Genomic DNA, 103,314 nt, shown 5'->3' with positions numbered 1-103,314 from the left:
AGTCCTGTGCCATCCTCACAATCCCTGTTATGGTTGACCCCATTGTTGCAGCCACTGTGTCAATCCATCTCATTGAGAAAACTGAACCAAACCAAACCCACTGCCGTTGAGTCAATTCCGACTCATAGTTTTTATCTCATTGAGGGTCTTCCTCTTTTCTGCTGACCCTGTACTTTACCAAGCATGATTTCTCTTGTTTATCCATTTGTCTGCTGATGGACACTTGTGTTGCTCCTACTTTTTGGCTATTGTGAATAGTGCTGCTGTGGACATTCACGTATGACTTCTTCTGTGACGTACATTCTGATTTCTCTGGGGGCATGTATCTAGGAGTTGAATTGCTGGATTTCTTGGTAACTCTGTGTTTACCTCTATGTTAAAGAGGATTTTGGGGGCCCCTGCTGGGTGCTCTGGCATCCTTCCAGGATGATAGGGCATTTGGCCACCCCAGAGGAGGCTTGGGACTGTGGCTGGTGGGGTGGAGGCAGTGGGGCATCCTTGGTGGAGGGGGCAGCGTCCCACGGGGCTGGCAGGTGCTGTGTGGCTTCGAGGTGGGCAAGGTGAGATGCCAGGTGGCTGGGCTAGGAGCTGCGGAAGGATGGGGAGAGACAGGTGGGTCTGGTGCTGCAGGATCCCTCTGCTTAGAGAGAGGGACTGTGGGGCAAGGGGGCAGCCAGGTGTCCAGGCAGGAGCGTGAGGCTGAGCCGGGAGGGGGTGGGGCGGCATGGGTAGACACTGGGGAGCAGGGGAGGACTCAGGGATGCAGGAGGCCAGGAGCTGGGTGAGGGGGCCATGGAATTTCCCTGAAGGTCTGAGCAGGAGAGGAGCTTCTGGGCCAGGTCGAGCTGCTCTCCAGTCTCCATGACAACGGTCGCCTTCTACCTCCTCCTCCCTGGGCATCACTCTCCCCTCTGCCGCAGCCTCCTCCCTCCCCCATCCAGGCTTTGGGCTGCCAGCAGAGGGGGATTATGGGCTGGGGGGGTCTGCTTCAGGTTGGAGAGTTCTATGAAATCCTGAAAACCATCTGCGTCACTGTGGGCCTGTAGGTTCCTCACCTGCCAAAGGTTCCTGATTCCTTCCATTTCCAAAGGGGTTAGTGGCCCAAACAGTAATGCCGATGGCAGTAATAGTAGCTGCAAAAGGCCCTTCTGGGCCCCAGGCCCTGCAAAGGTGTTGTTGTCAGGATTCCCGCTTTGCACCTGGGAGATGGCCCAGAGAGGCTGAGGCGCTGTCCTGGGTCACAAAGTAGGGTCCTGGGGGCTGTGCTGTATAACCAAGTCTGGAGCTCACCAGGAGTGAAGCCCTTTTGTTCCACTGAGGCAGAAGCTTGTCAGGAATCTGGACCTTGAACTCAGGCTGTTCTGGGATTGTGGTAACTGTCTCAGTTGACCCCTGACATCTGCTTCCTTTTCTCCCCCAGGTGGTGGGTCTCGTGGGTCCTGCCCTGTTCCCAGAGCCCCTGGTGGCCTTACGAGCTCTCAGCCTGTTGGACACGGTCAGGCCAGAACTGCCGCCATCTCTCCTTCCTTCCGCATGAGCATCCGGAGTCACCCTCCTCTGCCAGCCCTGGGGGCCAGGGTCAGCCGGCCTCTACCCTTCACCTGGAGTGAGGCTGTATATACCAAAGACGGAGCCTCTTCTCGCCTTTAAGAATATATTGAAAGCAGTCCTCTGTGTTGGGACCTGGCCTTGGGTGCCAGACATGTCTGGGGCTGGGAGGCACATTTCTTCTCCTCCAGGGCTGGACTCTGTTTCTCTCCTGAGAAAGTGAGGGGCCCCATGGCTTCCTCCCTTGGCTGGCTCAGTTTCTCCTCTTGAAAACTGGGTACACAGTTGCTTTCTTGGGGGAGAATTAAGGTGCTTTGGGGTTCTTAGGCTGGGCACATGTTGGCATTACAGTGGGGGCAGCCTTGAGGTTCCCCTGGGATGATGGGGGACTCCAGGACAGTTGGTGGGGGGCAATGTTGTGCCCCTGCCCACATGGACGAGGAAGAAGAGGATGTGGCTGCCTGGCCCGGCGTGCCCACTAGCTTTCCCGTCCTCCCAGCTACTGCCCTGGACTGGACATTTGGAATATGTTTGTAATTAAACCTGAGAATAACCATGAACTACAGCCCGCCTGCACATAAGGGGCCTCACAAGTTTATCGGGATGAGCCCCCCAGGTTGAAGCTAAGGAGGAGGCTTGGGGGTGAAGCTGGGCCCCCATATTTGGCCTCCCAGGTGCTGGAGAAGGTAGACGAAGGGCTGAGGGCCCGGAGTCAGAGAAGAGGGAGCCGGACCTGGGGGTGTGCCCATGTTGTGGGGTGTGTGTGGGATGATCCCAATCTCCCCAGAGTCCCCCAACATCTCTCTCAGCCACCCATACTTTTTATCCCAAAATAAGTCACACTCCAACTTCTCTACCAAATATATCCCCAACTTCTCTTTGGAAACACCCTGGTTTATCTCCCAATGCTACAAACCTTTCTTTCACAGATACCCTAAATATATATGGCAAAGACGCTCCTCACTTCTCCCTTAAATACGACCTGACTTCCCAGCCGTCTGTTTTCTTGAGACATTGCCAGTCCTCTCAGACTCCCCGTCTCCCTCCCTGCTCCCTCCCCATTCTGATCCCTCAGCTTCGGCCTCAAGCACCCCAACTTCTATTCTTTAGACCTTCTCCCACATTATTTCTGGATTCCCCCCCCCCAAGAGACCTTGTTTTCCCCCAGGGCCCTCCTCTGAATCCTCCCACAAACATGGCGCATCTCCCCAGGAGGTCACCCACCCTCACCACGTCACTGCCTGGGTCACACAGCCTCTAGGTTGAGGGCAGAGGCTGCCTGGGGTCTGGATTTCTGGGCAGATGCTATGCCCTCTCTGCAGTCAGCAGGCCCCATCCCGTGCCCTGGGGCACCTGTCATAAGGGTGTGGGGAATAAAAGCCACTCTGGTCTGTTCTTGACTAGGGGTGAAGTCTCAAAAAGCAGGGCCAGAAGGGACTTGGGTGCATCAGTTTCAGAGACCTGGAGGCTGAGAGCCATCCACCCACCCGTCCATCTAACACCTACCCATCCATCCATTCATCCATTCACCTACCCACCCATTCACTTATCATTCCACCTACCAACCCATCGATCACTCTAACAATCATCCATCCATCAATCAAACAGCTATACATCCATCCATCTAGCCATCATTCATGTCATTTATCCACCCACACACCCACCCAACTATTCATCCATCATTCCATCTAGCAATCTAATAACCATCTATCCCTCCATCGTTCATTCCATTTATTTATTCAACCATCCATCCTCCCATCCATCCATCCATCCCTCCATCCCTCCCTCCCTCCCTCCCCCTCCCCCCTTCCTCCCTCCCCCTCCCTCCCTTCCTCCCTCCCTCCATGCATCTTTCTGTTCAGTCATCCTTCCATCCACCCATACATCGTTACATCCATCTACTCACTCCCTCACCCATCCTCCATCCATCCATCCATCCACCCATCTGTCCATCCACCCACCCACCCATCTTAACATTTTTTAACAAGCCTGCATCAGCCCTCTTATCTGCTGTGACCAAGGCCAGCCTGGCCACATGGAGCTCACAGTCATGTGAAATTAACCAGTGAATCACATCACCAAGTGTATAATGACAACTGAGAAAAGGAGAGTCCTGATTCTTAGCGGTCCCAGGAGGTCCGAGAGTGTTTCCCTGCAGGAATGACACAGAGGCAGTGTTTTGGATGGCAGGAATGTCAGGTGCAAAGGCCCTGTGGCTTGTGGAGCATAGGCTATTCAGGGGACAGAAGGGTGGCGAGTGTGGCTGGATGTGAGATCAGAGGACATGGAGGGGGCAGAGGACACAGCCGAGCAAGACTTGGTGCCAGAGAGAGCTGCTGAGGGTATGCTGCAGGGGAATGTTGAGAAGCACCAGATTTAAGAAATTTTATGCGAGAGAGGGGTCTAAACGCCTTCATGTATTCATCCATCCATTCCTTCACAGCCCTCTGTCCTCCAGGCCCTGCCACCCCCTTGTCCTCCTCATAGTCCCTGTTTTCAGGCACCCCCACTGTGGCAGGGCTGAGAACCGCAGGGACTTGGGGTCCTAACATTCTCCCCACTTTGCAGGCAAGGAAAGGAAGGCTCAATGAGGCAGGTGACTTGTCCCAGGCCACGGGCCACACCGCCTAGAGCTGGGATTCAAACCCCCAACTGGCCCCCCGACTCCCTGAGTCAGGAAAGCCTCCGGGGCACCCTGGCAGGATGGGGACTGGGATCTGGAGCTCAGATGCCTGGCTGCAGTCCCATTCCACCTTCCAGTATTCACTCAGCAAACCCTCCTGGGCCCAGCCTCACCTTCAGGGAGCCTAGGGGAGGGGCCAGGAGAGACCGGGCTCTAACCCAGCTGTTACCTCAGACAAGCCACTCCTTTCCCTGAGCTGCTCTTGAAAGCTGTCTCGGGTAGGACAGACACAGATGGCATTAATGTCTGTTACCCCATAAGTCAGTGACATGGCTGCCCCGAGGAATCAAGCCACGCCCTCATGCCTCAGTTTCCCTGTCTGGAGATAAGTGTGATGGACCCTCCCCTTTCCGTGAGGGCACCCTGGTGATGCAGTGGGCCTGGGTCTCTCCTTTCTCCGGGAGAAGATGGGTCGGAACTGGAGCTGATGGCAGCCTTTTTGACATAAGACCCCTCCTCACACTTCCTTGGGCAGTCCGCCTGCTGGAGGCAGAAGAAGGCAGCCTTTTAGCATCAGTTTCCCCTTTCTGCCCCCCACATGTGGCTGTTGCTGACCCTCCCATGCTTGTCCTGTGTAGGTGGGGCGGGGGGGGGGCGATTGAGGACCACGCCCACCAGGTGGATGGGGCTGCCAAGCTCTGGGCTGGGAGGAGCCAGGCTCTGTCCTCACCTTGGGCCTGCTGCAGCCTGGGAAGGGAGAGGGCGGCAGGAAGCTTGTGGAGGACGTGGGTTGCTGGCGTCTACCAATGCAGGGCACACAGCTAACCAGCTGGAAGGGGGGCTTGGGGCCACCCTGCCCGACCCCTCTGAGGTTGGGGCAGCCCTGGGGTGTGCTTTTCCCTCTGAGCCTCAGTTTTGCCAGTCCCCAAATGCAATGGGGTGAGGGGCAGGCTCCAGGGTGCTCTGCGAGACTTGAGCAAAGGTCTCCGGACTCTGAGCCCCTTCTGTCATCTGTGCGCAGAGGCCACGAAACAGTGAAACCTGACACCACTCCCACTCTGGGACCCATCCCAGGCGTTTTGCAGATATTGACCTTCACTAGGGCCGTGTGATGCAGGGGATGGAGGCCCAGAGAGGTTCAGGTACTGGCCTGAAGCCACGCAGCCAGGAAGTGGTGGCGCTGGATCCGAACCTGACTGGCTGGGTCCAGAATTGCTTGGCATAGAATAAACTGACTACCTCCTCCCAACACACCTGGGGAGGGATCGTTGGGGAGCAACCCTCAATATCCAGGCCCAGGGCCAGCCCCTCATCAGGAGGCCTGGCACTGCCCTCCTCCCCCAGATCTGAGCCTGGCCCATAGGCACAAAGGAAGGAGACAGCCCCTGGGCCCTCCTCACTCTACACCTGCTGCAGGAGGGAGCACCGTTCTCAGTGTCACCGCTCCTACCATGGTGCTGATTCATCCATTTGTCCAATAGATATTTATAGAAGTCCCCATCGTGCCAGGCCTCGGGGACATGCAGAGACAAGATGGCAGTGGCCCTCTCTCTGCAGTGCCGGGCCCAGTTGGCACAAAGGATGTCAACCAAGGAATTGTGCTAGGACATTTTTTAAAAAATAATACTTTATCGTGTTTTTGGTAAAAGTTTACACAGCAAGTTAGGTTCCTCTTTGACAGTTTCCACACAAATTGATTAATAACATTGTTACGTTTTTCACATTGGTGTCAACATTCTCTAGTTTCCCTGTCCCCTTATCGCCTCATCTTTGCTTTGGAATAAATGTTGACCTTTTGGACTCATACAGGTGTTTTTTTTAGTAGAGCACTGATCTGATGGGTGATATCCTTTATTCTGTGTGCCACTCTGCTTTTCTTTAGAAGGTGATCTCAAGGGGTAGTTTTAGTTCAAGGTTTGAAGAGTGTCTCAGGGTGATAGTCTCAGGAAATCTTCTGGTCTCAGTTGTCCTCTTAGTCTGGCCATTTTCATGAATTTGAGTTTTGTTCTGCATTTTTCTCCCATTCTAACTGGGATCATCTATTGTGTGTCTGGTCAGATCCATCAGTGGTGGCAGCTGGGCACCATCTAGTTCTTCTGGTCTCAGGAAAGTTGAGGTCGTGGTTTGTGTAGGCTATCAGCCCTGTAGACTTGTTTCTTCTCTGAGAGTTTGGTTACCTTCTTACTCTTTTGCTCCTAACAAATAGAGACCAATAGTTGTATCTTAGATGGCTGCTTGCGAGCTTTTAAGACCCCAGACGCTACTCACCTCAGTAGGATGCAGACATGGACTTTGTGAGCTATATTACACCAGTTGACTGAGTTGTCCCATTAAGACTACGGTTCTGAGTCTTCATACCCAGAAAATTAATTTTGGAAGGTGTTTGGTTAAGTCTGAGAAGTGTCTGTAATTGTGTCTTCTTTATGGATATATGTGGCTGCACACACATGTGCGTACTTATACATAGATACAGATATTTCTGTGCTCACCTATGTATACACCTGTAACTGCCTGTATATCTATATGCCTATACACATATGTATGTGGCCATACAATCGTTTTTGGGTCATTTTTGGTATTGTTGCCAAATTATATATGTCAATTTCTTTAACACAAGCATCTTTTTCTCTTGAGCGCTTCTCAGGGACATCATTTACTTTGGTCAAGGTGTGCTCACTACACCCACGTTTGTTACCGCTTTTGCCATCACCAAAAACAAGTTTCTACCATCTAGAGTGCTTCCTCTTCCCTCCCCTTCTCTCCCTGGTAACTACCATTGAACATTGGTCTCCTTATATATGTCTAGGCTTGTCTTCTTGTAAAAGAGAGCTCATACAGTGTTTGTCCCTATGTGCTTGACTTACCTCACTCAACGTTATCCTTTCTAGGTCCACCCATGTCATACTGTGTTTTGCAGGCTCTATTGATCTTATGGTTGCATGAATGTACCGCATTTTCCTTATCCATTCATCTGCTGATGGGCACTTTAGTTGTTTCCATTTGTTAGCTCTTGTGAGTAAAGGAGCTAGGAACATAGGAGTGCATATGTCTATGGTGTCATTATTTTTAGGTGTTTGGGGAAACCTTGGTGGTGTAGTGAGTGGTTAAGAGCTATAGCTGCTAACCAAAAGATCAGCAGCTCAAATCCACCAGGTGCTCCTTGGAAACTCTATGGGGCAGTTCTGCTCTGTCCTATAGGGTCACTATGAATTGGAATCGACTCACGGCAACAGGTTTTTTTTTTTGTTTTTGGGATATATGCCTAGGCGTGGGATTGCTGGATCATAGGGTAGTTCTATTTCTGTTTTTTTTAGGAAGCGTTATATTGTTTTCCACATTGGTTGTACCACTTTACACTCCCACCAGCAATGGCAGGAGTTCCAGTCTTTCCACATCCTTGCCAACATTTGTCATTATCTGCTTTTTTTAAATCGCTGCTATTTTAGCTGGGGCGAGATAGTGTCTCGTCGTAGTTTTGATTTGCGTCTCTCTAATGGCTGATGATTTTAACGGCTTATGGTTGTGATCATCTTTTGCTGGCTGCTTGGATGTCTTTTCTGGTGAAGGTTCTGTTCGTGTCCTCTGCTCACTTTATAACTGGGTTGTCTTTTTGTTGAAGTTTTCTATAAATTCTGGAGATTGGACACTTACCTGATATGTCATTTCTGGAGATTTTTCCCTGTCTGTAGGTTCTCTCTCCACTGTTTGGATAATGTCTTTTGATGGGCTTAAGTTTTATGTTTTATGAGGTCCCATTTATCTATTTTGTATTCTTCTCCTCGTGCATTTGCTATAATGTTTGTTACTCTATTTTTACAAAAGATCAGGTCTCGTAATTTTCTCCCAGGAATTTTGTAGTTTTAGTTTTAACATTTAGGTTTTTGATTCATTTTGAGTTAATTTTTGTGTATGGTGTGAGGCATAGTTCCTGTTACATTTTTCTGCAGGTGGATATCCAGTTTTGCCAGCACCATTTATTAAAGAGACTGTAACCCTGGTAGCACAGTGGTTAAGAGCTGCGGTTGCTAACCAAAAGGTCGGCAGTTCGAATCCACCAGGCGCTCCTTGGAAACCATATGGGACAGCTCTACTCTGTCCTATAGGGTTGCTATGAGTTGAAATTGACTCGATGGCAATGGGTTTGGTTTGGTTTGGTATTTCTCCCCATTGAATTGACTTTGATGCTTTGTCAAAAATCAATTGTCTGTAGATGGCTTAATCCTGAGTTCTCAGTTCTGATCCACTGGTCTAAATGTCTGTCGTTGAACCAATCCCAGGCTGTTGGATCACTGCGGCTGGATAGTAGGATTTGATTTTGGGGAGTTGCACTAGGATATTTTCACAAAAGCTCATCAGATGATGACGCATGGTTGACCCAGGGTGGCAATCAGAGTGCACTTCCTGGAGGTGGTGGTGGCAAAACGACACGACACATTCATTGGTGCCTGCCTCCCTCATTAGACTGTGGGGCTACATCAGTTTGCATCTAGACAAAGTGGGGCTCCTCAATATTGGGTTGAAAAGCTGAGACAGGCCTCTCAGAGGAGTCATGGCCCCCCTAAGCCTCATTTTCCCCATCGGGACATTAGGACTCTAAATCCCACCTCACTTCAAGGTGGACTGGAAGCATTGCAGGGTTGGGGCCTCTGGCAGTCCCCACCTGCCTCCCTCTGCCCCCTCCTCTGCGGTTGACCCTGTGGCCACTCCAGACTAACTCAGCAAGACGCAGAACGGGGACATTCCCGGAATGAGGGAGGCTTCCAGACAATCCTAAGTGCCAGGCTTCAGCTGGCCCTGGTGATATATTACCCTGCTGGCTCCTCGCAGACTGCACACAGAGACCTGATGTGGGAACGGATAGCCTTGGGTTCCAGAAGGGGAAACTGAGGCTGGGAAGAACGAGATAAACAAGGATCTGAGACAAGGGCTGGCAGAAGGGGCCTCAGGTCAAGGTAACCTGTGGCCCAGGAGCTGAAGAGAGGCTTGGTCTGGGCCTTCCCCTTGGTTCGCTCCTGTGAAAAGCAGGTGCTGTTTCCTCCCTTCTGGGAGCACAACCTGCCCTTCATCGCAGCTTCCTATTGCACTTGCCAGAGACCTCACCATACCTACAGTTGTATTGTTTACCTGTGTACTTGATCAGCGTTGGTCCCTCCCACCAAGACACAAGGGCTGGGAGCTGCATCCCTCACGGCCATGTCCCCGGTGCTTGATCACCGTTCTGGCCCTGAGGGCACTAGGTCCACATTTGCTCACAAAAGGAGGAGCAGAATTTGATCCGCAGCTGCTCACCCCTCAGCTCTAGAAAGAAACCCTCACCTTCCACATTTAGAAATCGGGCGAGCGGTAGCGCAGACCTATTGGGTGGTTGTGGGGACCAAAGGGGTGAGGGAAGGACGGCTGAGAGTTTGCGTCGAGAACTGCCCGATAAATTCAGCTGCGATGGGCGTTGTCGCTATTATTTCACTCATCGTCATTCCCCTGAGCAGAAGGGGCCACAGCAAGTGGGGTATGAACTAAGGCTCGGGGTTTCCGGTGGTGTCCCCAGCTCCTCACATCCGCCAGCAAGTGGCGGTCAGCGAATCGTGGCCACCTGCCCACGTTCCACTGTCCATCCGCAGCCAGGTCCTGGCAAGGCTCCTCCCCGCGACCCGCCGGCGGGCTGCTCCTTGGCTGGGGTGGCTGGGGGGGTGGGGGGTGGGGTGGGGTGGGGGGGCAGAAGGCGAGGGGAGGCGTGTGCAGAACGAGGGCGGCGGTACTAGGAGGAATACGGTGTCCGCGGCCGCCGGGCTGGGCGGTTTCCCGCCGCCGCTGGTGAATGAGTCCGACTGCGCTGCCGTCGCCGCCGGTATTAAAAGCTCTGGCCGCGTCCCCGCGCCAAGCCTTCGCACCAAGACCCCCGTGCGCCCGCGGAAGAGCCCTTAGTCCCGGTCCATCCCTAGGCAGGTAAGTACAGGGACCCCAGTAGCTACCGCGGAGGCTGCCCGGACACCACCCCCACCCCGACCTGAGCCCATGGGGGGCGGGGCGGGGGGGGTGTCAGCTTGCTGCGCTGTGAGTCCCCAGACTTAGTGGCCCCCTCCCCCCGCCCCGAATGCCTGGACCCCCGGCCCAACGAGCAGCCACAGGTGGGAGCTAGGGGGGCGGAGCTGGGACACCCCTGGGCCCACCCGCATCCTGGGTGTCCTCCCTCGAGACAGAGCGCGCTACCCTTTAGAAAGCGCTTTGAGAGCCTCAAAAAGGGGTTGGGGGCGGAGAGGGGCCACGCTCCCTCAGAAGCTTCCCCCAGAGCGGGAGCTCCACCCCCACCTCTCTGGGCTTTGGTGCTTAGAAGTTGAGAGCGATCGCGGTGGGAAGGGGAGGGGTGCACTTGGCCACCCTCGTCCTGGGTTCCCCCATTGACCCTCCATTTCCTCTGCTGGCCAGCGTGGCCCCGCAGGGGAGCTTCCTTCTGCCAAGGCCCTGTCCGGGTGGCCCAGCAGGGACAGGTATCCAGGTCCCCCTGCCTCCTTGACATCAGCCTCTCTCTCCAGACGCCGACACCCAGTCCTGGTCGTCCACCCGCCGCCCCCATGAGAAAAACCAACATGTGGCTCTTGGAGCGGCTTCGGGGCTCTGGCGAAAACGGAGCCTCCAGGGGCGAGGCGAGTGACAAGGCCTCCAAAGGGGCCCTGTACAGCAACGTGCTCACCCCTGACAAGATTCCCGACTTCTTTATCCCCCCGAAGCTGCCCGCGGGCCCCGCCGAGACCGAGGCCCCGGCGGAGCTGGGCGCGTCCGCGTCCGAGCAGAACCTGGCGGCAGCCGCGCCCCGCCGCACCCCCCGCAGCCCGCGGCTCCCGGCCAAGCTGGCGGCCGAGAGCAGGAGCCTCTTGAAGGCGGCCACGCGTCACGTCATCCAGATCGAGAGCGCCGACGACGCGCCAGTGGAGGAGGCAGCCGCGGGCACCGAACCCCTGGCCCAGGGTGCAATGTCCCTGCCCTCCGTGCCCAAGGCGCAGACGTCCTACGGCTTCGCTACGCTGGCCGAGAGTCCGCACACGCGTCGCAAGGAGTCCCTTTTCCACAGCGAGCACGGGGCACTGGCCCAGGTAACTTCGCCTGGTTCTGCGCGCCGCCGGCCCGCCGCCAAGGCCAACGAGGGCAACGGCTCGGCCAGAGAGGCCGGCGGAGCCCTTATGAGCCCCGGGCGCTACTTTAGCGGCGGGGAGAGTGACACGGGGTCCTCGGCTGAGTCCTCCCCGTTCGGGTCCCCGCTGCTGTCCCGCTCCGTGTCGCTGCTCAAGGGCTTCGCCCAGGACAGTCAGGCCAAGGTGAGCCAGCTGAAGCACTCCGTGGGCCGCCACGGCTCCCTGTCTGCCGACGACAGCACGCCTGACACCAGCCCTGGGGCGCGGCGCCGCCTGAACCGTCGCGCTGCCACCCCGGAGCCCGGGCCGGAGCCGCCGCGCGCCGAGCACGCCGTGCGTCTGGGCCAGCGGGGCAGCGTGCGGCTACTGGCCGAGTACGAGGCGGCCCAGGCCCGGCTGCGAGTGAGGCTTCTGGCGGCGGAGGGCCTCTACGACCGCCTGTGCGATGCTCGCAGCATCAACTGCTGCGTGGGGCTGTGCCTGGTGCCCGGCAAGCTGCAGAAGCAACGCAGCACCATCATCAAGAACAGCCGCCACCCCATCTTCAACGAGGACTTCTTCTTCGACGGTCTGGGCCCAGCCAGCGTCCGCAAGCTGGCGCTCAGGATCAAGGTGGTCAACAAGGGCAGCAGCCTCAAGCGGGACACTCTGCTTGGCGAGAAGGAGCTGCCCTTGACCGCCCTGCTCCCCTTCTTGTAAATGGCCCAGGGGAGATCCCCCATAGTCCCTTGAAGTCTCCCCATTCCCCTCTCCACTCAGCCCCCAAGGGCAGGTGACCATTGGGGAGGGCGGATGGGCAGGTGAGTTCAAACTCAGGCTGGGTTTGACCCTGAGGCAGCCATGGGGCTCCTGGGCACTGGGTTGCAGACAGCAACCAAGATATTATTTTTCAGGAATTCACTTCTTCCGTGGAGGAGGGGAGGGGGCTGTCAAGGAAGACAGAGGGCCAATTCTAGGGACTCCTTCCCCTAAGCTCTGTGCCCTCCACAGCCTTTCCTCATGGAGCTCCAGAAAGAGGTGGCTAGGCACCGTTGTGGAGAGGTTGTGAGCCCTAGAGCTGACTGGCATCTTTTCCTTCACGGGATGGTATGCTTCCCTCCCCTAGAACCCTGCTGCCACCCCAGACCCTGTCTTACCCCAGGCCTGGGCCCAGATCCTGCCCATGGCACCCATCAGGGCGCAGGACAGGCTGGCTCTGGGCAAGGCGTGCACCTGACAAAGGAGAGGCAGGAAGAGAGAGCAGCCCAGCCGCCACCGCCGCCGCCACCACGGAGCTCAGAGCAGAGGGCGTCTCATGAGAGCAGTTGTTTCTCTACTATTCACTGAGAGGGGGGCAATCCCCGCTCCCACATGTCAGCTACGGTTCTCCCTATCTGGCCTGGCTGTCCCTTGTGCCTGCTTAGGACCCTGTGTCCCTGCGGGGTCGTTTGGAGCCACCCTTGGTGGAAGGGGTGCCCAGAGAACAGCTCTCGGCTCCTGGCCCCCTACTCATTCTTCCCTGTCCCTCTGAGGCTGGGGACTGCCACCTCAGGGCCACCCTGCCCACCCTCTGCCCAGTGCCCTTGATGAGCTCAGCAACTGTGACCATTTACTCCACAAGTGTAAACAGGCTTTGGTTAGGGTGGGTGGGCGGGTGTGAGTGAGTCACTGAAGGACCCACTGAGGGAGACCTGGCTGTGGCTTTTCACGCTGCTAGGTGGTTGCACGGGCTTAATTGTTGTGTCAGGTGGGTCCTCGGGTGATTGCTGCAGGGTTTTCTAAGTTGGAATGAAACAAAGAAATGAGGGGCCAGGCCAGCCCTGCCATTATCCTTTTCCCTGCAGGGCGTGGGCAGACTGGGGCATGCCTCTGGCCCCTTAGGGATGCTGGGGGCTATTGCCTCAGTTTCACCCTAGGGAAGACCAGCTCCTTCACTTGTCACCTGGGGGGACTGGGAAATGTAGAGTCAGGAGGGACCTAGGGGAAGATTTGGCAAAGGGGTGATGGCTGAATAGGGAGGGGCACCCCGGACTGGAGGAGGGTGTTGTTCCCTGACACATATTCAGGTGAGACACCTGTGCCCCAGGTGTGTGGTCTCCTTGGGATTTAGAATGAGGGCCCTTCTCAGAGCCCCCTTCTGGCCTCTGTCCTGGACCCTGCCCCTTCTTGGTTTCTGCTCTGGTGCCATGGGGGCTTTCCCCTTCACGTTAGAATCAGGGGACCTCCAGGGTGGAGCCTGGAGAAGCAGACAGATGGGCCCTGCCTGGAGTTAAATGCCCAGATCCCACCACCCACCCCCTTTCCTTCTGACCCTGACCTCTCCTGGCCTTGCTCTCCCCCTTGGGGAGCCCTTGTTTTATACACCCCTGCACTGTTTGATTAGCTGTGTGTTTGGAGTTGACTGTGGATAATTCTTTAAGACACCCCCTCCCAAGTGTGTTTGTTTATAAATGCCGTTTTTAGTGCAATAAAGGTGTTTCTGGAGTGTGGGGGTGGAGATGGGCTTGCTCTGTGTTTAATAATAATAACAAGAGAGGAATTTCGCCTTGAATTCTAGGTAGGTTGGGCGCCCTGGACATCTGAGAAGTCCTTTCTCACCCCATCAGACTCTCTGCTTCCACCTCCACCCTCCTGCGTAGGATGCAGGCAGGGAGTCATCAAGCCAATGGGGAGATTCCAGACCTCTGTTAGGACAGCAGCTGATCTTTATGCAGCACCTACATTAAATTTGCCTCACCCTAGAAGTTACCCATGACACAGGGCTGCTCATGTCCCCATTTTGCAGGCGAGCAAGCTGAGCCTTTCAGTAACGTGCCCAGGACGGGCTTGCTGCTGGGAGCCAGGATTTGAACCCAGCCCCCAGTGTGGCCACAAAAAGAGAGGTGCCAGGTCTGCACCTCTTGGGCTTTGTCCACTTGGGGACAGAGACCGGACATGGGTGCCACCTCCAATGGTGACCCCTCTGAAGCCATGAACTGCCAAATCTGGGGAGAAGCCCTACCAACCTGTCCAGGTCCCCTCCAACCTGGAGACCCCAGGGCCGGAGGCAGGGGGAGAGCCTGGCTGCCAGGCTTCACGCAGGCAGTTCCCTTTGCCTGGAAACCCTCCCCCTAGTTTCTCCTTGGCCTTCTGGCACTCCTCCCGGAAGCCCTCCTAGTGCCCTCCCTCTTGTCCACACCCCACCTTGGCTCAAACCTCTTTACCGCTGTCTGTGCATGTGTCTGTCTCCGATGCCAGTGTGGGGACGGATTCATCCCTATTGCCCGGGTGTCCCCAGCACTGTGTCAGGTACCCTGGGTGGGGAGGTGCTTGGTGAATAGGTGAATTAATGGACAAACATGGCCTGTCCCCCACTCTGGCTCCTGCAGGGTTGCTGAGGCCAGGGGCGGCAGTGGCAGGGTGGTCCCTGCATCCCCCCCCGCCCCCGCTTATGGAAAATCACAGCCATCTTGGCCTCCATTTCTAGTGGGGTTTCCCAACCTCGCCTTCCCATGTCCCATTGAGGGAAGAGGTGGCCCACGTTATCATCTCCATTACGGCATGTTAAGAAGTGAGAGTCCCTGGGTGGCTCTGTCAGGAAGGCAGAGGGTTTGGAAAAGATGTCATGAGAACAGATGTGGCCCCATGTGCACAGACGATGCACCCTGGGCTTCACGTGTTCATTCCTGCAGTACCTGTGGATAGTCCACTCCACAGTGAGGAAATGAGGATGCAGAGAGGTCCAAGGGCAGAGCCACCCCTCCCCCTTCACACCCAATTCAAGGCCATGCCTCCTCCCTCAGACTGAGACTGCGCCCCACCATCCCCAGGGGCCCAGGCTGGCATCTTGAGGAGCCTTTGCGGAGAGGGGGGGTCCAGAGAAGCTCCCACTGCCGACAGCGACGTGAGCTGCGCTGATGAGGCTGGTCGCCCCCCGGGAGGCGTTGCCAGGGCAACCGGGTGCCTTCTCCCCTCTTCCCACCAGTTGCTTGGCACTGGGCTGCTCTGTGTATGGGTGTAAACCACGTGCATATGTGTTTGCACATAACCATGTGTGCACACACATGCACACACTTGCGTGTCTTGTGTGTGTGCATGTACCACAAGCTTCCATGTGTGCAAAAATGTGCCACGTTCATGTACATGTCCTTGTGCGTGTGTGTAATCGTGTGTGCACATGTAACAGCATGTGTGTGATATGTATGCAATACCACATGTGTGTAACTGTGTGTGTGTGTGTGTAACCATATGTGTGGGCATATATGCTTGTGTGCCCATGTGTGAAAACAGCCCTGTGCCTGGGTGTAGGGCTGGGTGCAGCCTTCTCTGGGTCCTCCCTGACCGTCCTGATGTCTGAGCCCTTGTCTTGTCTCCTCTCCACCTGATGACCACTCGTAGGGCTGACCCTTCATGACTCTGATCCCAGTCCACTGCCAGACAGGGGCTTGAGGGCAGGACCAGGTGGCCTTGTCCCCTGGGGAACAGCAGGTGCTTAGCACGTATTTGTTTAAAAAAGAGCTAAATAGTGACTCTGTTTCTTCTGTGGGCAACCAAAGGATTCTAGGAACATACAAATGGTTTTGTGCCTGCCCAGCTCCAAGTGCTCTGCAGCTGCCCAGTGCCCTCAGGTGAGTTTCTCTGTGCTGGCCTCTCTCATTCTGCCTGTCACCTTGTCCTCAGGGTGGCCCCAGCCCAGATGAGTCAGACAGATTTCTATGTTGTTGTTGTTCGGTGCTGTCGAGTCGGTTCCAACTCATAGCGACCCCATGTACAACAGAATGAAACACTGCCCGGTCCTGTGTCATCCTCATAGTTGTTGTTACACTTGAGCCCATTGTTGCAGCCACTGTGTCAGTCCATCTCATTGAGGGTCTTCCTCTTTTTTGCTGACTCTCTACATTACCAAGCATAATGTCCTTCTCCAGGGACTGATCCCTCCTGACAACATGTCCAAAGTATGTGAGATGTAGTCTCCCCATCCTTGCTCTTAAGTAGCATCCTGCCTGTACTTCTTCCAAGACAGATTTGTTCATTCTTCTGGCAGTCCATGGTATATTCAATATTCTTCTCCAGCACCATAATTCAAAGGCGTCTGTTCTTTGGTCTTCCTTATTCATTGTCCAGCTTTCAGATGCATATGAGGTGTTGCTGATCCTGGTCAGAATGAGTTCACTCTCTGCACCTGTGGCTTCCCCAGTGCTGCAGAGTGCCCAGCCCACAGTGGGTCTTGTGCAAATGAAGGAGGGGTGTGTGGGTGTCAGCACACTTTGCTCCCGGATGCTGCCTTCCTGAGTCTTCCTACCCTCTGGTGGGCACGGGCAGCCAGGGTCACCCCACGTCATGAGACAACTTGGTGCAAATTAGAAAACGGTGCCCCTTCCTCCGAGTGGAGCTGGTACAGGGGACAGCAGAGCCGAGAGACGAGGAGTCAGGTGTTTGGACTCGCTGTGGGCACCTGGGACCAGATGTGTCTGGAGTCCACGACTTCTCACCTTTCAGTTCAGAGGACCAATAAAGTCCCCTTTTTGCCCAAGCCAGCATGATTTTTTTTTCTTTCATTTGTAGCCCAAGAACGAGGACACAGCAAGTCTCTTGTCTGAGGAAGGAGGCCCAGTGCTGCTCTAGGTGCCTGAGGCTGGCATGAGAAAGGGAAGCTGAGAAGGAAGGGAGCACTCTGAAGGCCTGGCTTTGTACATCCTGCAGACCTGGAAGGAGGTTGCTGAAGTGAGGGAATGAGCTTCCCGGCAGGGGTATAATCAAGGCCGGCTTCTAAGGAGGTGCAGAATCTGAACAGGGAAAGGACCCCAGCTCAGAATGGAAGAAGGGAAGCGGCATTGGGACGGCAGAGAGAACCCAAAGGTAGAGGAAAAATCTCTTGCAACTGAGTCAATCTGAACTCACAGTGGCCCTATAGGACAGAGCAGAACTGCTCCACAGGGTTTCCAAGGCTTTATTGAAGCTGACTGTCACTTGTTTCTCTCCCAGAGCTGCTGGTGGGTTCAAACTGCAGACCTTTTGGCTACCAGCCAAGTGGTTAACCACTGCACCACCAGGGCTCCTGGTAGAGGGAAGAGGCTCCGGAATCCAGCCCTGACCCTCAGCCTCCCTGCCTGTCTCAGTCTGTGTCCCTCATTCGCTGCCCCTGCTCTGAAGCCGCTCATGGCTTCCCGTGGCCCCCACCCTGGCATGAGGCCCCAGTCTACCCTCCACCCTGTGTGCCCTACACTGCAGACCCTCCCCCTTCCTGACCCCCAGCCTAGCAGGCCCACTCCTGCCCACTCTTCCGGGGTCAGGAACCCCAACCCTGACACGCCGAGGGGCAGGTTAGGTGGTGGCATTCAAGCTCTAGATTTTCCACTCTGCGGGATCCCAGGCTCTCCAGCCGCCAGGGCTGTGAGGAGGCGCCGCAGGGCCACACGGGGACCGTGCTTCCTGCGTGGCGCGCACCCCACAGACCAAGGAGGCACGGTCTGGCGACGATAATTAATGTAATCACATTAGGGTGGTAATTATAGACACCACAGACCCACCGAGGCCAGGGCTCCCTGCGCCTTCCCCGCCTGCACCTGCTCCTCCTTCCGGCTGAGCGAGGTTCCTGGTTTGCCCCCCTCCCCCGCCAGCGTAGGATTCAATTAAGCTTTTGTTTTCTTCTCAGCTCCTCTGCGGGTGCGGAGGGAGGGCTGCCGGCGGCCACTCTGCCGACAGGAGGAGAAAAATGACTTCAATAAAAAGGAAGCTCGAGGGAGCAGACCCGAGCACACACCCTCCTCCCACGCCAAGCCGATCCGCCTCCGTTCCCAGCCCACCTCCCCTTCCCCCGACTCAGCCGCGCACTGAGGTGAGAGCGCAGGGTCCCAGCCGGCGAGGGCTCGAGTCCTGGCTCCGTGGTCAGAGCTGGTTGCCTGGGGCTGAGCCTGTTTACCTCCCTGCGCGGCGGAGATGGTGCAGGTGACCCCTCCAGGGTTACATAAGATGCTTCGCGCAGTGCGTGTATTGAGCCCTAGCTGGGGGGAGGGGGCAGAACAGCCCATTGAATCCTCACCAAGACCCTGACGGCCTCATTTCACAGATGGGTAAACTGAGGTGCCGGGAGGTGAAGTGATCTACACGCCATCGCACACCTGACACATGACCGGCGGAATTCGAATCCAGGGCTGGTCCAAACCCCAAGCCCTTAACCTCACTGGCTGCTGCCCAGTCGGACCCCACTCGCAGCCCCTCTGCCCCCCCGCCCCGAGCTCCCCAGCCAAGACCAGAAAACGTTCTCATTTCTCAAAGTCAGGAGGTAACTCTGAGGTAGACCTCAGCCCCAGCTCCCTGTAGGGGACCTCAGGCAAGCCACCTCTCTGAACCTCAGTTTCCCCATCTGTTATGGATTGAATTGTGCCCCTCTCCAAATATGTGTTGTAAATCCTAACCTCTGTGCCTGTGATTACAATTCCATTTGGGAATGGGTTGTCTTTGTTATGTCAACGAGGCAGGATTAGTGTAGGGAGGATTTTGAGTCAATCCCTTTTGAGGTATAAAAGAGATTAAACAAGCTAGCAGAGCAGAGATGTAGGAAGAGAGATGCCAGACACACTGAGATCCCCAAGGAACCAGGAAGCAGAAGCCGAAGAGACAAGGACCTTCCTCCAGAGATGAAAGAGAGAAAGCCTTCCCCTAGAGTCAGTGCTATGAATTTGAACTTCTAGCCACCACAACTGTGAGAAAATAAATGTTTGTTAAAGCCACCCACGTGTGGTGTTTCTGTTATAGCAGCACTAGATAACCATGATGACATCTGTAAAATGGGGTGCTAACCACAGATAACAACGACGCCATCTATAAAATGGGGTGCTAACCGTAGATAACAAGGACGCCATCTATAAAATGGGGCGCTAACCATAGATAACAATGATGCCATCTGTCAAATGGGGTGCTAACTGTAGATAACAACGATGCCATCTGTAAAATGGGCTGCTAACCGTGCCCTTGCCTCCAAGTCAAGTTTTCAAAACATTTGGAACATTAGTCTCATCCAAACATCCAGCCCCCACGTGTCTGTCAGTTTGTCCTTCTGTAGGGGCTTGCATGTTGCTGTGGTGCTGGAAGCTATACCACTGGTATTCAGATACCAGCAGGGTCACCCATGGAGGACAGGTTTCAGCTGAGCTTCCAGACTAAGACAGACTAGGAAGAAGGACCCAGCAGTCTACTTCTGAAAAGCATTAGCCAGTGAAAACCTTATGAATAGGAGCGGAACATTGTCTGATATAGTGCTGGAAGATGAGCCCCCCAGGTTGGAAGGCACTCAAAAGATGACTGGGGAAGAGCTGCCTTCTCAGAGTAGAGTCGACCTTAATGTTGTGGATGGAGTAAAGCTTTCGGGACCTTCATTCGCTGATGTGGGACAACTCAAAATGAGAAGAAACAGCTGCAAACATCCATTAATAATCAGAACCTGGAACGTATGAAGTATGAATCTAGGAACACTGGAAATTGTCAAAAATGAAATGGAACTTATAAACATCAATATCCTAGGCGTGAGTGAGCTGAAATGGACTGCTATTGGCCATTTTGAATTGGACAATCATATAGTCTACTATGCTGGGAATGACAGCTTGAAGAGGAATGGCATTGCATTCATCATCAAAAAGAACATTTTGAGATCTATCCTGAAGTACGACACTGTCAGTGATAGGATAATATCCATATGCCTACAAGGAAGACCAGTCAATACAACTATTATTCAAATTTACACACCAACCACTAAAGTCAAAGATGAAGAAATTGAAGATTTTTACCAGCTTGTGCAGTCTGAAATTGATGGAACATGCAATCAAGATGCATTGATAGTTACTGGCAATTGGAATACAAAAGTTGAAAACAATGAAGAAAGACCAGTAGTTGGAAAATACGGCCTTGGTGATAGAATCGATGCCGGAGATCTCATGATAGAATTTTGCAAGACCAACGACTTCTTCACTGCAAATACCTTTTTTCACCAGCATAAATGGCAACTATACACATGGACCTCGCCAGATGGAATACACAGGAACCAAATCGACTACATCTGTGGAAAGAGATGATGGAAAAACTCAATATCTTCAGTCAGAACAAGGCCAGGGGCCAACTATGGATCAGACCATCAATTGCTCATATGCAAGTTCAAGGTGAAAGTGAAGAAAATTAGAACAAGTCGACGAGACCCAAAGTATGACCTTGAGTATATCCCACCTGAATTTTAGAGACTATCTCAAGAATAGATTTGACGTGTTGAACACTAGTGACTGAAGACCAGATGAGTTGTGGAATGACATCAAGGACATCATACATGAAGAGAGCAAGAGGTCATTAAAAAGACAGAAAAGAAAGAAAAAAGCAAAATGGATGTCAGAAGAGACTCTGGAATTTGGTCTTGAACGTCAAGTAGCTAAAGCAAAAGGAAGAAATAATGAAGTAAAAGAACTGAACAGAAGATTTCAAAGGGCAGCTCAAGAAGACAAAGTAAAATATTATAATGACACGTGCAAAGAGCTGGAGAGAGAAAACCAAAAGGGAAGAACGTATTTCTCAAGCTGAAAGACCTGAAGAAAGAACTCAAGCCTTGAGCTGCAGTAGTGAAGGATTCTATGGGGAAAATATTAAATGGCACAGGAAGCATCAAAGGAAGATGGAAGGAATGCACAGAGTCATTATACCAAAAAGAATTAGTCGATATTCAACCATTTCAAGAGGTGGCATATGATCAGGAACCGATGGTGCTGTAGGAAGAAGTCCAAGCTGCTCTGAAGGCATTGGCGGAAAACAAGGCTCCAGGAATTGATGGAATATCAATTGAGATGTTTCAACAAACAGATGCAGCGCTGGAGGTGCTCACTCGTCTATGCCAAGAAATATGGAAGACAGCTTCCTGGCCAACTGACTGGAAGAGATCCATATTTATGCCTATTCCCAAGAAAGGGGATCCAACCGAATGTGGAAATTATTGAACAATATCATTAGTGTTACACCTAAGTAAAATTTTGCTAAAGCTCATTCAACAGCTGCTGGAGCAATACATCAACAGGGAACTGCCAGAAATTCAGGCCGGTTTCAGAAGAGGACGTGGAACCAGGGATATCATTGCTGATGTCAGATGGATCCTGGCTGAAAGGAGAGAATACCAGAAGGATGTTTACCTGTGTTTTGTTGACTATGCAAAGGTATTGGACTGTGTGGATCATAACAAATTATGGATAACATTGTGAAGAATGGGAATTCCAGAACACTTAATTGTGCTCATGAGAAACGTGTACATAGATCAAGAGACAGTCATTCAAAAAGAACAAGGGGATACTACATGGTTTAAAATCAGGAAAGGTGTGCATCAGGGTTGCATCCTTTCACCATACCTATTCAATCTGTATGCTGAGCAAATAATCCGAGAAGCTGGATTATATGAAGAACAGGGCATCAGGATTGGAGGAAGACTCATTAACAACCTATGTTATGTGGATGACACAACCTTGCTTGCTGAAAGTGAGGAGGACTTGGAGCACTTAGTGATGAAGATCAAAGACCACAGCCTTCAGTATGGATTGCACCTCAACATAAAGAAAACAAAAATCCTCACAATTGGACCAATAAGCAACATCATGATAAATAGAGAAAAGATTGAAGTCATCAAGGATTTTATTTTGCTTGGATCCACAATCAACAGCCATGGAAGCAGCAGTCAAGAAATCAAAAGACGCATCGCATTGGGCAAATCTGCTGCAAAGGACCTCTTTAAAGTGTTGAAAGCAAAGATGCCACCTTGAAGACTAAGGTGCACCTGACCCAAGCCATGGTATGTTCAATCGCATCATATGCGTGTGAAAGCTGGACAATGAATAAGGAAGGCTGAAAAAGAATGGACGCCTTTGAATTGTGGTGCTGGAGAAGAATATTGAATATACCATGAACTGCCAAAAGAACAACAAATCTGTTTTGGAAGAAGTACAACCAGAGTGCTCACTGGAAGCAAGGATGGCGGGACTATGTCTTACATACTTTGGACACATTGTCAGGAGGGATCGTTCCCTGGAGAAGGACATCATGCTTGGTAAAGTACAGGGTCATTTGAAAAAGGAAGACCTTCAGTGAGGTGGATTGACACGGTGGCTGTAACAATGGGCTCGAGGACAACACGGATTGTGAGCATGGCGCAGGACTGGGCAGTGTTTTTTTCTGTGGTACACAGGGTCGCTGTGAGTCGGAACCCACTCGATGGCACCTAACAACAAAAACAACAAACACCCAGCTGGCATCTGTTAGAGGAAAGCAGAGCAAAGTTCTAGAGCCGGCTAGAGAAAGGGCCGGAGTGGAGATGCTGAGCATGAGACGAAGCCAGCTAACGTCCTCCAGGGCAGTTACCGCAACCTTGGGGACAGAACTTGCTTGCAGCTTCTCAGTCGTCGAGGTGACATCTATCCCCACAGAGCTGAGGCACCATCAAGAACAAAGAGTAAGTCGAACAAGGTGACCTTCCCTGGGTGTCAGATGACCCCTCACAGGGGTATAGTGAGTTGGATGGTGTCTTAGTCATCTAGTGCTGCTGCACAGAGGTACCACAAGTGGATGGTTTTAACAAACAGGTTTATTCTCTCACAGTCTAGTAGGCTAGAAACCCAAATTCAGGGCGTCAGCTTCCCAGGAAGGCTTTCTCTGTTGGCTCTGGAGGAAAATCCTTGTTATCAGTCTTCCCTGGACTAGGAGCTTCTCCGTGCAGGAACCCCAGGTCCAAAGGACGTGCGCTCAGCTCCCAGCGCTGCTTTCTTAGTGGTTTAAGATCTTCATGTCTATCTGCTGCTTCTCTCTTTTATATCTCAAAAGAGAGTGTCTTTAGACACAATCCAATCTTGTAGATTGAGCCCTGTCTCATTAACATAACTGCTGCCTATCCCACCTCATTAACGTCATAGAGGTAGAATTTACAACACTTAGGAAAATCACTTCAGATGACAGAATAGTGGACAATCACACAATACTGAGAATCATGGCCTAACCAAATTGATACACATATTTTTGGGGGACACAATTCAATCCATGACAGATGATGTCCCCCAAAATGCATACCCACCTGGAACCTCAGAACATGACTGGATTTGGAAATAGGGTCTTTGCAGTTGTAATGAGTTAAGGAACTTGAGATGAAATCATCCTGGATGGGCCCTACATCCAATGCCGGGTGCCCTTATAAGAGAAAGGCAGAGGGACACTCGAGACACAGACACACAGAGATAGAGGGCAGACGGCCACGTGAAGATGAGGCAGAGACTGGAGTGATGCGGCCACAAGCCCAGGAACACCTGAGGCCACCAGAAGCTAGGAGAGACAAGGAAGGGTCCTCCCCTAGAGCCTCCGGAGACAGCACAGCCCTACTGACTCCTGGATTTTGGACTTCTGGCTTCCGGAACTGTGAGAGAATAAAGTTCTGTTGTTTTAAGCCCCCTAGTTTTTGTTACCTCATTAGAGTGGCCCAAGGATGCTGATGCAGGTGCCTGGGTTGACTGATGCTGTGGGGTAGCAGCTCCCACCTGGGTGATTTCCCCACCATGGGACAGTCAGCAATGTCTGAGGACATTTGTGGTTGTCATGACTTGGGGGGCTGCTACTGGCATCAAGTGGGTGGAAGCGAAGGATGCTGCTCAACACCCTACAGTGTACAGGACAGCCCCACCCCAGTGAATGATCTGCCACCAAATGTCAACAATTTGCCCCCATTTTTTGCCCCTTTCCAAGTCCTAGATAATTCTTCTTAGCATGAGGATAAAGTGAGAGAAGGCATGTAAAGTGCCTAGTGTGGTGGCTGGCATACAGTAAGCACTCAATAAACGTTAGCTGTTTCCCTTTCATTTGACCGGTATTAACTGAGTGCCTGCAATCTGCTGAGCCTTGTGCTTGAAGCTGGGTATCCCACCATGAGCCACCAGAGAAGAACCTACTGTGGCTGGCTGCAGCTTCCCAAACTTCATGGCGATGATATTTCTGGCCCCAGGTGCGCTTCCCATTGAGAGGTGAGGTCTGCAGTCAAGAGGTGGGGTCAGCAAGCAGTAGTTTAGCTTAAGATTGTCTGCCTTGAGCTCTGTGCTCTTTTAAGATCATCTATATGCGATCAAATTGACAACAGCAACTCCAAAGTTTACGTAGACAGGAACCTTAGCGGGCGGTGAGTTTATGTTAATGGGGGAGGAACAACTCAGAAAAGGAGGGTGGGGATGGCTGCACAACCGGAAGAATGTAATAAATGTCACTGAAATGTGCGCGTAGAAACTGTTGAATTTGTATATGTTCTGCTGTGTATATTTTCTACAACAAAAGACGTGGGGTCTGTGTCTCTTCCTCCCATCCCTGGTGTGCTATGATTAAGAAGTCATGCTGCCTGACTCCAAAACCTGATCATAAAAAGGTTACAGGTTCCACCCGGCTTTCTCTCTCTTTGGGGGTGCTCACTGGCAGCCAAGCCACCATGTTGTGAGACAAAAAGTAGATCAGTGGTTGTCATGGGCTGGGTGGAGTGAGGGGAGAGGCCTGTGAATGGGTTTTGTATAGGGGTGATGACTGTGTGTGGACCTAGATGGGGGGGTGATGGTCGTGTGTGGACCTAGATAGAGGGGAGGGTCATGGACGTGTGTGGACCTAGATAGAGGGCATGGTGATGGATGTGTGTGGACCTAGATAGAGCGGATGGTGATGGACGTGTGTGGACCTAGATAGAGAGGAGGGTGATGGACGTGTGTGGACCTAGATAGAGGGGAGGGTGATGGACGTGTGTGGACCTAGATAGAGGGGAGGGTGATGGACATGTGTGGACCTAGATAGAGAGGAGGGTCATGGACGCGTGTGGACCTAGATAGAGGGCATGGTGATGGACGTGTGTGGACCTAGATAGAGGGGATGGTGATGGTCGTGTGTGGACCTAGATAGAGGGGAGGGTGATGGTCGTGTGTGGACCTAGATAGAGGGCATGGTGATGGATGCGTGTGGGCCTAGATAGAGGGCATGGTGATGGATGTATGTGGACCTAGATAGAGCGGATGGTGATGGACGTGTGTGGACCTAGATAGAGAGGAGGGTGACGGACGTGTGTGGACCTAGATAGAAGGGAGGGTGATGGACGTGTGTGGACCTAGATAGAGGGGAGAGTGATGGACGCGTGTGGACCTAGATAGAGGCGAGGGTGATGGACGCGTGTGGACCTAGATAGAGGGGAGGGTGATGGACATGTGTGGACCTAGATAGAGGGGATGGTCATGGTCGCGTGTGGACCTAGATAGAGGGGAGGGTGATGGACGCGTGTGGACCTAGATAGAGGCGAGGGTGATGGATGCGTGTGGACCTAGATAGAGGGGAGGGTGATGGACGCGTGTGGACCTAGATAGAGTGCAGAGTGATGGACGCGTGTGGACCTAGATAGAGGGGAGGGTGACGGGCGTGTGTGGACCTAGACAGAGGGGAGGGTGACGGGCGTGTGTGGACCTAGACAGAGGGGAGGGTGACGGGCGTGTGTGGACCTAGATAGAGGGGAGGGTGATGGACTGTGTGGACCTAGATAGAGGGGATGGCTGCCCAAGACTGAGTGCACTAAATGCCATGGGATGGTAGATTTTACGTTATGTGACTTTCACCTTAAAAAAAAAGTTCCTGAAGGCTATACATTTACGATTTATGCACTTTACTGTATATGTTATACTCCTATAAAACAAGTTAAGAAAAAACAATTCCCAGAATCGGGCGCTTCTCACCCCCTCGCAGTCCCCACCCTGTCCGCCCCATCAGCCCTCCTGGAACCGCGCAGTCGCCCCAGCCTCCGTCTCCGGGGCCGTCAAGGTCTGTCCTCCCCGCGGCCGCCAGAGGGAGCCCGTGAACACCGCGTCGGCCCGTCCCAGCTCTGCTCGCCGCCACGGGCTGTCCTCCCCGCGGCCGCCAGACGGAGCCCGTGAGCACCGCGTCGGCCGGTCCCAGCTCTGCTCGCCGCCACGGGCTGTCCTCCCCGCGGCCGCCAGACGGAGCCCGTGAGCACCACGTCGGCCAGTCCCGGCTCTGCCAGCTGCCCTCCAGGGCTCCCACCACCACGCCCACAGGGCCCTGGAGGACTTGCCCAGTCTCCTCCCTGTCCTCCCCTCGCTCCGGCCACACGGACGTCCTCACTGTTCCCCCCGCCACGCCAGGCCGGGTCCTGCCTCAGGGCCTTTGCACATGTTGTTCCCTTCTGGACGCTCTTCCCAGGTGTCCACAGGCTCCCACCCTCCCATCCATCCACAATACCTCTCCCACCTCCCGGCCGGTTATTTTTTTTCTCCCTCTATGAGGGCCGGGGTGGGGGGAGGCTCCGTCTACCTCACCCCCTGGTGTTTCCCAAGTCTAGAACAATGGTTGGCACAGGGTAGGCGCTGGACAGATATTTGCTGAATGAATGACATAGTGAATGATGCTAAGATGCTGCGTTGCTTTACGTAGTCAACAGGCAGGCAGTGGGGGAGGCGGCAGAGGGCTTCCTGCACCAGACCGGTCCCACGTTGGAGGGCGCCAGGGACCTGCCTCACGCCCACTCGCACTCGTGTGCTCTGTCTGACTTGGGAAGGGCTATTTTTAACTGCGTGTTGGCTGCTTGAAGTGTTTTAATTGCACAATACTAAGGGCAGGCCCGCGGGTGAGCAAACCTAAAATTAAACGGCACACGCAGCAGGCCCACGTGCAGCCTGCCGGGTGGTCCTTCACGTGTCCACCCACGCGCCCCGCACGCAGGGAAGCCCTCTGCGCTGCGCGCCTGGGGTGGGCCGCACACGCGTGCCCCACATGCTTGGCGGGACCCACCCCCGAGCCTTTGCACAGCTGCGCCTCGTGCTGTGCCCGGCACTCGCCCTGAGGCCCTGTGGTCGGACTGCCTTCGGACCCCCGTGACACTGCGGTCTGCACCACCCCCCCACCTAGCCTAGCTCAGCCCGGCGCTGTTTTCCTTCTTCCAACACACTTTGTGCCGCTCTCACTTTTCTTGTCTGGTGTTTGGCTCCAACTAGATGGTGACCCCCAAGAGGGCCCGGAGTTTTCCTCAGACCCGGCGAGTGGGGCCTGTAGTGGACACTTAATGAGCGCTTAAGGTGCGAGCCAATGAATGAGTGGCTGTGCAGACCCAGGCAGCTATTCCCAAAGCCTGTGCACCTGGGCCCCGTGCGACGGAAAGGGTGGGGCTCCCAGCTCCTCCTGCCTGAGATGCCCCCTTGTCCTCGGTCCCCAAGCCTCCCCCACTCCCCCACGCAGGGACCCCCTGATGGACAGCTTCCCAGGCTGTGCTTAAATCAGACTTTCCACCGCCAGACCACAGGCGTGGTCTCTGAGCCCAGGATGCGGGCTTTGAGCTTTTGTCTTTAAATTTTTTATTTTGATATAATTTTAAATGCACAGAAAAGTTGCAAAATTAGTACCGGAAACGCCTGTAGACTATACCCAGAGTCACTGTTTATGTTTTGCCCCATTTGCTGTATCATATTCTACATCTATCTTTGCATCTATATCTGTGTAGGTCTCACCTACATCTGTGTCAACTACGTCTATAACTGTATCTACATCTGTATCTCCGTCTGTCTCACCTACATCTGTGACAACTGCGTCTATAACTGTATCTACATCTGTATCTGTCTCACCTACATCTGTGAAAACTACGTCTATAACTGTATCTACATCTGTATCTCCGTCTGTCTCACCTACATCGGTGACAACTACGTCTATAACTGTATCTACATCTGTATCTCCGTCTGTCTCACCTACATCTGTGACAACTACATCTATAACCGTGTCTACATCCATATCTCTGTCTGTCTCACCTACATCTGTGACAACTACGTCTATAACTGTATCTACATCCGTATCTCCGTCTGTCTCACCTACATCTGTGACAACTACGTCTATAACCGTGTCTACATCCATATCTCCGTCTGTCTGACCTACATCTGTGACAACTACGTCTATAACCGTATCTACCTCCGTATCTCCGTCTGTCTGACCTACATCTGTGACAACTACGTCTATAACTGTATCTACATCTGTATCTCCGTCTGTCTCACCTACATCTGTGACAACTGCGTCTATAACTGTATCTACATCTGTATCTGTCTCACCTACATCTGTGAAAACTACGTCTATAACTGTATCTACATCTGTATCTCCGTCTGTCTCACCTACATCTGTGACAACTGCGTCTATAACTGTATCTACATCTGTATCTGTCTCACCTACATCTGTGAAAACTACGTCTATAACTGTATCTACATCTGTATCTCCGTCTGTCTCACCTACATCTGTGACAACTACGTCTATAACTGTATCTACATCTGTATCTCTGTCTCACCTACATCTGTATCTGGACTCCTTGGAAAGTCTATGGGGCAGTTCTACTCTGTCCTATAGGTTCACTGTGAGTTGATGGCAATGGGGTTTATATCACCTTTATCTGTATCAATATCTATCTGTATCTGTATCACCTGTATGTATATCTATCAGTTCAAAGGCATCAGTTCTTCAGTCTGCCTTATTCATTGCCCAGTTTTCACATACATATAAAGCAACTGGAAGTACCATGGCTTGGTATGCATTTGAATTGTGGTGTTGGTGAAGAACACGGAATTTACCACGGACGGCCAGAAGAATGAACAAATCTGTCTTGGAAGAAGTACAGCCGGAATGCTACTTGGAAGCAAGGATGGTGAGACTAAGTTTCACATACTTTGGACATGTTGTCAGGAGGGACCAGTCCCTGGAGAAGGACATCATGCTTGGTAGAGGGTCAGCGAAAAAGAGGAAAACCCTCAACGAGGTGGACTGACGCAGTGGCTGCAACAATGGGCTCAAACATAATAATGATTGTGAGGACGGCGCAGGACTGGGCAGTGTCTCATCCTGTTACACTGGGGTCGCTATGATTCAGAACTGACTCCATGACACCTAACAACAACACCTATGTTTATATCTGTCTCTATATCACCTAAATCAATCTGTTATCCATCTGTTTGTGTTCACATGCATTTTCTGAATCCTCTCAGACCACACTGGCAACATGCTGCCCCTTATCCCTAAATACCTCACCACACGTTTTCTAAAACCAGGGTCCTCATTTTTCGCCTGCTGCAGCTCTCTAGATGGGGAAGTTTCAGCCGATACGACACTCGTGTCTGACCTGCTGTGCTACTCACATCTTAGCAGCTGCTCCAAAGCAGTCCCTCCGCGGCGGCCTTGGTACACAGCCGGGCACCATGGCAACGGAGGCTGGCGGGAAGGTCAGCAGGCAGCAGCTCAGAGGCACCTGGGTTGGGCCTCCTGGGCAGCTAGCCCGGGGATGGGGGTGCCAGGAGCCCCTGTGCTGCCCCGAGCTTGGCGACAATCCTGGCCCTGGGGTCCAGGGACCACATAGAGTGAGGTTCCTCCTGACCTCTCAATCACCTGGCTGGGTGAGTGTGAGTGAAGGGTTGAGAAGGATTCTGAGGCCCTATTGGTGCTCAAAGGAAAACAGTGCAGCAATCGGCAATCAGCTGATGATGTCTGCCTCTGGAGGGCAGAGGCAGGGGGTGGTGGTGTGTGTGCTGTAATTTTCCATCCAGATGGAGAAACTGAGGCACAGAGAGTGGGGGCAGCCTCCCTCTGAGCTCTCAGCAGCCTCGGCTCCTGGCACCTTCAGCGTGTTGGTAGAGGCCTCACACTGCCATCTCTGCTTCTCTCCTGTATCCTTCCTGTGATTACATTGGTCCTACCTGGATAAACTAGGATACTCTCCCATCTCAAGATCAGCTGTAGCAGCTTTTTAATTCCGCTTTACCATGTAACCTACATATTCACTGGTCACGGGGATTAGGTTGTGGTCATCTCTGGGAGCTGTTATTCTGCAGACCACAGAAGGTTCTTTGCTCCAAGGAGGAGGCCCAAGGGAGATGGTCCCTTTCTGCTGAAGACATTGCTGCATCTTGATGAGACGTCTGGAGCAGCTGCAGCCATGTTGGTGCCCATCTGAGGATGAATCCAACACAAGATGAGGGGCAGAGCCAAGGGAATTGTGGAGAAGTGGAGCAGAGAAGAGGCGAGGAACCTCTCACGTGGAGCCTCTTTGTGAGTGAGATAACACATTGTCTCATCGTTTAAGCCCATTTGAGGCAGGAGTTTAGCTTGTTTACAGCTGAGGGCATCTGGAGAGGAGAATGATAGCTGTCCCTCAGATGTCTGCTCTCATCTCTTGTAAATAGAGAGCCCCTGGTTTTCATCTCAGCACACATCTACCCAACAAAAATTAAATTTCACAGCCTCCCTTGCAGCTAGCTGTGGCCATCGAACAGGTTCCAGCCAATGGGGTATGAGCAAAAATGCCCCGAGCAGCTGGATTTCACCTTTAAAGATGAGAGGCAGGGCAGGCCTGGGAACTAGTAGATTCCTGAGAGGGATTTGAACAATTCCACTTATGTACCAGGCAGATCCAATCTCTGCTGTTAGAAGTCAGGCTAGGAATTATTGGGGGGGGGGTTGATTGGGAGGGGAGCTGGGAGGGTCTGAGGGGAGTCCTGGAGACTGGCTACATGGATGTGTTCAGCTGTAGAGATTCCTTAGGTTTTACATGTATGGTAGATGCTATGTGACACTTGTTGTTAGGTGCCGTCGAGTTGATGTACAACAGAAAGAAACAGTGCTCAGTCCTGCGTCATCCTCTCTTGAGCCCATTGTTGCAGCCACTGTATCAATCCATCTCTTTGAGATTCTTACTCTTTTTCACTCACCGTCTACTTTACCAAGCATGATGTCCTTTTCCAGGGACTAGTCCCTCCTGATAATGTGTCTGAAGTGTGTAAGACAAAGTCTCACCATCCTTGCTTCTAAGGAGCATTCTGGTTGTACTTCTTCCAAGACAGATTTGTTCGTTCTTTTGGCAGTCCACGGTATATTCAACATTCTTCGCCAACACCACAATGCCAAGGCGTCAACTCTTCTTCGGTCTTCCTTATTCATTGTCCAGCTGTCACATGCTTCCGAGGAGACTGAACACCATAGCTTGAGTCAGGGCAACTTAGCCTTTAAAGTGACATCTTTGCTTTTCAACGCTTTAAAGAGATCTTTTGCAGCAGATTTGCCCAATGCAATGCGTCTTTTGATTTCTCGACTGCTGCTTCCATGGGTGTTGATTGTGAAGCCAAGTAAAATGAAATCCTTGACAACTTCAGTCTTTTCTCAGTTTATCATGATGTTGCTCATTGGTCCAGTTGTGAGGATTTTTGTTTTCTTTATGTTGAGGTGTAATCCATACTGAAGGCTGTGGTCTTTGATCTTCATTAGTAAGTGCTTCAAGTCCTCTTCACTTTCAGCAAGCAGGGTTGTGTCATCTGCATATCGCAGGTTGTTAATGAGTCTTCCTCCAATCTTGATGCCCCGTTCTTCTTCATGTAGTCCAGCTTCTCAGATTATTTGCTCAGCATACAGACTGAATAGGTATGGTGAAAGGATACAACCCTGATGCACACTTTTCCTGACTTTAAACCAATCAGTGTCCCCTCATTCTGTCCAAACAACTGCCTCTAGATCTATGTACAGGTTCCTCATGAGCACAATTAAATGTTCTGGAATTCCCATTCTCTTCAATGTTACCCATAATTTGTTATGATCCACACAGTTGAATGCCTTTGCATAGTCAATAAAACACAGGTAAACATCCTTCTGGTATTCTCTGCTTTCAGCCAGGATCCATCTGACATCTGCAATGATATCCCTGGTTCCACGTCCTCTTCTGAATCTGGCTTGAATTTCTGGCAGTTCCCTTGATATACTGCTGTCACAACTTTTGAATAGTCTTCACCAAAATTTTATTTGCATGTGATATTAATGATATTGTTCAATAATTTCTGCATTCAGTTGTGTCTTGGAAACCCTGGTGGTGTAGAGGTTAAGAGCTACGGCTGCTAACCAAAGGGTCGGCAGTTAGAATCTGCCAGGCGCTCCTTGGAAACTCTATGGGGCAGTTCTACTCTGTCCCATAGGGTCGCTACGAGTCGGAATCGACTCGGCGGCAGTGGGTTTGGTTTGGGTTGTGTCTTAGGCTGGGTTCTCTAGAGAAGCAAAACCAGTGAAGGGTATAAATATATATATATACAGCGTTGCTGTTGTTATTAGGTGCTGTGTAGTCGGTTCCGACTCATAGCGACCTGATGTACAACAGAACGAAACACTGCCTGGTCCTGAGCCATCCTCACAATCGTTGTTATGCTTAAGCCAATTTTTGCAGCCACTGTGTCGATCCACCTTGTTGAGGGTCTTCCTCTTTTCTGCTGACCCTGTACTTTACCAAGTATGATGCCCTTCTCCAGGGACTGATCCCTCCTGACAACATGTCCAAAGTATGTAAGACACAGTCTCGCCATCCTTGCTTCTAAGGAGCATTCTGGTTGTACTTCTGGTTGTAAATATACAGAGATTTATATCAAGGAAATGGCTCATGCTGTTTTGTAGAGGCTGGAACGTCCAAGTCCATGGGTCAGTTTAGAGGCTTCTGATTCATGGAGCTGCAGGGGCTGGCGAACCCAAGATTGGTAGGTTGGGGAGCAGGGCTCTTGCTCAGAAGCTGTGGAGATCGAAGAATCCCAAGATCAGCAGGCAAGACTGAAGGTAAGCTGCTAGCTCAAGTTTCAGGAACCAGAGGTCAGATGATCAGGAGCCAGATGAAGGGTCCAGAGTGGGCAAAAGCCCCCGAGGCCTGCCAGAGTACCAGCCCACACTCGGTGCAGGCCACATGCCCCAGGAAACTTCCCTTCAACCGACTGGCGACTCACGACAGATCCCATCATGGGGGTGATCTCATATCAGATCTCAACAGGGAAGTGACCACAACATCACACAACCACCAAAACACTGAGAATAACGGTCCAGCCAAATAGACACGATTTTCACCATCAGAGGTTGGATCACCTTTCTTTGGAATAAGCATAAATATGGATCTCTTTCATTCAATTGGCCAGGTTGCCGTCTTCTAAATTTCTTGGCATAGATGAGTGAGTACTTCCGGCGCTGCATCCATTTGTTGAAACATCTCAGTTGGTGTTCAGTCAATTCCTGGAGCCTTTCTTTTTGCCAATGTCTTCAGCGCAGCTTGGATTTCTTCATTCAGCACCGTTGATTCTTGATCATGTGCTGCCTCCTGAAATGACTGAATGTCGACCAATTCTTTCTGGTACAATGACTCTGTGTATTCTTTCCATCTTCTTTGGATGTTTCCCGTGTCTTTCAGTATCTTCCCCAGAGAACCCTTCACTACCGCAACTTGAGGTCTGAGCTTTTCCTTCAGGCCTTTCAGCTTGAGAAATGTTGAACATGTTCTTCCCTTTTGGTTTTCTATCTCCAGGTCTTTGCACATGACATCATAACACTTTGTTTTCTAGAGCCACACTTTGAAATCTTCTGCAGCTCTTTTACTTCATCATTTTTTCCTTTAGCTACCTGACGTTCAAGAGCAAGTTTCAGAGTCTCTTTTGACATCCATTTTGGTCTTTTCTTTCTTTCCCGTCTTTTTAATGACCTCTTGCTTTCTTCATGTACGATGGCCCCAGTATCATTCCACAACTCACCTGGTCTTCAGTCATTAGTGTTCAATATGTCAAATCTATTGTTGAGATGGTCTCTAAATTCAGGCGGGATATACTCAAGGTCATATTTTTGCTCTTGTGGATTTGTTTTAATTTTCTTCAGCTTCAGCTTGAATTTGCATATGAGCAACTGATGGTCTGTTCCACAGTCAGCCCCTGGCCTTGTTCTGACTGATAATATTGAGCTGTTCCATCATCTCTTTCCACAGATGTAGTCGGTTTGATTCCTGTGTATTCCATCTGGTGAAGTCCACGTGTATAGTTGCCATTTATGTTGGTGAAAGAAGGTATTTGCAATGAAGAAGTCATTGGTCTTGCAAAATTCTATCATTTGATCTCTGGCATGGTTTCTGTCACCAAGGCCATATTTTCCAATTACTGATCCATATTTTTTGTTTCCAACTTTCACATTCCAATCACCAGTAATTATCAATGCATCCTGATTGCATGTTCAATCAATTTAAGACTGCAGAAGTTGGCAAAAATCTTCAATTTCTTCATCTTTGGCCTTAGTGGTCAGTGTGTAAAGTTGAATTACAGTTGTATTAACTGGTCTTCTTTGTAGGTGTATGAATATTATCCTATCACTGACAGTGTTGTACTTCAGGATACATCTTGAAATGTTCTTTTTGATGATGAGTATGATGCTATACCTCTTTGAGTTGTCATTCCCAGCAAAGTAGACTATATGATTGTCCAATTCAAAATGCCCAATACCAGTCCATTTCAGCTCACTAATGCCTAGGATATCGATGTTTATGGGTTCCATTTAATTTTTGACGATTTCCAATTTTCCTAGATTCATACTTCGTACATTCCAGGTTCCGATTATTAATGGATGTTTGCAGCTGTTTCTTCTCATTTTGAGTCTTGTCATATCAGCGAATGAAGGTCCCAAAAGCTTTACTCCATCCACGTCATTAAGGTCGACTCTACTTTGAGGAGGCAGCTCTTCCCCAGTCATCTTTTGTTTTCCAACCTGAGGGGCTCATCTTCCAGCACTATATCAGACAGTGTTCCACTGCTATTCATAAAGTTTTCACTGGCTAATTTTTTCATAAATAGACCATCAGGTCCTTCTTCCTAGTCTGTCTTAGTCTGGAAGCTCAGCTGAAACCTGTCTGCCATGGGAGACTGTCTTAGTCATCTAGTGCTGCTATAACAGAAATATGAGTGAATGGCTTTGACAAAGAAAAATTAATTCTCTCATAGTTTAGTAGGCTAGACGTCTGAATTCAGGGTGCCGGCTCCAGGGGATGGCTTTCTCTCTCTCTAGGCTCTAGAGGAAGGTTCTTGTCATCAATCTTCCCTTGGTTTAGGAGCTTTTCCATGCAGGAAGCCCAGGTCCAAAGGACACGCTCTGCTCCCAGCTCCTTTTTCTTGGTGGTGTGAGGTCCTCCTGTTTCTCTGCTTGCTTCTCTCTTTTATATCTCAAAAGAGATTGGCTTAAGACACAATCCAGTCTTGTAGACTTGAGTCCTGCCTCCTTAACATAACTGCCACTAATCCCACCTCATTAACATCACAGAGATAGGCTTTTCACATCAGGTGACAAAATGGTGGACAATCACATAATTCTGAGAATTATGGCCTAGCCAAATTGATAGGCATATTTTGGGGGGACATAATTCAATCCATAACAGTGATCCTGCTGGTATTTGAATACTGCTTGCAAAGCTTCCAGCATCACAGCAACACGCAAGCCCCCATAGTATGACAAACCGACAGACGCGTGGGGGATATGACACCAAAAAGTTAAAAAATACCAAGGGGAAGGACATGCCCCTCCTCCCCCGTGTACTGTGGGCTGGGCAGGCATCGCAGGGGAATGTGGAGCGCTGCTATTCTAGTCAGGACTGCACCCACGAAGAAAAAGGAGCTTCTATTTTAACAGGCCTCGAACCCAATCATAGTCCCTGGGTGGCGTAAATGATTAACGTGCTTGCCTGCTAACCGAAAGGTCGGAGGTTGAGTTCACCCACAGGGTCCTCAGAAGAAAGCCTGCTGATCTACTTCCAAAAAATCAGCCACTGAAAGGCCCACGGAGCACGGTTCTACTCTGATACACAGGGGCTTGCCACGAGTTGGCGTCGACGCCATGGCGACTGGCTACCCCAATCTTGGCCCCAGCCACGGCATCTACATTCCAAACACCCCAGAACGCAGAGGCCCGGCACGCTCCCTGCCAACCCCGGCATCCTTTCAGGCACTAGGACCTAGTCTTCTCCCTGGTGCCCAGTTGTGTGGGCAGACATTTGTGGGCGCAGCTCTGAGCTCTGCCCAGACTCCAGGTGATACTTCCTTCTGGGCCTTGCTGCTATGGGAGAAAATGGACCCCTAACTGGGACCAGAGAAACCAAACCCAACAGCAGCTTCCTTTTCAGGGTCAAAGGGTCAAAGCTTCAAGTACAAGTGTGAGATTTTTGCTACTTTAATGAAAGCAGGCAGCACGTATTTAATCCCAGGGCCCTGCTGGTTGGCACACCAAACCAGGCCTCCCTACCTATCAGAGCTTCTCCCTGGGGTGATGCTGCCCCCAGGGGACACTGGGCAATGTCTGGGGATATTTGTGGTTGTCATGACTGAGGGGGTGCTACTGGTGTCAAGTGGGTGAAGGCCAGGGATGCTGCTCAACACCCTGCAGTGGACAGGACGGTCCCAACCTAGAGAAGGATCCAGCCCCCATGTCAGCAGTGCTGAGGGAGAGAGACCCTGGTAAATATTAATAAAGCGCAAAGCAGATGGATGCCCCCATGCCACCTCCCCCAGGCTCTGTCTGAGGGGGAGGAGCTGTCTTTTCTGCTCTCAGGTCGCCCGGCCTCACTGGGCTCTCCACTGTCCCCAGACCCTGGGGCAGGTGGCTGAGTGGGTGTGGTCCCTGGCCAGCCTTCTTCTGGCCCCCCAATGTTGACACCCCCCCAGTTTACTCTTTGACTCCCCCTCCTTTAGCTACGCCCCCTTTGGGAGAATTTATTTAGTCTCAGGGTGGGAAGCAGGAAGCTTTGCTCATCCTGTTTTGTCTCCTCACTTATCCTCAGGAACGGGGCTGTGCTTTCAAAAACAAAACGGAGGATTTTGATATCAGAAGCCTTGTTTCTGGCCAGAGGGACAGTGGTTAAAGGGAAAGGGAGTGATTTCTCACCACGCTTGATAGTTTTTAACCTGGCCTTGCATTCCACTTACAGGCACCTTGAAGCCACCAGTCTGTCCCTCCTGTGGGAGCTCTTGTAGAAGGTGGGAGCCACAGACCGTTGCTGAGTGAGGGAAGGCACAGCTTTGGCTGATCCAGGGAGGTGAATTTAGACCCAGGAAGACGCTGTTCTGCCCGCAGTCCCTGGACATTTCCCGCTGCACTGGCTCCTTAGCCTCCACCAAGGTCTTCCTCTTTCCTCAGCGCTGGATTCCGCAGTGCAGGCTTTGGGTTCTGGAGAGATCCGACCTTTGCAATCTTGGGCCAGTGACCTCGCTTCTCTGAACCTATTTTCCTCTCAGTGTAGTGGGAGTGACGGTAACAAAACCCACCAAAGGACAGACTTGGGAAGACGCAGCGGGATGTGCGGACAAGGCCTCGGTCTGACGTTAACGCCTGGAGAAGTCACCGCGCGCTTGAGTGGGGCGACATCTTGTGGTCGCTCTAGGTACTGCTGCCTCCTTCCCTCGCTCAGCGGCCGGTTACTGCGCGAGCCGGCGTGGAGCTTCGACTCTAATAGGGTAAAAAGACAATAAATATGTTAAAAAAGGAATATGCAATTCCACGCCTAACTATAATATAATGTTTCCCATACGGCTTTCACCTCTGAGAAATGTCTCTTCATGTCTTGTGCCTAATTTTTACTTGGTTCATCATTTTTCTTACTGATATGTACGAATTATTTGTGTGTTACGGGTACTTATCGGCTATGTGTGTGACAAATACTGTCTTCAGATTTGTGATTTGTCTTTTCATTTTGTTAAGGTATCTTTTGATTATCAGAAGTGTTTAAATTTAATATGGATGAATTTAGCAATAATTCATGGTCGGCATTTTTTGTGTCTCTTAAAAAAAAAAATCCTTCCCTGCCCCGAGGGCAGAAAGATTTAAAAAAAAAAAAAAGGTGCTGTTGAGTTGATTCTGACCCATGGCGACCCCATGTGTTACAGAGTGGAACTGCTCCAGGCCTTTCTTCCGCAGTGCCACGGAGTGGTTTCGAACCACCAACCTTTAGGTTCTCATCTGAGTGCCACATGTTTGTACCACTCCACCTTAATTTTTTCTGTAAGTTTTAGAGTTTTATTTTGACATTCAAATCTGAATCCATTTGGGTTGAGCGGAGCGTTTTCTGTTGCAGCCCGTAGGGAAGCGGCAGTGAGTAGCTCACCTCAGCCGCTGGTCTCAGGAGACAACTTTCTGGAAGACAGAGACAGACACTGAGGAAGAAAAACCTGTGACATTGTTTAGGCAATGCCAAATGCCATGGAGAAATCAAGCAAGAAGCTGGGATGCAGGGAGACAGATGAGGGAGTGGCTGCCTCCCTGAGGCCAGTGAGGCTGGAGGGGAGAGCGAGGCCGAGGTGGAGGTCTGAGCTCCAGGCCACAGAGGAGTTTCAGTCCTGTGCGGATGGCAGTGCACAGGTCAGAATGCCCCAAGAATGTGCTGGGACATTCTCCTGTTGCCATGACGACGGCAGAGCCACTTGGGTTTTGAGGGAGGAAGGCGCAAGGCCAGGAGGTCCCATGGGGGACCACAGGCCGAGTTTGACCAGCAACAACCATGTCGCTGAGGCTGCGAGTGAGGCAGAAATGAAACAGGACCGTGATGTCCTGGGCTTCCAGGACTCCGCCAACGAGAGCCAGGGGGCCCTGGACCCCAAGTACCAGGACCCCGACGATGCTGCGCTGGGACTGGGGGACAACGAGGAGGACATTCCCCTAGAGGAGGTGGCCGGAGAGGAAGTCCTCCAGGGCCAGGAGGCGGAGGAGGCACTTTCCAATCTGGAGAGGGTCCTGCAGAAAGACGTGGAGGAGGACGAGGACGTTCCTGAAGTGAGGTAGGCGGGGGAGGGGGCAACGGGGGAGTACAGGGCAGCGGGGGACGGGGAGTATGGGGCACCGGGGGTACCGGGGCAGCGGGGGCGGGGAACAGGGAAGCCGTGGGAGTAGGGGCAACGGGGGGGGGGGACGGGGGAGGGGAGATGGGGAAGGGAGGGCTGGGCAGTGGGGGAGGGATGGAGCAGTGGGGGGGGGAGTGGGGCAGCAGGGTGCAGCGGGATGTAGCAGTGGGGGGGCACAGGGCAGTGGGGGGACACGGAGAAGGAGCACCAGCTCCACACCCATGACAACCAGACCGCATCTCCTGGATACCAGAAGGAGGCTGAGCTGCCTCCTGGGGCCTCTGAATGTGGTTCTGGGAATGAAGGCCATAGGCCCAGGTGACAGCACCTCCACTAGCCTTTGAGGCAAAAGTCGGAGAACACAGCCCCCTGTTCACTAGGTGGCCAATGGTAGAGTCTGCAGACAGCATTCAGATGCCAGAGGGGAGAGGTTAGAGCGAGGGGTCCTGATTCAGTTCCACCTTCGGGGCCTGGTATACAGTAGGTGCTTGATAAATGTTTGCGAGATAGTGAACATTACCTTATTCAATCACAACCACACTCCTGGAAGATGGGACCCATTCTCACATCCACCTCAGAGGGGAGGGAGCTGAGGCTTGGGCAGTCAGGTGACAAGACCAAGCCCACATACCCAAGTCCTCTTGACCCCAGAATGCTGCCCCAAAGAGGTGCCTTTGAGGGAGAAGACTCACTTGGGTGGGGTAAGAGCAGATTCAAGATGCTTGAGCAAGACCTAAAAGTGGCTCTGGGCTCCCCAACATGTTGGGGAGAAAATCCTGCTCCAAGCCTGCTCTGATTCTCCCAAAGCCGGCTGTCCATCAGCCACGAGTGGCCAGTGCCCAGAGGGAGGAAGAAGAGGAGGGTCTTCGATTTGGCAAGACCCAAGACCAACTGGCAAGTCTTGAAAGACAGGTGAGGGCATGCCAGTTAGAGGCCTGGGGGAGCGAGCTGGGGAAGTGCCCCCCGGGGTCCCCTCTGCATCTTCCCAGGCCCTCCCCAGGTTCCCACCCATGACAGAGTTAGGGTAGGTGGGGACCAGGCAGTTAGGAATGGTGCTGAGGGAGGGTAAGCAGTTAAGATACTGGAGGCGGGGCTCGTTGGGGGGCAGGTGCCCCTGGTGGGTGTCCAGGAGATTTGGGAGTGTGGGCCCAAGGCGAGCCCCAGAGCAGAGGGCAGTGGGGGCTGGACCTTCTCATCGCAGGGTGGGCTGCTGCCAGGGCTATGCCTGGATTTCCCCTTGCAACATGACCTTGCACTTCTCCCTCTATTGGTAAGTGCTGTCCCTCCCCACCCCCATCCCGTGGGGGAACGTGCCAGGTTCCCGGGGTCACTCTGCTAGAGCCACCCCCTTCTCTTCCCCAGGGCAAGGATGGAGGCTCACTCTCCTCAGGGCCATTCCTCACCCCAAGGGGGCCGACTTTCATGATTCGTCCCTGTTCTTAGTTACACCTCCACCCCCCCTCCCCCGCCCCGCAAACAGGGCCTTTGCTCACAATAACATACAACCCATGGGGCTGAGACACTCTTCCCACTGTCCTCTCTGACCTGCCCCCGCCCCTCATTTGGAGCTGCTCCCCTTCCTGCCCCTTCTCCCCTGTCACTGTCCCCCATTCTGTGGGTATGTGCGGGGAGCCCCTGAGCTTCTGTTTCCGAGCAGAGCACCCCATGCCTCCCTCCCACTGAGCTGTGCTGGTGTATTCCAGGCCATCTGTATACTGGACAGAGAGGTTTCTCCAGGATACCACCTTATCTATCACAGTGCCAGGTAAGAAGGGTGCACCTGGTGTCAACCATCGCCTTGTGGGGTGGGGTCCTAGAAGGGGTACTGCCTATCCCCACTGTGGGCCCAACCTAGGTGCCCAGGACCTCGGGGGTCTTTGCACCTGCCCGTTTCCTGCCTCTAGGAGTCTGTCTTAGTCGTCTATTGCTGCTATAACAGAAATACCGCAAGTGGACTGCTTTTTAAAAATTTTTATTGTGCTTTAAGTGAAAGTTTACAAATCAAGTCGGACTCTCATACAAAAATCTATAAACACCTTGCTATATACTCCTAATTGCTCTCCCCCTAATGAGGCAGCACACTGCTTCCCTCCACTCTCTCTTTTTGTGTCCATTCCGCCACCTTCTGACCCCCTCTACCCCCTCATCTCCCCTTCAGACAGGAGATGCCCACATAGTCTCATCAGTCTACTTGATCCAAGAAGCTCACTCTTCACCAGTATCATTTTCTATCCCATAGTCCAGTCCAATCCCTGTCTGAAGAGCTGGCTTTGGGAATGGTTCTGGTTTGGGGCCAACAGAAGGTCTGGGGACCATGAACTCTGGGATCATTCTAGTCTCAGTCAGACTATTAAGTCTGCTCTTTTTACGAGAATTTGGGGTCTGCATCCCACTGTTCTCCTGCTCCCTCAGGGGTTCTCTGTTGTGTTCCCTGTCAGGGCAGTCATCGGTTGTAGCTGAGCACCATCTAGTTCTTCTGGTCTCAGGATGATGTAGTCTCTGGTTTATGTGGCTCTTTCTGATTTTTAGGCTCATAATCACCTTGTGTCTTTAGTGTTCTTCATTCTCCTTTGCTCCAGGTGGGTTGAGACCAGTTGATGCATCTTGGATGGCTGCTTGCTAGTTTTTAAGACCCCAGATGCCACTCTCCAGAGTGGGATGCAGAATGTTTTCTTAATAGATTTTATTATGCCAATTCACTTAGATGTCCCCTACCATGGTCCCCAGATCCCCGTCCCTGCTACGCTGGCCTTCGAAGTGTTCAATTTATTCAGGAAACTTCTTTGTTTTTGGTTTAGTCCAGTTGTGCTGACCTCTCATGTATTGTGTGTTGTCTTTCCCTTCACCTAAAATAGTTCTCATTTACTATCTAATTAGTGAACACCCTTTTCCCTCCCTCCCTCCCTCCCCCCTCTTGTAACCATCAGAGGATATTCTCTGTTTAAACTATTTCTTGAGTTCTTATAATAGTGGTCTTATACAATATTTGTCCTTTTGCAGCTGACTAATTTCACTCAGCATAATGCCTTCCAGATTCCTCCATGTTGTGAAATGTTTCACGGATTCACTGTTGTTCTTTATCGATGCGTAGTACTCCATTGTGTGAATATACAATAATTTATCCATTCATCCGTTGATGAGTACCTTGGTTGCTTCCAACTTTTTGCTATTGTAAATAGTGCTGCAATGAACATGGGTGTGCATATATCTGTTCATGTAAGAGCTGTTATTTCTCTAGGATATATTCCAAGGAGTGAGATTGCTATTTTTTTCTGGTCTTTTAAGGAAGCGCCAAATTGATTTTGTTGTACCATTTTACATTCCCACCAGCAGTCCATAAGTGTTCCAGTCTCTCCACAGCCTCTCCAACATTTACTATTTTGTGTTTTTTGGGTTAATGCCAGCCTTGTTGGAGTGAGATGGAATCTCATTGTAGTTTTGATCTGCATTTCTCTAATGGCTAATGATCGTGAACATTTCCTCATGTATCTGTTAGCTCCCTGAATGTCTTCTTTGGTGAAGTGCCTGTTCATGTCCTTTGCCCATTTTTTAATTGGGTTATTTGTCTTTTTGTAGCTGAGTTTTTGCAGTATGATGTAGGTTTTAGAGATCAGATGCTGACCGGAAATGTCATAGCTAAAATTTTTTTCCCAGTCTGTAGGTAGTCCTTTTACTCTTTTGGTGAAGTCTTTGGATGAGCATAGGTGTTTGATTTTTAGGAGCTCCCAGTTATCTAGTTTCTCTTCTGCATTGTTAGTAATGTTTTGTATACTGTTTATGCCATGTATCAGGGCTCCTAGCATTGTTCCTATTTTTTCTTCCATCAACTTTATCGTTTTAGATTTTTTATTTATGCCTTTGATTCATTTTGAGCTCGTTTTTGTGCATGGAGTGAGGTATGGGTCTTATTTCATTTTTTTGCAGATGGATATCCTGTTATGCCAGCACCATTTGTTAAAGAGACTGTTTTTTCTCCATTTAACTGTCTTTGGGCCTTTGTCAAATATCAACTGCTCACATGTGGTTGGACTTATATCTGGATTCTCAATTCTGTTCCATTGGTCTATGTATCTGTTGTTGTACCAGTACCAGGCTGTTTTGACTATTGTGGTGGTATAATAGGTTCTAAAATCAGGTAGTGTGAAGTCTCCCACTTTGTTCTTCTCTTTCAGGAATGCCTTACTTATCCGGGGCCTCTTTCCCTTCCATATGAAGTTGGTGATTTGTTTCTCCATCTTATTAAAAAATGTCAGTGGAATTTGGATTGGCATAGCATTGTATCTATAGATTGCTTTTGGTAGAATAGACATTTTTACAATGTTAAGTCTTCCTATCCACGAGCAAGGTATGTTTTTCTGTTTATGTAGGTCTCTTTTGGTTTCTTGATGTAGTATTTTGTAGTTTTCTCTGTATAAGTCTTTTACATCTCTGGTAAGATTTATTTCTAAGTATTTTATCTTCTTGGGGGCTATTGTAAATGGTATTGATTTGGTGATTTCCTCTTCGATGTTCTTTTTGTTGATGTAGAGGAATCCAACTGATTTTTGTATGTTTATCTTGTATCCTGATACTCTGTTGAATCCTTCTATTAGATTCAGTAGTTTTCTTGAGGATTCCTTAGGGTTTTTTGTGTATAAGATCATGTCATCTGCAAATAGATATACTTTTACTTCTTTCTTACCAATCTTGATGCCCTTTATTTCTTTATCTAGCCTAATCCTTTTTTTTTTTTTTTTTTAAATTGTTCTGGCTAGGACCTCCAGCACAATGTTGAATAAGAGTAGTGATAAAGGGCATCTTTGCCTAGTTCCCGATCTCAAGGGGAATGCTTTCAGGCTCTCTCCATTTAGGATGATGTTGGCTGTTGGCTTTGTATAAATGCCCTTTATTATGTTGAAGAATTTTCCTTCTATTCATATTTTGCTGAGAGTTTTTATCATGAATGGGTGTTGAACTTGGTCAAATGCCTTTCTGCATCAATTGCGAAATCATGTGGTTCTTGTCTTTTGTTTTATTTATATGATGGATTACATTAATTGTTTTTCTAATGTTGAACTATCCCTGCATGCCTGGCATGAATCCCACTTGGTCATGGGGATTATTTTTTTGATATGTTGTTGAATTCTATTGGCTAGAATTTTGCTGAGGATTTTTGCATCTAAGTTCATGAAAAAATTAACAAAATTGATAAACCTTTGGCCAAAGTGACAAAAAAAAAAAAAAAAAAAACAACAGGAGAGGAAGCAAATAACATGAATAAGAAATGAGGTGGGCGATATTACAACAGACCCAACTGAAATTAAAAGAATCGTATCAGATTCTTTTATTGTGATTTTCTTTTTTTGTGGTGTCTTCACCTGGTTTTAGTATCAGGGATATGGTGGCTTCATAGAATGAGTTTGGGATTTGGGAGTATTCCATCCTTTTCTATGCTCTGAAATACCTTTATTAGTAGTGGTGTTAATTCTTCTCTCAAAGTTTGGTAGAACTCTTAAGTGAAGCCGTCCAGGCCAGGGCTTTTTTTTTTTGGGAGTTTTTTGATTACCTTTCCAACTTCTTTTTTTGTTATGGGCCTATTTAGTTGTTCTACCTCTGTTTGTGTTAGTTTAGGTAGGTAGTGTGTTTCTAGGAATTCATTTCTTCTAGGTTTTCAAATTTGTTACAGTACAATTTTTCATAGTAATCTGATACGATTCTTTTAATTTCAGTTGGGTCTGTTGTAATATCGCCCACCTCATTTCTTATTCATGTTATTTGCTTCCTCTCCTGTTTTTTTTTTTGTCACTTTGGCCAATGGTTTATCAATTTTGTTAATTTTTTCAAAGAATCGGCTATTGGCCTTGTTAACTCTTTCAATTGTTTTTCTGTTTTCTATTTCATTTAGTTCTGCTCTAATTTTTATTATTTCCTTTCTTCTAGTGCCTGAAGGTTTCTTTTGTTGCTCTCTTTCTATTTGTTCACGTTATAGGGATAATTCTTTGATTTTGGCCCTTTCTTCTTTTTGGATAAGTGCATTTATTGGTATAAATTGGCCTCTGAGCACTGCTTTTGCTGTGTCCCAAAGGTTCTGATAGGAAGTGTTTTCATTCTCGTTGGATTCCCTGAATTTCTTTATTCCCTCTTTAATGTCTTCTAGAATCCAGTCTTTTTTGAGCAGGGTATTGTTCAGTTTCCAAGTGTTTGATTTCTTTTCCCTGCTTTTCCTGTTATTGATTTCCACTTTTATGGCCTTATGGTCAGAGAAGGTGCTTTGTAATATTTCAATGTTTTGGATTCTGCTAAGGCTTGCTTTATGACCTAATATGTGGTCTATTCTAGAGAATGTTCCATGTGCACTAGAAAAGAAAGTATACTTGACTGCTGTTGAGTGGAGTGTTCTGTATATGTCTATAAGGTCAAGTGCATTGATTGTGGCATTTAGATCTTCTGTGTCTTTATTGAGCTTCTTTTTGGATGCCCTGTCCTTCACTGAAAAGGGTGTGTTGAAGTCTCCTACAATAATTGTGGAGCTGTCTATCTCACTTTTCAATGGTGTTAGACTTTGTTTTATGTATCTTGCAGCCCTGTCATTGGGTGCATAAATATTTAATATGGTTATATCCTCCTGGTATATTGTTCCTTTAATTATTATATAGTGTCCTTCCTTATCCTTTGTGGTAGATTTAACTTAGAAGTCTCTTTTGTCAGAAATTAATATTGCCACTCCTGCTCTTTTTTAATTGTTGTTTGCTTGATATATTTTTTTTCCATCCTCTGAGTTTTAGTTTGTTTGTGTCTCTAAGTCTAAAGTGTGTTTCTTGTAGGCAGCAAATAGACGGATCGTGTTTTTTTAATCCATTCTGCGACTATCTGTCTCTTTATTGGTGCATTTAGTCTATTTACATTCAGCGTAATTATGGATAGGTATGAATTTAGTGCTATCATTTTGCTGTCTTTTTGTGTGTTGTTGACAGTTTCTTTTTCTCACTTAATTTTTTGTGCTGGGTAGTTTATCTTTATATATTGTCTTTTCCTCTTATTTGTTGTTGTTGATTTTGTTTCTGCTGAGTCTCTGTTTTTTTCTTGTATTTTATTTTGATTAGCAGGATAGTTAGTCTCCTTTGTGGTTACCTTCATATTTACCCCTATTTTTCTAAGTTTAAACCTAACTTTTATTTCTTTATATCACCTTGCCTTCCTCTCCATATGAAAGATCTATGACTATATTTCTTAGTCCCTCTTTATTATTTTAATGTTGTCTTCTTTTATACAAAGACATTGCTGTTTTCCTGTTTTGAGCATTTTTTTTATCTTGATTTATTTCTGTGATTTCCCTGTCTGGGTTAATATCTGATTGCTCTGTCCAGTGTTCTAGTCTTGGGTTGATGCCTGATACTATTGATATTCTAACCAAAGAACTCCCTTTAGTATTTCTTGTAGTTTTGTTTTGGTTTTTATGAAATCCCTAAACTTCTGTTTATCTGGAAAAGTCCTAATTTCACTTTCATATTTGAGAGACAGTTTTGCTGGATATATGATTCTTGGCTGGCAGTTTTTTTTCCTTCAATGCTTTATATAAGTGATCCCATTGCCTTCTTGCCTGCATGGTTTCTGCGGAGTAGTCCGAGCTTTTTCTTGTTCACTGTTCTTTGTAGGTGACTTTTCATTTATCCCTAGCTGCTCTTAAAATTCCCTCTTTATCTTTGACTTTGGTAAGTTTGATTATAATATGTCTTGGTGACTTTCTTTTAAAATCTACCTTATGTGGAGTTCGATGAGCCTCTTGGATTGATATCTTCTCATCTTTCACAATATCAGGGAAGTTTTCTGCCAACAAATCTTCAAGAGTTCTCTCTTTATTTTCTGTTATCCCTCCCTGTTCTGGTACTTCAATCACTCGTGGGTTATTTCTCTTGATAGAGTCCCACATGATTCTTAAGGTTTATTCATTTTTAAAAATTCTTTTATCTGCTTTTTCTTCAAATATATTGGTGCCAAGTGCTTTATCTTCAAGGTCACCAATTCCGCCTTCCACTTGCTCGATTCTGCTCCTCTGAGTTTCTATTGAGTTGTCTAATTCTGCAATTTTATTTTTAATCTTCTGAATTTCTGATCTCTGTCTCTCTATGGATTCTTGCAGCTTGTTAAATTTTTCATTATGTTCTTCAATAATCTTTTAAGTTTCTTCAACTGTTTTATCTGTGTGTTCCTTGGCTTTTTCCGAGTATTCCCTGATCTCCTTCCTGATGTCTTGAAGAGTTCTGTATATTAATCTTTTGAATTCTGAATCCAGTAATTTGAGGAAGGCACCTTCATCCAGAAGATCCTTTGATTCTCTGTTTTGAGAGCTTGTTGAAGCAATTGTGGTCTGTTTCTTTATGTGGTTTGATATTGACTGTTTTCCCTGAGCCATCTATAAGTTACTGTATTAGTTTATTTTCTGTTTGCTTAGTGTATCCTAGTTTCTTGCTTTGTTTTGTTTTGATACGCCCAAATGGGTTGCCTGAGTGAGCTAGCTTGATTATTTTCACCTTTGGAGCTCTGACATCTTGTCCCCAGATGGTTAGAGCTGTTATCAGGTATATGAGCTTATGAGTCCTCTCACTTTTCTTGTTTGGATTCAGCTCAGGTGTGCAGCTAGCTGGTCATCAAGTGTGTGGTATAGGCTCTATCCTACAGTCTTAGAGGGGCAGAAGTGTTTGGTGTAGGTACTGGTATCTGGTAGCAGCAGGAGGTCACACTCTGAACAAGGCAGGGGGCTGAGAACCTTCCTCCTCATGTCTGTGAGGAAAGTGTGCCCCTGTTCCATAGAGTGCACAGGTGGGTGGGTTCTGCAGATGGACCATGGGCACCCAACGCTTTTGGTTTTAAGGACTGGGAGGTACCAGTTATCTTTGGACCTCTGCCGCAGGTGGCTGAGTGACCTGAGTGGAGCCACCAGTCATTAGGCCTCTGATGTGGGTAGGTGAGGACCCTGTTTAATAGGCAAAGCGGTGTCAAATATCAAACACCCATTTCTGCACTGCACAGCTTAAACAGTTGCGGTCTGCTAACAAGGGCCTATTCTCCTGAAATAGGCACACACAGGTCCATGCAGGAGGGGAAGGTACTCAAAGTCCATGGACCATTTATGCCTAGTCAGGAGCGGCTTCTGTCCTCAGCTCCTCAGGTTAGTGGAGCTGGCAAATTATCTTTTCCCCCTGTTGTGAATTTACTTCTTCTCCAAGTCTGGGAGCATGGCTCAGGGTACTCAGATAGGTCTGTCTCAGGCCCAGGGAAATCAACAGCCACTGAAGCTGGCTTGGGGGCGGGGAGCGTGGTAAAATATACGCAAGTACTTAGCTTTTGCTGAAAGCACCGTTCTTCTCTGGCTCCGGAGGTGTGAGTACGCTGTGCAGTTGGCTGCTTCTCTCTGATAAAACTGTGGCTGAATGCTACTGTCAGTCTGCTGCAGTCACTCCTGGGAATGGTGCCTGAGGGATCCAGCGATTCAGGTCCAGCAACTCCTCTCTGCTTTTGAACCACGTCTCTAGAAGTCTGAATTCAGGGCACCAGCTCTAGGGGAAGGCTCTCTCTCTCTGTCAGCTCTGGGGGACTGTCTTTGTCTCCTTTCAGCATCTGTGGGCCTGCCATTCCTTGGAGATCTCCATGTGTCTTGGCATCAATCTTCCCCTGGGTCTAGGACATTCTCAGCACAGGGACCTGGGGTCCAAAGAACATTCTCCACTTCCAGCTCTTCTCTCTTAGTGGTGGTGAGGTCCCTCCTCTCTGCTGGCTTCTCTCTCCTTTTATCTCTTGTAAGATAAAGGTGTGACTCAGGCAAGGGCGTGACTTGAGTAAGGTGGTGACTTGAGTTACACCCTTTAGTAAGAGCAAGACTCAAAGATCCACCCCACACTAATCCTGCCTCATTAACATATAGACATTTAGGATTTACAACACATAGCTAAATCGAAAACCTGTTGCCATCTAGTCAATTCTGACTCACAGTGACCCTATAGGACAGAGGAGAGCTGTAGAACTGCCCCACAGGGTTTCCAAAGAGTGGCTGGTGGATTTGAACTGCCGACTTTTTTGGTTAGCAGCCTGAGCTCTTAACCACTATGTTACCAGGGCCCCACAACACATAAAATGGGGAATATTTACATAATACCACAAAATGGAGGCAATTATTATCAGGCCACAGAATGGAGGTTAATTGTACAGTACTGAGAATCATGGCCTAGCCAAGTTGATACATATTTTTTGGGGGGATACAATTCAATCTATGGCAGTCTCTGCACCCATCTGCCAAGGATCTCTGCTCCGCCACATCCCAGGGGCCTCTGCACCCCCCCATCTCCCAGGTGTCTCTGCTCCCCAACCCCCTTCAAGGGTTCCGTCTCTGGACTCTGTCCCCTGCCAGCTGGGGGTGTATCCTGGGTTGGGGGTGTGGGGCAAGTCCTCCAGGGAAAATTTCTGGTTACACCACAGCCCAAGTGGCAGTAGTATTTCCAAAAAGCCCTTTGCCCTTCCTTACCCAATGGTTCCTGCATTTGTTTAGAGCAAATGATAGTGAACACTGAGCCCTGGAAACCCTAGACCTCCATTAACTCCAGCCCCAAACCCACTTTCCCACCCACAGTCTTGGGTCTGTACCAACCCCAGCTCTCATCCTGGGTCACCCTCAGCCAGCCCACAGCCCCTCAGCTTGGGCCTCCTGCTGGAGCTGCGGACGCTGACTCAGTGTGCAGAGAACCTGGGGGGTAGCATGGGCTGTTTATGTTGGGGTTTACTGGCTCTGGGATGACTGGGTTGCTTCTCATTTTGTGTAGTGGTGTCCCCTCGTGTGGAAGAGCTGGCTCGACCTAAAAGGTTCTACTCAGAGTATTACAACAACAACAGGTAGGGGAAGGGGGCACTCTGAAGATAGTCAGCACAAAGCCTCCCAAGTCCAAGGGTCAGGTACCCTGAGTTCAAACTGGGGTTGGCCACTTCCTGGCTGAGTGCCCATGGGCTGGCCACTGCCCCCTCTGACCTGTAGATACATACTGTGCAATGGTGGGGGGAGGGAGAGGAGAGCATCAGAGCCGTCTAAATTCACAAGGGGAAAGGGTGAGAAGCACCACCAGCCCAAAGCTGATTCCTGTGACGTGGAGGTCGGACACATCTTCACTCTCAGCCTTTTCACCAGTTCTGACTCCAGCTGTCCCTTCCACGGCACTCTCTATGCTCTTCTGACTCTGATAATCCGTTATCATTCACCACACAGAACTCACAGGCCATACTTAAACCATAAGTGGTTTACTAAGGAACAGGGTACAACTTGGGATCAGGATCGGATTAGGAAGCAGCAAGCAAAGTCTCCCTTCTTCAGTGCAGGACAGCTCTCTCAGCTCCTGCCTACCATGCAGGCCTCTCGGCCCCCTGAGGACAGGTTCCTTTTGGTCCTGTGTTAAATGCAGGACAAACACTTTGATCCCTTGGATCTAAATCCTCACTCAAGCTCCTGATCATGGGGGTGGGGAAAGGGTCCTGGAAGGAGCTGTTCTCACAGAGGGGAATGAGGAGGGACTGAACCTAAGGACAGCCATTTGCTTATTGAGTGGGGTGACCTGGAGAGGGGGTAGGATTGTCCTTGAGAACTCTCAGGGTGATTTCTCTTAGGGATTCTTTATGAATCCTTTATTGGTGATGTTTTTAAAACCCTCTGCATTCCCCAGTTCTCCCTTATCCCCATAGACAGGAGCTGAGAAAGACATGACACGTGTACACGCAGAAACGCACAGACACGTCCCCTCTTGGCTGAGCCGGTGGTCTAAAATACTGATGTTCCTTAGGACCACTCCACATTTCCCGGGTCTCCCTTATCCCTAGAGACAGGAGCTGAGAAAGAGAAGAGAAAGAGATGACACACAGACACATCCCCTCTTGGCTCAGCCGGTGGTCTAAAATACTCATGTTCCTTAGGACCACTCCCATCTGGCCCATCCCTCGGTCTACCTTGGAATACCAACCATCTAGTCGCTTGAAGGAACTGGCCGCCCCTAGGATCCGGAATAACATTTGGAGTATAAACATGTCTGAGGTAGGTAACTCGCTCTCCTACAGGTCTCACCTCCACCCCAATCTTGGGGGGTTATGGCCCCACCCCAAAATGGGCTGGGGAAGGTGGCGGAGCTCAGTCTGGGTACTCTGTCTTTGGGCAGACTGGCTCAAAGTGCCAAAGACAACAATTCCCATTGCTTATGGGTTCTCTGGGAAACCTGAGATTTTATCTGTCGAGGAAGCGGGCAGGTTTCTCCACGGAGCATCTGTTGGGGTTTTTCTACTGTCGCTCACCTTAGTTTACCAGATCTGCCTCATTTCCATCATTTTAATACTTTATGACATACATGGACCCATAAACCTTAATTGTAGTGTGTTGTGATTTTAATGTACATAAATGGAGTCATATCTTTTTTGACTTTTCCTTCCATACGTTTTTATAGAGTGATGCATGTCAATTCATACAGAAAATGTATTTTAACTGCAGCGTTGCATTCTGTCATATGAATATACTTTGATTAATTTGATGGGGCAGGTCAAATCCACCAGCCGCTCCTTGGAAACCATACGGAGCAGTTCTACTTTGTCCTATAGGGTAGCTATGAGTCGGAATCCACTGGACGGCAATGGGTTTGGCTATTGATGGGCAATTAGGCGTTTCCCAACTTTTGCCATGGCAACAGGCTGCAGTCCCGTGCTCGTCTCCTGCGCTCAGCGGGAGCGCTTCTGGAGATGACGGCTGCTGGGCGTGCTCAAGTCCAGCTCCAAGTGAGATGGGCAGCTTGCCCTCGTACCAGCCATGCCTGAGAACGTCTCTCCTCCCATGATCTCATCCGTGCTTGATAATGTCAGACTTTTTCAATTTTGCCAAATTCGTGGGCATGAATGAATTTTGTTGCTGTAATTTTCATTTCTTTAGTTTTCATTTAGGTTTATTCTTCTAGATAATTTGCCCATTTTTCTATCATTTGTAAGGAGCCATGGTAGTGTAGTGGTTAAGCACTTGGCTGCTAACCGAAAGGTTGGTGATTCAAACTCACTAGCTGCCCTGTAGGATAAAGGTGTGGCAGTCTGCCTTGGAAACCCTACGGGGCAGTTTTCCTCTGTCCTACAGAGTCGCTGTGAGTTGGAATTGACTTGACCCCAGTGGGTTTTCTGTTGTTTCTTTAGGTTACTGATTTGAAGGGTATATATATATATCTGTATTTATGTTTATATCTTTATTTATAAAGAGTCCTGGGTGCACAATGGTTAAGTGCTCAGCTGGTAACTATAAGATTGGCAGTTCAAACCTACTCAGTAGCTCTGTAGGAGAAAGACCTGGCCATCTGCTTCCATAAAGATAGCAGCCTAGGAAACCCTGTGGAGCAGCTCCACTCTGTCACGTGGGGTTGCTATGAGTCGAAAAATCAACTCGACAGCACACCACAACAATAGACATTTTATGTATGATGGTTATTAATCCTTTGTTGAATACATTTCAAAATAACCTCTCTCTGGCTGGCACAGTTAATGTGCTTGGCTGCTAGCCAGAAGTTGGAGGTTCAAGTCCACAATGAGGACCTCAGAAGAAAGGCTTGGCAACCTACTTCTGAAAGACCACAGCTGCTGAAAACCCTATGGAGCACAGTTCTGCTCTGATACTCACAGAGTCACCAGGACACTTGATGGCAACTGCTTAGTTAGTCTCTTTTAGCTTGGCTTAGGGGGTCTTTTTGCTCCAGGGGCCTATGAGCAATTGTGGGCTGTCTTACTCCCCCTCTTCTTTCTGTCACCAGGTGTCTCAGGTATCCCGGGCAGCCCAGATGGCTATCCCCAGCCCACGGATCCTCCACTTGGCAAAGCCCAGGCCCCCAGCCACCCTGTTGGAAGAGTGGGACCCCATGCCGAAACCCAAGCCACACGTGTCAGACTATAACCGCCTCCTTCATTTGGCCAGTGAGTCGAGGGTCGCCCTGGCTCTTACGGTGTCCTTGTACCTTCCTCTCTGGCAGGTGTTCCTGACAGACACTGGACTAGGCAGGGGGCCAGAAGCCTTGGTTTGAAGCCTGGTCCTTCTGAATTTTTGCTTCCCTCTTCCTTCATTTCCTTCCTGAACCACAGACCAATTGTCCAAGTCCCTGGGAACAGTTTATACCACAGCCATGCAGGCTTCTCGGGGAGCTGGCAGAGGAGAGCTCCCCCAGTGCCCTGGAAGCAAAAATTAGAAAAGTTTGTGGTTTGAAAGCAGAGGGTGTTGTCTGAGTGGGTCTCCTAGTAGGGGCAGTGGGTGCAGGAGAGAAAGTTGGGATACAGAGAACCAAGTCGAGCTGCCAAGGTGGCTTTAAAGTGATTCTTGGTGAGAGTCCCTCCTTGTTCTTTAAAGCACTTTACATAGCCCTTCCCCCAATGATAAAAACACTAATACGTACTAATTGTGAAGAATTGGGAAAACACAGAAAACCATAAAGAATAAAAATCACCTCAAATCCCTGGTGGCACAGTGGTTAAGAGCTTGGGTGCTAACCAAAAGGTCAGCAGTTCAAATTTACCAGCAGCTCTTTGGAAATCCTATGGGGCAGTTCTACTCTGTCCTATATGGTCACTGTGAGTTGGAATCGGCTTGATGGCATTGGTTTTTTGGGTTAATTCCACCATTTTGGCATATTTCCATCTGGGTGTACATAAAAATAAACCAAACTCATTGCTGTCAAGTTGTACCTGATGGCAACAAGGTAGAGGACATACAGATACACAAATGCACGTGGCCAAGTTGTATCAGAATGTCTTCCCTGCTTATGGCTGGATAACATTCCACCGCAGGGGCTGACCACATTGTGTTTATCCATTGTCTGTTTATGGATGAACTATTTGAACTTGACACCTTTGGCCTGGAAGGTTGATGTCAGGTGGGTGGAGGCAGCCACGTGGCCATTGACTGGCTCTCGGTCCTGATGGCTGCCCCGTTCTCCCACCCCCTCCAGTGCCCAAGGCCCAATCAGACAAGTGTGTCCCCGACCGAGACCCACGCTGGGAGGTGCTGGAGGTCACCAAGAAGGCAGTGGCCAGTCCCCGGATCATCTCCCTGGCCAAGCCGAAGGTGCGCAAGGACCTCAATGAGGGCTATGATCCCTACTACATTTCTCCAGCCTCCCTGGGGGCTCAGGCATCCTCTCGCCTCTATGAGCTTGCCACCCCCAAGAATGTCACCAAAAAAGCGTGACCAGCTGGGCGCTGTGAGACGCCTTGTTCCCAGTAAACACCCAAGTGCATCTCATCCCTGTGTGTGTGTTCAGCTCTGGGCGCTTTGCTGGGGAGGGAGGCAGGGCTGGGAGGCCAGAAGGAGACGATGAAGACAATAACAGTGTTTGTGGTCCCACCCCACCTGCCCTTTGTACAGCCTTTATTTTCCAAACCACTTTCATTTACGATCTTAACTTTTCAGAACTTTTCCTTCCAAATCTCTTCCATCCAGGCTTGCTTATCCAACTCCCTCCTAGGTGCCCAGCAAGCACCTCAAACTCAGAAAAACACCTACAATAAAACCAATTAACACCTGCTGTATGACTTCATTGATCTTTACAGAGGCTGATGAGGGAGTGACTAAAATTGTCCCCATTTTACAGGAGTAGAAACTGAGGCTTGGAGAGGTTAGGAAAAGACCCAGAGTCCCTGGGGCTGCTGTGACAAATCACCACAAATTTAGTGGCTCACAACAACACACATTTATTCTCTGATAGTCCTGGAGGCCGAAAGTACAGAATCATTCCCATTGGACTAAAGTAAGGTGTTGGCAGGGCTGGTTCCTTCCAGAAGCTCCAGGAGGAATCTGTTCCCTCACCTTTTTTATCTACTAGTGACTCAGAACTCAGGTGGCTAACCAAAAGGTCAGCAGTTTGCATCCACTGGCTGCCTCTTGGAAACCCTATGGGGCAGTTTTGGTTTGGTTTTTTGTTTAGTATCCACCACATTCTCTGGCTTTTGGCCCCCTCTTCTATCTTCAGAGCTCACCACCCTGAGACCTGTTTCTACCACCACATATAAGTGAGATTACACGTGGCTGTAACAACGGGCTCAGACACAGCCACAGTTGTCAGGATGACGCAGGACCCAGCAGTGTTTTGTTCAGTTGTGTGTAGGGTCGTTATGGGTTGGAATCGACTGGACGGCACCCAAAAACAACATACAATATGTGGAGTTTTGTGACTGAATTCTTTCATGGAGCATCATGTTTTCAGGGCTCATTCATGCAGCCTGTGTCAGTGTCTTAGTGATCTAGCGCTGCTATGACAGACATACTACAAGTGGATGGTGTTATGGGCTGAATTATGTCCTCCCAAAATGTATGTCAACTTTGCTAGGCTATGATTCCCAGTATTGTGTCGTTGTCCATCATTTTGTGAGCTGATGTGATTTTCCTGTGTTGTAGATCCTACCTCTGTGATGTTAATCCACAATCAACAGCCATGGAAGCAGCAGTCAAGAAATCAAAAAACACATTGCACTGGGCAAATCAGCTGCAAAAGACCTCTTTTGGAGTGTTGAAGAGCAAAGATGTCACCTTGAGGACTAAGGTGTGCCTGACCCAAGCTGTGGTGTTTTCAATCACCTCATATGCATGCGAAAGCCGGACAATGAATAAGGAAGACCGAAGAAGAATTGACGCCTTTGAACTGTGCTGTTGGCGAAGAATATTGAATATGCCATGGACTGTCAAAAGAATGAACAAATCCGTCTAGGGAGAAGAACAACAAGAATGCTCCTTAGAAGCAAGGATGGCAAGACTACATCTCACATACTTTGGACATGTTGTCGGGAGGGATCAGTCCCTGGAGAAGGACATCATGCTTGGTAAAGTAGAGGGTCATTGAAAAAGAGGAAGAGCCTCAGTGAGATGGGTGGACACAGTGGCTGCAACTATGGGCTCAAACATAACAATGGTGAGGATGGCCCAGGACCGTGCAGTGTTTTGTTCTGTTGTGCATAGGGTCGCTATGAGTTGGAACCGACTCAAAGGCACCTAACAACAACAACTACATGATGTTAATAAGGCAGGATTAGAGGCAGTTATGTTAATGAGGCAGGACTCAATCTACAGGATTATGTTGTACCTTGAGACAACCTCTTTTGGGATGTAAAAGAGAAAATCCAGCTGAGAGGAGAGGGACCACTTACCACCAAGAAAGAAGAGTCAGGAACAGAGTACATCCGTTGGACCTGGGGTCTCTGCACTGAGAAGCTCCTAGTTCAGGGGATGATTGATGACAAGGAACTTCCCCAAGAACCGAGAGAGAGAGAAAGCATTTCCCTGGAGCTTGTGCCATGGATTCAGACTTCTAGCCTCCTAAACTGGGGAAGAGCTGCCTCCTCAAAGAAGAGTTGACCTTAAGGACGTGGATGGAGTCAAGCTTTCGGGACCTTCATTTGCTGATGCGGCACGACTGAAAATGAGAATAGCTGCAAACATCCATTAATAATCAGAATGTGGAATGTACAAAGCATGAATCTAGGAAAATTGAAAATCATCAGAAATGAAATGGAATGCAGACTACGTGGGCAGCTCCTGCCTGGAGGCGAGATGAGAAGGCAGAAGGGGACAAGAGCTGATTGAAGTCACGGGGAACACAGGGTGGAGAGGAGGAGTGTGCTGTCACGTTAGGAATAGAGGAGCCAGGGTTACATACCAAGGTGTGTATAAGTTTTTATAAGAGAGGCTGACTTGATTTGTAAACTTTCACTTAAAGCACAATTAAAAAGAAAAGAAGAAATAGAATGCATAAACATAAATATCCTAGGCATCAGTGAGCTGAAATGGACTGGTACTGGCCATTTTGAAGTGGACAGTCATATGGTCTACTATACTGGGAACGACAACTTGAAGAGGAATGACTTTGCCTTCATTGTGAAAAAGAACATTTCAAGATCTGTCCTGAAGTACGACGCTGTCAGTGATAGGATAATATCCACGTCCCTACAAGGAAGACCAGTTAATACAACTATTATTCAAATTTATGCACCAACCACTAAGGCCAGGGATGAAGAAATTGAAGATTTTTACCAGCTTCTGCAGCCTGAAATTGATTGAACATGCAATCAGGATGTATTGATAATTACTGGTATTGGAATTCAAAAGTTGGAAACAAAGAAGAAGGGTTGGTAGTTGGAAAATACAGCCTTGGTAATAGAAACGATGCCAGAGATTGCTTGATAGAATTTTGCAAAGCCAACGACTTGATCATTGCAAATACCTTTTTTCACCAACATGGGCAGCGACTATACACATTGATCTCACCAGATGGAATACACAGGAATCAAATCTAACACACCCGTGGAAAGAGACGATGGAAAAGCTCAATATCATCAGTCAGAACAAGGCCAGGGGCCGACTGTGGAACAGACCATCAGTTGCTCATATGCAAGTTCAAGCTGAAGCTGAAGAAAATTAGAACAAGTTGACGAGAGCCAAAGTATGACCTTGAGTATATCCCATCTGAGTTTAGAGACCATCTCAAGAATAGATTTGACGTGTTGAACACTAATGATCGAAGACCAGACCAGTCGTAGAACGACATCAAGGACATCATACATGAAGAAAGCAAGCGGTTATTAAAAAGGCAGGAAAGAAAGAAAACACCAAAATGGACATCAGAAGAAACTCTAGAATTTTCTCTTTAAGGTCAATGAGTTAAAGCAAAAGGGAGAAATGCTGAAGAGCTGAACAACAGGTTTCAAAGGGCAGCTCAAGAAGATAAAATATTACAATGACATGTGCAAAGAGGTAAAGATAGAAAACCAAAAAGGAAGAACACTTTCGGCATTTCTCAAGCTGAAAGAACTGAAGAAAAAATTCAAGCCTCGAGTCTCAGTACTGACGAATTCTATGTGGAAAATATTAAATGACACAGGAAGCATCAAAAGAAGATGGAAGGAATACACAGAGTCACTAGACCAAAAAGAATTGGTTGACCTTCAACCATTTCAGCAGGTAGCATATGATCAGGAACCGATGGTACTGAAGGAAGAGGTGCAAGCCCCACTGATGGCATTGGCAAAAAACAAGGCTCCAGAAACTGATGGAACACCAATCGCGATGTTTCAACAAGTGGATGCAGTGCTGGAAGTGCTCATTCGTCTATGCCAAGAAGTTTGGAAGACAGCTACCTGGTAAACCGACGGGAAGAGATCTATATTTATGCCCATGTCCAAGAAAGGTGATCCAAATGAAAATGGAAATTATTGAAAAATATCATTAATATCCCCCGCAAGTAAAATTTTGCTGAAGATCATTCAAAAGTGGTTGCAGCAGTACATCGACAGGGAACTGCCAGAAATTCAAGCCGGATTCACAAGAGGATGTGGAACAAGAGATATCACTGCTGATGTCAGATGGATCTTGGCCGAAAGCAGATAACAGAAAGAAGTTTATCTGTGTTTTGTTGTTAGGTGCTGTTGAGTCAGTTCCGACTCAAAGCGACTCTGTGTACCACAGAAAAAAACACTGCCAAGTGCTGCGCCATGCTCACTATCATTGTTTTGCTTGAGCCCAGTGTTGCAGCCACTGTGTCAATCCATCTCATTGAGGGTTTTCCTCTTTTCCGATGACCCTGAACTTTACCAAGCATCGTGTCCTTCTCCAGGGACTGATCCCTCCTGACAACATGTCCAAAGTATATAAGTCACAGTCTTGCCATCCTTGCTTCTAAGGACCATTCTGGTTGTACTTCTCCCAAGACAGATTTGTTTGTTCTTTTGGCAGCCCATGGTATATTCAATATTCTTTGCCAACGCCATAATTCCAAGGCATGAATTCTTTGGTCTTTCTTATTCATTATCCTGCTTTCGCCTGCATATGAGACGATTGAAAATACCATGGCTTCGGTCAGGCACATCTTAGCCTTCAAGGTGACGTCTTTGCTTTTCAACATTTTAAAGAGGTCCTTTGCGGCAGATTTGCCCAATGTGATGCGTTTTTTGATTTCTCAACTGCTGCTTTCATGGATGTTGATTGTGGATCCAAGTAAAATTAAATCTTGGACAACTTCAATCTTTTCTCGTTTATCATGATGTATTCCTTCCATCTTCTTTTGATGCTTCCTGCGCCGTTTAATATTTCCCCCATAGAATCGTTCACTATTGCAACTCGAGGCTTGAACTTTTTCTTCAGTTTGTTCAGCTTGAGAACTGCTGATCCTGTTCTTCCCTTTTGCTTTTCTATCTCCAGGTCTGTGCACATGTCATTACAATACTTTGTCTTCTCAAGTCACCATTTGAAATCTTCTGTTCAGTTCTTTTTCTTCAACATTTCTTCCTTTTGCTTTAGCTGCTCGATGTTCAAGAGCAAGTTTCAGAGTTTCTTTTGGCATCCCTTTTGGTTTTTTCTTTCTTTCCTGTCTTTTTAATGACCTCTTGCTTTCTTCATGTGTGATATCCTTGATGTCATTCCACAATTCGTCTGGTCTTCGGTCATTAGTGTTCAATGTGTCAAATCTGTTCCTGAGATGGCCTCTAAATTCAGGTAGGATATACTCAAGGTTGTGGTTTGGCTCTCATGGATTTGTTCTAATATCCTTCAGTTTCAACTTGAACTTGCATATGAACAATTGTTAGCCTGTTCCATAGTTGGCCCCTGGCCTTGTTCTGACTGATGATATTGAGCTTTTCCATCGTCTCTTTCCACAGATGTAGTCGATTTGGTTCCTGTGTGTTCCATCTGGTGAGGTCCATGTGTATAGTCACCATTTACGTTGGTGAAAACAGGTATTTGCAACGAAGAAGTCGTTGGTCTTACAAAATTCTATCAAGCAATCTCTGGCATCATTTCTATCGCCAAGGGCATATTTTCCAACTACTATCCTTCTTCTTTGTTTCCAACTTCTGCTTTCCAATTGCCAATAGTTATCAGTGCATCACAATTGCATGTTCAGTCAATTTCGGATGCAGAAGCTGGTAAAATCTTCAATTTTTTTTTATCCTTGGCCTTAGTGATTGGTGGGTAAATTTGAACAATAGTTGTATTAACTAGTCTTCCTTGTAAGTGTATGGATATTATTCTGTCACTGACAGTGTTGTACTTCAGGATAGATCTTGAAATGTTCCTTTTGACGATGACTGCGAGGCCATTCCTCTTCAGGTTGTCATTCCTGGCATATTAGACCATATGTTGCCCAATTCAAAATGGCCAGTACTAGTCCATTTCAGCTCACTAATGCATAGGATTTTAATATTTGTGTGTTCCGTTTCCTTTTTTGAAGATTTCCACTTTTCCTAGATTCACACTTTGTACATTCCAGGTTCCAGTTATTAATGGATGTTTGCAGCTGTTTCTTCTCGTTTTGAGTTGTCCCACATCAGCAAATGAAGGTCCCAAAAGCTTGACTCCATTCACATCATTAAGGTCAACTCCACTTTGAGGAAGCAGCTGTTCCCCAGTCGTCTTTTGAGTGCCTTCCAACCTGAGGGACTCATCTTCCGGCACTATATCAGACAATGTTCCACTGCTTTTCATAAGGTTTTCACTGGCTAATTATTTTCAGAAGTAGACTGCTGGGTCCTTCTTCCTACTCTGTCTTAGTCTGGAAGCTCAGCTGAAACCTGTCTGCCGTGGGTGACCTTGCTGGTATCTGAATACTGGTGACATAGCTTCCAACATCACAGCAACACGGAAGCCCCCGCAGTACTACATACTGACAGACACGTGGGGATTCGACTGTGTGGATCATAACAAATTATGGATAACATTGGGAAGAATGGGAATTCCAGAACGCTTGATAGTGCTCATGAGGTATCTGTACATAGATCAAGAGGCAGTCGTTTGAACAGGACAAAGGAATACTGCGTGGTTTAAAGTCAGAAAGGTGTGTGTCAGAGTTGTATCCTTTCATAATATTTATTCAATCTGTATGCTGAGCAAACAATCTGCAAAGCTGGACTATATGAAGAAGAATGGGGCATCAGGATTGGAGGTAGACTTGTTAACAACCTGCGTTGTACAGATGATGTAATTTTGCTTGCTGGAAGTGAAGAGGACTTGAAGCACTTACTGATGAAGATCAAAGACCACAGCCTTCAGTATGGATTACACCTCAACATAAAGAAAACAAAAATCCTCAAAACTGGACCAATAAGCAACATCATGATAAATGGTGAAAAGTTTGAAGTTGTCAAGAGTTTCATTTTACTTGGATCCACAATCAATGCCCATGGAAGCAGCAGTTAAGAAATCAAAGGATGCATTGCATTGGGCAAATATGTTGCAAAAGACCTCTTTAAAGTGTCAAAAAGCAAAGATGTCACCTTAAAGACTGAGGTACACCTGACCCAAGCCATAGTGTTTTCAATCGCCTCTTATGCATGTGAAAGCTGAATAATGAATAAGGAGGACCGAAGAAGAGTTGATGCTTATGAATTATAGTATTGGCAAAGAATATTGAATATACCATAAAAAATTTTTTTTTTATGGACTACTAAAAAATGCATAAATCTGTTTTGGAAGAAGTACAACCAGGACGCTGGTTAGAAGCAAAGAGGGCAAGACTGTGTCTCACATACTTTGGACACATTATCAGGAGGGACCAGTCCCTGGAGAAGGACATCTTGCTTGGTAAAGTAGAGGGTCAACGAAAAAGAGGAAAACCCTCAAGAAAATGGCTTGACACAGTGGCAGCAACAATGGGCTCAAGCATAGCAACAATTGTGAGAATGGCGCAGGACCAGCGTTTTGTTTTGTTTTGTTTTACGTGGGGTCACTATGAGTTGGAAGCGACTTGACTGCACCTAACAACAGCAACAGCAAACTGTGAGAGCATAAGTTTCAGTTCGTGGATGGCTTTAACAATGAGAAATTTATTTTCTCACAGTCTAGGAGGCTAGAAGTCCAAAATCAGGGTGCCAGCTCCAGGGGAAGGCTTTGTCTGTCCACTCTGGAGAAAGGTCCTTGTCATCAATCTTCCGCTGGTCTAGGAGCTTTTCAGATGCATCTGTCTGTTTGTCGTACCGTAGGGGCTTTTGTGTTGCTGTGATGCTTGAAGCATCTAGTCGGTTCTGACTCATAGTGACCCTATGTACAACAGAACGAAACACCGCCTGGTCCAGCTCCATCCTCACAATTATTGTTACGCTTGAGCCCATTGTTGCAGCCACTATGTCAATCCGTCTTGTTGAAGGTCCTCCTCTTTTTTGCTGACCCTCTTCTTTACCAAGCTTCTGCTTTCCAATTGCCAGTAGTTATCAGTGCATCGCAATTGCATGTTCAATCAATTTCTGATGCAGAAGCTGGTAAAATCTTCAATTTTTTCATCCTGGGCCATAGCGGTTGGTGGGTAAATTTGAATAATAGTTGTACTAACTAGTTTTCCTTGTAAGTGTATGGATATTATCCTGTCACTGACAGTGTCTTTCTCCAGGGACTTGTCCCTCCTGATAACATGTCCAAAGTACATAAGTCACAGTCTCACCATCCTTGCTTCTAGGCAGCACTCTCTCTGTATTTCTTCCAAGACAGATTTGTTCGTTCTTTCAGCAGCCCATGGTAAATTCAATATTCTTTGCCAACACCATAATTCAAAGGTGTCAATTCTTCCTGGGTCTTCCTTATTCATTGCCCAGCTTTCACATGCATAGGAGGCCCTTGAGAACATAATGACTTGGGTCAATCAGTATCTAATCCCTTTTAGTATTCCCCTACATGGATGGACCACATTGCGTTCACTGGTTCATCAGTTGATGGACATTTGGGCTGTTCCCACTTTTGAGCCACTGTGAATACCATTTCTGATGTGAGCACTTACTGAGGGTTTAATGCTTGCTAGGCATGGTTCTAAGCACTTTCATGTTCGTAACACCCGAACAGAAATATATTGTCATAATCCTCATTTTACAATGCTCACCCAGGCACTCAGACTAAAAACCTAGACCTCATTCTGGATTCCCCTCTTTCTTTTCCTCACCTCTCAAATCTGTTCCATCAGCTGCACCTTCAAGATAATCTGTAGACTTCTGTCCATTGCTACCGCCATGATCGCCACCCAAGCTGCCATCGCCTTCCTGGGAAACTGCCATTGTTGTTAGCTGCTGGCCGGTCGCCCCCATGACTCATGGTGACCCCATGTGTAATGGGATGGAATATCGTGGCTGGTGGCTGGACAGGAGCTGCATTGGCCTGGAATTGAACCTGAAACCATCTGATCCTGGACTTTTCTTTCTTGGGAGTTTGTTTTTTTTTTAATTACTGGTTCCATCTGTTTACTTGCTATAGGTCTGTTTAGATTTTATAATTCTTCTGTGGTCAGTTTTGGGAACCACGTGTTTCGAGGATTTGTCCGTTTCATCTAGGGTATCTAAGGTGCTGGAGTGCCCTAAATGGTTCTCATGGATTGAACTGTGTCCTTCAAAAATATGTGTCGTAAATTCTAACCTCTATGTCTGTGGTTATAATCCCACTTGGGAATGGGTTGCCTTTGTTACGTTAATGAGGCAGGATTAGTGTAGGTGTGTCTTGAGTCAATCTCTTTTGAGATATAAAAGAGATTAAACGAGTGAGCAGAGCAGAGATGGGGGAAGAGAGATGCCGAGCCACATGAAGATTACCCAGAAGCAGAGCAGAAGCTCAGAAGAGACAAGGACTTTCCTCCAGAGCCCACACAGAGAGAGAGCCTTCCCCTAGATTCAGCACCCTGAATTGAATTTCTAGCTTCCTAAACTGTGGGAAAATAAATTAGGTTGTTAAAGCCACTCATTTGTGGTATTTCTGTTACAGCAGCGCTAGATAACTAAGACAATGGGTGACACAAAAATATATCTTAAAAATATATCTTGGAAGAGTTATAATAAAAAAAAAAAAAGAGAACCCCTTGGCTATCAAGTCAATAAGACCAGGTGAATTAAAATGGGAAGAGTTAAGCTGGACCCAGAGTTATAGCAATATTCATTACTGAAGTCAGTAGAACAATGTCTGAAAGTTCCTGAGGACTCTGTGAAGGAAGATAGTGTAGAGAAAGAATTTTATACCTAGCCAAATTGTCACTGAAGCATTAAGAAATGTACGAGTATTTTTGAATGTGCCAGATTTCAAGGAATTTACTGAAGAAATTATGTGAGGAGTAACTTCAGACAGCCAAGAGATAAATGAATAAATCACAGCAAAAGATGTACTATGTACATATAACTTCAGAATTAACACTAAGTCTGATCTAAGAATAATGGCTGCAAGTGTAGATGTTATAAATCCCGATGTTAGAAATGGTCTAACAAAAATGGAGAGGGGCAGGAGAGAGGCGAATGGTGTGGATAAGCAGATTCCTTCATCCGAGGATATAATTTAAAACCAATAATTCCAATAATAAATAGAAGCTTAAGTACATTTAAGAGTATGATGGTAAACATTTACAAAAATCACTAGGATTCTGTAATGAAGAAGAAAGAGGGATGGAGACACGGGGAAATATGCTGGTTTAGTTTTTATAGTAGCGTCAATGGCAGCCATTGGCCACAGGTGGCTGGTGGGCTCTTGAAATGTGACTCATCTGAATTACAGCACTTGTGAGTGTAAGATACATACTGGCTTTTGAAAACTAGCATGGAAGAAAGACTGTGAACCATCTCATTAGTAACTTTTTATATTGATTACATGTTGAAAAGAATATTTTTTAGATATGTTGGGTTAAATAAAATATATTTTTAAAATCAATTCCACGTGTTTCTTTTTATTTATTTTTTTTAAATGTGGTGACTAGGAAATTTAAAATTACATATGTGGCTCCTATCATATTTCTATTGGACAGTACTGGTGTAAGGATATAGAACTAAGTACATTATATGAAATTTTAATTATAAAAGTCATCACTAGAATAAAAATACAAGCTACCCATGGTATTTTCAATCATATCATGTGCATGTGAAAGCTGGACAATGAATAAGGAAGACCAAAGAAGAATTGACACCTTTGAATTGTGGCGTTGGCAAAGAATATTGAATATACCGTGGACTGCCAAAAGAACGGACAAATCTGTCTTAGAAGAAGTACAACCAGAACAGTCCTTGGAAGCAAGGATGGCGAGACTGCATCTTACATGCTTTGGACATGTTGTCAGGAGGGATCAGTCCCTGGAGAAGGACATCATGCTTGGCAGAGTACAGGGTCAGCGGAAAAGAGGAAGGCCCTCAATGAGGTGGATTGACACAGTGGCTGCAACAATGAGCTCAAGCATAACAACGATTGTGAGGATGGTCCAGGACCGGGCAGTGTTTCATTCTGTTGTGCACAGGGTCGCTATGAGTCAGAACAGACTTGACAGCACCTAACAACAACAACCCAAATTCTTAGAAAAAATAAAACACAAACACAAAAGGTAGTGGAGGCTGTGGTGCAGAAGACTGCCCTCTGGAGCCAAGTTCTCCACCCCTAGTTTCTGGGACAGAACAGCTCTCTGGGAATTGTCCTTGCCTGAAGGGCACTATCTCACCACCCCTGGTCACTCTTATCCAATGGTCAATATGTGGGTACAAGACTGGGCAGAGAAGTGCCAGGAAAAACCCAAATGGATGCACTTGCTCAAATGTGTGTCCTTGAAAGGGTTTGCTCACGGTGATCTCTGTGCCTTTGCTGGTCTTCTAGGTGTCAGCTCAAATGCACTGCTTTTTATTTTACTTCTTTACATTTTATTAGGAAATAAATTCAAGCTTACGGGATAGTTGCAAGAACAAGTAAAGACATTCTTTTACGTATAAACCACAGAACAGTTTAGTTCACTGATTGGCTGAATGAACCAGCTGTTCCTTGTATCAGTGAACTTTTGATCACAAGGGCCTGAACCTCCAGCCCAAATGACCCGATAAACGGGGCGGGGGGTTCCCTGCCTCATGTAGCTGTAGAAGTCAGGGACAGACTTTTCAAGAGTGTTTTTCTTTCTTCAGGGGGTCAGTTCTCAGAGGGCTGGCCTAATCCTTCCGTATCAGCATCAAGCCTGGTGCATCTCAACTTCTCAATATTCCATTGCCTGATGGCTGAGCATCCACTGGGGCTCTTGAGCCCCCACCTTCCCCAATTCCATTCTTCCTGGTCTCCGTAGGAAGCACCTTTAACTCCTCCACTCATCAGTTCAAGCTGGAAATCTGGGAGTTTTCCTTCACTGCCTCTCCTCCCGCCACCTTCACTCCATCACATTTTGTGGAGTTTACCTTCCAAAACTCTCCTCTTCTTCTGACTCCCACAGCCACCACCCTGGCCCACGACTCAACCACTGTGCCTACTCACTTGTCTCCTTGCTTCCTCTGTAACCCTAACCATCTCCACACAACCTTGCTTGTTGAAAGTGAAGGGAACTTGAAGCACCTACTGATGAAGATCAAAGACCACAGCCTTCAGTATGATCACACCTCAACATAAAGAAAACAAAAATCCTCACAAGTAGACTAAAAAACATCATCATGATAAACGGAGAAAATATCGAAGTTGCCAAGGATTTCTTTTTTCTTGGATCCACAATCAACACCCGTGGAAGCACCACTCAAGAAATCAAAAGACACGTTGCACTGGGCAAATCTGCTGCAAAGGACCTCTAAAGTGTTGAAAAGCAAAGATGTCACCCTGAGAACTAAGGTGCACCTGACCAAAGCCATGGTGTTTTTAATCGCCTCATACGCATGTGAAAGCTGGACAGTGAATAAGGAAGATGAAGAAGGATTGATGCCTTTGAATTGTGGTGTTGGCGAAGAATATTGAATAAACCATGGGCTGCCAGAAGAACAAATAAATCCGTCTTGAAAGAAATACAGCCAGAATGTTCCTTAAAAGGGAGGATGTCAAGACTTGGTCTCACATATTTTGGACATATTATTAGGAGGGACCAGTTCCTGAAGAAGGACGTCATGCTTGGTAAAGCAGAAAAACCCATCGAGTCAATTTTGATTCATAACAACCCTATAGCACAGAGTAGAACGACCCCATAGGGCTTCCAAGGAGTGGCTGGTGGTTACAAACTGCCAACCTTTTGGTTCATAGCCGAGCTCTTAACCACTACACCGGGTCAGTGAAAAAGAGGAAGAACCTGGCCTAGATGAATCGACACAGTGGCTGCAACCATGGGCTCAGACAATTGTGAGGATGGTACAGGACCAGGCATTGTTTTGCTCTGTTGTACACAGGGTCGCTATGAGTCAGAAGTGACTCAACGGCACATAACAACTCCACAACTTTTTGTCCCCATGCTTCACATCAGTCTGAAATCTAAAATTTGGTGAGTCGTTGCCTCCCTTCTATTCTAAGCTCCCTGAGGGCAGGGGCTAGGACCTGCTTGTTTAAACTCCGCCCCAGCCACTCGGCACAGGCTCAGACACGAGCTTGTTACTCCGTTTCTGTTGAGTCCATTCAGGCTCCTGGAGACTCCGTGTGTGCAGAGCAGAGCTGCTCCATAGGGTTTTCAAGGCCGTGAGTATGAAGCAGATTGCTGGGCCTTCCAAGGACCCTCTGGGCGGGTTTGAACCACCAACATTTCCAATAGTAGTCAAACACTTAACGATTTGCGCCACCCAGGGACCCAGATACATGATAAAAGCTTTCCATAAATATTAAATCAACAAATGACCACGAGTTCGAATCCACCTCCCTCGCCCACCATCTGGTATGGGGTACCCATGCTTCTCAAAGCCCTTTTTAACGGTGAAGTTTCCAAGCTCAATAGGTGCACCCAATCGGTGCAGAAGTGCAGAAAGTCCCAGAACCACGCTGCTCAGCTTCCTAACCCTGGCTCTATCGCTCATGCACGGGGTGGTCCGTGACGCCGGGCCTCAGTTTCCCCATAGTTCCCGCGGGCGGGAAGAAGCCGGGCCACGTGCTCAAACGCAGGTGCGGTTGCAGGGAATCAGTATTGTGTTAACGACACCCCCTCCTCCCAGGGCCGAGGTCAGGCCGGGGGACCCGGGCCCGCGCGCAGCGAGGCCCCGGCGGTGGGCAGGCGGCGCCCCGGGTTCCCCGCCCGCGCGCGCACCTACTACGCGCCGGCCCGCGCCGGTCCCGCCCCCGCGGGCTGCAGCCAATGAGCGCGCGGCCCCGCATCCGGGGATCCCGGCGCGGCCACCGCCTCCCGCGCACACACGGCCATGGCGGAGGTGAGTGAGCGGGCCGGGGGAGCCGGTCCCTGCCCCGCGCCCCCGGCCCCGGCGCCCGGGCTTGTCCGCCTTCGGGGCCGCAGGCGCGAAGACGCTCGCGCCGGGGCTCTGGGGCCGGGCCCGGGACGCTGCGCCCGCTCGGGGCCGAGGGCGCAGGGCTCCGTCGGCGGCCGCCCCCGGCCCGCCCCCCCCGCTGCCACATCGCGGGCTGCGCTGCGCATGCGCCGCCGCGGCGGGAGGGGCGGGCCGGGCCGGGCGGGCGGGGGTCGCGGCGCCCCCGGACCCTGCGTCCCGGTGCGGAGGGCGCTGCGGCGGGCGGCTCCCGGGCCAGCCTCCCGCCGTCCTCCGCCCCCGCCCTGGCGGCGTTTGCAAACTTTGCAGAGTGCAGTGGTCGCGCTGATGGGAGCTCCTTGCACCCCCGCGGCTTCTCGGGGCATCTCGGAGCCGCCCACCCGCTCAGACCCCAGGCGGGATTCGAACCCCTGACCTAGGGCGCCAGGGACGTCGGGGCCGGGGTCTCGCTTCAGAGTGAGACAGGCAGTCTCCAGGGCAGGAAGTTAATTCTCCAGCCTCGGATCCCCCATCTTCGAAGCAGGCCCAGGTCCTGTCCCCGATCCCGGTCCAGCGTGTATGTTGGGAGTCACAGTTTTACAGAGTTGAGGCTTTGGTGTGAGGGTTTTGGGGTCTGATGCTTGATCACTCTCATGAAGGTAAGAAAAGTACACAGGACTGTCTGGGATAAAAAAAGACAACTAATAGCTTTAGGTCAGGTCAAACCAGGAAAGAGAAAGTTTTGGTTTTCCAGTTTATAAGATGGCATGCACCTACAGTGCTCTGAGCTTATAGGGTCCCAGCAAGGGTGAAATGAAGTCACGGAGGTAAGGGGCCAGCCCTAAGGGGCCCATCAGTGCAACTCTAATGGCAAAATGGAACCCACACTGGGCCCTGGGGGGGCAGAAGTTAAGACTCACACCAACCAAGTCCACAGAGCGGCCCTCCTCTAGTGGGCAGGGGGCCCAGCACTGGATATCTGCTACAGGCTAGGCTGTGCGGAGGGTAGGTCTGGCTCTTCTCTCCCACCAGTTACCTTCTGCCTGGTGTTGCCACCAGAGAGGGTGTAGGCATCTCTGTGCGACGTCACCAGCTGGTTCCTGCCTTGTGTTGGGTGGCTGGGCCCAGAGGGTTCTTAGAGTACTCCTTCTCCTTCATTAGGGGGAATTTAGGGAAACTGAGGCCTCAAGGCGGTGGTGGCTGGCCTGCAGGCCAGAGGCAGAAGTCAAGTCTCCTGGCCCTGAGTCTGTGTGCGTGCCTTGCTCTGGGCGCAGGTGGCCTCCCCGGGGGCAGTGAAGTGGCAGCAAGTGCGTGGGGAAGGGGGGTGGGTCAGATTTGCCCTCAGCAGCCAGGGGCCAGTGCTCCCGCACCTGTCGTACAGTGGGGTGGTGTCCTGTTAGTGAGCTGGCTGGTGTCCTGAGATGAGGCTAGGCTCCAAGGGGCTGCAGTGGGCAGAGCAGACGGGTGGTCCTGAGGGCGCATCTGTCTGGTCAGAGGCACTGGTCAGTTAAGGGGCCAACAGGGCCAGAGTGTGGTGCCAGCTGAGTCTTGGGGCCATATCAGCCACAGCCAGCCTCTCCCAGGGACCTCTGGAGCCTCTTGGTCTGTGTGACCTCGAGCAGGTCACCGACCTCTCAGAGCCTCCATTTCCCCCCCTCAAGGATGGGCGTTGACGGTCGACCTTCCAGAGCTGCCAGGTCTCGCGAGATCCGGGTACAGTAGCTTGCTTGCGCGTGTCAGTTAAACCTTGTGAAATTGCTGATACTCAACTGTTTTTAACCAATAAAAATGGCGTTTTGTAGCCTAAGGGTAAGCCTAGGTCTGTGTTGGCTGCCTGATTGTTGTCAGGAGAATTACTGTTTAAGTGCCACAGGAGAACACGAGAGTGCTTTGTTCCTTCTCACGGAAACCAGATTAATCTTTTAGAAATCATCTTTCCCTCCTACTTAAAACCTTTCATCGTCCTGAAGTTAAAATGCAACTTCCCACCAAGACCTCCAGCTTTGTGGTTTGTCTCGCCTGGGCTTTTTTTGTTTTCTTGGCCTTTGGGGGTCGGGGGGTGGTGGGGACAGGCCCTGTCCGGAGACATCTACAGAGGCCTTCGTTCCCCTCCACCCCCCCATCGGGTAGGTTCTGTCCCATTTCCTCTGCACTGTACATGGACACTCGTTTGTTGTCTGTGTCCTTGGATAGACTGGTGGCCCCACATGGGTGGAGACAGGCAGGACCTGTTTGTTGGGGTGATGGCCGGGCGCCCAGTACCTGCTGCATCGACTGATGAGGTGTGGAATGTTGGGCCGCCCAGCGAGGCACCGAGCACCCTGGCTGGGCATGGGTGGTAGGATGGTCAGGATGACTCTTGGGAGGAGGGTGGTCCAGTTAAACATCTGTTGGTGTGTAATGAATCCCCTTAAGATTCAAGTGACTTAAAACACCCGCAGTTATTGTGTTATCCGTGGTTGGGAGGGTGAACAGAGCTCAGCGAGGTGGTTCTCACTTAAACACCCGCAGTCATTGTGTTCTCTTCTGTGGCTAGGAGGACGGATGGGGCTCAGTCAGGCAGTTCTCACTTAAACACCCGCAGTCATTGTGTTCTCTTCTGTGCCTGGGAGGGTGAACAGGGCTTAGCCAGGCAGTTCTCACTTAAACACCCGCAGTGATTGTGTTCTCTTCTGTGCCTGGGAGGGTGGACAGGGCTTAGCCAGGCAGTTCTCACTTAAACACCCGCAGTGATTGTGTTCTCTTCTGTGCCTGGGAGGGTGGACAGGGCTTAGCCAGGCAGTTCTCACTTAAACACCCGCAGTGATTGTGTTCTCTTCTGTGCCTGGGAGGGTGGACAGGGCTTAGCCAGGCAGTTCTCACTTAAACACCCGCAGTCATTGTGTTCTCTTCTGTGCCTGGGAGGGTGGACGGGGCTCAGACAGGCAGTTCTCACTTAAACACCAAACACCTGTAGTCATTGTGTTTTCCGTGATTTTGAGGGTGAACAGAGCTCAGCGAGGTGGTTCTCACTTAAACACCCGCAGTCATTGTGTCCTCTTCTGTGCCTGGGAGGGTGGACAGGGCTTAGCCAGGCAGTTCTCACTTAAACACCCGCAGTCATTGTGTTCTCTTCTGTGCCTGAGAGGGTGGACGGGGCTCAGCCAGGCAGCTCTCACTTAAACACCCGCAGTCATTGTGTTCTCTTCTGTGCCTGGGAGGGTGGACAGGGCTTAGCCAGGCAGTTCTCACTTAAACACCCGCAGTCATTGTGTTCTCTTCTGTGGCTAGGAGGGTGGACGGGGTTCAGCCAGGCAGCTCACACTTAAACACCCGCAGTCATTGTGTTCTCTTCTGTGCCTGGGAGGGTGGACGGGGCTCAGCCAGGCAGCTCTCACTTAAACACCCGCAGTCATTGTGTTCTCTTCTGTGGCTAGGAGGGTGGACGGGGCTCAGCCAGGCAGTTCTCACTTAAACACCCGCAGTCATTGCGTTTTCTACTATGGTTGGGAGGGTGGACGGGGCTCAGCCAGGCGGTTCTCATTTAAAACACTCTCAGTTGTTACTATTATCTTCTGTGGTTGTGAAGGTGGACAGGGCTCAGCCAGACGGTTCTCATTTAAACACCCACTGTCATTGTGTTCTCTTCTGTGGTTGTGAGGGTGGACGGGGCTCAGCCAGGCGGTTCTCACTTAAACACCCATAGTTGTTGTTATTCTGTGGTTGTGAGGGTGGACGGGGCTCAGCCAGGCGGTTCTCACTCAAGGCCCCTCACACAGCGCCGTCACTTAGTGGCTGGGCTGGAAGTTGCTGAGACTCTTCACTCACGTGTTTCCCATGTGCTGGCTGTTGACTCTGGCACTTGGCTGGAACCACAGCCGGGGCACCTACATGTGGCCTCTCCATGTGGCCTAGGCTTCCTGCCAGCATGGCGGCTGGGTCCCAGAGTAAGAATCAAGGGGCCTTGCTGTTCCTCTGCAGACGGGGCCTTGAGGTCAGAATCGGGGACCTGCTCCTGGTCACATGCAGCCAGGGAGCATGTAACGGCGTCTCCTGTATCCTTGCAAGTGTGTTTATGCCTGGCCCATGGCAGTACTCCTCTGCAGCCCTCAGCAGCTCCCCTTACTCGCCGTCCAGCTGGGGTCTCTCCCCGAGGTCCTAGGAATGGTGTTGACCAATGCGTGCCTGATTGCCACCCTCTCTCCACAGGCCTCCTCGGTGGGGAGGCAGGATCCTCGTGTGGCCACCTGCCTTTCCCACGGCCTGTGCCCTGTGGGGCCCGGCTTACAGACAGCAGCAGGTACCTTGCTCTGCCTCCCACCCCCACACTCCTGGGCCTTTTTCAGTTGTTGAAATAGATTCCCAGCTTGGACTGGCTCCCGGCGTGGGTGTGTGTGGCCCAAGCTGTGAAGTCTGCCTCCCTAGGAGCCCCAGACCTCCAGCAGAGGACCAGGGTGCTTGTGTCCTGGGGATCCTGCTGACTCAGCACATGGCCAGTCACTCGAGCAGGATGTGGGGGGGTGCTCGGTGATGGAGAATTGTGGGGAGGGGAAGGAGGTGGTGGGTACCTTGCACCTTCTCTGAGCCCTTTGCTCACTGGCAGGCACAGGCAGGTGAGGGGCTCATAGCAGGTTCCTTCACAGCCGTGTCCATGGGTTCTGCCGACCACCACTTCAGCCTCGTGGAGATTCTGTCGCAAAACTACGGTGTCCGGGAGGGGCGCGAGGCAGTGGCTGGGGGCCCACAGAAGCCTGAGGAGGAGCTGGAGAAGGACTTCATCTCCCAGGTACTCACGTGGATCCCCATGTGTGAGGGGCGGGGCCTAAAGATAAGTCCCCTAGCTGATCAGATTCTGCAGTGCCAAGAAGCACACATGTCTGGGAGCTGGAACTTGGTGGGGCTGGGACTCAGCCAGAAGGACACTGGGATGGACAGGACTCAGCCAGGACGACAGGGGGATGGACAGGACTCAGCCAGGATGACAGTGGGATGGATAGGACTCAGCCAGGACGACAGGAGGACGGACAGGACTCAGCAGGGACGACAGTGGGATGGACAGGACTCAGTGAGGACGACAGTGGGGTGGACGGGACTCAGTGAGGATGACAGTGGGGTGGACGGGACTCAGTGAGGACAAGAGTGGGACGGACGGGACTCAGCCGGGACGACAGTGGGATGGACAGTACTCAGCTGGGACGACGGGATGGACAATAGTCAGCCAGGACGACGGTAGGACAGACAGGACTCAGCCAGGACGAGGGTGGGACGGACGGGACTCAGTGAGGATGACAGTGGGATGGACAGGAGACTTGGTGAGGGTGACAGTGGGATGGACGGGACTCAGCCAGGAGGAGAGTGGGACGGACGGGACTCAGCCAGGACGGCAGTGGGACGGACGGGACTCAGCCAGGACGGCAGTGGGACGGACGGGACTCAAGCAGGGATGGGTGGGGACAGGCCAGGCCTGGTCTGTTCCACCTTCGTGGGGCTCTTGACACTGGGGGGCCTAGGCAGCAACTGGCTGCTCTCAGATGTTTTGGTCTCAGAACCTGTTTCTGCTCTTAGAGATGATAGAGCATCTCGGAGAGACGTAGCTTCCGTGGATCGTAGCCATCGGTGTTTACCATTTTAAAAATTAGGTCAGAGACATTTTAAAGATACATAGTTACTAATTCACTTAAACATAACTCTAGTAATCTCATCCCATGTTAATAGAAATAAGTTTTGTAAAAATGAAGCATGTTTTACAAAATATAAAACGTTCAGGTAGAAGAGTGGCATTCCGTTATACGCCTGAGGTGTTTTTGAAGGCGGAAGCAGATACGGAGGTGCTCTTGTTTATTAAGCCAGAAATCAGTCTGTCGTTTTGGTTGGAGTATAACCCTCACACAGATCAATCGCTGGAAGAGGAAGGCGTATCTAGCAGCCTTCTCAGATAATCGTGGATATTCCTTGATGTTGTTGTTAGGTGCCGTCCAGTTGGTTCTGACTTACAGCGACCCTGTGTACAACACAGCAAAACACCGCCCCGTCTTGTGCCATCCTCACAGTCATCATTATGCTTGAGCCCCTTGTTGCAGCCACTGCGTCCATCCATCTCGTTGAGGGTCTTCCTCTTTCCCGCTGGCCCTCTACTTTACCAAGCATGAAGTCCTTCTCCAGGGACTGATCCGTTCTGACAACATGTCCAAAGCATGGAAGACGCAGTCTCGCCATCCTCGCTTCTAGGGAGCACTGTGGTTGTACTTCTTCCAAGACAGATTTGTTCATTCTTTTGGCAGTCCATGGTATATTCAGTATTCTCTTCCAACAGCACAATTAAAAGGCATCAGTTTTCCTTCAGTCTTCTTTATTCACTGTCGAGCTTTTGCATATGAGGTGATGGAAAACACTAGGCTTGGGTCAGGCTCACCTTAGTCTTCAAAGCGGCATCTTTGCTTTTTAACACTTTAAAGAGGTCTTTTGCAGCAGATTTGCCCAGTGCAGTGATTTCTTGACTGCTGCTTCCAGGGGCGTTGATTATGGATCCAAATAAAACGAAATCCTTGACAACTTCAATCTTTTCTCCGTTTATCATGATGTTGCTTGTTGGTCCAGTTGTGGGGATTTTTGTTTTCTTTATGTTGAGGTGTAATCCATACTGAAGGCCGTGGTCTTTGATCTTCATCAGTAAGTGCTTCAAGTCCTCTTCACTTTCAGCAAGCAAGGTTGTGTCATCTGCATAACGCAGGTGGTTAATGAGTCTTCCTCCAATCCTGATGCCCGGTCTTCTTCATATAGTCTGGCTTCTCAGATTATACAGATGGAATAAGCATGTTGAAAGGATACAACCCTAACACACGCTTTTCCTGATTTTAAACTATGTGGTATCCCCTTGTTCTGTTCAAACAACTGCCTCTTGGTCTAAGTACAGGTTCCTCATGAGCACAATTAAGTGTTCTGGAATTCCCATTCTCTGCATTGTTACTGGTAACTTGTTATGATCCACACAGTGGAATGCCTTTGCGAGGTCAGTAAGATACAAGTGAACACCTTTCTGGTATTTTCTCCTTTCAGCCAAGGTCTATCGGACATCTGCAGTGATATCCCTCATTTGACGTCCTCTTTTGAATTCGACTTGAATTCCTGTCAGTGTAATGCTACAGTCGCTTCTGAATTATCTTCAGCAGAACTTTACTTGGATGTGATATTAATGATACTGTTAGTTTCTGCTTTGTTTTGGGTCACCTTTCTTTGGAATGGGCACAAATATGGGTCTCTTCCAGTCAGTTGGCCTAGCTGCCAAATTTCTTTTTTTTGTTGTTGTGCTTTAAGTGAAAGTTTACAAATCACCTCAGTCTCTCGTATAAAATTTATATACACCTTGCTATATACTCCTAGTTGCTCACCCCCTAATGAGACAGCACACTCCTTCCCTCCGCTCTCTCTTTTCATGTCCATTCGGCCAGCTTCTGACACCCTCTGCCCTCTCATTTTCCTCCAGACAGGAGATGCCAACATAGTCTCATGTGTCTACTTGATCCAAGAAGCTCACTCTTTACCAGTATCATTTCCTATCTCCTAGTCCAGTCCAATCCCTGTCTGAAGAGTTCGCTTTGGGAACTGCTCCTGTCTTGGGCTAACAGAAGGTCTGAGGACCATGACCTCTGGTGTCCTTCTAGCCTCAGTCAGACCATTAACTCTGGTCTTTTTACGAGAATTTGAGGCCTGCATCCCACTGCTCTCCTGCTCCCTCAGGGGTTCTCTGTTGTGTGAGAATTTGAGGCCTGCATCCCACTGCTCTCCTGCTCCCTCAGGGGTTCTCCGTTGTGTTCCCTGTCAGGGCGGTCATCAGTTGTAGCTGGGCACCATCTGGTTCTTCTGGTCTCAGGATGATGTAGTCTCTGGTTTATGTGGCCCTTTCTGATTTTTAGGCTCATAATTACCTTGTGTCTTTGGTGTTCTTTATTCTCCTTTGCTCCAGGTGGGTTGAGACCAATTGATGCATCTTAGATGGCTGCTTGCTAGCGTTGAAGACCCCAGACGCCGCTATCCAAAGTGGGATGCAGAATGTTTTCTTAATAGATTTTATTATGCCAGTTCACTTAGATGTCCCCTGAAACCATGGTCCCCAGATCCCCATCCCTGCTACGCTGGCCTTCGAAGTATTCAGTTTATTCAGGAAACTTCTTAGCTTTTGGTTTAGCCCAGTTGTGCTGACCTCTCTTGTATTGTCTTTCCCTTCATCTAAAATAGTTGTCATTTTCTATGTAATTAGTGCAAACTCCTCTCTCTCCTTCCCCGTTCTTGTAACTACCAAAGAATATTCTCTGTTTAAATTATTTCCTGAGGTCTTATGATAATGGTCTTATACAGTATTTGTCCTTTTGCAGCTGACTAATTTCACTCAGCATGATGCCTTCCAGATTCCTCCATGTTATGAAATGTTTCACGGATTCATCATTGTTCTTTATCGATGTGTGGTATTCCATTGTTTGAATAAACCATTAATCTGTTGATGGGCACACTGGCTGCCTCCTCCACTTCGCTATTGACTGCCAGATTTCTGAACGTAGACGAGTGAGCACCTACAGCGCTGCATCTGTTTGTTGAAACATCTCAACTGGTATTCTGTCAATTCCTGGAGCCTTGTTTTTTGCCAGTGCCTTCAGTGCAGCTTGGACTTCTTCCTTCAGTACCGTCGGTTCTTGATCATATGCTCCCTCCCGAAGTGGTTGAACGTTGACCAGTTCTTACTGGTATGGTGCCTGTGTGTTCCTTCCATCTTCTTTTAATACTAAGTTATTCAGTGTTTTGCCCACAGGCTCCTGCAATATTGCAACTTGAGGCTTGAATTTTTTTTTCCAGTTCTTTCAACTTGAAAAACGCTGAGCACGTTCTTCCTTTTGCTTTTCCAACTCCAGGTTTTTGCACATAATCTTAAGATACTTTGCTACCAGCGCATTGGATTTCGGCAGGTGATGTTTTTGTAAAGGTAGCTGCAGAGTGAAACCTCCAGCTGGTGGTGTAGCGGTCTAGCGTGTGAACTGTCTGCACTGTAACCACCCTGCTTGTGTGCGGTAGAGGCTTTATACATGCCTCCCCGTCGTCACACGGGAGATGAAACAGGTTTCTGTGAAATCAGTGACTTTATCAAGGATTTTCTTAAGTGATGTTGGAGTTTGTTAACTGAATGGAGGTGGTCCAGTGCCTGCCCCAGTTGGTGCTGTGTGCTGTCGTCTCATGGCGCTGCTGCAGGCAGGGCTGTGTCAGCACAGTGCAGGGTGGTATAACATCTGAGCGTTACTGGGAACGTGGTTTTCTGTTGGGGGTCCCTGAAAAGGCCTCAGGGAACCCAGGCGTCCTTGGGTCATAGTTTGGGAATCGTGTTAGACAGCTCCTTCAAAGAGGTACAGAGTCAGGAGCTGTGGTAGGCGTACAGGATGTCTTCTCTAAGGCCTGTGAAAGAATAAAGGGGCAGCTTGATTTAAGTTGGGGGTAAGGGGTGCCACCCTGAGCACAGACTGGGAGCAGGTGAGTGGTTTTCCCCGTGGACTTGACCCCCAGGGTGAGGGAGGGCAGATGTGGGGTGGAGGGCAGACAGCGCTGACACACTGAGAATAGCAGGGCATGTCCAGGGGAGTGGCCAACAGTGGCCCCAGGCTTGGGATGGCTGGAGGGCTCTAGCCTCAGGGAGGGTTATATGTGGGTGGAAGTTTACACATGGGTGGAGGAGTGGAGGGTTACACACGGGTGGAGGGTTACACGCGGGTGGAGAAGTGGCACTGGAGAGGAAGGTAATGGTGTTCTTGTTTCTTCCGTTCCAGTGATTAAATTTCTTACTTTATTTCTTGTTGCATTGCATTGGCTGAAGCTTCAACATGGTGTTGGGTAGCGACGGTGTTGTTGAGGTTCATTTTGTTGCCGGTTGGAGCAGGGACTGCTCCAGCGTCTTGATACCCACCAGTCTGTGTGTGACAGCTTGCCTGTTACGCTGAGGAAGCATCGGTCTCTTCATTTCATTTTCCTTTCTAACTAGGAGTGGGTGCTGGATTTTATCAGATGCCTCTTTCACATATGTCAACATGATCTCATGTTTTTTGTCTCTGATATCCTATGTGGTGGGCTGTATAGTGGAGTTCTGGGTCCCTAGCCATCCTTGCATTCCTGGTGTTAGGCCCAAGTGAGCTGGCATTTCGAGGTGGGCAGTGTGGGTGGAGGCCAGTGCAGTCTCCTCAGCCAGTGGCTGGGGACTGGACAAACAGCTGGTCTCGGTCAGGCGTCCCCTCTGCACCACTCCTGGGGGTTGTAACGGAGTCATTGGGCCAGGGGTGGTTAGAAGTGAGGCTGCCACATGGGATCACCACGGATTTTGGTCATGTGGTCCTGGGCGGAGAGCCTGAGAAACCCCTGACGGAGTCCTGCCCTCCCAGAGCAGTGACATGCCCCTCGACGAGCTGCTGGCACTCTACGGCTATGAGGCCTCGGACCCCGTGTCGGAGCAGGAGAGTGAGGGCACTGATGCCACACCCCCCCTCCTGGACATGACTTTGGACAAGGTGAGGAAGGGCAGAGCCAGTTGGGGCGTGGGCTGCTGGAAAATTCTGTTGCGCTGGGAGGTCAACCCTGCGAGTTGACGTGGCGTCCACAAGTCCCGAGGTCTTGTTGCCGCTTGCTCTCTCTCTCCGTCCCTACCTGGCCCCCACCCTGGTCCCCAGGCCCCGCCCTTGTCCCCGCCCCCCACCCTGGTGCCGAGCGCCCACCCTGGCCCCTGGCCTCATCCAGGTGCCCGGCACCCACCCTGGTCCCTGGTCCCTGACTCCCGCCCTGGTCCCTGGCCCCTGCCCTGGTCCCCGTCCCCCGCCCTGGTCCCCGGCCCCCACCCCAGTGCCCGGCCCCCACCGCAGTGCCTGGGGCCCACCCTGGTCCCCGGCCTGCTCCCTCCGGCCTCTGAGAGGGAGAGTTCACAGAGGACTGCGTGCCCCTCCTGTCAGCCCCTGTGTACATCTCAGGACAAGGTGGTGGCTGGCACATCGTCATTACTATTACTGGTGTTATCTTGAGGTTCTTAGACCCTAGAGACATTCTTTACCTTTTTGTTGTTAAAAGGAGCAAATAGCGAAGGATCTGCTTTCAGGAGAAGAGGAAGAGACGCAGTCGTCTGCTGACGACCTCACCCCATCCGTGACCTCACACGCAGCCTCAGCCCTGTTCCCCAACCAGAGCGGATGTAGGTGCCACCTCCACCTTGTGGGGGGACCCCAGGCTGGCAGGGGCAGGGGTTGCATCCTGGAGGTGGTGTTCCCCACCTGATCCTGGCTGTGAGCCGAGCCTCTCGGGTGAGGGGATGGGTTGGCTCCTACAGCTGAGGTTGCAGAGGGTCCGGGGAGTGTCCAGAGCCCACCCTCTTCCCCTGCCCTGCATGCACCGTACCACCCCGAGTTGGCAGGCTTTTCCTGGCAGCAGGAGGCGCCCCAGCGGGGGGCGTTCAGGGCCGGTGGCTTAGCACTCAGCGGGAGAAGGCTCCTCTGCTGTGAGGGCTGCGCGGGAGCTCCCATCTCACTGCCCAGCTGGGGTTATGTGCTGGTGCACACACAGCTGTCGGCCAGGCGGTCGGTGGGCCAGGCCTGGGCCGCGCTGGTTGTCAGGGAAGGGGCTGTGGTGTGGGGTCAGGTGGGTTGAGTAGGGCTGGGACGTGAGTCCCCAGAGCAGTACAGAGGGGTTGTTACCCTGAGAAAGAATGTAGAAGCACATGTGGGGTCTGCTAAAGCTGGGGGCACACGGTCAGTTAATTCTGGGGGAAGAAGGGGAGCCTGGGTTTGGCTTGCCTGGGGCAATACCTTCCTGATCTCCGCTTTCCCAACAGCCCGCTTCCTGGCCAGCGGAGACAAAGAGCCCAGCTCCCCCGCTTCCTCCGACACTGAGGAGGATCCTCTCCCTGCCAACAAATGTAAGAAGGTGCGTGGTCTTGGGCAAGGGGCCATGGGCAGGGGAACAGCTCTCCCTGCCAACAAACATGAAAAGGTGCGTGGCCGTGGGTGGGGGCGGTGGGCAGGGGGCAGCTCCTCCTCCCAAGAAATGTAAGATGGTGCATGGTCGTGCACAGAGGGCCATGGACAAGGGGCCGTAGGTGGGGGGCAGCTCTTCCTGCCAACAAATATAAGAGGGTGCTTGACCAAGGATGGGGGGCCATGGGTGGCTCTTCCTGTCAACAGGTGTAAGAAGGCACGTGGCCATGGGTGGGGGCTGCCCAACCAGTAACCACCCTGGTGCTGTGCCTGGTCGTGAGAGGTGGGCCAGGAGCCACCTGGACCCTGAGCCCCATTGCTGACCTGTCTGCTCCCTGGAAACCGGAACTTGGAAGGCCTGCCCCTTGGCCTGTGGACACCCGAGATGCTGTCCTGGCTGCTTCTGGGCCAGGCGTCCTCAGCCAGCTCTGCCCTGCTTGTCATTACCTGCTTCATGGCACAAAGGTGGCCTGGCCTCCTCTCCTGACCCTCACCTTTGCCTTCACAGGAGATCATGGTGGGGCCTCAGTTCCAAGCTGACCTCAGCAGCCTTCATTTGAGCAGACCCAGCGAGAAGAGTAAGTGGGCCTGGGCCTGGGATGCCCCGTTCCACCCAGATAGCCACTGTTTCAGTGTTCGCCTCATTCTACCCAGACAGCTACCGTTCCAGCCTCATTCCACCCAAACAGCCACCATTTCAGTGTTTTCTTGGGCCAGTGTGCTGGTGATGAGTTCTTTGGTTTTTTTTTTTTGTCTGAAAAAGCTTTGATTTCATTTTCATTTTTTGGAGATTATGTTCACTGGTTTGGCAGGTTTTTTTTTCTTTTAATGGTTTCATTCCATTGTTCCTGGGTTCTGTTGTTTGTATAAAAAAGTAAGGTGTCCAATCAGCTGTGCCTTTGGAGGTGTGCCTTTTTCTCAGAAAAAAGGTGCTCATGAGGTGGTTTTCTTCATTTAGTCTTCAGCAGTTTGGCTATGGTGTGCGTGGGTGTGGTTCTCTTGTGCTTGTCCTGGGTTCCTTGGTTCTCTGTGAATGTTCTTCGTCAATTAATGGAGACTTCTCAGCCATCGCTGTGTTGTTTCTGCCTCTTTCCTTGTCTTGCCCTCGGATTCGACTATACATATGCTGGGTTGTTTGACCATTGTATGTGTCTCCTAAACTACGTTCTTTCCATTCTTTTTTCTTTAGACCTCAGTTTGGATTCTTTACTGAACCCTTTTCAGTTTCACTGATCTTGTTTTGTGTGTTCTGCTGTGGAACGTAAGCAGTGGATCACAAAGTCAGATGCTGTATTTTCCAGCTCTAGAATATCTGTTTGATTTTTTATAGAGATTCCAGTTCTCCATCGAAATTCTGCTTTTCATCAGTTTTGGCCATCCTTCTCTGTGCTTGTTAACAGCTCAGTCACAGTTACCTTTAGGTCCTTGTCTGCTGACACTGACAGCTGGAGGTTGGTGGGTCTGCTTCTGTTGCCGGCACCCTGTTGCTCCCATCTTCCTGCCTCTGAGCGCTGGGTGTTTTTCTAGGACACCAAAGCCCCAGCTGGAGGTTGGTGGGTCAGCTTCTGTTGCCGGCACCCTGTCTCTCCCATCTTCTGCCTCTGAGTGCTGGGTGTGTTTCTAGGACACCAAGGCCCCAGCTGGAGGTTGGTGGGTCTGCTTCTGTTGCCGGCACCCTGTCTCTCCCATCTTCTGCCTCTGAGTGCTGGGTGTGTTTCTAGGACACCAAGGCCCCAGCTGGAGGTTGGTGGGTCTACTTCTGTTGCCGGCACCCTGTCTCTCCCATCTTCTGCCTCTGAGTGCTGGGTGTGTTTCTAGGACACCAAGGCCCCAGCTGGAGGTTGGTGGGTCTGCTTCTGTTGCCGGCACCCTGTCTCTCCCATCTTCTGCCTCTGAGTGCTGGGTGTGTTTCTGGGACACCAAGGCCCCAAGTGGTGTTGCTTCTCTTCTCTTGAGGCTGAGCACCTGGTTGGGCTGACTTGGCAGTGGCTATGGAGGTGGGAGGGTGGCCCTGTCCATGTGGGCCAAGTGCCAGCCATGTCTTGGGTGAGGGGTGGGGAGGAGAAGGAGAAGCTTCCTTCCCTGGCAGCTGGGATTGAATCTGCTGGCTATCCAGCTAGACCCTGTTCCCAAAGTCTAGGGGACTCTGCAGGGCCCAGCCCAGGTCAGGGGCCTGCTCTGCTCACCCCTGGGTGGGCAGATGGCTTTCTGGGGTGCTCAGCGGGCTGAAGCTAGAGTCAGGGAGGCGAGCTGCCCAGATAACCGTCTGCATCCAAACTCCACCTCTTTTTCTCAGCTTCCTCAGTGCCTCAACTGTCCCCATTGAGCCTGAGGTGACAGATTTGTGATTGTTATGACATGTAAATCAGAACAGCCGGTCATGGACATGCCACCCTGACACAAACTGTCTGCCTGTGGTCCCCACAGTGGGCCGCATGGACTCCAGGACCAACCGTGCCCAGCGTCTGGGCCCCTTGCACTGCAGCCCTACCTGAGCTGGATGTCTTTGGCTGTGTTGGCTCAGCGCCAGGCTAGCCTGGGCACCCTCGTCTCATTGAGCTGAGCCCAGGAGGAGGGTGGCGTGGGGGCCCAGAGGCACCGGTGCTGGGTGTGTGTGTAAAGTAGCACCTTTCCCTGTCTGCCCAGGCAGGGGATTTGGGGTCAGCAGGAGGGAGTGTGTGCCCGGACTGGGTGTGAGTTCACGGTGTGACCTTCCCCTGCCCCTCTGCCCCCTGCAGTCTATGAGAATGAAGACCAGCTGCTCTGGGATCCCCACGTCCTGCCTGAGAGGGAGGTGGAGGAGTTTCTGTACCGCGCCGTGAAGCGGAGGTGGGACGAGGCAGCCGGGCCCCAGCTCCCGGACGGGGAAGCAGTGAAGGACAGCGAGCAGGTGGGGGCTGGTTGGGCAGCAGAGATGGGCATGGGGACTGGAATAGCCAACAGGGCGTGATGGGGCACCTGCTTTGAGCTCCAGCTGGCGTGGCCCCTGTGGCCCCACCCCCACGGTCACTGCCCAGGACAGTGTGTGAGCCCCACATGTCCCCACCCCCACGGTCACTGCCCAGGACAGTGTGTGAGCCCCACATGTCCCCATCCCCATGGTCACTGCCCAGGACAGTGTGTGAGCCCCACATGTCCCCACCCCCACGGTCACTGCCCAGGACAGTGTGTGAGCCCCACATGTCCCCACCCCCACGGTCACTGCCCAGGACAGTGTGTGAGCCCCACATGTCCCCATCCCCATGGTCACTGCCCAGGACAGTGTGTGAGCCCCACATGTCCCCACCCCCATGGTCACTGCCCAGGACAGTGTGTGAGCCCCACATGTCCCCATCCCCATGGTCACTGTCCAGGATGGCTGTATGAGCCCCCAATGTCCCCATCTCCGTGGTCACTGTCCAGGACAGCGTGTGAGCCCCCAATGTCTCCACCCCCACGGTCACTGTCCAGGATGGCTGTATGAGCCCCCAATGTCCCCATCTCCGTGGTCACTGTCCAGGATGGTGTGTGAGCCCCTAGTGTCCCCATCCCTGTGGTCACTGCCCAGGACAGTGTGTGAGCCCCCAGTGTCCCCACCCCCGCGGTCACTGCCCGGGATGGCGTGTGAGCCCCCAGTGTCCCCACCCCCGCGGTCACTGCCCGGGATGGTGTGTGAGCCCCCAGTGTCCCCACCCCCGCGGTCACTGTCCGGGATGGTGTGTGAGCCCCCAGTGTCCCCACCCCCGCGGTCACTGTCCAGGATGGTGTGTGAGCCCCCAGTGTCCCCACCCCCGCGGTCACTGTCCGGGATGGTGTGTGAGCCCCCAGTGTCCCCACCCCCGCGGTCACTGTCCGGGATGGTGTGTGAGCCCCCAGTGTCCCCACCCCCGCGGTCACTGCCCGGGATGGTGTGTGAGCCCCCAGTGTCCCCACCCCCGCGGTCACTGTCCGGGATGGTGTGTGAGCCCCCAGTGTCCCCACCCCCGCGGTCACTGTCCGGGATGGTGTGTGAGCCCCCAGTGTCCCCACCCCCACGGTCACTGTCCGGGATGGTGTGTGAGCCCCCAGTGTCCCCACCCCCACGGTCACTGTCCGGGATGGTGTGTGAGCCCCCAGTGTCCCCACCCCCGCGGTCACTGCCCGGGATGGTGTGTGAGCCCCCAGTGTCCCCACCCCCGCGGTCACTGTCCGGGATGGTGTGTGAGCCCCCAGTGTCCCCACCCCCGCGGTCACTGCCCGGGATGGCATGTGAGCCCCCAGTGTCCCCACCCCCGCGGTCACTGCCCGGGATGGTGTGTGAGCCCCCAGTGTCCCCACCCCCGCGGTCACTGTCCAGGATGGTGTGTGAGCCCCCAGTGTCCCCACCCCCGCGGTCACTGCCCAGGATGATGTGTGAGCCCCCAGTGTCCCCACCCCCGCGGTCACTGTCCAGGATGGTGTGTGAGCCCCCAGTGTCCCCACCCCCGCGGTCACTGTCCAGGATGGCGTGTGAGCCCCCAGTGTCCTTCCCAGGGTGGAGGCTGGTGAGCGTCACTGCTGCCACTGGGCAGTGACGAGCCTGCCGACCCCCAGGCACTGTATGAGCTGGTACGGTGCAGCTTCAACGCGGAGGAGGCCCTGCGGAGACTGCGCTTCAACGTGAAAGTGATCCGAGGTGGGCATGGCGCCTCACCCCATCTCCCCAACCCTGAGCCCCCACATTGGCCCCACCAGGCTGTCCCCATGCAGGCCCCCTTAAGCCAGTTACCCCCATACCAACCCCTGTACCCAGGTCTCTCTATGCTGGGCTCCCCCAGTGGTTCCCCCCTGCTCCCCCAATGGTTCCCCCCTGCTCCCCCAACCCCGTGTCAGTTCCCTTCATACCAGGCCCCACCGGGCTTCCTCCACTCCAGCCCCCGACCCAGCTCCCCCTGACACTGGGCTGCCCACCCCCACACACTGGCCATCCCATGTTGTTCCCCCCCTCCAGCTTTCCCCACACTGTCCCCCCCACATTGGTTCCTTCCTACTAGCTCCCCCTATTCTGGCTCCACCAGTGCCAGCCCTCCACGCCATCTTCCCTCTCTGGGCTTTTTCACACATTGGCCCCCTACACGAGTTCCCCCCACTGACTGCCCCCCACACCAGCCCCCGCCCCATCCACCACTCTGACTGCCCCCACACCAGCCCCCACACTATCCCCGTCTCACTGCCCCCATACCAGCCCCCATGCCGTCCCCTGTTCTGATTGCCCCACCAGCACCCTGCCGTCCCCTGCTCTGACTGCCCTGACACCAGCCCCCCACTGTCCCCATCTCACTGCCCCCGCACCAGCACCCTGCCGTCCCCTGCTCTGACTGCCCTAACACCAGCCCCCCTCTCTCCCCATCTAACTGCCCCCACACCAGCACCCTGCCGTCCCCCGCTCCGACTGCCCCCACACCAGCACCCTGCCGTCCCCCGCTCTGACTGCCCCCACACCAGCGCCCTGCCGTCCACTGCTCTGACTGTCCCCACACCAGCCCTCCGCTGTCCCTCGACTGCCCCGTTGCAGATGGGCTGTGCGCCTGGAGCGAAGAGGAGTGCCGGAACTTCGAGCACGGCTTCCGTGTGCACGGGAAGAACTTCCACCTGATCCAGGCCAACAAGGTGGGGACAGTGGGGGCGCCGGGCAGGGAGCGAGGACAGCGGAGGGGCTGCAGTCGGAGGGCTGGGCCCAGGTGACGCCCACGGGCTTGCATGGCCAGGTGCGCACGCGGTCGGTCGGTGAGTGCGTGGAGTACTACTACCTGTGGAAGAAGTCGGAGCGCTTCGACTACTTCACCCAGCAGACGCGCCTGGGCCGGAGGAAATGCGTCTCTTCTGGGACCACGTGTGTGCTGCCCTACCTCCGGCCCCCGCTCTGGCAGCCCAGGCCCTGCACCCCCTCCCCACCCGGCCGCCCTGCCCCTGCCCCCCCTGCCCATCTGCCCTGCCCCTGCCCCCCCGCTCTTCCCCACCCGGCTGCCCTACCCCTGTCCCCCCGCCCATCTGCCCTGCCTCTGCTCCCCTGCCCATCCGCCCTGCCCCTGCCCCCGCTTCCCCACCTGGCCCTGACCCCCTGCCCCTCCCCACCCAGACACCGTGCTGCACGCTTCTGCATGGCCGTTCCCCAGCCCCTTCTCCGCCCAGCCCCTGCACAGCTCCCCACATGGTCCCTGCACAGCCCCGCCCCACCCCTATCACGGGCGGTCCTATATGACTGCCTCTCAGGGTGTCCTCCCCTCACAGGGACACAGACCAGGATCTGGATGGTAGTGACCCTGATGGCCCCAGCCGCCCCCGCCCCTCACCACCCCTTCCCTCCACCGCCAACGGCTTGGGCCCTGAGCAGAGTGCCCTAGGGGGACTGTGTACAGGTGAGGATTTGTCTGCTGGCTGGCTGTGCCCCCCGACTTGGCTGTGCCTATGGCCCTGGGCCTGTGGCCTTGCTCTCAGCTGTCTTTCCCCCCACAGAACCGCTGAGTGCGGACGGGACCACCCATGGTCTCAGCAACCTTGGAGAGCCCGGAGCGGGTGGCCTCCTGACCTCGGAGCCAGGTCCCTGCGCCTTCCAGCTGCTGGACAAGCCCCAGGTTGGGCCCCTGCCCCAGCGGCCCCCGCCCCTGGCCGACCCAGCCTTCTACCCCCCAGCCTCGGCCGTCCTGGAGCCCGGCGTCCGCCCACGACTAGCAGTGGACTTGGCACTGCCTGGGGCCCTTCCTGAGGAGCTGCCCCTCATCTCCAGCCACGTGGGTCTGGACAAGGACCACACGGAGGCCGTGGCCCCTGCTCAGGTGGCCTTGTCAGTTGCGGAGTTTGGACTCATTGGCATCGGGGATGTGAACCCCTTCCTGGCCGCCCGCCCAGCACCTGGGCTGCATGCGGAGCCCTTGTCACAGTGAGTGCTGCCCTCTGCGGCCCATGCCCCCGTGGGTGTGCCTCATGCCCTTTCTCTGTGTCCCAGCTTCCAGGGTGGGCCGTGGAGAGGCACAGAGGGTTTGCCTGTGGCCCACTCTTTGAGCAGGCTGACAGGGCTGTGACTCTGCATTCATGCTCTAGTTTGAATTCAATTAGTTTAAGTTTTTGGCTAATACACTCATTTGGCTCAAAACTCAGAAAGGTATCAGTAGGGCTGGCCCCAGGCTCCCGCCACCCGGCTCCCCGAACAGTTGTCTCCAGGTGGGCAGCGCCCTCAACCTCCTTTGGTGTCCTTTCTGCAGTTGTAACGTGATGACCTGTTGATTCCCGACGCCTGGCGGCTCACGGCCCTGCAGCCACCACGAACCTTCCCTGGATTGGGGCTGCCGCCCCGGCCCACCCGTCTGTCTTCCCGACCCCTTCCAGCAGGCTCTGCTTCAGGGTGTGTTGGGGATGGCTCGAGGGGATAGGGCTGTGGCCTGCGTATCCTGGATCCCGGCTGCCTGGTGGTGCCCCTGCAGCCAGTACACTCCTCAGACTCCACTGGGGCCTTCGCCAGCAGAGGGACCGTCCTGCCCCGGGAGACAGCCACTGCTCCGCCGCCACCAGCAGCCCCGCGGGCACCCGCGGCCGGCTCTGTCTCCCACACCGCCGCGGGGCCGGGTGGGCAGCTGCTACTCAGTGCCAAACCGTGGGGCATGGAGCCATATACCTCGCTGTCCCACCCCATACCCACCTGCTCTCCACTTCAGGAAAAGCCGCACTTTACTCCCACTGCCGCCTCCTCTCAGTCCCTAGCGCCCCTCAGTCTGGAGGGGCCCTCAGCAAACTTGGTGTGGGTGTGAGGAGCCGGGGCTTTAGGCCCCTTTCTTCGCCCCTCCCCGACACTACCAGGGGGGCTGGCACTACCCACTCCCCTCCTGGTGTCTCCTTTCTGTTGGACCCCCCGCCCCAGCGTGATGGCTGAGGTCTTTGTCCTCACCATCCCATCCCCTGGTTTTATTTATGTCTCTGTTCACACGTTGGAGTGGGGTGTTCTGGGGTGGGCGCCCAGCCTCCAGGGTCATCAAGGGTTTCTGTTTGAGCCCCTTCCTCAGAGTCAGACTTGACCCCCCCACCAAGGACCACACTGTGAAGTGATGACAACTGCCTTGAACCCCCGCTGTTTTATTTATTAAACTTGAATCAAATCCCAGTGGTGTCTCATGTGGACGGGAAGGGGCAGGGCAAGTGGGGCCTGGTGGGAGGGGGTCGGTGCTGAACTGCAGGCTAACATTCACAGGGTCCCAGTGCTCCTAGGGTTGCAGGGAGTGGCGCCTCTGGGTAGATGGCTGGTGTCTAAGCAGACACCTGAAGGGGACCAAGCCTGCTTGAGGAAAGCGGGGGCGTGAGTCCAGGCAGCAGTTTAGTGGTTCATGCAGAGGCTGAGGAGAGAGCCCCGGAGATGGGCAGAAGAGGCTGCTGGAGTGACTGAAGACGGAGGGAGGAAGGCAGGCACCTGGGTGGGTCAGGACAGCTCAGTAATGGGGGGGGCCCTGGGGCAGGCTCCAGTGGGAAATAGTCGTGGCCTGGACAGGGAGTGACAGGGAGAGAGGAGCTGGACCAGGGACTCTGTACCAGGTGTGTAGGGTCAAGGATCTCCCAGCTTTAGGGATTTAGTCCCTGGGGACCTGGTGGTGCTGAGTTCCTGACGGTGGGAGCCGGGGTGTTTGGGGGCAGAGTGTGAAGGGGCTTTAAAACGTTCCTGTGCTTCAGTTGAAGTGCTTTACTGTGTTTACATTCTATTGTCATGAATCAAAGATGTCCCACTGTCCTCTAGCTTACATTGCTCCTGACAAGTGTGTCATTCGTCTTTGCCTTAGTTTTTTCTTTGACTTTTTTTTAGTTGATCGTGCTTTAGGTGAAAGTGTACAGCTCAATTTCTCATTCAAAAAATTTTTTCTTTATTGTGCTTTAAGTGAAAGTTTACAATTCAGTTTTTCTTACAAAAACAACACACATATTGCCATGTGACCCTAGTTGCTCACCCTACAATGTGACAGCACTCTCCTCTCCGCCCTGCATTTCCCATGTTCGTTCAGCCAGCTCCTGTCATCCTCTGCCTCCGGACGGAAGCTGTCTTAGTCAAAAATTTATACACACACTGTTTTGTGACAGGTTGCAGGCCCCACAATGTGACAGCACACTTGCCCTTTCCATCCTGGGTTCGCTGTGTCTGTTCAGCCAGTTCTGGTCCCTTCCTGCCTTCTCATCCTGCTTTCGGACGTGTTTCTCAAGTGAACTATGTGTTTTGTTTTATAGGCCTGTCTATGTCTGAAGAGTGGGTTTTGTGAATGGTTTCAGCTCAGGATTAACAGAGTGTCCGGGGGCTATAATTTCGAGGGTTCCTCCAGTCTCTGAGGATTAAGTCAGGTCATTTTACATGAAATTGAATTTTGTTCTCCATTTTTCTCTTGTTCTGTCTGGGACTTTTTTAAAAATAGTTTTCATTGTGCTTCAAGTGAAAGTTTACAAATCAAGTCAGTCTCTCACACAAAAACCCATAAACACCTTTCTACACACTCCCGATTACTTTCCCGCTAATGAGACAGCCTGCTCTCTCCCTCCACTCTCTCTTTTCATGTCCATTTCACCAGCTTCTAACCCCCTCCACCCTCTCATCTCCCCTCCAGGCAGGAGATGCCAACACAGCCTCAAGTGTCCACCTGATCCAGGAAGCTCATTCCTCACCAGCGTCCCTCTCCAACCCATTGTCCAGTCCAATCCATGTCTGAAGAGTTGGCTTCAGGAATGGTTCCTATCCTGGGCCAACAGAAGGTCTGGGGGCCATGACCACCAGGGTCCTTCTAGTCTCAGTCACACCGTTAAGTCTGGTCTTATGAGAATCTCGGGTCTGCATCCCACTGCTGCTCCCTCAGGGGTTCTCTGTTGTGTTCCCTGTCAGGGCAGTCATCGGCTGTAGCCGGGCACCATCTAGTTCTGGTATCAGGCTAATGTAATCTCTGCTTTATGTGGCCCTTTCTGTCTCTTGGGCTCATAAATACCTTCTGTCTTTGGTGGTGTTCTCCTTTGATCCAGGTGGGTTGAGACCAATTGATGCATCTTAGATGGCTACTTGCTAGTGTTTAAGACCCCAGATGCCACTCTTCAAAGTGGGATGCAGAATGTTTTCTTAACAGATTTTATTATGCCAATTGACTTAGATGTCCCCTGAAACCATGGTCCCCACTGTCTGGGACTCTTTGCTATGTTCTCTGTCAAGGTGGTCATTGGTGGTAGCCAGGCACCATTTAGTCCTTCTGGTCTCAGGCTGGTAGAGTCTCTGGTTCATTTGGTCCTTAAGTCATTTAGGTTAGAATTTTCCTTGTGTCTTTGGTTTTCTTCATTCTCCTTTGATCTGAGTGGGATGGGACCAACAGATACCTCTTAGATGGCCACTCCCAAGATTTTAAGACCCCAGATGATAACCAAAGTAAAACATTTTCTTTATAAACTATGTTATGCCAGTTGACCTAGATGTCCCCCAAAAGTGTGGTCTCCAGGCCCCAGCCCCAGCTACTCTGTTCCTTAATGTGTTTGGATGTGTCTAGGAAGCTGCCTTCAGTATGGATTACACCTCAACATAAAACAAAAATCCTCACAACTGGACCAATAAGCAACATCTTGATAAATGAAGAAAAGATTGAAGTTGTCAAGGATTTCATTTTACTTGGATCCATAATCAACACCCATGGAAGCAGCAGTCAAGAAATCAAAAGATGCATTGCATTGGGCAAATCTGCTGGAAAAGACCTCTTTAAAGCATTGAAAAGCAAAGATGTCACCTTGAAGACTAAGGTGCCGAGCCATAGTGTTTTCACTCGTCTCCTTTTCATATGAAAGCTGGACAATGAATAAGGAAGACTGAAGAAGAATTAATGCCTTTGAATTGTGTTGGCGAAGAATATTGAATATACCATGGACTGCCAAAAGAATGAACAAATCAGTTTTGGAAGAAGTACAACAAGAATGTTCCTTAGAAGCAATGACGGCAAGACTATGTCTCACGTACTTTGGACATGTTGTTAGGAGGGATCAATCCCCGGGGAAGGACATCATGCTTGATAAAGTAGAGGGTCAGTGAAAAAGACAAAGACCCTCAAGGAGGTGGGTTGACACAGTGGCTGCAACAATGGGCTCAAGCATAACAATGATCACAAGGATGGTGCAGGACCGGGCAGTGTTTAGTTCTGTCGTACATAGGGTCGCTATGAGCTGGAACTGACTCGACGGCACCTAACCTAACAACAACAGGAAACTGGTGTGCTTTTGCTTTGCTCCAGTTGTGCAGACTTTCCCTGTATTGTGTGTTGTCTTCCTCTTTGCTGAAGTTGACCCTTGTCTACATATCTAGTTAGTGATTTCTCCTTCCTCACCCTCCCTGCTGTTGTAACCATCAAAGAATGCTTTTTTCTGTTTAAATCTTTTCTTGAGTTGTTATAATAGTGGTTTCAAATATCTGTCCTTTTGTGACTGACTTATTTCACTCAGCATAATGCCCTCCAGATTCATCCATGCTGCGAGATGTTTCTTGGATCCATCACTTTTCTTTTTTGTTGGGTGGTATCCCATTGTGCGTATGCACCATTATCTGTTTATCCGTTCATCTGTTGATGGTCACTTGGGTTGTCTCCATCTTTTTGCTGTCATGAAGAGTACTGCAGTGAACGTGGGTGTGCAGTGAACATGTGATAGCTTTTATTTCACTTGGGCATATTCCAAGGATTGGGATTGCTGGATCGAATGGTATTTCTATTTCTAGCTTTTCAAGGAGGCGCCATATCGTTTTCCAAGGTAGCTGTACTGTTTTACATTCCTGCCAGCAGTGCATAAGTGTTCCAATCTCCACACAACCTCTCCAACATTTGTTATTTTGTTTTTTGGGTTAGTGCCAACATTACTGGGGTGAGATGGGATCTCATTGTAGTTTTGGTTTGCGTTTCTCTAATGGCTAATGATTGTGAACATTTTCTCACGCGTCTGTTAGCAACCTGAATGTCTTTGGCGAAGTGTCTGTTCAAATCCTTTGCCCATTTTTTAATTGGATTGTTTGACTTTTTGTTGTTGAGGTGTTGCAGTATTTTGTAAATTTTAGAGATTAGACCCATATCGGATATGTTGTGGCCAAAAATTTTTTCCCAGTCTGTAGGTTGTCTTTTTACTCTTATGGTGAAGTTTTCTGGTGAGCATAATGATGAGCATAAGTGTTTGATCTTTAGGAGCTCCCAGTTACTAGTTTCTCTTCTGGTGTTTGTGAATTGTTAATTATGGTTTGTATACTATTTATGCCATATGTTAGGGCCCCTAGCCTTGTCCCTGATTTTTCTTCAATGATTTTTATCATTTTACATTTTCTATTTAGGTCTCCCCTCCACGCGTCTGTCAGTTGTTGTACTGTGGGGGCTTGCATGTTGCTGTGATGCTGGAAGCTATGTCACCGGTATTCAGATACCAGCAGGGTCACCCATGGAGGACAGGTTTCAGCTGAGTTTCCAGACTAAGCTAGACTAGAAGAAGGACCCAGCAGTCCACTTCTGAAAAGCATCAGCCAGTGAAAACCTTACGAATAGCAGGGGAACATTGCCTGATATAGTGCTGGAAGATGAGCCCCCCAGATTGGAAGGCACTCAAAAGACAACTGGGGAAGAGTTGCCTCCTCAAAGTGGAGTTGACCTTAATGATGTGGATGGAGTAAAGCTTTCGGGACCTTCATTTGCTGATATGGCATGACTCAAAATGAGAAGAAACAGCTGCAAGCATCCATTGATAATCGGAATCTGGGATGTACAAAGTATGAAACTAGGAAAATTGGAAATCATCAAAAATGAAATGCATAAACATCAATACCCTAGGCACTAGTGAGCTGAAATGGACTGGTATTGGCCATTTTGAATTGGACAGTCATACAGTCTGCTATGCTGGGAATGACAACTTGAAGAGGGATGGCGTTGCATTAATTGTCAAAAAGAACATTTCAAGATCTATCCTGAAGTACAACGCTGTCAGTGATAGGATAATATCCATATGCCTACAAAGAGACCAGTTAATACTACTGTTATTCAAATTTACACACCAACCACTAAGGCCAAAGATGAAGAAATAGGTTTTTATTAGCTGCTGCATTCTGAAATTGATTGAACATGCAATCAAGATGCACTGATAATTACTGGTGATTGGAATACGAAAGTTGGAAACAAAGAAGAAGGATCAGTAGTTGGAAAATATGGCCTTGATGATAGAAAAAATGCCAGATGATTTAATGATAGAATTTTGCAAGACCAATGACTTCTTCATTGCAAATACCTTCTTTCACCAACATAAACAGTGACTATACACATGGACCCCACCAGATGGAACACAAAGGAATCAAATTGACTACATCTGTAGAAAGAGACAATGGAAGAGCTCAATATCATCAGTCAGAACAAGGCCAGGGACTGACTGTGGAACAGACCATTAATTACTCAATGCAAGTTCAAGTTGAAACTCAAGGAAATCAGAGCAAGTCCATGAGAGCCAAAATACGACCTTGAGTATATCCCACCTGAATTTATAGACCATCTGAAGAATAGATTTGACTCATTGAACACTAGTGACTGAAGACCAGACAAGTTGTGGAATGACATCAAGGGCATCACACATGAAGAAAGCAAGAGGTCATTAAAAAAGGAAGAAAGAAAAGACCAAGATGGATGTCAGAGGAGACTCTGAAACTTGCTCATGAATGTCAAGCAGCTAAAGCAAAAAGAAGAAATGATGAAGTAAAAGAACTGAAGATTTCAAAGGGTGGCTCAAGAAGACAAAGTATTATAATGACATGTGCAGAGAGCTGGAGATAGAAAACCAAAAGGGAAGAACACGCTCTGCATTTCGCAAGCTCAAAGAATTGAGGAAAAAATTCAAGCCTTGAGTTGCAGTAGGGAAGGATTCTAGGGAAGCATCAAAAGAAGATGGAAGAAATACACAGAGTTATTATACCAAAAAGAATTAGCCGATGTTCAACCATTTAAGGAGGGAGCATATGATTAGGAACCGATGGTACCGAAGGAAGAAGTCCAAGCTTCTCTGAAGGCATTGGCGAAAAACAAGGCTCCAGGAATCAACAGAATATCAATTGAGATGTTTCAACGAATGGATGTAGCGCTGGAGGTGCTCACTCGTCTGTGCCAAGAAATATGGAAGACAGCTTCCTGGCCAACTGACTGGAAGAGATCCATATTTATGCCTGTTCCCAAGCAAGGTGGTCCAACTGAATGCAGAAATTATAGAACAATACCATTAATATCACACACAAGCAAAATTTTGCTGGAGACCATCCAAAAATAGCTGCAGCAGTATATCGACAGAGCTGTCAGAAATTCAGGCCGGTTTCAGAAGAGGACGTGGAACCAGGGATATCATTGCTGATGTCAGATGGATCCTGGCTGAAAGCAGAGAATACCAGAAGGATGTTTACCTGTGTTTTATTGACTGTGCAAAGGCATTTGACTGTGTGGATCATAGCAAATTACAGGTAATGTTGTGAAGAGTGGGAATTCCAGAACACTTAATTGTGCTCATGAGGAAACTTTACAATAGATCAAGAGGCAGTTGTCTGTACAGAACAATGGGATACTGATTGGTTTAAAGTCAGGAAAGGTGTGTGTCAGGGCTGTATTCTTTCATCATACCTATTCAATCTGTATGCTGAGCAAATAATATGAGAAGCTGGATTATACGAAGAAGAACGGGGCATCAGGATTAGAGAAAGACTCATTAACAGCCTGTGTTATGCAGATGACACAGCCTTGCTTGCTGAAACTGAAAAGGGCTTGAAGCACTTACTTATGAAGATCAAAGACCACAGCCTTCAGTATGGATTACACCTCAACATAAAGAAACAAAAATCCTCACAACTGGACCAATGAGCAACATCACGATAAATGGAGAAAAGACTGAAGTTGTCAAGGATTTCATTTTACTTGGATCCATAATCAACAGCCATGGAAGCAGCAGTCAAGAAATCAAAAGATGCATTGGGTAAATCTGCTGCAAAGGACCTCTTCAAAGTGTTGAAGAGCAGGGATGTCACCCTGAAGACTAAGGTGTGCCTGACCCCAGCCATGGTATTTTCAATCACGTCATATGCACGTGAAAGCTGGACAATGAATAAGGAAGACTGAAGAAGAGTTGACGCCTTTGAATTGTGGTGTTGGCAAAGAATATTGAATATACCATGGACTGCCAAAAGAATGAACAAATCTGTCTTAGAAGAAGTACAACCAGAATGGTCCTTAGAAGTGAGGATGGCGAGACTGTGTCTCATGTACTTTGGACATGTTGTCAGGAGGGATCAGTCCCTGGAGAAGGACATCATGCTTGGTAAAGTACAGGGTCAGCGGAAAAGAGGAAGACCCTCAACTAGGTGGATCGACACAGTGGCTGCAACAATGAGCTCAAGCTTAACAACGATTGTGAGGATGGTGCAGAACCGGGCGCTGTTTCATTCTGTTGTGCACAGGGTCGCTATGAGTCAGAACCAACTTGACAGTACCTAACAACATCAACTTAGGTCTCTGATCCATTTTGAGTTAGTTTTTGTGTATGGTGTGAGGTATGGGTCCTGTTCCGTTTTTTTTACACATGGATATCATTATACCAGCACTATTTGTTAGACTGTCTTCCCCATTTAACGGACTTTGGGCCTCTGTCAAATATCAGCTGGTCATAGGTGGATGGATTTATGCCTGGGTTCTCAATTCTGTTCCACTGGTCTATGTGTCTGTTGTTGTACCAGTACCAGGCTGTTATGACTACTGCGGCTGTATAATAGGTTCTACAGTCAGGTAGTGTGAGGCCTCCCACTTTGTTATTCTTTTTCAGTAATGCTTTACTTATCTGGGGTCTCTTCCATTTCCGTGTAAAGTTGGTGATTTGTTTCTCCATCTCCTTAAAAAATGCTGTTGGAATCTGGATCGGGATTGCATTACCTCTGTAGATTGAGTAGAATTGACATTTTCATAATATTGAGTCTTCCTATCCATGAGCATGGTTTGCTTGTCCACTTAATGTAGGCCTCTTTTGGTTTCTTGCAGTAGTGTTTTGTAGTTTTCTTTGAATAAGTCTTTTACGTCCCTGGTTAGGTTTATTCCTAAGTACTTTATCTTCTTGGGGGCTATTGTAAATGGTATTGGTTTGGTGATTTCACTTTCGAAGTTCTCTTTATTGGTGTAGAGGAAACCTACTGATTTTTGTGCGTTAATCTTGTATTTTGTACTTTGCTGAAATCTTCTAGTAGTTTTCTTGTGGATTCTTTGTACAAGATCATAATCATCTGCAAATAGGGATAATTTTACTTCTTCCTTACCAATTTGAATGTCCTTTATTTGTTTTTCTTGCCTTACTGCTCTGGCTAGGACCTCCAGCACAATGCTGAATAAGAGTAGTGATAAGGGGCATCCTTGTCTGCTTCCTGTTCTCAAGGGAAATGCTTTCAGTCTCTCTGCATTTAGAATGATGTTAGCTGTTGGCTTTGTATAAATGCCCTTTATTATGTCGAGGAATTTCCCTTCTGTTCCTATTTTGCTGAGAGTTTTTATCAAAAATTGGGTGTTGGACTTGGTCAAATACCTTTTATGCTTCGATTGATAAGATCAGGTGGTTCTTTTATTTATGTGATGGATTACATTGATTGATTTTCTAATCCTGAACCATCCCTGCATACCTAGTATGAATCCCACGTGGTCATGATTTTTTTTTTTTTAAATATATTTTGGCTAGAATTATGCTGAGGATTTTTGTGTCTGTATTCATGAGGAATGCTGGTCTGTAATTTTCTTTTTTCTGTGGTGCCTTTACCTGGTTTTGGTGTCAGAGTTATGCTGGCTTCTTAGAATGAGTTCAGGAGTATTCTTTCCTTTTCTATGCTCTGAAATACCTTTAGTGGTACTGGTGTTAACTCTTCTCTGCAAGTTTGATAGAATTGCCCAGTGAAGCTGTCTGGGCCAGGGCTTTTTTTGGGTTGTTGTGAGTTTTTTTTTTTTAATCACTTCTATCTCTTCTTTTGTTATGGGCTCCTTTAATTTTTGTATCTTGGTTTGTGTTGGTAGGTAGTGTGTTTCTAGAAATTTGTCCATTTACTCTAGGTTTTCAAATTTGTTGGAGTACAGTTTTTCATAGTATTCTGTTATGATCCTTTTTATTTCATTTGGGTTTGTTTTGATATCACCCGTGTTGTTTCTTATTTGGGTTATTTGCTTCGTTTTTTGTTGGTTTGGCCAGTGGTTTGTCGATTTTGGTGATCTTTTCAAAGAACTAGTTGTTGGTCTTGACTCTTTTCAATTGTTTTTCCGTTCTCTATTTCTGCTCTAATCTTTATTCTTTCCTTTCTTCTGGTGCTTGAATGCTTCTTTTGCTCCTCTCTAATCAAGTTGTAGGGTTAATGTTTTGATTTTGGCCGTTTCTTCTTTTTAGATGTTTGCATTTATTGCTATCAATTGGCCTCTAAGCACTGCTTTTGCTGTGTCCCATAGGTTTTGGTAGAATGTCATTCTTATTTGATTCAGTGAATTTTTTTATCCCATCCTTGATTTTTTTCTGTAACCCAGTAGTTTTTTAAGCAAGGTGTTCAGTTTCCATTTATTTGATTTTTTTCTTGCTGTTTCTGTTACTGATTTCTACTTTTATGACATTATGATAAAAAAATATGCTTTGTATTATTTTGATGTTTTGAATTCTGTTAAGGCTTGTGCTGTGGCCTAAAATGTGGTCTATTCTGGAGAATGTTCCATGTGTGTTGGAAAAGAATGTATACTTACTTGGCTGCTGTTGGGTGAAGTGTTCTGTATATGTCTGTGAGGTCAAGTTGACGGATTGTGGCATTTAGATCTTCCCAGTCTTTATGGAGTTTTTTTCTAGATGTTCTGTTCTTCACTGAAAGTGGTGTGTAGAAGCCTCCTACTATTATTGTGGAGCTGCCCATTACTCTTTTCAGTGCCGTTAGAGTTTGTTTTGTGTGTTTTGGAGCCTTGTCATTGGGCACATATATATTTATTACGGTTATGTCCTCCCGGTATATTCACTTTTTAAATCATTGTATTGTGTCTTTCCTTATTCTTTATGGTGGATTTTGCTTTAAAGTCTATTTTGTCAGAGATTAACATTGCCATCCCTACTCTTTTTTGATTGTTGTTTGCTTGATATATATTTTTTCCATCCTTTGGGTTTTAGTTTATGTCTCTGTGTCTAAGGTGTGTCTCTTGTAGTCAGCATATAGATGGATCTTGTTTTTTAATCCCTTCTGCCACTATTTGTCTCTTTACTGGTGCATTTCGGCCATTTACATCCAGTGTAATTATTGATAGGCATGAGTTTAGTGCTGTCATTTTTCTTTTTTTGGGTGGTGTTGGTAGTTTGTACCACTTAATTTTCTGTGTCAAATTCTGTATTTTCATCTTTTTCATTATTGTTGATTTTGCGTTTGCTGAGTTGTTTATGTTTTTCTCCTTTTTTATTTTGATGGGTAGGTTTGTTAGCTTCCTTTGTGGTTACCTTGAAATTTAGCTAAGTTTAAACCAATCTTTTATTTCTTGATATCACCTTAACTTCCTCTCCACATGGAAGTTCTGTGACTACACTGTTTGTTCCCTCTTTTTTGCTTTGACCTTGTCGTCATTTACATGTTGATGTCTCTGGTTCCCTATTTTGAGTCTTTTAACTTTGTTTTTTTGTGTGTGTGTGAATTCCTTGTCTGGACTGATAACTGGTTGACCTGTGTCCTGGTCTTGCATTATCATTTGATATTGTCAACTCTCTAACTGGAGGACTCCCTTTAGTATTTCTTGTAATTTTGGTTTGGCTTTTACAAATTCCTTTAACTTCTGTTTATCCGAAAATGACCTAATTTCACCATCCTATTTGAGAGACAGTTATGCTGGCCATATAATTCTTGGTTGGCAATTTTTGTCCTTCACGGTTTTATGTATGTCATCCCATTGCCTTCTTGCCTACATGGTTTCTGGTGAGTAGTCAGAGCTTATTTGTTCTTCCTTCTAGGTTACTTTTCATTTATCCCTAGCTGCTTTCATGATTCTGTCTTTGTCTTTGGTTTTGGCAAGTTTGATTACATGTCTCAGTGACTTTCTTTTGGGGTCTACCCTGTTCGGGGTTTGTTGAGGTTCTTGGATAGATCCCGTCTTGTCTTTTATGATATCAGGGAAGTTTTCTGCCATGAAATCTTTAACAATTCTCTCTGTCCTAGCCCCCTCTGTTCTGGTACTCTGATCACTTGTAGGCTTTTCCTCTTTCCACATAACTCTTAGGCTTCCTTCATTTTTTTTAATTCTTTTTTTCTGATTTTTCCTCAAATAAGTTGGTGTCAAGGGATTTCTCTTCAGTCGCACTAATTTTGTCTTCCGTTGTCTCAGTTTTGCTCCTATGACCTTCTGTTGAGTTGTCTAATTCTGAAATTTCATTGTTAATCTTTTGGATTTCTAGTTGCTGTCCCTGGTTTCCAGCAGTCTGTTTATTTTGCCATTTTGTTCTTGTGTCATTTTCTTGAATTCTTTTGCTTTGTCTGTGTGTTCCTTGGCTTGGTGTGAGTTGTGCCTGATCTCCTTCCTGATCGTTTGGAGAGCTCTGTATGTTAGTCTTTTGAATTCTTTCCCAGTAGTTTCATTGTCTTATCTTCCTCTGGAAGGTTTCCTGGTTCTATTTTGGTCACTTGCTGAAACCATCTTGACCTGCTCTTTTATGTGATTTGATATTTACTGTTTTCTCTGAGGCATCAATAAGTTATTATGTTTATTTATTGTATATTTGTTTACTGCATCCTGACTTTGTTTTGATATGCCCAGGTAGGCTGGGTGTGTGAGCTACTTTGGTTATTGGTGTGTTTGAAGGTTTCATGTCCTGTCTCCTGGTGGTCAGAGCTGCTAGGCGGTGTGTGAGCCCAGGAGTCTGTTCGCTTTTCCTGTGGCGGTGCAGTCCAGATGTCCAGGTCGTTGGTCACCAAGTGCGTGGTACAGACTCTTGCCTACAGTCCTAGGCAGTCAGGGCTATGTGGGGGTGTTTGGAGCAGGCACAGGTATCTGGCTGCAGCGTGTGGTTATGTGTGGAACAAGGCAGGGGGCTGACGGCTGCCCCTCAGTGTCTGGGTGGAGGGTGTGTCCCTGTCCCCGAGAGTGCATAGTGGAGGGGGGGGTATTGCAACTGGTCCTTGAGCACTCAGTGCTGCTGGTGGAAGGGACTGGGAGGCACCACTAATTCTCAGACCCCTGTCATGGGTGGCTAGGTGGAGTGGGTGGTACCACCACCCCTCAGGACCCTGGTGTGGGTGGGCAAATCCCCTGCTCGCTGCTTGAGCTCCCCCTTGGCTGCCGTAGTTGAAAATGGCCTTCAGGTGTAAGCTCTGCTCTTTTATGGTAATGAGGGTATGTGGTGTTAAATTGGCCCACACAGATCTGGGCACGGGTGAAGGGTGCTGCAAGTACATGGACCCCTTATGCCAGTGGCTGGGGCGAAGGGCAGGGCCTCCCGACCAGCCCTGAGTTCCTAGCTTAGGGGGTGTGGCATATTTGAGTGCCTTGAGACTGGTATGGGAGAGGAGAGCCCTGAGTTCCCGGTTTAGGAGGCGTGGAATTGATGAATACTGCGGGCTTGGTGTCAGAGCAGCAGGGGTGGGGGAGTGGGTGGCGGAAGGGAGAGCTTCTCTGCTGTGAGATTTTAGGATGGGGAGGGGTTATTTTGCTCCCGCACGTAGGTTATAAGCCTGCACTTCACTTTCTCAGGTCTGTCGTCGCTTCTGCTTGGTTCTGGTGGTGCGTGTGGAGTCGCTGCTGCTTGGTTGCCCCCGATGCCATGAGCCTCACCATGTGTGCTGCGGGGGACTCAGCTGGCGGGGCTGGCGATCTCACAGTCAGTGCTTCTCCGCTGCCTTTGGCTTGTCTCCCCTTCCACCTGCTGCTCAGCCTGATCCTTCAGCTTTGTCTTTGATGAGTGGGGCTCCTAAATTGTCATATGTGATCCATCACTTGTTTTTCCATGTTTTTGTTGAGAGAGGAATGACAGGAAGTGTCTGACTGCTCTGCCATCTTGGCCCCACCCCTTTAACCGCTTTTAAGATTGTTTTCTTTCACTGGTTTTGACCAGCTTGATAATGAGATGCCTTGGTGACGTTTTCTTCGTGCTCTTTGACTTCAGGTTCGTCAGCTGCTTGGGTCTGTGATTTTGTGGGTTTTTTTAAAAATCAGATTTGAATATTGTTCACCTTTTAATCCTTCGAATATGTTCTTGTCCCCCCCGTCCAGTTTCAGTGACTACATTTACACCTATATGAGGCCGCTGGTATTTGTTACTCACTCACTAGTGCTCCTTTCACATTTAGGCTTTTCCCCACCCGTTGTTTTATTTTGTATTTCTTGTCCTCAAGGTCACTGACATTTCCTTCTGCTGTTACTTGCATCCAGTGCATTTTTCATCTCAGCCATTTTACTTTTATCTCTACAAGTTCAATTTGAGTCTTTTTCGTATCTTCCGTGCCTCTAACTAAACACACTAGGCCACAGCCAGGGCGTATCTGGAGGCGGGTGTCCCGTGGCCACTTGTGTGGCAGTGCGGTGGGGGAGAGGCAGTGCCAAGATCTACAGTCCTAGCCAGCCACTTCCCCCAGCGCCTTGGCCTCCCTGGGGGGGGCCAGCCCGCGTTGAGGATGTCTGGCTCTGGAGTGAGACACCCGTCCACACCTGGCCCACTGCTCGCCCTCCTCTGAACGCCTGGCCTCCTGGTGTGTGGTTCCAGGGTACAGTTGACAGATAAAATACAGGATGCCCAGTTAGAGCTGGATTTCAGATAAACAGCTAATTGATATTTTAGTATAAGTACGTCCACGATAAATGGAGAAAATACTTAAGTTGTCAAAGATTTGATTTTATTTGGATCCACAACACCCATGGAAGCAGGGGTCAAGAAATCAAACGAAGTACATATAAACCAAACCAAAGAAACCCTGCAGCTGTCGAGTCAATTCTGACTCACAGCAACCCTATAGGACAGAATAGAGCTGCCCATAAGGTTTCCAAGGAGTGGCTGGTGGACTTGAACTGCTTACCTTTTGGTTAGCAACCAAGCTCTTTACCACTGGGCCACCAGGGTATATATACACTATGCCACCATGGTTTCCAGGGTACATGTAGGGTTAGGAAAATCTGCAAAAGACATCTTTCAAGGTGAAAAAAACAAAGATGTCACTTTGAGGACTCAGGTGTGCCCGACCCAAGTCATGGTATTTTCAGTCGCATCATATGAATAAGGAAGACCGAAGCAGAATTGACACCTTGGAATTGTGGTGTTGGTGAAGGACATTGACTACACCATGGACTGCCAGAAGAACAAACAAATCTGCCTTGGGAGAAGTGCAGCCAGAATGCTCCTTAGACGCAAGGATGGCGAGACTGCATCTCATGTACTTTGCACATGTTGTCAGGAGGGATCAGTCCCTGGAGAAGGACACCATGCTTGGTAGAGGGTCAAGGAAAAAGAGGAAGGCTCTCAAGGAGATGGATCGACACAGTGGCTCCCACGATGGGCTCAAACATTTCAAAGATCATGAGGATGGTGCAGGATTGGACGGTGTTTTGTTCTTTCGTATGTAGGGTCACGGTCAGTTGGAACAGACCCCACAGCACGTAACAACGATATTCCATGCTGTATTTTGGACCTACACTAAAATTACGTGTTGCTTGTCTGAGATTCAGATTTCGCTGGGTGTCCTGCATTTTTGTGAAACCTGGCAACCCTACCCTTGCACTTAGATCACGGAAGTGAACGCTTAGCCCTATTCTTAGGGAGACACTGGGGCCCTGATCCTCCTGGGAGGGCAAAGCCAGAGTTGCGGCTCTTGCCTGCTTTGACCCCTCCGTGGAGGCCGAGGTAAGCGCCTGCAGTATGCTGATTCCAGGAGGCAGCAAAGGGGCGCAGGTGGGTTGGGACTCTGCGAGGTCCAGGCAGCCTGGCCTTGGAGGCCTTGTACCAGCATCTGTGTCTCGGAGCCCACCCTGCAGGCTTCCTTGCTGGGACGGTCTCTAGGGACAGGCTACTCCGTCAGGAGCTCCCAGCTCTGTTACCCTCTACAGGCCTCCCTTCCAACACACCAGTCTGGGCTCTGGCCTCCCTGGCTTCACGTTCCCACCCCCACCCCCAGGAGCCACCGAACTCCCTTGCTGCCACGGCACCTGAACAAAATCCAGTGTGAAAGCTCCTTGCGAGGTGGGTGGTGCTCTGACCCCAATCCCAACCCTAATCCTCGCTGCTCTGTGGGTTTTTAATCCTGAAGCTGCTGG

At 49.7% G+C, this 103,314-nt stretch overlaps 3 protein-coding genes across 5 annotated transcripts; all 3 read left to right on the top strand.

Annotated features, from left to right (window-relative positions):
* The first annotated feature begins 10,740 nt into the window (after positions 1 to 10,740).
* On the top strand, positions 10,741 to 11,997 carry C2CD4C (C2 calcium dependent domain containing 4C). Its single transcript, XM_064283091.1, has one exon. The coding sequence runs from the start codon at positions 10,741 to 10,743 to the stop codon at positions 11,995 to 11,997; it is 1,257 nt and encodes a 418-aa protein (XP_064139161.1).
* Positions 11,998 to 38,459: 26,462 nt separating this feature from the next.
* On the top strand, positions 38,460 to 67,976 carry SPMAP2 (sperm microtubule associated protein 2). Its single transcript, XM_064283087.1, has 10 exons — positions 38,460 to 38,894; positions 39,765 to 39,869; positions 40,159 to 40,227; positions 40,661 to 40,722; positions 49,751 to 49,820; positions 50,886 to 51,003; positions 52,742 to 52,901; positions 53,927 to 54,071; positions 54,106 to 54,178; positions 67,833 to 67,976. The coding sequence occupies exons 1-10, from the start codon at positions 38,485 to 38,487 to the stop codon at positions 67,974 to 67,976; spliced, it is 1,356 nt and encodes a 451-aa protein (XP_064139157.1). The 5' UTR covers positions 38,460 to 38,484.
* A 35-nt stretch (positions 67,977 to 68,011) lies between these two features.
* MIER2 (MIER family member 2) lies at positions 68,012 to 88,154 on the top strand. 3 transcript variants are annotated; one of them, XM_064280021.1, is made up of 14 exons: positions 68,012 to 68,045; positions 72,285 to 72,375; positions 72,719 to 72,861; positions 78,488 to 78,613; positions 79,164 to 79,284; positions 79,921 to 80,012; positions 80,571 to 80,640; positions 82,801 to 82,952; positions 84,614 to 84,695; positions 85,575 to 85,669; positions 85,768 to 85,892; positions 86,291 to 86,418; positions 86,516 to 86,939; positions 87,262 to 88,154. In XM_064280021.1, the coding sequence occupies exons 1-14, from the start codon at positions 68,037 to 68,039 to the stop codon at positions 87,281 to 87,283; spliced, it is 1,680 nt and encodes a 559-aa protein (XP_064136091.1). In that variant the 5' UTR covers positions 68,012 to 68,036; the 3' UTR covers positions 87,284 to 88,154. The 3 variants fall into 3 exon arrangements, with proteins under 3 accessions (XP_064136091.1, XP_064136090.1, XP_064136089.1); XM_064280020.1 differs by lacking the exon at positions 68,012 to 68,045 and adding an exon at positions 68,402 to 69,809; XM_064280019.1 differs by lacking the exon at positions 68,012 to 68,045 and having other exon boundaries at positions 68,402 to 72,375.
* The last annotated feature ends 15,160 nt before the right edge of the window (positions 88,155 to 103,314 follow it).

The sequence above is a fragment of the Loxodonta africana genome, chromosome 3 (genome assembly GCF_030014295.1).
Source record: "Loxodonta africana isolate mLoxAfr1 chromosome 3, mLoxAfr1.hap2, whole genome shotgun sequence".
Classification (NCBI taxonomy): Eukaryota; Metazoa; Chordata; class Mammalia; order Proboscidea; family Elephantidae; genus Loxodonta; species Loxodonta africana.
Note: the sequence above shows the minus strand (reverse complement) of the source record. Positions and strands in the feature narration are given on the sequence as shown.

Coding starts and splice junctions, on each gene's coding strand:
- C2CD4C (XM_064283091.1), top strand. CDS start 10,741: ATGAGAAAAACCAACATGTGGCTCTTGGAGCGGCTTCGGGGCTCTGGC.
- SPMAP2 (XM_064283087.1), top strand. CDS start 38,485: ATGCCCCAAGAATGTGCTGGGACATTCTCCTGTTGCCATGACGACGGC. Junction 38,895..39,764: donor GAGGACGTTCCTGAAGTGAG/GTAGGCGGGGGA, acceptor ATTCTCCCAAAG/CCGGCTGTCCATCAGCCACG. Junction 49,821..50,885: donor GAGTATTACAACAACAACAG/GTAGGGGAAGGG, acceptor CATGTTCCTTAG/GACCACTCCCATCTGGCCCA.
- MIER2 (XM_064280019.1), top strand. CDS start 72,162: ATGGCAGTACTCCTCTGCAGCCCTCAGCAGCTCCCCTTACTCGCCGTC. Junction 72,376..72,718: donor CGGCTTACAGACAGCAGCAG/GTACCTTGCTCT, acceptor GTTCCTTCACAG/CCGTGTCCATGGGTTCTGCC. Junction 86,940..87,261: donor CATGCGGAGCCCTTGTCACA/GTGAGTGCTGCC, acceptor TCCTTTCTGCAG/TTGTAACGTGATGACCTGTT.